The sequence below is a fragment of the Zalophus californianus genome, chromosome 9 (genome assembly GCF_009762305.2).
Source record: "Zalophus californianus isolate mZalCal1 chromosome 9, mZalCal1.pri.v2, whole genome shotgun sequence".
In the NCBI taxonomy this organism is placed as follows: Eukaryota; Metazoa; Chordata; class Mammalia; order Carnivora; family Otariidae; genus Zalophus; species Zalophus californianus.
The window spans coordinates 128,297,909-128,442,087 of NC_045603.1; the positions used below are offsets into that span (position 1 = coordinate 128,297,909).

General features: G+C 41.7%; 1 protein-coding gene and 1 pseudogene across 1 annotated transcript; one reads left to right on the forward strand and one right to left on the reverse strand.

The window, feature by feature from the left end:
- Positions 1-3,027: 3,027 nt before the first annotated feature.
- Positions 3,028-120,979, forward strand: CCDC3 (coiled-coil domain containing 3). Its single transcript, XM_027595196.2, has 3 exons — positions 3,028-3,638; positions 6,274-6,448; positions 118,307-120,979. The coding sequence occupies exons 1-3, from the start codon at positions 3,265-3,267 to the stop codon at positions 118,580-118,582; spliced, it is 825 nt and encodes a 274-aa protein (XP_027450997.1). The 5' UTR covers positions 3,028-3,264; the 3' UTR covers positions 118,583-120,979.
- LOC113922855 lies at positions 93,883-94,860 on the reverse strand (annotated as a pseudogene).
- Positions 120,980-144,179: the final 23,200 nt, after the last annotated feature.

The following is a 144,179-nucleotide window of genomic DNA, read 5'->3' on the forward strand; positions in this document are numbered from 1 at the left end:
TTCTGTGAAGAATACAGGAGAAAGATAATCTCTCAAAAGTGCTCGTTTCTGGAAAATACATTCTGGGTAGGACTGGAAGAGTTTGGATTCTGTCAAGTTTATAAAAGAGAGAAATCAGCCATGCATACAGATTTTTTTTATTTGCTTGTCTGATTGGAAAGAAAAGTCAGGGTTTTATGATCTGTTGAGCGGACAAATCTTTCCCAGCCTTCTGAGATGCTTGAAGATGCAAATGAAAAGCTTGCTTACCATCTTGTCTGTATAAGTTACAGCATAAGACTAACACGGAGCAGGGTTGCTGGTTAATACAAAATTAATGTTAGTCCAATGACATACTGCTTTAGCGATCCTTGGTGATTATGCTAAGGTTATTACTATGCATATATTCACTTCTAGATGAACGGTCCACTTGCACCTTTAAAACATTGCCTATTTTGTCCATATTCTCATGTTGTAGTTAAACGCACATACTCCAGAGTCTGATGCTGGGGTTTGAATCCCCGCTCAGTCACGTTCCAGCTCTGTGATCTGGGGTACGTCAATTAATCTCTCTGTGACTAAGTTTCCTTATCTACAAAATGAGGATGATGGCATATGTACTTCAGAGTGTTGTTTGAAGGATTAATTAAGGTAACACATTCAAAGTCCTTACAGTAGTGCTTGGCCCACAGTAAGCAATGAATACATGCTAGCAATTGTTAATATAATTTGGCAATGCTTGCTCAAAGTCTGCTTGCCGGGAATACAAACCATTTTATATCCCCTCTCTCTGTGGCAAACCTGCAGAATGCCTGTTAACATCTGTAATGGGCCAAATTCTATCTCCTTCCCTCCCCCGCCCAAATTCACAAGTTGAATCCCTAACCCCCACTGAGACTGTATTTGGAGATGAATACTTTAGGGAAGTAATTACTTCCTTAGGTCACATGGGTGTGGGCCTCTAATCTGATAGGACTGGTGTCCTTATAGGAGGAAGAGACGTCAGAGATCTCTCTCTCTCTGCATGCAGGAAAGGAAAGGCCATGTGAAGACACAGAGGGGAGGCAGCTGTCTACAAGCCTGGAAGAGAGCCCTCCCCAGAAACCAACCCTGATGACGTCTTGATCTTGGACTTCTGGCCTCTAGAACTGTAACAAGAGAAATGTCCGTTGTTTAAGCCACCTAGTCTGTGTATTTTGTCATGGCAGCCCTGGCTAAGACCATGACATGATAAAGTTTCCTAATTTACATGTTCAGTGAGAGACAAGTGAGCAGTGCTGACACATGGTGTCGAAGGTCATCCTTGAACACCATTTACCTATCATGTGAAAGTCTGGTATCTACCATGGGGCATGTGTATATGTGTGAGGGGGTCATATACACCATCAGGACCACTGTTCACTTGATTCCTTCTAATGATAACTGTTTTTTTCTGCAAAATTCATCAAAGCCCTAGGCTGACTACTAGAGATATGCAGGTATTAGTTATTATCTGTGAGAAGCCCTCACTCTTACTTCTGTCTGCTTTTAGGCTCATCACAGCGGACTTTGTAGGAATAAGAACTTGGTTGACTGAGTCACTGATCAGATTCTGGGCTAATGAGATTGCATGTCAGCTGGAGCCTCCCAGACCCTCACCAGCTGGGCAGTGCTGGCTGGAGTACTGATCATTCCAGTTCTGGGGATGCCCAAAGGCCTCCCTTGGTTGTCCCCCTATTGCCTGAGGCTGCCCTTCTCACGGCTTTTTCCTCTGGAGTCCCTGTCCTGCAGGGGTGGGATCTGGACCACAGAGTTGCCTTTCAGACTACGGTCACAATGAGCATTCATGAATTAAATTGCCCTACCGGAAGATTTAGGGATCACAGGAAGAAGATTTGGGGGTCACAGGGAGGCGAGGCCCAGCCTTGAAACTTCCTCTCCTGCTTCTTTATGATCTTTTCTCCTTACCTTTCCTTCCAGAATTCCCTAAGAACTTTCCCCTCAGTGCATGGAAGGATTTAGCTGGGTTCCAAGACGCAGACTTGCAGAAACCCTAGTAAATAAGATGCTTACAGGACAAAGAGTCTTCCATTTTAATGCAGTTCTGCTTATACGTTTATTATAAGTATATATTACATACTATATATGACATGTACCATGGAATGCATATTACATGCATGATTATATGTAAGATGTAATACATATAAACATATTATAGATACAGTTATAAACATCGTGTTTTTTCTTCTTCTTAGTACATTAGAACACTCAGGGCAATCTGGAGATAAAAGGAGCTGCTGAGTTTAGAGAGAGAGAGACTGTTGAGCCTGAGTCTCATCAGACTCACGCATTGACTTGTGAAAAGCTGGTTGGAATTTACTTCCTCATTTGTTCCACAGGTGTAGCAGAATCTGGAAGTAGGAATTATATAAATCATGCAGCTTTAGGAAAATCAGGACAAAACGGCTCCTCAAATCTTTTATTAGGGCTTTCCTAGGATTATCATGAAATAATAAGCAACGCGAAAGAGAGCGAAAGAGAGAGAGCTCTCCAAAAAAGTTTATTAGCCCTCGCTGAACTTCCTAACTCACCTCCGCGAAGCAGAAGTCAGATTTGATTTCTACGCATTTCGACCCTAAAAGAACTACGCAGAAAACTTAAACGCCTCTACGGAGGAATCATGCAAAGCAACAACGATCATTGTCAGGAGGCCACGCGTTTGGAACAGGCTTTCCGCCTGGAAAGCTTTAACCCAGCGCATCCGTGGGGCGCGCGGGACAAGGGCTGCGCCGCCGCTCCGGGCAGCGAGTGACCTTCCCGCGCAGCCCGCGCACTCCCCCCAACTCCGCGCGGGGGCCTGGGGAGGGGTGCGGGCCGGGACGGACGCGGCGCGCAGCGGCTGCCGAGCGCCCCTGGCCGGGGGCCCACCTCCGCCGCGGCCGCCTCCCCGCCCTGTCCCGCCGCCGCCCACGCCCCGTCGCGGGGGGCAGGGCAGGAGGCGGGCGGCTGGCCCGCCCCGAGACCTTTTAAAGCGCCGCGGGCGAGGGCCGGGCGCCGTAAGCTCGGCGGCTGGGAGAGCGGCGCTCCAAGCCCAGCGCCCAGGGCTGCCCTTCGCCGGCCGGCGGGGCGGCGCTGTCGGCCCCGGGGCGGGCGCTCCCGGCTCGCCGACGCCTCTCGCTCGCGGCGGCCGCGCGCCACCCCGCTCTGTGCTGCCAGTCCCGGGAGCCCCCGCCATGCGCCCAGGCTAGTGCGCCCAGGGCGCAGCGCCGACCCCGGCCGCGTCGGCCGCCCGCTCCCGCCGCCGGCATGCTGCGCCCGCTGCTGCTCGCAGCGCTCTGCCTGGCCGGCCGGCTTGCAACCGCCCGCGGCTGTCAGCTGCCCTCCGAGTGGAGACCCCTGAGCGAGGGCTGCCGCGCCGAGCTGGCGGAGATCATCGTGTACGCCAAGGTGCTGGCGCTGCACCAGGAGGTGCACGGCCTGTACAACTACCTGCCGTGGCAGTACGAGGCCAGCGACGCGGGGCTCTTCTACTCCGCCGAGATCGAGATGCTGTGCGACCAGGCGTGGGGCAGCATGCTCGAGGTGCCCGCGGGCTCCAGACTCAACCTCACTGGCCTGGGCTACTTCTCGTGTCACTCCCACACCGTGGTCCAGGACTACTCGTATTTCTTCTTCCTCAGGTGAGCGCGGCGCCTCCCGCCCACTCCTTCTCCTCCAGCTATCCGCGCGACCTCCCGAGGGCACCGTTATCCGGAGCCAGGTCAGGAACAACAGGGAATCCTGCCCGTACCATTTTGGAATACGCCTTGGGCTCCTTTCCTTACTCTTTGTTCTCTCCTGCTCCGGGGGACGTCTCGACAAAGGTCCTGGGGTGTATTTGGCTAAGGCTGTTAAAAAACCAAACCAAACCAAACCCCCAAACAGGGATGATTTCAGTGCTTAAAGCGTTGGAGTGTTTCAGGCAAAAGCCCAAGATAGTTTCCAAAAATCCATCTGACTCTTCTTAAAATTTATACTTTTAATTGGATTCCCTGGGAGTAGCTTGGGATGGTGAGGGGGGGAAAACACCAGACTTTGAAATCAGATTCTCGTTGGAATTTTGGCTCTGCTCTTCCTGTGATTTTTGAGCAAATTGTCTTTTGAAGAACCTCTGGATCCTCAGTTCCATAATGTGAGAAACCAGGTTGGTGAGACCAACGCACAGTTATGCAGAACACCTGGTGCAGGTTAGCTGCAGAAGGAAGAGTCACTCTTTTCCCCACCTGCTGAAATGCCAAGATAGGCATGGTGTGGAATGCAGCGCAGCTGTCCCTTTGTTTCACCCCCTTATCCACCACCAGCAGACCTCAGCGTTGGGCTTTTCAAAATAGCAAAGGTTTATGTGGGGGCCTGCTGGGGGAGGAGGGGAAGACCTGGCTTGTAGTGCTTTGAAGAGGATCCATGAAGCAGGCAGGAGGTTCTCTCTGACTGGAGGCTCCTGGAATCCTGTCAAGTTCCATGAAAGTTGGCCCGCAGTCAAGACAGAATTCGCGTGTATAAGAATTCAGTCAATGGGTCTGAAGCAGGTGGAACCCTAAATGCATTGGCTGTCTCCCGCTGAATTAGAGTGATGTAGAGCAGCTGAGAGAAGCCTTGAACTGGAATGTAACCTACATATCAAGCTAGTGAGTGAATTAATCCACAGTTGAGACTGGTAATGATTCCGGTCTTCCCAGTCCCTGAAGAGGCAACAAGGACTTTTGGAATGGCTCTGACCCCAGTCTGCGGATTCACTTTTAACCTCTTGAGATTTCACATCCCTCTAAGGAAACCGTAAGACCCACCGAGGGGCGTTCATAAGCTCATGGCAACCCATGTTTCCCGTATTGAAGCCAGAACCTCTAAGTTTAGAATACATGGCGTGCTTTGTGTTGGCTTGAGTGGTTTAGTGAGATTGAGTTGTTTTTCTTTTCTTTCTTTTTAATTGCTGGGGAAGTATAGTTTCTAAATAAAGTCAGCAAGGAGTGAACTAGTATCCTTCTTGATACAGAGAAACTTAACTCAGATTTTTCATGTTTCTCTTTAGGAAGGACACTGAGACCCCAGCTATAAAGCTATTAATCACTGAAACTTTATTTTCCAAAGCAAAAAGAGCTGGAGGACTTGAGCAGACATTATTTTTTCCTGATTTTTATCGTGAAAGAGCTTTGTCCAGTGGCTCTGTGGTGGTCAGCCAACTCTTTAATCTTTCCCTCTGACATATTTACAAAAAGTTAGGGCAGAAATAGAGTCAACTGGTAGTCTGACAGATTTCCATTTCACAGGGCTGTGTTGCCCTGAAGTTAACAACTGCATACAAATCATTCCTCCCCTGTTATTCTGGGACCCAATGAGACAAGAACAGATTCTGGGCAGTGTCACAGGGGAAAGTGGCAGTGGAGGCTCCCTGGTGAGCCCTACATCCCCTCTTTGTGCTGGAGGGTAACTTCGACTTCTCTCTCTATGTGATTTCTTTATCTTTCCAACAGGTGATTTATTCTTAGCTCTATAAAAATGTTAAAATCCGTTATGTCAGAGGGGGATAGGAACCATGAGAGATGATGGACTCTGAAAAACAAACTGAGGGTTCTAGAGGGGAGGGGGGTAGGGGGATGGGTTAGCCTGGTGATGGGTATTGAGGAGGGCACGTTCTGCATGGAGCACTGGGTGTTATGAACAAACAATGAATCATGGAACACTGCACCAAAAACTAATGATGTAATATATGGTGATTAACATAACAATAAAAAAAATTAAAAAAAAATATACTGAAAAATGTTAAAATCCGTACCGCACTCACTGTATGCCACTTTATCTAATGCAGTCCTTCCACTACCAGCAAGAAAGTGCTATTCTCCTCATCTTTGTCTGGAATAGTGAAGCTTAGATAATCGAGGAAATTCATCTCTCTTCGGATAGATCAGTAGCAATGGCAGGATTCAAACCTGGGTCCTTAGAACTGGCTTTCCTTTGGTCAAGAAACAAGGAACACTCGGTGAGAAAGAAGGCCACTTGGGAGATCTACAAGTAGACACATATGCATCTCTTCCCCCCCCCCCCCCCCCCGCCCCGCCCCACAACCCTTCACCTAAACTCCCCTCTGGGAAAAGATAAGGACAGACTCCTGTAGTGTGAGGCAGAGAAACATTTAGAAATAGTTAAGTCCTCTAATGAGAGCCATGTGAGACCTAGTTGTGTAAGGGCAAGACTGTCAGTCTTTACAACTCTTGATTAAGGCTGCTATACCCTATGGCTGTCCAGTCTACAGTTCTGCTTTTTTCTTTTTTTCCCCATTAGGATGGATGAGAATTATAATCTCTTGCCGCACGGAGTCAATTTCCAAGATGCCATCTTTCCAGACACTCAAGAGAACAGAAGGATGTTTTCCAGCCTTTTCCAGTTTTCGAACTGTTCTCAAGGGCAGCAACTGGCAACTTTTTCCAGTGACTGGGAGATCCAGGAAGACAATAGGGTAAGAACTGGCTGTTCCCTGGGTCACAGCAAAATAATAGACCAACTACATCTTGTCTGAATTCTGTGACCAGAGGAGTCAAGAGTGCTCTTCCAGAAGCCCAGACCAGAGTATTATCCCTCCTGTTACCCTGGCAGTTAAAAAAAAAAAAAAAACAAAAAAACCCCAAACCAAAAACCAAACAAACCCCAAACACTGCTCATAAACTGGATTCCTGAGGCTTTACTCGGTTTGGGGTTCCTCATAAAGTGAGAGAACAGATGGAATGAAGGTTGGCATATGGCCTCAGTTCCCTTTCCTGTGAAATGGAAACAATCTACATCATAGGGTTGATGCAATATGATTTAACTATGTAAAAAAAATATTAAAGCCTTTACCCTAGTGCCTGGCAAAGTACTCAGTACATGAGAGCTGTTCGGACTATTCTATCATTACTGTTATTGATTGCATAAGGCTCTAGGGACTCTTCTAAGGGAGAAGAAAAAGTCCTCAAAGAAATGGTTGTCCTAGCTAACACTTTCATGATTGTTAACTCTAGTTGTGAAGACCTAGAGGTACAGGGTGGCTAAAGTGGTTGTGGAATTGTAAGGGTTAAGATAATTTGGGGTCTGAAGATATAAAAAGGGTCTGCCCATCCGGGACAGATGCCAGAGTTGGAGGGAGATTTTGAAGACTGTCCCTTTCCCAAATGGCATTGCCGTCCTGGAGCTGGGATGACGTAGGACTGTGTCAGTAGAGGAGGTGGCCCCAGTCCCAGTCTCCCATCCGAGATGTTTTTAGGACAGTGTGACAGACTGCTGGGAGCATTCTGATGTGGGGTTTGAGGTATCCCATGGGGACAAGGGCTATTTTTATGGGTTGATGAATTACTTTGCCCGTGGTAGGTGGCTCGCATGAGTCCCCGAATCTAGAAATGTAAAATGGTGGTCAATGGGGTTTCTCTCCCACCTCTGATGCCCGCCCAACCTGGTTCCCACCTACTCTACAGACAAGTAGCTACTGTTACTAGTTTCTTCTAAATGTTGGGGTATTTCCATCCAACAAATAATTCAAACTTGTATTATTTACTGTTGTCTTTGACACAAATGGTAGCCCACTATGCACACTTTGCTGTACATTGCTTTTATTCACAAGTACATCTTGAAGATCTTTCTATATCAATACAGATAAAGTTGCCTTAAAGGCTGCCTAGTGTGTTCCATTGTGTGCATGTGTCACAATATATTTGATCAGGTCCTCTGTTAATAGGTGGTTAGGTTGGTTTCCAGTACTTTACTATTACAAAGAGTGTGGACATGTAGGATATTATACATACCTCATTTTGTGGGACTGCAGAGTCCAATCTTTAGCCATTATTGTGTGCCTACTATAAAGCAGCTACGGTGTTAGATGCTAGTTTTTCAATGTTGAGCAAAATACAAAGTACCTGTTCTCCTGGAGCTTGTGGTACTAGTGTTGGTGATTGACAGAATCAAAAGACCCCATTAATGATTGCATAATTTTAAATGGAAACCTATGCTCCAAAAAAAAAAAAAAAAAAAAAAAAAATCCGGGAATCTGACCTAGACTTAAGGGTAAAGAAAGCCTTCTCTGTTGACTTGTTACTGGAGCGAAGATCTGATGAAGAGGCATCCTAGTTAATGTTGGGATCAAGGAGAGAGGAGTGCAGCCCAAAGAAGGACAGTCTGTGCAAAGTCCCTGTGGTGGCAGAGTGCATGGTATGAAAGGAAGCTACTTGTCTGGAGCAAAGGGAGTGAGTGAGAAGGATGGGACAAGAGCTGGAGGTGGGGCCAGACCTAGTGAGGATTTGGGCTTTGTCCTAACTGTAATGGGAAACCTTTTATGTTGTGAAAGGAAGGGGCGATGGGGATCAAATTTACATTTTGAAAAACCAACTGGGTTGGAAGGAATTCAAGTGATGTGGTGAGAACAGGTAGTAGTTATAAAGCTACCGGGTAGTTGCTGGACTATGGTAGAGGCAGTAGGGGTGGAGTAAAGTGGAAAAATTTGGAAGAGATTTAAGAAATAAGTAGGTGTTCCTTGCAAAGTAGGTGGAGGAAGGTCAAAGATAACTCCTGGGTTTCTGCATGGGAACTGCATGCCAGGACAGACACGGAGAAATGTGCATAGGAAAGGTTTGGTAGGGGAATTCATATGTCAGATGCTGAAGGTACAGAGTTGAGGTGTTTTTGAGCCATCTGAGCCATTTTGTGCCAAGTGAGATCTTGAATAGTGGTTGGATCTATCTGTTCAGAGCTTTGAGAAGAGGTCTAAGTGGCAGAGAGACCTTGGGACTTAACAATCATTAGGTGTCAGTTGAGGCTAGATGTGAATGAGAGTTTCAAGGGAGAGCACATGGAGCAAAGTATGGGCCCAAGGGTAGGACTGAGCCTTGTGGAATGAGAACACTGGTTGAGAAGGAACAGTCAGAGAGAGGTAGAAGAGTCAAAGAAAGCTAGAAGAGTCAAGGGTACAGAGCGTTTCTAGAAGAAGGAGTGATCATCAGAGTCAAAAGCTGTTGAGAAGTCAAGTAAAACGATGACTGAGGAGTAACCTCTCTTTGGTGACCCAAATGAGGACAGTTTCCATAATATGAGGGAGTAAGGTGGTGGGGCATGAGTGAGGGTAGGCAACTCTTTGATGAAGTTTGCCTGTGGATGGTTTAATACATATAATAAGGCTGCAGGTGAAGGGGGTAGAATAGTTGAGGGGAGGGGTTTTGTTGTATTTAGAGATGGCAGCCTGTTCACACCACTTGGTCTCTGTTTTCCTACTCCTCAGACACTGTCTATTCAAGTCGACTGAACGACCCAAGGGCAGGGATATCTATTTTGTTTACTGTTGTATACTTGGTGTATTTTTTTATGGGTCTTACACATTTGTTAAATGAATCCTGTCTCTCATCCAGAGAGAGCTGATGTCAAAGGAAGCAGAAGCCTCTGTCTCTTTCGGTCTCATTTTCTACATTAAGATCAAAAATCCATATACAGTAAAAATCACTCTCTTGCATATGTTAAGAGTTTTGATAAATGCACATTGCTATACTGTATAATCACAACTACAACCACAGTGTGGAAAAGCACCATCACTGAACAGAACCTCCCTTCTGCGCTCTTTTTGGTCAGACTCTACCCTTACCTGAACTCACGGGAACGACTGATATGTTCTCCAACACTAGTTGTGCCCTTCCAGAGTGTCCTATGAATGCAATCGTACAGTATGTTACCTTTTTTTTTTTTTTTTTTTTTTAGTTTGGCTGCTTTTTCTTAGCATAATACATTTAAAATTTGTGTTGTGTTTATTAGTACACTTTATTTTTAATTGCTGAATATTCCATTGTAGGGATGTATCTTTGTATGTTTGGATATTAACCCCTTATTGGGTGCACCCTTTGCAAATACTTTCTCTCATTCAGTAGGTTGCTTCATTTTGTTGATGGTTTCCTTCACTGTGCAAAAGGCTTTAGTTCAATGCAGTCTCAATTTTTTATTTCTGCTTTTGTTGCTTTTGCCTGAGGAGACTTACACAAAAATCTGCTCAGACCAATACCCAAGAGTTTACTGCCTATGTTTTCTTTTAGGAGTTTTATAGTTTCAGGTCTTACATTTAGAGTTTCTTTTTGTGTGTGGTGTAAGAAAGTGGTTCAGTTTCATTCTTTTCTTCATGTAGCTGTTCACTTTTTCCAACACTATTTATTGAAGAGACTGTCTTTTCTCTGTGGTATATTCTTGCCGCCTCCTTTGTAGATGAATTTACCATATATGTGTGGATTTATTTCTGGGCTGTCTGTTCTGTTCCTTTGATCTGTGTGTCTGTTATTGTGCCAGTACCATACTGTTTTGATTTACTGTTGACTAGAAGTGTAGCTTGAGATGTGGGAGGATGATCCCTCCAGCTTTGTTGTTCTTTATCAAGATGGCTTTGGCTATTCGTGGTCTTTTGTGGTTCCGTACAAATTTTACGATTGTTCTATTTCTGTGAAAAAATGCTCTTGGTATTTTGATAGGGATTACACTGAATGTGTAAATTGCTTTGGGTGGTATGGACATTTTAACAATACTAATTCTTCCAATCCATGAGCATGGTATGTCTTTCCATTTGTGTCTTCAACTTATTTCACCAGTGCCTTATAATTTTCACAGTACAGATGTTTCACCTTCTTGGTTAAAATTATTCTTAGGCATTTTACTATTTTTGATGCAATTGTAAATGGAATTGTTTTCTTAATTTCTCTTACTGATAATTCATTATTGTGTAGAAATGCAACAGATGTCTGTATATTAATTTTGTAAATTAGGGTTTCCTGTATTTAATGTCATAGCATTTGCACATAGAGACAGTTTTACTTCTTCCATTCCGATTTGGATGCCGTTTCTTTCTTGTCTAATTTCTCTGGCTAGGACTTCCAGTACTATGTTGAATAAAAGTGATGGGCGTGAACATAGCCTTGTCTTGTTCCTGGTTGTAGGGGATACGTTTTCAGCTTTACATTGTTGAGTATGATGTTACCTGTGGCTTTCCATACATGGTGTTTATTATGTTGAGGTATGTTCCTTTTGTACTCACTTTGTTGAGAATCTTTATCATAAATGGATGTTTGATTTTTGTCAAGTGCTTTTTCTGCATCTATCATGATAATCTGATTTTTATCCTTCATTTTGTTAATGTGCTGTAATGTTGGTTTCCCACTTGATTGTGGTGAATGATCCTTCTAATAAGTTTTTGAATTGGGTTTGCTAATACGTGGTTGAGGATTTTTGCATCTCTGCTCATCAGGAATATGGGCCTATAATTTTTTTGTAGTGTTTCTGGTTTTGCTAACAGAGTAATGCTGGCCTTGTAGAATGAATTTGGAAACACTGCTTTAATTTGTGTGAATAGCTTAAGAAGGATAGGTATTAACTCTACTTTAAATGTTTAGTAAAATTCACCTGTGAAATTTTCTGCTCCTGGAGTTTTGGGTATTTTTGATAACTGATTCAGTTTCATTGCTAATAGTCTATTCAGATTTTACATTTCTTCCTGATTCAGTCTTGGAAGTTGATATGTTTTTAGGAATTGATCTGTTTCTTCTAGGTTTTCCAGTTTGTTGGTATGTAATTGTTAGTAGTTGTCTCTTATCCCTTGCATTTCTGTGGTGTTGTAGCTTCTCTTTCATTTCTGAGTGTGAGTCCTCTTTTTTTTTTTCTTGATGAGCTGGTTAAAGGTTTATCAGTTTTATCTTTTCAAAAAACCCATTTTTAGATTGATCTTTTCTATAGTAATTTTAGTCTCTATATCATTTATTGCCCCTCTGATCTTTATTTCCTTCCATCTACTAACTTGGGGCTTTGTTCTTCTTTTTCTGGTTGCTGTAGGTGTACATTTAGATTGTTTGAGGTTTTTGTTTTGTTTTCTTTTGACCTAGGCCTCCTGCATCACTATAAACGTCCCCCTTAGAACTGCCTTTGCTGTGTCTCAGATTTTTGAACACTGTGTTTCTATTTTCATTTGTATCAAGGTGTTTTTTGATTTCCTTATTGATCTCTTCCCTGGGTTAATGACATGTTGTTTAGCCTATTAGTGTTTGTATTTTTTCCAGTTTTTTTTTCTTGTAACTTCTAGTTTCATGCCTTTTGTGGTCAGAAAAGATGCTTGATATGAATTTAGTCCTCTTAAATTTGAGACTTGTTTTGTAGCCTAACTTGTGATCTATCCTGGAGAATGTTCCATGTGCACTTGAAGAGAATGTGTATTCTGCTGTTGGATGAAATGTTCCATATATGTTTGTTGAGCCCATCTGGTTTAACCTGTCCTTTAAAGCCACTGTTTCCGTATTGATTTTCTGTCTGGATGATGTATCAGTGCCATAAGTGGGGTGTTAAAGTCGCACTCTTAATGTATTAACTGTCAGTTTCTTTTATGTCTGTTAATATTTGCTTGATCTATTCATACGCTCCTATGTTAGTTGCATAGGTATTTATAATTGTTACGTCCTTTTGTTGGATTGATTTCTTTATTGTTCTGTAATGCCCTTCTTTGTCTCTTGTGACAGTCTTTGTTTCAAGTCTGTTTTGCCTAGTAAGTATTGCCACCCCAGCTTTTTTTTTTTTTTTCCATTTGCGTGGAATATCTTTTGCCAGCCCTTCACTTTCAGTCTGTATGTGTCTTTAGGTCTGAGGTGAATCTCTTGTAGGCAGCATATAGAGGGTCTTATTTTTTTGATCTAGCCTGTCACCCTGTATCTTTTGATTGGAGCATTTAGGTCATTTACATTTAAAGTAATCATTGATAACTATGTACTTTTATTTTATAGAGGTACAAATAATCCTGTTATATTTGTTCAGTAATTCTGTACACTTCTCAGTGGCTCATGAGAGGTGCACCCGTAATTCTCTTTATCTATTTCACCTAGTCCCTCACTCTCCTCTTCTTTAGCAGCAACCAGTTCTATGTATTTAAGAGTCTGTTTTGGGGCATCTGGAATGGCTCAGTTGGTTAAGTGTCTGCCTTCGGTTCAGGTCGTGATCCCAGGGTCCTGGGATCGAGCCCCACATCAGGCTCCCTGCTCAGCAGGGGGTGGGGTGGGGTGAATGTCTGCTTCTCCCTCTCCCCCTCTCCCTCCTTGTTCTCTCTCTCTCTCTCTCTCACTTGCTCACTTTCGCTCTCTCTCAAATAAAATCTTTAAAAAAACAGATTTTTTTGTTTGCTTGTTTTCTTAAATTCCACAGATGAGTGAAATCATATGGTATTTGTTTTTCTCTGACTGATTTCACTTAGCATCATACCTTCTAAATCCACCCATGTTGTTATAAATGGCAAGAACTTTTTATGGCTGAGTAATATTCCATTGTGTATATATACCCCACATCTTCTTTATCTGTTAACCTGTGGATGGGCACTTGCGTTGCTTCCATATCTTGACTATTAGAAATAGTGCTGCAGTAAACATAGGGGTGCATATATCTTTTTGAATTAGCATTTTTATATTCCTTGGGTAGATACCTGGTAGTCGAATTACTGAATCATATGGTAATTCCATTTTTAAGTTTTGAAGAACCCTTCTTACTGTTTTCCACAGTTATCAATTTGCAGTCCTGCTAACAGTGCACCAGGGTTCCTTTTTCTCCATATCCTTGCCAATACTTGTCATTTCTTTTTTATTTTAGCCATTCTGACAGGTGTAAAGTGATACCTTTATTGTGGTTTTGATTTGCATTATGCTGATGATGAGTGATGTTGAACATCTTTTCATGTGTCTGTTGGCCGTTTGTATGTCTTTGGAAAAAAGTCTATTCAGATCCTTTGCCCATTTTTAAATTGGATTATTTGTTTTTTTGGTGGTGAATTGTATAAGCTCTTTCATATATTTTGGATACTACCCCCTTATCAGATGTATCATTTGCAAATATCTACTTTCAGTAGGTTGCCATTTTGTTTTGTTGTTTCCTTTGCTGTGTAAAAGCTTTTTATGTTGATATAGTCCCAATGGTTTAATTTTGCTTTTGTTCCCCTTGCCAGAGGAGATGTATCTAGAAAAATTTTCTATGGTCAATGTCAGAGAAATTATTGCCTATATTTTCTAGGGATTTTATGGTTTCAGGTTTCACATTTAGGTCTGTAATCCATTTTGAGTTTATTTTTGTATATAGTGTTTTTATAGTTTTTCTTTTGCTTTCTTGTGCTTTGATGACTTTATTGTTATGCTTGGATTCCTTTCTCTTTGTTATTTGTGTATCGAGTAAAGGTTTTTGGTTTGTGGTCACCATGAGGTTTATATAAAACCTCCTATGCATAACAGTCTATTTTAAGTTGTCAGTTGCTTAGGGCCTAACACATTCTAAGAGCACTACATTAACATCCCCCAGCATTTTATGTAATTTATGCCGTATATTATATTTTTATTTTGTGTATCCCTTAAATAATTACTGTAGATCTAGTTGATTTTGCTATTTCTGTCTTTTAATTTTCATAATAGCTTTATAAATAGTCAATACACTATCTTTATGTTTGCTTTTGTCAATGAGATTTTTTCCTTTCACAGTTTTCTTAAGTTTATTTATGGCCTTTTCTTTTCTGCTTCAAGAAGTACTTTAACACTTCTTGTAAGGCCACTTCATTGGTGATGAGCTCCTTTTAGCTTCGGCCTGTCTGGGAAACTCTTTCTCTTTCATTTCTGAATGATACATTTTGCCAGGTAGAGTACTCTTGGTTATGGGTTTTTTCCTTTTAAAGATTTTATTTATTTATTTGAGAGAGAGAATGAGATAGAGCATGAGAGGAGGGAGGGTCAGAGGGAGAAGCAGACTCCCCGCTGAGCAGGGAGCCCGATGTGGGACTCGATCCCAGGACTCCAGGATCATGACCTGAGCTGAAGGCAGTCGCCTAACCAACTGAGCCACTCAGGTGCCCTAGGTTTTTTCCTTTTAGCATGTAGATTATACTTTGGTGTACTCCCTTCTGACCTATAAAGTTTCGGCTGAAAAATCTGCTCATGGTCTTAGGGGTGTTCCTCTGTACATATCTGGTTGCTTTTTGTTGTTGTTGCCTTTAAGATTCTCCTTTTATCTTTCACTCTTGACTTTATAATTATTATGTGTCTTGGTGTGAACGTCTTCAGGTTCATCTTGTTTGGGGTTCTCTAATTCTTGGGCCTGGACGTCTGTTTCCTTCACCAGGTTAGGAAAGCTCTCAGCTATTATTTCTTCAAACAAGTTTTCTGCCCCTTTCTCTTCTCTTTCTGGGAGAAAGATATACATAATGAGAAAGATAATTTGCTTGATGTTGTCCCAGAATTCCCTTAAATTATTCTCCTTATTAAAAATTTGTTTTCCTTTTTGCTGTTCATCTTGGAGGATTTCCACTACCCTCTCTGCCAGATCACTGCTCAGTTCTTCTGTGTCCTTGAATATGCTGTTTATTCCTCCTAGTGGATTTTTCATTTCAGTTATTGTATCTTTTTTTTTTAATTTAAATTCAATTACCCAACATATAGTACATCATTAGTTTTTGGTATAATGTTCAGTGATTCATTAGTTGCGTATAACACCCAGTGCTCATCACATCAGATTCCCTCCTTAATGCCCATCACCCAGTTTCCCCATCCCCCACCCACCTCCTTTTCCACGACCCTCGGTTTGTTTTCCGGAGTCAAGAGTCTCATATGGTTTGTCTCCCTCTCTGGTTTCTTCCCATTCAGTCTTCCCTCCCTTCCCCTATTGTTCTCTGCACTAATGTTCCACATATGAGTAAAACCATATGATAATTGTCTTTCTCTGATTGACTTACTTCACTTAGCATAATATCCTCCAGTTGTATTCTTCAGCTCTTACTGTTTTTGAATATTTTCTCTTTGTTGAAGTTCTCACTGTGTTCATCCATTCTTCTCCCAAGTTTGGTGAGCATCTTTATGGAAATTACTTGGAATTCCCTATCAGGTACATTGTTTATCTTCATTTCATTTAGTTCTTTTTCTGAGGTTTTGTTTTGTTCTTTCATTTGGAACATTCTCCTCTCTCTTCATTTTGCCTAGCTCTCTGTGTATTAGGTAGATCAGGTAGACATTTCCTGGTCTTGAAGGAGTCCTGTGGAGCCCAGAAGTGCGGTCCAACTGGTCACCAGAACCAGGTGTTTCAGGGGCATCGCCTGAGTAGGTACATGTTGTGGCTGGGCTGAGACATGTGGGCATGCTGGTAGGTAGAATTGATGAGTGGAGTAGCTGGCTGAGGGTCCTACCTGCGGTTGCTGTGTGCACTGTTGCATAGGGCTTTATTCCCTACCCCTGGGCAGGAGCCGCTTTGGTGGAACACTGGTTCTAAGGCCATTAGCTAGGTGTGGGGGGACAGGAGCCACTTTGTAGGGGTGCTGGTCCCAGCTGAGACACCTGCTGGGTGTGGCAGGGTAGGAACTGATTGCGGGGGTATGTCTGGCACAGCAGGAGCTGATGGGGGGGGTACTGGTTTTGGCTGAGGATGTGTGCTGGGTAGGAGCTGCTTTTGGGGGGGGGGGCATTCTGCCAAGGCCACATGCCAGGTGTGGTGTGACAGGAGCCACATTAGACAAGTACCTGCTGGGGTGGGTGGGTGGGGCAGGGCATGTCTGCAGTGGAATGCAGGGGTAGGGCAAATGGTGCTAGCAAGGTAGATGGGAAGTGTCAGAACTGTTACTCATCCAGGTCAGGCTAGCTAGGCAGAAGGAGAGTAAGAAAAATGGCACCTGCCAGCAGTTACATTCCTGGATAAAATTCCTACAGATCCGTGCCCCTCTGGCACATGCCATAGAATTGGTCAACTAATGTCCTTCATGTGTGGTCCAGATGCTTATCAAATTGTTTACTCTGTGCTGGGTTTTGGAGCAAGTGAGTTTGTATCTGGGCCCATTAAGAGTGGAGTCTTCGTGTTCTATAGCCCTTTTGCTCTCCTGGAGTTAAGCGCCACTGATTTTTTTTTTTTTTTTAAGATTTTATTTATTTATTTGACATAGAGGGAGAGAGAGCACAAGCAGGGGGGAGTGGGAGAGGGAGAAGCAGGCTCCCCACTGAGCAGGGAGCCCGATGTGGGGCTTGATCCCAGGACCCTGGGATCATGACCTGAGCTGAAGGCAGATGCTTAACTGACTGAGCCCCCCAGGTGCCCCCCACCTCTTTTTTTTTTTTTTTAAAGCCAGACATTATAGTGGCTCATCTTGATGCAGGTCCCTAGGGTGCCCTATGGGGTTTAACCCCTCCCTTCTCATGGAGGCCTTCAATCCCTGTGATAACCCTCCTGCTTGTGGGTTATCATGCTGGGGTGTGGGTCCTGACTAGACTGTGTCTGCCATTCCTACCCTTTACATTGCAGTCTTTATATCTTTGGCTGTGGAAGAGCTGTTCTGCTAGTATTTAGGTTATTCAAGAGATTTGTCTATATGTAGTTGCAGACCTAGTGTGTTGTTGAATGAGGTGAGCTCAGGATCCTTCTCTTCTGCTATCTTGATCCTAATCCCACATGCTGTGTTCTTAATGTCACAGTTTATGTTGATAAATATATTTATTAACAAAATTTAGTTTTGGTTTCTAATACTTCTGTTTTTTAGCTTTTATATAGTAAGAGTAATTTGCCTACCACTGTTATATTGCTGCAGTGTTCTATTTTTGTCTATATATTTACTTTAATGAGTTTCATACTTAACCTCTTAGGTTTCTGTTAAATGTCTTTTATTTCAACTTGAAGAATTCTCTTTAGCATTTTTTTTGTAAGGCATGTGGTGAACTCTCTAAGCATTTGTTTGTCTCAGGAAGTCTTTATCTCCCTCTCAGTTTTGAAGGTTATTCTTAGTTGGTATTTTTTTTTTTTCAGTACTTTGCATATATCACCCCACTCGTTTTTCGCCTGCAAGTTTTCTGCTGAAAAATCCTCTGATAGTCTTTTTGGGGAGGGGGTGTCACAAGTTCCCTTTCTCTTGCTGCTTTCAAAATTCTACCTTTATCTTTAACTTCTGACAGTTTGATGATAATGTGTCTTGGTGTGGGCCTCTTGAGGTTTATCTTATTGGTGTTCTTTAGGTGTCCTGGATCTGGATGTCTGTCTGTTTCCCCAGGTTTGGGAAATTCTCAGCCATTATTTCTTTGAGTAACCTTTCTGCCCGTTCCTCTCCCTCTCGTCCTTTTGGGGCTCCCATAATGTATATCAGTTGGTCTTCCTGATGGTCTCTTAAGCTATCTTTGGTCTTTTTCATTTTTTCTTTTTGTTCCTTTGATGATTTCCACTGACCTCTATTCAAGCTTACCAACCCTTTCTGGCGCTTGTTATGGTATGCTAGTGAGCTGCTTTTTTGACGTTTTCAGTTTAGTTACTGTATTCTTTAGCTCTAGGATTCCTGTTTGGTACTTTTACATGCTTAAGATTGCAGCATACAGATCCTGCACATATTTTGTTAGATTTATACCTCATTATTTCCTTTTTTGGTATTACGATCGATGGTATTCCTTTTAATGTTCTTATTTTTAATAGTCTATTGCTTGTCTATGGAAATACAATGATACATTTTTAATAGTAACCTTGTAACCCACAGTCTTGGTAATCTCACTTATTCTAAGAGCTTTTTATAGATTGCATTTTCTATGTAAATGATCATTTTTCCAATGAATAGAGTTTTATTTCTTCCTTTCAAGTCTATGTGTCTTTTGTTCTTACTGCATTGGCTAGGACTTACCATATGATCTGCCTAGTAGTGGTGAGAATGGACTGCCTATTTTAAGTATGCTAGCTATAGTTTTTTTGAAGATAACTTTTATCAGGTTAAGGATGTTTGCTTTTATTTCTAGTTAGCTAAGAATTTTAACCATGAGTTGAAGTTGAATTTTGTTTAATGCTCTTTTTGCATCTGAGACGATCATGAGATTTTTCTTTAGTTTGTTAATAAAGTGAAACTACACTGATACTCAAACACTGAACCACACTTATGTTCTCAGGATAAGCCCTACTATTTATATATTGATGGACTTACTTTGCTAATATTTTGTTGAGGATTTTTTTATACCTCTGTTCATGAGGAATATTTGTAATCTTCTTGTAATCAAAAAAGGGTATCAGAGTAGTAACTTCATAAAATGAGTTTTGTTCCCTCTTCTTGGATGAGATTTTTAGTTAAGATTTTTTTGGATGAGATTGTGTAGAATTGGTATTATTTGTTGTTGTTGTTGTTGTTAAATATTTGTGTATTACCTTACTAGGGATACCATAACAAAATACCATACAATTGGTGGTTTAAACAATTTTTTTCTCTCAGTCTGGAGGCGAGAAGTCAAGATCAAGGTGCTAGGAGCGTTGGGTTTCTCTGAATCTTCCCTTCTTGGCTTGCAGATGGCTGCCCTCTTGCTGCATCTTCACGTGTTATGCCTTTGTGTGTGAGCATCCCTAGTGTCTCTCCAGGCGTCGTCATCTCCTCTACTTACAAAGATACTAGTCATGTGGGATTGGGGCACACCCAAATGGCTTTGTTTTAACTTAATGACTTCTTTAAAGGCCTTGTCTCCAAATAGTCACATTCTGAGGTAGTGGGGGGGGGGGTCAGAGCTTCAAATTATGAATTTTGGAGGGACACAATTAGGTCCATAGTTTGGTAGAATTTTTCAGTGAGTTACCTGGTCCTGGAGTTTTCTTTTGTTGGAAGGTTTTAAACTACTCATTAAATTTCTTTAATAGATGAGTATATTCGGGTTACCTATTTCTACTTCTCTATATCATGATGACCCTGCAGACCTGAGGCAGGGTTGGCCTTAGGACAAGGCGGATGAGAAAAAAAGATCAGAAAAAGAGAAGAAATCCAGAGACTTACTCCATACTCTCTAGTACACGGGGACCCTTTTCCTGGGTCTTTTGGATAGGAGTGAGGGATTTGTCCTGCAATTGGTGCTGTAGAGTACAATGATTCAGTCTCTGTTGGTTCAGGTTTCATTGTCTCTAATTGTTTAGTTTTCAGAGTCCTCAGGTGGTTGCCTTTTGTATTCTGTGCAGAGATTTTAATTATAATCAGTAGGAGCCATAGGCTGTGTTTGACTTATTTTATCTTGAACGGCACTGGAAGTCGACCTTTATTTGATTGGGCCCATTAAGAACATCTGAACAAACTTGAGCAGAATATTGAAGGGAAGGAAAGAACAGCATTTACTTGACATCCCCCCTGCCATGATCTAAAGCAAATAGAAATGGGAAAGAGGATCTGTAGTTTTTAAAGTGAGGTTTGAGCCCGCAGTTAATCAAGAAAATCATAAAATCAAGTGCCTAGGTGGCTCAGTTGGTTAAGCATCTGCCTTTGGTTCAGGTCATGATCCCAGGGTCCTGGGATCGAGCCCTGCACTGGGCTCCCTGCTCCGCAGGAAGCCTGCTTCTCCCTCTCCCACTCCCCCTGCTTGTGTTCCCTCTCTTGCTGTGTCTCTCTCTGTCAAATAAATAAGATCTTTAAAAAAAATCATAAAATGATTTTTTATGAAAATACCACATCAGAACTCAAAAAGTGAGTCTCCTAAAAGCTAGTTGCAGCGCAGAAACTGAAACCTTATCAATGAACTTCTTGCATTCCTACAGGAAAATCCATCTTTAGTCTGTCTTGCACTCTAAATGGATTTTTTTTAAACCCATGCATGATTTTGTAACATGGTGAATTGATTATATGGAAAATTAGTTCACAGAATTACACAGATCTTGTAAATGTTGAGACTTTTAATTATGCAGTATTAAAAAATCCTATTATCATCATCAATCTCATCAAGAAAGTCTTGTTAGCATTGGGAAAATGTCAAGCACACAGAGGCAGATTTCTTAAAATTTCAATTTTTGCTTGAAATCTTGAATTTTATCACTGGCAACAAATACTGAGCGTGTTTTTCTTTGAAGGGACAGGCTTACTTTATCCATTTTGAAGAAAATGTCTATTGAATACTCAAATCTGAATGAGTATAGTTTGTAATTTTTTTAAGTGAAAATAGTGTTTCAGGAAGAAAGCCACTAGATCAGCTCAGAACTCAATCACCTGAGTGTTTTTGCTTGAGATCACCATTGTACTTTGATAAGCAGCAGTGGTGCTTTATGTGTGCTTCTGATTTCTTCACACACAGTGTTAAAAATGTGTATTCAAGGGTCAAGATTTAATTAATGATTTTTACTGCTTTATCAAAAATATTGTTAGCATGCCTTTTCTTTTCTTTTTTTTTTAAGATTTTATTTGACAGAGAGAGACAGCAAGAGAGGGAACACAAGCAGGGGGAGTAGAGGAGGGAGAAGCAGGCTTCCCGCTGAGCAGGGAGCCCGATGCGGGGCTCGATCCCAGTACCCTGGGATCATGACCTGAGCCGAAGGCGGACGCTTAACGACTGAGCCACCCAGGCACCCCAAGTGCCTTTTCTTTTTTTGCCAACACAGCACTGAAGAATACAGTGACTATTAATTTGATGCTAGTTCTGGCCTTGATTTGCACCAGGTGCCAGTAGTTTTAGTTACCTTTCCTTCTCTACCAACGGTGCAAATGTCAATACAGTGACAAAGACCTCTCAGTATTATTCTAAAAATAGTTTGATCTCTTGGATGCACTGAAAGGATCTTGAGATCCCCCAAGAATCCTCACACTTTGAGAACCACTGCTATGGATCAACTTGGTGATGAGACAATAGAAGAGGAAGTGGTACTTGAGTGCTCAAGGGTGGGGGACATTTCACAGTCAGAACTGTGAAACTGTGTGACCTCACGTTCGGGACCAGAATTTCAGAAGACCCAGAGTAAGCGTTGATCTGGGGATGATTTCAGCAGTTGGACATCCAGCATTGAGAATAGTGGAAAAATGCCTAGTAAGGGTTAAACCACATTGTGGAAGGCCATGGATGCCTTTGGAAAGAATCCATGGCTGGGATTCAGGAGCTAAGGATTCTAATTGAGACCCTACCCACTAACTAATGTTAATCTTGGGCAAATCCATTCACCTTTATGGATCTTTGTGCCCAGGACATAATATATGCTTAATATTCTTTGGAATTATTTCATCTCTAGAAAATGAAGGGGTTTTATTCTTTTTAGTAGAGTTTTGCAAACACTAAACATTTTTATTTTTGTTCTTAATAACACTGTTGCTTCAGATGAGCCCGGACAAGTCAAGTGGAATGTGGGGAGGTGGTGACAGAGCTGGAAGGGAGACTGTGATCTCCTTACTTCAAGTCCATGCTACTTATGATCTTCATCCTTCCTGCTCGGTGGTCTCTTGCCTCCCAAACCAGCCTACAGAGTAACTATTACTTCTCTGACCCACTGTGTACCTGCTTTGCTTCCTTTATCCAGCTGGTCTGGTTTTGTCCTCCAAATATGCCATTAGCACAAATTGAATTTTCTTTGTGGTACTTATTACAAATATAATTAAGTAATCATTAGTGCAAATATTGGTTTAATATCTATGTCCCCCATCCAGAGTATAAATTCCACATAAACTACTAACTCATTGTATTTCCAGGACCTAGCACAGTTCACTCACATGATAGGCCCTCCTACTATTGTGATATATAATAATCTCCAAATTTACACGATTGAAGACAGTAAAAGGGATCAGTAAGGCCTTGGGGTCTAGGAAGAGTTCAGAGAAGAGAGGGGGCTTGATCTGGATGTTGTAAAATGACCTATAATAGACTGTTTTCAAAGTGCTTTTGAGGTATGTAGCATCGTGCTATTCACTTACCTTTTAGGTGAAAACTATTACCTTGCTCTCAGATTGTCATTACTAGACTGTTCCTTTGGCCAGAGAGAGCCAAAACAAGTATGTAGGGCAGTGGTCTTTTTCACTCATTCATACCTTTGTTTGATGCATATTTATTAAACACATACCCTGTGTGAGGTGCTGAGAATTCAAAAGAACAAGAGAAAAACAGCTCCCTGCCCTTTTGAGGCTTACATTGCAATGGAGTGAGGGAGGGACAGTCAATACATCCATTGATACCTGGGTCAACAAGAAAAATGTCAGCTAATCATAGGTGTTTGGCAAAGACTTAAGAGGATGGTATGATAGAGAGGAACCAGGTAGGTACTTTAGGTTGAGGAGATAACGAGCTGAAATCTGAATCCCAGAGGGCCAGCCATATAAAGATCAGGCAGAAGAGCATTGCAGGTAGAAGAGAAAGCCAGTGTCATTAGCCAAGACTGAAATGGCCTGGCATACATGCGGGATGGGAAAAGGAGAAGGGAGCATTGCTCTTGGGGGAAGAATGGAACAAAGTGAATTAGGAGAGGTCAGCAGGAGCCAGACTATTGAGAGTTGTCTAAGCAAGGGTAAGAAGCGTAGCCCTTTGGGCTCTGGGGAGCCACTGAATGGAGCAATCTGATCTGAGTGATACAAGCTTGATTAGGGACAGCGGTGGCACTGGAGAGAAATGGCTGGATTCAGGGTATACTTCGGAAATGGTGCCTTTCCTGTGTTCTTCCGATTTGTCCTTGATTGGTCCACTCTTCTGTCCCTATTTTTTAAGACCTCTACTCTGTGTCGTATTCCTGCAGGGCCTTGGCCATCCCTGAGGTGTTGGCCAAATGTACTATTTTGTGCAGCAAAATGTTACACTTGCTTTAAGATCTGCATCTATTAACTAGTACTTTGCCTCCTTAAAAATAAAGCTTTAAGACCAATACCATATGATTTCACTTATATGTGGAATTTAAGGAACAAAACAAAACAAGACAAAAAACCCAGACTCTTAAATACAGAGAAAAAACTGGTGGTTGCCAGAGGGGAGGTGGGTGGGGGGTGGGGAAGATGGGGGATTAAAAGCACACTTAACATGATGAGCACTGAGAAATGTATAGAATTGTTGTATCATTATATTGTACACTTAACGAATATAACACTGTATCTTAATTAAAAAAAATTTTAGGGTGGCAATTTGCATCGTGATTGGGCTTTCGAATGAGTCTTGGGTACTAACCTGAGTCAGTACCAACTGTGACATTGCGTATCACAACCACGAACTCTGTTCCCTTATCTACAAAATGGGCCTGATCATACCTACTAGGCTCCATTCATGGCACTGTAGTAAGTGAAAGGACCTATTTAAACATGCAAAGTACCAGGTATGTGTGAAATGTTCTGTCATGGCTCTCATGCCCCCTATGTACGTGCCCGGTCTCCTTCATCACATAGAGAACAAGCGTAAGAATAAAAGATCTTGAGGCCAACAGACCTTGATTCCATCAATGATGATTTTTGAGTACCCCCTGCATTCTTGGCACTGTGTCGTGTATTATGGAGAATATAGAAGAAAACCTGGACTCCGAACTCCAGTATCCAGTTAGATACTGTTAACCCACATGGCAGGCTGGATACTGCTGCTCAGCCTTATGTGATGGGAGGGGTTTGGTTAGGTGAGGAGGAAGAGTGTGAACGAGTTCAGACTGAACGTGTGTCAGAGCTCCGTACAGTTGCATGCAGGGCAACTGAGGGCAAATGAGGATACATAAGTGAGTGAGTCCACACTGGAAGTTCTTCACTCTTTTTTTTTTTTTTAAAGATTTTATTTATTTATTTGAGAGAGAGAGAATGAGAGAGAGCACGAGAGGGAGGAGGGTCAGAGGGAGAAGCAGACGCCCTGCAGAGCAGGGAGCCCGATGCGGGACTCGATCCCGGGACTCCAGGATCATGACCTGAGCCGAAGGCAGTCGCTTAACCAACTGAGCCACCCAGGTGCCCCGTCTTCACTCATTTTTGAGTGTGGGCCCCTCACACTAAGAGGAGGATTCCCTCTGACATGCAGAGGTGATGGCTTGTGGCTGTACTACGCAGGCGATCATTTTCTTTGCCATCAAATACAAGTTACCGAAACACAACCATTACTCTTAAACATCGACTGATGCCATCACTGTATAGTTACTTAAAAAAAAAAACAACCCTTAATTTAGAAAAATTAGGTTGAGAGGTGGTTGCAAAGAAAGGGAGAGAGGTGATTGGTATTCCTCACCCATTTCTTACTTATTGAGCTATAATACACAGGCCTTAAAACTCACCTTTTTAAAATATACAGCTCAGTGGCTTTTTAGTACATTCACACGTGTGTGCAACCATCACCATCATCCGTTTCCAAAACCTTTCCATTCCTCTGAAGAGAAACCCGGTACCCACTACTAGTCCCTCTCAATTTTGCCCTTTTCCTAGCCTCTGGCAACCACTAATCTGCAGGGCCTCTGGTTTTACCTATTTTTGGACACTTCATATGAATGGAGTGTTATGGTATGTGACCTTTTGTGTCTTGTTACTTTAACTTAGCATAATGTTTTCAGCATAGATCCATGTTGTAATATCCCTCATTACTTCATTCCTTTATGAGGCTGAATAATACTCCACTGTGGTTGGGTCACATTCTGTTCATTCATCAGTGGATGGACATTTGAATCATTTCCACTTTTGCCTGCTAGGAATAATGCTACTGTGAACATTCATATATAAGTTTTTGTGTGGATGTACGTTTTCATTTCTCTGGGGTCTATACCTAGGACTGGAATTTCTGGGTTATATGGTAACTCTATGGTTAGTTAGCCTTTGGAGGAACGGCCAAACTGTTGCCCAAAGCAGCTACACCATTTTACATCCGCAGCAGTGTATGAAGGATTGTTTCCCCACATCTTCACCAAATACTTGTTAGTATTTCTTACTGATTCTAGCCATCCTGGGAGTGAAGTGGTATCTCATGGGTTTGATTTGTATTTCCCTAATAACTAAGGTTGAGCACCTTCTCATGTGCTTACTGGCTATTTGTATGTAACTGCTTTGGAGAAATGCCTATTCAAGTATTTTGCCCCGTTTTTAATTGGGTTGTCTTTTCATCATTGGCTTGTAATATAGTTCCTTATATGTTCCATATACTAGACCGATGCCTCGAATCACCGCCTATTGATAATAATGCTGTTGGCTAGGGATGTCTGAGGTGCTTGCTCAGGCCCATGTACTCCTTGTGCTGAAGCCGCCACAGACCTGTTACCTGCTGGAGCCCGTGTGGCTATTATGATTGCAAGATGCACCTCAGCAGCAACCATCAGGCGACTTTGCAGGGGAGGAGGGAGCCCCGGGATTTATTGCAGGTTCTGGAGGACACAAACACACTGCTGGCTACACAGCAAGGTCACAGGGAGAGAGGGGGAGAGAGAGAGGGGAGCACGGACCTGGGGCTCTACCTTTATTAGGATCCAAGGGCAAAGTGGCTAGGGTTTTAAAGGTTTACTCTTCATTGGGCAATTGAAAACATAAAAGCAGGAATTGGGGCACAGGAAGGGGAAAGTGGGGTCACTCACGTGGCCAGTTATCTAGGGCTTTATAAAAGGGGAACTTCACGGTAGGTGGGCAGCCTGGTTTCTTATCTAGTTGTTCAACTAGTCACTGGGTCAGCCAGCTGGCAGAGTATTTTTTCAAGATGGAGGTCTTTGAAATGAATGCCTTGACAATCAAAAGTTAAATGTCAGAAACTTACATGATAATAAAAAACTTAACGTCAAGCATTTCCACCATGTAGACCCTTACCAGACCTACGATTTACACACATTTTCTCTCAATCTGTGGGCTGTCTTTTCACTGAGGTCTTAACTTGTATTTCCCTAATGACTAATGATGTTGAACATCTTTTCATCTGCGTGTTTATCATCCATATGACCTCTTGGGTGAAATGACTGTTCAGGTCTTTGGTCTGTGTTTGTCCTTTCTTCCTACTGGACCTATGGATGTAGACATTTCCCTTTATAAATTAAACGTCCTCACACTTCTTGAAGCAACCCTTAAAGTGGATCAGAGACACAACTGTGAAGCCAGTCGCAGTTATAGGTTTTTTTTTATAGTGGTACAAGATATATGCCATGAAATCTGCTCTGTTAAGACTGCACTGTACACCTAAATTTGTTAACTATATGTACATTGCCTTATAACAGATCTCCGAAATTTTTTCCTTTTGCATGACTGAAACTCTAGACCCACTGAATAGCAGCTCCCCATCTCCGTCCCTCCCTCCCAGCCCTTGGCAACCGCCATTCTCCTTTTAGCTTCTAGGAGTTTGACTACTTTAGATACCTCCTATAAGTGGAGTCATTCCATATTTGTCCTTCTGTACTTGGCTTATTTTATGTAGCACAATGTCCTCAAGCTTGATCCATGTTGTAGTGTGTAACTATTAGCTGTAGATTTTGACCCATGCTAGGTCAGTTCTCAGGTTTAACTCGCTGATAAGCACACGATCTCAACATGCCTCTGTTTCTCCATCAGCAGAATGGGTCACGGTAGGTCATTATGGCATGCAACGTAGGAGCAATTAAACTCAGAGCTTTGTAGATAATTAGTACTCTTGTCCTACGGACTGCCCCACAGATGCCTGTGGTTAAAGCACCCATTCCAGAAAGCCAGAAGTCAGCAGGACAAAGTGCTCATCCTGGTTTGTTAAGAAGCTTCACTGGCCTCCTTTCTTCCTTAATTTTTAGTTTCTTGCATAGTGAAGTTCACACTTCAATCTCAAAGCCTTTCCAGAGTACCTCCGTCTCTGTACGCTGAGATGGAAAGAGAGGGAATCCTGTGGGAGTGTGGTTCTTCATCCAGGGTCTGCTGCACCCTTTAGGAGGAGGATCCTCTAGCCAGCCTCCACCTGGCCACAGGAGGCACCTCAGTCCTGGGGAGTTACTATGGAAATGTGCTCCAGGACAGGAAGTGAAGGAAATAAAGCATTCCTAGAGTCTTGTGGGCTGGGAAATAGAAGTTCTGACTTCTGTTCCCATAGTCTCCTGCAGTTCCTTTGTTCATTAAATTCTTTCTTAATGTTTCATTGTCCCCATGTGGACACGGTGGCTGAATGTGTTGACTGCGCAGCAGTTCTGCAAAGAGGAACAAGAGTTTTGTAAGCTTTCTGGCCATGGGGATGTGATTTTTTCAAGAAGACATGGTGATCATTTTTCCCCCCTTCTGTCTTGGAAGTGGAAAATCTGCCACCATCTGAGCTCTCTCCCTGTAGACATCTTAGCTCATGCAAGCTTTTCTTGCAAAGGCGAAAAATCTCCTCGCCTTAATACCCACCTCCCCACCCCCTTTGGCCCTTTGCTTCTGCATTATCCTGCCCAGCAATCCATCAGCAGCTTCAGCTCTCGCCTGTCTCAGTACACACTGGTTTTGCAGACAGGAGGGGACATTTCTCGGAGTTGATCTCAGTGGTTAGAACAAACGCTGCTTGTGAATCTTGGGCCGTAGGAGGTCTCCCCTGTCTCCCCCATACTGCTCTGGCTGTCACTGGACAGACCCTCAGAGACATTGTCAAGCTTCAGTTCCCCTGGCTGGTTCTCTTCTTTTAGTTAAATCAGCTGTGACACCTGGCAGAACCATGCTTTACCCCCTCTCCCCCCCACCCAGGGCTTAGGCAGACCCGGATGCTACCAGCATGTTCTGAGGGTCACTGTCCCTGGAGTGCACTAAGGGTCAGTCCTTTTTTTTTTTTTTTTTCTTTTTCTGTCCAATACAGAATGAAGAAATGTCAGGCTAGAAGGAGCTGAGAAGGCACCTAATCCAATCTCCTAATGCAACATCACCAAAGAATTTTTTTTTAAATTTTCTTATGTTAGTCACCATACATTTCATCATTAGTTTTTGATGTAGTGATCCACGACTCACTGTTTTCGTATAACACCCAGTGCTCCATGCAGTACGTGCCCTCCTTAATACCCATCACCGGGCTAACCCATCCCCCACCCCCCTCCCCTCTAGAACCCTCCGTTTGTTTCTCAGAGTCTATCCTCTCTCATGGTTCGTCTCCCCCTCCAATTCCCCCCCCTTCATTCTTCCCCTCCTGCTATCTTTTTTTTTTTTTTTAACATATATTGATTATTTGTTTCAGAGGGTACAGAGCTGTGATTCAACGGTCTGGCACAATTCACAGCGCTCACCATAGCACATACCCTCCCCAATGTCCATCACCCAGCCACCCCATCCCTCCCACCCCCCACCACTCCAGCAACCCTCAGTTTGGTTTTAATTTGAATTTCCCTGATGGCTAATGATGATGAACATTTTTTTCATGTGTCTGTTAGCCATTTGTATGTCTTCTTCAGAGAGGTGTCTGTTCATGTCTTCTGCCCATTTTTTGGCTTGATTATTTGTTTTTTTGGGTGTTGATTTTGAGAAGTTCTTCATAAATCTTGCATACCAGCCCTTTATCTGTAGTGTCATTTGCAAAAATCTTCTCCCATTCTGTGGGTTGCCTCCTTGTTTTGTTGACTGTTTCCTTTGCTGTGCAGAAGCTTTTTATCTTGATGAAGTCCCAAAAGTTCCTTTTTGCTTTTGTTTCACTAGCTTTTGGAGATGTATCTTGAAAGAAGACCAAAGAATTTAAGAAAACAAAGACCTACCCACAGCTACAACTCTTAGCATGGGGCCTGGTGATGCTGTTGTGACTTTAAAAACAGTAATCATAATTTGAATGATACAACTATTAACAAATTAGAAACTAGCATAGGGTTCTAAAAGTGTGCTAGCCTTTGTCACAGCTTTGTGGTAAAGCCAAATGGTCATAGCAAAGGGGGAGGTGAATGCACACGCATGTGAAATCACAAGTGTGCACACAGCCACCCACATGCATGCAAAAAGTAAAAGGAAGGGCACTTTTGCACAGTATCAGATGGTAACCCTCTACGTGCTTTCTGAGTTATGTCTGTTTATTTCCTCAGAGGAGAGGGTCCTTTTCCACTTCCTTGTTCTCTGGCTGGATCGAAGGGTTGATGTCTCTGTTTTCTTGGCGATGGTTGTAGTTGTGTGTGGAGACAAGGCTGGTCTCTCTCTGCTGTCTCTCTGTCTGGTTTTCCTCTCTGGGGTTCTCCCTGCAGACCCAAGTTGGCTTGCCTGCTGGATGCCCACAGCTTCCTGCCTGGTCTCAGTGTATCATTGTCCAGGCCCCACCGATACTTGGCTGGTCCATGCTGTGTAACTCCAAGGCTTTGCTGGACAGTTGAAGCTGATCCCATAGAATAAGTCAAGGTAAAGTGATAAAACAATAGGAATGACATACATTATTTGTTTTCTGTAAACTTGTACATTTGAGAGCTTTTGATCCTTTTTTTTTTTTTTTTTTTTGAATTAAGGTAAGTGGAACATGCCTTTCAAGCAAGAGGGGGAAAAGAGGTTTTCTTGATGCTACAGTGGATCACTCAAGCCACATGGCTGATCCAGTGATGCACAGCCCAGGCCTGAGTCTTTTCTTCTCTCTGATTGTTCCTAAGGAAGATTAAGCCACATTTATGCGAGGTGTGTCTTTTATACGTATCTGTGTATAGTTAGGTTATAAGCTACTAATGAACAGGAATCCTATCTTTTAAACCTGATTCTTCTTGTGGGCAGTAGGAACTTAATATGTATCTACTAATGATGAAATAGTAATATGATTGAAGGAGTCACTAGGAGTCTTTCCTAATGTTTGCAAACTGCTTATAAAGCCGTATTGGAAAGGCCCCGCAAAGGCTTGGATTTTGCGTTAAAAGAAACACTAATTGAAATCTTCTAGTGAAGGTCATTTCTTTTCCTTCTAGCCAATTGATGTTGCAAATAGGTTTCTTTCACGGCTAGAATTTTCTGCTTTCTGGAGACCTGAGGAAATTAGTTTTAGATGCTTTTGTCAGCATTTTGATCAGCTGCTACGTGGGGCAGTGGGTTTGCTCTCCTCAACAGGCATGTAGGGATGCCAAGGAAAAATACAGAACGTGCTGCTTAGGCTTTTTTTGTGCACACTACAAGTGATGGATACTATCTTGAATGATGGACGAGGGCAGACCCAGTGGTTAAATCTTAGTACTGCTCCAAACTAATTTCTGTGACTGTAGGCAGGTCATTCAGCTTCTCTGAACCTCAGCTGCTCTATCTGCAAAATTGGGATCATGATTGCTTTTCACAGGATTATTTGGAGATTTAAATGAGCTACTTATGCAGCACACTCTGCACAGAGTAAGAAGTGTCTAGCTGGTGAATGGGGGATCTATAATTTGGTAAATCCCCAGGGTCTACATGCATTTTGGCCCATTTAACCACCATCTTAGAATGTGGTGCATGTGTGCATGTAGAGCTTGCAGATCAAGAAACTTTGGACTTCTGAGGGTACATCTCTTCTGTTTAAATCTTAGACCCCAGAGGGTACGCAAGGAGACCCAAAAGCCTGGCATGCTGTGAAATGTCTCCTGTTTTGGCATGTGGGATTCTCCCTCTGGGGACAGTGTGTGTTTGATGCCTGCCATGCGGGGCAGTGCCAGCATGGGGGGCGGTTCTGGGCAAAGAGAGTACTTGAGGCAAGTAGCCTGGCTAGATGCCCAGGACTCCTATCATTGTAGACTGCATGTGTCTCCAAAATCCTCATCCCCAGTGTGATGGTTGGGAGGTGATTTAATTGCAGTGGTGGAACCTATGTGATGGGATTAGTGCCCTTTTAAGAGCGACCTCAACAAGCTCCCTTGTCACTTCTACCTCAGAAGAGGGCTGTCTATGAACCAGTAAACGGTCCTATGCAGACAGCAATTCTGCTGGTACATTTAACGTGGAATTCTTAGCCTTCACAACTGTGAGAAGTAAATTTTTATTGTTTATAAGCCACCTATTTAGTCATTTTTTTTAAGTTTTTATTTGAATTCCAGTTAGTGAACATAGTGTTATATAGGTTTCAGGTGTACAATATAGTGATTGAACAATTCCATACATCCCGTGGAGCTCATTGCAAGTGCACTTCTTAATCCCCATCACTGATTGAACCCATCCCCCACCCCTTTCCCTCTGGTAACCATCAGTTCTCTATAATTAAGAATCTGTTTCTTGGGGGGTGGGGGGAGGGGTTAGCCTGGTGATGGGTATTAAAGAGGGCACGTTCTGCGTGGAGCACTGGGTGTTATACACAAACAATGAATCATGGAACACTACATCAAAAACTAATGATGTAATGTATGGTGATTAACATAACAATGAAAAAATGTAAAGAAAAAATCTATTTCTTGATTTATCTTTGTCTTTATTTGCTCACTCATTAAATTCCATGTATGAGTGAAATCATGTATTTGTCTTTGGCTAATTTTGCTTAGCATTATACTCTAGCTTTATCCATGTTGTAAATGGCAAGCTTTCATTTTTTATGGCTGAATAATATCCCATTGTATATATAAACACCACATCTTCTTTATCCGTTCATCAATCAATGGACACTTGGGTCACTTCCCTATCTTGGCTATTGTAAATACGGCTGCTGTAAGCATAGGAATGCATGTATTCCTTTGAATTAGTGTTCTTGTATTCTTTGGGTAAATACCCAGTAGGGCAATTGCTGGATCATAGGGTAGTTCTATTTTTAACTTTTTGAGGAACTTCCATACTGTATGCCAGAGTGGCTGCACCAGTTTGTATTCTCACCAACAGTGTGAGAGGGTTCTGTTTTCGCCGCATCCTCACCAACATTTGCTCTTGGGTTGATTTTAGCCATCTTGACAGGTGTGAGGTGATATCGCATTGTGGTTTGATTTGCATTTCCCTGACGATTAGTGATGATGAACAGCTTTTCATGTCTATTTGTGTCTTCTGACCATTTTTAAATTGGACTGTTTGTTTTTTGGGTGTTGAGTTTTTAAAGGTTTTTCTCTATATTTTGGATACTAATCCTTTATCAGATATGTCATTTGCAAATATCTTCTCCCATTCCATAGTTTTGTTGATGGTTTCCTTTAATGTATAGAAGCTTTTTATTTTGATGTAGTCCCAATAGTTTATTTTTCCTTGGTTTCCCTTGCCTCAGGAGACAAGATAAGAAAGCAGTTGCTATTGCTGATGTCAGAGAGGTTACTGCCAGTGTTCTCTTCTAGGATTTTTATGGTTTCAGGTCTTCCATTAGATCTTTCACCCATTTTGAATTTATTTTTGAATATGGTGAAAGATGGTGGTCCGTTTTCATTCTTCTGCATGTGGCTGTCCAGTTTTTCCTGCACCATTTATTGAAGAGAGCCTTTTCCCCATTGGATACTTTTTCCTACTTTGTTGAAGATTAAGTGACCATATAGTTGTGGATTTATTTCTGGGTTTTCTATTCTGTTCCATTGATCTATGTGTCTGCTTTTGTGCCAGTACCATACTGTTTTGATTACTCCAGCTTTGTAATACAACTTGAAGTCTGGAATTGTGATGTCTCCAGCTTTGCCTTTTCTTTTTCAAGACTGCTTTGGCTATTCAGGGTCTTTTGTGCTTCCATACACATTTGAAGATTGTTTTAGTTCTGCGGAAAATGCGATTGGTATTTCTTTTTTTTTTTTTTTTAAGATTTTATTTATTTATTTGAGAGGGAGAGAATGAGAGATAGCACGAGAGGGAAGAGGGTCAGAGGGAGAAGCAGACTCCCCGCTGAGCAGGGAGCCCGATGTGGGACTCGATCCCGGGACTCCAGGATCATGACCTGAGCCAAAGGCAGTTGCTTAACCAACTGAGCCACCCAGGTGCCCGCGGTTGGTATTTCAATAGGGATTGTAGTAAATGTGTAGATTGCTTTGGGTAGTATAGACATTTTAACAATATCCTTCAAATCCATGAGCATGGAATGTTTTCCCATTTCTTTGTGTCCTCTTTTTTTTTTCCATCAGTGTTGGGTAGTTTTCAGAGTACAGGTCTTTCTCCTCTTTGGTTAGGCTTATTCCTAGGTATCTTATTTTTGGTACAATTGAAAATGGGATGGTTTTCTTAATTTTCTGCTGCTTCATTATTGGTGTATAAAAGTGCAACAGATTTATGTATGTTGATTTTGTATCCTATGACTTTACTGAATTCATGTATCCATTCTAGCAGTTTAGTGGAGTCTTTTGGGTTTTCTATACAGAGTATCATGTCATCTGCAATAGTGAAAGTTTTACTTCTTCCTTACTGATTTGGATGCCTTTGATTTCTTTTTTGTTGTCTGATGGCTGTGGCTAGGACTTCCAGTAATTATGTTGAATGAAAGTGGTGAGAGTAGACATCACATCCCTGTCTTGGTCCTGACTTCAGGGGGAAAGCTCTGTTTTCCCCCATTACGGATGGTGTTAGCTGTGGCTTTTTCACATATGGCCTTTATTAGGTTGAGGTATGTTCCCTCTAAACCCACTTTGTTGCGGGTTTTTATCATGACTGTATGTTGTACTTTGTCAAGTGCTTTTTCTGCATCTGTTGAAATGATTATATGGTTCTGATCCTTTATTGTGATATATCATATTGATTGATTTTGTGAATATCAAATCACTCTTGCAACTCAGGAATAAATCCCACTTGACTGTGGTGAATGGTTTTTTTTAATATTAAATTCAGTTTGTTGATATTATGTTGAGAACTTTTGCATCTATGTTCATCGGGGATATTGGCCTGTAGTTCTCTTTTTGAGTGGTGTCTTTAGTTGATTTGGTATCAGGATGATACTGGCCTCATAGAAGAAATCTGAAAGTTTGACTTTTTAATTTAATTTAATTTTTTTTTTGGAAGAGTTTGAGAAGAATAGGTATTAACTTTTCTTTAAATGTTTTCTAGAATTTGCCTGTGAAGTCATGTGGTTCTGGACTTTTGTTGGAATTTTTTTGATTATTGACTTGATTTCTTTGCTGGTTATCAGTCTGTTAAAATTTTCTACTCCTTTTCAGTTTTGGTAGCTTATGTTTCTAGGAATCTACCCATTTCCTTTAGGTCATCCAATTTGCTGGCATATGGTTTTTCGTAATACTGTCTTATGACTGCTTGTATTTCTGTGGTGTTGGTTATTTCTCTTCTCTGATTTGTGATTTTATTTGTTTGGGTCCTTTATCTTTTTTTCTTGATAAGTCTGACTAGAGGTCTTAACACTTCTATTAATTTTTTTCAAAGAATTAGCTCTGGGTTTCATTAATCTGTTCTCTTGTTTAAGTTTCTATATCATTTGTTTCTGCTCTAATCCTATTTTCTTCCTTTGCTGGTTTTAGGTTTTATTTGTTCTTTTTCTAGATCCTTTAGGTGTAAGGTTAGATTGTTTATTTGTGATTGCTCTTCTTGAGGTAGGCCTGTATTGCTATAAACTTTCCTCTTAGCACTGCTTTTGCTGCATCCCAAAGGTTTTGGACTGTTGTGTTTTCCTTTTCATTTGTTTCCAGGTACTTTTTATTTCTTCCTTTCATTTCCTGATTGGCCCATTCATTGTTTAGTAGCATGTTATTCAACCTTCATGTTATTTGTGGTTTTTCCGGATGGTTTCTTGTGGTTGGCTTGTAGTTTCATAACGTTGTGGTCAGAAAAGATGCTTCGTATGACTTCTCTCTTCTTGAATTTGTTCAGGCTGGTTTTGTGGGCTAATATGTGATCTAGTCTGGAGAATATTCTGTGCACTCGAAAGGAATGTGTATTCTGTTTCAGAATGGAATGTTCTGCATATATCTGTTAAATCCATCTGTTCCAGTGTGTCATTCAAAGCCATTGTTGCATTGCTGATTTTCTGATCTGCCCACTGATGTAAGTGGGGTGTTAAAGTCCCCTATTCTTATTGTATTGTTATTGATTAGTTCTTTTATGTTAGATTTTATGTATTTGGGTGCTCTTATGTTGGGTGCATAAATATTTACAATTGTTACATCTTCTTGTTGGATTGTCCCCTTTATTATTATATAGAGTCCTTCTCTGTCTCTTGTTACAGTCTTTGTTTTAATGTCTATTTTGTCTATAAGTATTGCTACTCTAGCTTTCTTTGGACACCCATTTGCATGATAGATGTTTCTCCATCCCTTTGTTTCAATCTGTGGATGTCTTTAGGTCGAAAATGAATCTCCTGTAGGCAGCTTGTGGATGGGTCTTGTTTTTTTTTTTTATCCATTCTGTCATCCTATGTCTTTTGATTGTTTAGTCCATTTACATTCCAAGTAATTATTAGATATACCCTGTCTTGTAATTTTTAAAGTAGGCTGAATAGACTAAGCTACCTGTCAATATTATGATCCAGTGGTCTTACTGAATTTTTTTTTGTCTTCATTTTTTTAGAGCAGTTTTAGATTCACTGCAAAATCAAATAGAAGGGACAGATATTTCCCATATAACTTCTGCCCCCAAATAAGCATAGCCTCCTCCATTATCAACATCCCTATCAGACTTGTATGTATGTTGCAGTTGTTGAACCCACATTGACTCATCATCATCACCTGAAGTCCATAGTTTACATTAGGGTTCAGTTTTGGTGTTGTACATTCCATGGGTCTGGACAAATATATAATGACATGTATCTACCATTATAGTAGCAAACTGAGTAGTTTCACTGTCCTAAGATTCTCCTATGCTCTATCAATTCATTCCTCTCTCCTCCTTAGTCTTACTGGATTTTTAGCAAGAATTAAATGATTTTGCATATTGGACAGGGCATATTTAGAGATCTATGTATCTTTTTATCTATTTGCATCATGAGATAATGAATAAAAGTAGGTTCATGGATCAGATGAAGAAAATTCTATAACCTGTTTCTTTGCAGCTGTGGATTCTTGCCTTGATAATTCAACTTCATGTGGTAGAATTCTGTCTTAGAATTCATAGTCACTTCTCCCCATCCCTGCCCTTCCTTATCTTTCACTTCTCCATTATAATAGATAGGCGAGGGGTAGGGACCATGTCTTCCTCATCTTTGTCTCCTGGAGCTTAACACAGCAATTGGTCAGCAAATGCTCGGTGAATGAGTGAGTGAATGCTCACCTACCAGCTCCTAAAATGTCACTTGCTTTCATTCAAGCTTTTCCATAATCTTCTGACCACAGGCTGCCCTTCCCTCACTTATGCTGCTGCCCTTGCTCACTTTTCTATCATTCCATCTAGGGCAAATAGGGCAGAGGCCTGGGTTTCCAGAGACATGAAAAGGTTTCTTCTCACCCAGCCAAGGCACATGGCTTTGAGCAGAGAGAGCAAGGGTGTGAGTTGGTTGGGATGGCATTGCTCCACTGTCTGGACCCCATCTGGGGAGACATGGGGCTTAGGTGCAAATAATAGCAATCTTAGCCCTGGGGAATTCTCATTTGTCTTTAAGGCAGTAGGAAGCAGTGTGGAAGGGTATGTCTTAGGGATCAAGGTCCCATGACGACACCATGTCCTGAATTTCTAGCCTATCTCACTGAAACCTGGGGAAATTAAATTTTGCATATGCAAACTGGGACTGGGTTAACTATCACCCTCAGTAACATGGTTAAAGGGTGTCAAGAGTGAAATGCCTTGAGGTAGTTATGGGAAAGTTCAGGTTAAATGTACCATGTGTCCATTTTTTTTTTTCTGTCACCTGGTAGGGGCACCCCTTTGAATGGCAGAGGGTGCTGGCAACAGAAGAACTGTTAGGAGGACTTGCCCACCTGAGGCTTGGCGGTGGGCACCTGCCTTCAGAGCCTCCTGCTGCTGGTTTGGCCGTTTACACAAAGGAAGACTTTTGAGTCCCAAGACCAGGGGAGGGGTGGTTCAGTATTGATATGCCTCTCCTTCCTCTAACTGAAAAGCAACGAGGGGCAGATTGGTTTGGTGGATTTGTTTTCTCTTTCAGCCTTTCTCTTCCTCGTGAAACCCATCGTGTTCCTGTTCCTTTATAAGGCTGAACTAATACCCACCCAGCAGGGAGAGTGGGAGCTGAGCAGAACATGGGAAGGTTCTTGTCTGTTTAGAACTTGGGCTGGTGGCTAGGCCCCAAACAGCCTTGGTTTGTTTCTTTTGGAGGGTTTGCAGAGGACTGGGATGTGCATGTGTGTGTAAGGGGTCGTTGGGAGGGCATGTGAGGACCTTCCTCACTCAGCCCTCTGAGATGGGCCAAGGACAAAAAGACCCAGGGTGGAGGACATTTATGTGGGGCGGGGGGGGGGTGGTGGTCCCTGCTGTCTGCTGAGTCAGGGGCTTGGGAAGAAGATGTGGATGGGGTTGAAACCCACAGCACTAGACAATTAAAAAATTTTTAATTTATTTTACAGAGCATGCGAGCAGGGGGAGGGGGAGAGGGAGAGAATCTCAAGCAGACTCCCTGCTGAGTGTGGAGCCCAAAGTGGGGTTCAATCTCATGACCCTGAGATCATGACCTGAGCTGAAACCAGGAATCGGATACTTAACTGCGCAACCCAGGTGCCCCAGCACTAAACAATTTCAACCTGTAGGAGGGACTGACCAGAGAAGCCCACATAATGATAATCATTTAGTGTGGACTTAACTCCTGGCCTTGCTAGCTTTTTGAACTTTGAGAATCTCTTAACCATCGGAGCCTCAGATTTTTCATTTGTCAGGAGACCTACAAGGTAGGTATAATAATACCTACCTTGATGGGTTATGATTTCATGAGCCAGTGTATATAAAACACTAAGTACCACAAATCTCTGATACAATTACCATTTTTCAAACACCTACTATCAACTATTAAACGGGGGAGGACTGTTAGCAGACCTGTTACTGAGGACACCATGCTGTAGCTCTAGTGAAATCCCAAGAAGATCCAAATCTGGTCATCAATCATTGTCCCTGATAGGATTCAAGAATTTGGCTGTGCTTTGTGCTCTACTAACACTCATTGAGGACTCCTAGATATCAAGACACCAAAAGCCCACAGAAAGCCCCTCAGTTGGGCAGTGATCGAAGTTGATGGGAACCCACCCAGGTAGTGGGCAGCAATGACCCAGGTGCTCAGAAGCGTATGTGCCTCTACTGGTGGGTCAGTACCAGAGGGTGCCCCAGGGCTGTTCAGGGCTGCATCTCCTTCTCTCTCCTACAGTCTTACAGAAGCTTTCAACGACAGCATGCCGTGCTCCCATTTTGCCACGCAGAATGACATTTCCCAGACATGCTGCCCTTTTCTATTTGGGTACTCAAAGTGACAGTTAAATCATGTCTTGGAAGTCTCGGGGGTATTTTTTTTAAAGACCTGTGAGTGTGAACCATGAATGTGAATGTCAGTAGGAGCTCTGAGACCAGTCTACTCATGTCTAAAGATGGGGTAATACAACCTACTTTGTACTAACTCCTGCTTATATTCTTAATGCACTTACAGTAAGGGCTCAATGAATAATGGCTCTATTTTTATTACTGTGATTATCTTCTGTCTTCTCCCCCATAGCTCCATCTTCTCCTTCCATACTCTACTTTCAGTTTGGGTTTCAAGAAGTTTCCAGGAAGGGGTGTGGAATGTTGGGACCAGCTGTCTTTGTGGAAGCTGTATTTATCCTACCCCCCATCTCCCACGCATCCGTCTCTGTTGCATTGAGTTAGCCCAGTTTTCTTCCCATGTGCCTGGAAGAAATCAGATCTTGCTATCCCTAAGGTTGGTTGCTACCATCGCATGAGCTGGCAAGAGTGTGTCCTTATGAGACCTTGAGGGATGGGCTTCTAGGGCAAGGAGGAAACGAGCAGACCATTGGCTTGTTCTGGGCTGTGGGAAGAACTCTCCTAAAACAATATGCCAGTTTTTTTGGGGGGGGGGGTTAAGGGGGAGATCCTATTACTATCAAAAACTAGTCCTCTTGTTGACCCTCTGGTCTACCTTCCTTTCTTCTCGAAAGCTGGGGATATCCTGTTGGCTTGGGGGTGCAGCTCAGTTTGGGGCTCCCTAACTAAGAGCTCGGGTCTCAGTCTCACTTGTTGACTCACAGTCCGAGTTTACTCAGTCTTTGCCCCATGCCCTCTACTCGCCATTACCTCCTGTTCTGGCTGGGTCACCATTCCTTTCCTCCTTCCCTGCCCTCCACACCCCTCTGCCTTTTTAAGGATATTATGAGGCCAAGTTTCAGTGGATACAATGGTCATATGTATGTTTTCCATATTTCATATGATTGCTATCACTTAAATATATCAATCTACTATCAATCAGCTCCATCCCTTCTGCTGGTAGAGATAACAACTGTAAAAACAATTTCACAGAAAAATAGGAGGAGAGGAATGTGGCCAGTCCCTGCCAGCAGGATGGTCATTTTGGTGGTAGTGGAAACTGTGTCCTGCCCTGAACTGTCCTGTTCTTGTGTTCTGTTGATGACGCTTTTCATGGAACATGCCGACTGGCTTGGCCAGCTTCAGAAAGCAGCCCATCTAATAAATGGAAACTCCAGACAGGAAGTTTGAGAACCTGGCCCTGATTTCTGCATGGATACGATTATTACTTTTTTCACTGTACCCAACAGGCCTTTCCTGTCCAAAAAATTTCATTGTAGTGGCTGAGGTTATTTCAGATTTGGGTTGCTCTGGCCATCATTCCTTCTCCCCTACCATTAGAAGGGCTACTGGCTGTGTCCTTTGACCATCTTGGACCTTTCTGGGTGTCTGCCTAGTTCTTGGGTGTTTTCACTTCTCTTTGGACCTTCACAACCACAGATGATCTTATAGGTGAGAACCTGGAGGTAAGTGACCTACTCTAGGTCGTAGAGGTTGGTAACAGGTAGGAAAAAAAAATGCAGGTTCTTTAATGTTTTGTTTGGCACTTTTCCCCCTTTTTTCTACATCATGCTGCTTGGAGAAGAACTAGGGTGTCATTCATAAGAGGCCTTGGGCATACGAGACCTGGGTCAGGTTAATCTGGAAGTCCAAAGTCCAGTACAAGTTGGGAAACATGTGCCATGAGTGAGAGGATGCCTCCTCACTGACATGGAGACAGCAAAGCTTTCAGGTGGCACTGGGAGCCCGCTAGATAATCACTGCCTCTGACCTTTTGGAGGAGACTTCCATATTGGAAGAGTATGCTTGGCTCCCCCTACCTTCCCTGAGCAGTGCCAGTCTAGACAGGCAAGGACCAGTGGCCTTCCCCAAAGGATCTCCTTCAGGACTTAGGGTTGAGGCCAAGCTGTGTTGCTTGCTGTCCTGCCTTTTTCCATTGCTTGGGTCTCCCACCTTGATTTGACTCTTTGTTGAGCCTCCTCTCTTCAACTTTGTAAATCACCTTGTGGGTTGGGCTGCTGTAGTGGGCCCCGTACCAGGATCTATGCTGGGTTAAGGGTTTGTGCTTTGCTATGGTATTCTGTTTCTTACACACCTAAGGGCAAGTCTCAGCTAACCTCTTACTCCCACTGTGATCCAGCTGACTGTTTATGAGCACTAGAGACCTCAGGTCTTCAAGAAATAAAACAAGTTGTAGGCTTTGCTTTCGTTGTCTTCTCTGGGTCCCTAGCTGAGCACCTAGTAAGGGCTCCATAAATAGTAGTTGCTATCATTGTTCTTAGGATTTCCTTTACTCACAATTCTGAAATCAAGGATGATGTTGTCCCTGTTTCACAGATGAAGAACCAGGCTTGGAGAAGTCTGCCCAATCACATTTGTAAGTGAGTTGCAGCAGTGCGATTCAAACCCAGGTCAGTCCAGATCCGTAGCTGGGGTTCTTCTGTACCACCCTATTTCCCTCTATGGTGCTGTTCACCCCAGACTAGGCTGATTTCTGGGGTTCCTCATTTTAAAGGAACCTGGGGTTTCTAAGTGGCGATGGGACAGGTTTCTCACCCTGGTGGGTGGGGACTTGGCAAGAACTAAGACAGGGCTCTGGCAAAGAATGGGATGTGGTTCAGGGTAGGGAGGTAGGTCCAGCAGGGCATCTAGAATGCCAGGCTGGAGAATAAGGGAGAAGCTCAAATAAATGGCCTGGACCTATGGCAGAAACTGGAGGGCATTTGAAGTTTCAGGTTTGGAAATTGGGGGCGAGGTGTGAATGAATCCTGAATACACTGTGCTTTCTTGGACTGTAAGCCTGCATGGCTCTGAGTATAATGACAAAAAATACCCCAAGTGAAGCTGGGGAGAGGGGCTGCCTTGGACGGCTTGGGGTGGAAATAGTGAGCGTGGTCCAGGTTGTGGATGGTTTGAGGTGATGCTTTGACATTGAGGGTTGCTGTCCTATGGGCAGTGGGGATGAGAGGTGAGGAGAAGATACATTCCAAGCCTGGGAGTGAGCTGGTTGGAGCCACGAGGAAGAGTGAGTCCATCTCGGAGGAGACAGGGGAGAACCAGGTTTGAGAGTCCAGCCTTGGTGTTTGGCTGCAACTGGGGCTGGAAACAGGGAATAAGGCTCGGCAGACAGATTGCGACCCATGAGAGCCATGGGTGGAAGAGCAGAAGACCACAGTGGGGCGGGATGCACACGTGGAGAGAGGAGAAAGAGGGCAGTGGTACCAAAAGCTGAAATTCAAGGCACGGAAAGGACAATGGATTTGGCAAGAAGGAAGTCATGTAGGACCCCAGGGAGCAATTTCCCACTTTTCCAAAGCTCTGCCTACAGTGGTCTACAATGAGAGGTTGTGCTCTGAGAGAGTGGTCTGAGGTCCTCAAAGAGTGAGTTCTGTTCACTGTGCAGGACCTGTTAAGACAAGAAAATATCCTAGTTCATTTTAGAAAGGATACTAGCCACTTGTTTTTTCTGTCCCAGCATTGGTGCAACTGATCACAATGGCCCCTTTCCTACTTATTTAGCAAGGTAGTTTTACTCCATGGTGTAAATAGAGTCTACAAGGCCTCACCCAGGGATGGCGGGGAGGCAGTAGATAACTTAGGGTCTGATGCCATGTAATGGCAGTCCAAGGACTTCCCTTCAAAATTATGCTAACTTGGTCTATTTCTGTATTAGAAAGATTAGCCTTGACACTACACCTGTAAGTAGATAGATTCCCAATTTAAATTACGGCACTGAGAAGTCAGGATTTAATGATGTGCCTGGCTTTGCAAAGTGCTTTATAATTGCTTAGTTTATTAGTCAATTTATAGAGTGACTTTTAAAGAACTTTGTAAGTCTCTAATTTGTGTAGAGACATACTGATTACGAATGAAAAATAGGTCACTTAAAATGACAAAAGAATTTATGTAATTATCTTCTATGCCTGGTAGAAGCCTCTGAAGCTTGTAAAACTTAAAGTTGGGGCTTCTGGTAAATTAGGTTATTTATGAAATGGCACCAAAGTCCATGCATTGTGTTATGTATTGAAGTAGCCTTTAAAAAGCAGAACTGTCATTTTGAGAGGGAGGTGAAAAGAGCCTATGTCCACATCCTGCCCCATCTTGGGTAAGTCACTCAGCTCATTAGACTCTTGTGGTGCAAGAGGAAGCTGGGAGGGAAAGGTATTCCAGAAAAAACAGAAGCGCAGGAGGTTGAGATCTGGAACATTGTGTGGAACTGTGTACCCTGGATAGATCACTTAAAATTTCTGCGTCTCTGTTTCCGCACTGGTGTCCAATTGGGATAATAAGACCTGCCTTCCAGGTTTGTTGAGATGGTCCAAAGAGATAAAATACTGGAGATTGCTTTGACTGCCATCAAGCATTATACAAAACATGGTGTGGTGAAGCCTCTCCATTTTTGGAAAACGTTGGGGTTTGAATGAGCTCAATAAGTCATCCTTGGCTTCCTCACCCATGCTCTGATTTAAATGTGTGGAAGATTGGTTTTAAAAAAACTTTTTTTTTAAATGATCAAGATGCTATTGGAAAATGTGGTTTCCTCTCTGTAGGTGAGTGGGCTGATTCCCAAACTCAGGACTCTATGGACTGGCCCACCCAGGTGGGCACAAGCAGCCCATGTCTGTGGGCCCTGATACTCTTAACAGTTTCAGCTTTGATGAGAAGACTGGACTGGCAGCTCCCTGCAGTCAAACAGCTCTCAAGAGGATAAGGGGTGAGGGTAGGAGGGAGTGATGCATGCTCACTTCCTGTTCAAGAACATACCAGTGAGAATTCACTCCCCGTGCCTAGGGCAGTGTGAGTGAGGGTGCCAATGGAGACCAGGAACTACGTTTAACGAAAGATCCTCTACAGAGAAACTAGACGTCAGGAGAGAGGCGATTCCTCCCATATATAGTACCATTTAGAAGTAATTCATTGCTCAAGAATGGATGCTGTGGGCTCTGAATTCAGTGCAGCCTATTTAAATCACTTCCAGATGCTTCTTGTCTATAGACCATGACAGGTATATTGAGACATGACTTTAGGAACATCTGGGAAAAGGCTTGCAAAGAGGACATATAAGTAAAATGCCTGAGTGGGAGATGCACTTTATATGCCGGAGACTCTTAATGATACGTAGTAGCTAAAATGAACTCTTTATTCATTTTCCTAGAACTCAGTGATTGATGATCCAAAGTGAATGGTATTCTGCATCCCATTTGCTGCCCACTTGAGTCAGACCTCCTTTTTCTACATGTTATTTTCTAGTTAGTATATAGTAATGAAGTCTTTTCTTTAAAGATGAACATCCAGGGCGCCTGGGTGGCTCAGTTGGTTAGGCAACTGCCTTCAGCTCAGGTCATGATCCTGGAGTCCCGGGATCGAGTCCCACGTCGGGCTCCCTGCTCGGCGAGGAGCCTGCTTCTCCCTCTGGCCCTCACCCCTCTCACGTACTCTCTCTCTCATTCTCACTCTCTCAAATAAATAAATAAATCTTAAAAAAAAAAATAAAGATGAACATCCAGAAGTTAATGACTCATGATTGCAGGAGAAAAGAAGCATTAATAATAGAAGATTACTGCCCATGTGTATACTTTGCTTATCATGGCTAATCACTTGTTAAGATGAACTGTTAGAGTCAAAAGCATTAGTTTAATAACAAATGACAATATATTTATCTTTCCATGTGCCTTATGAGACCTTTAGTGACTTATACCTATTTTCTCTCTCTCTCTCTCCCCCCCCAAACACACACACACACACACACACACACACACACACACACACACACACACACACACAATCAAAATCTAACAATATTTAGAAGTAGGGATCAAATATATATTGAGCCCTGGGTGATGAACTTGCTAACCATAATTTCAAGATCAGTGTGTATGTGAATGTGTGTGATTGTGAAATTATGCATGCGTGCATACATACAATTTGTAAAATGTTGGGATTTGAGAATCCTTCTCTTATCACCCTTTAGAATAATTTTTTATACACACTTTAGTCCTGAAAGCCCATGTGTTCCTAGCACACTTATTAGCAGTGTAATTTTCAGCAAGTCACTCACCCTCTTAGTTTTTCTTTCTTCATCTGTAGAATTAACTATGTCATTAAAGATGCCTTTGGCTGCATGTAAAAGAGAAAACAACCAATGTAAAAACAATGGGGAAATGTATTACCACATGAGGCAAGAGCAAAAGCTATGGCAGCTCCAGACACAGTATAATCAGGGCTCTGGGTACCCTCCCCCCCCCCCGGGTGACTCTCTTGGCTTGGTATTCTGTCTCTTGTGCCTTTGTCCTCAGATTAGCTTCCCTCATCATTGCAAGAAGGCTGCAGCCGTTCCAAGCATCAACTCCAGATGCAACACGATCCAAAAGAGGGAGACCTTCTCTCCTCCTGTGTGGCTTTTATTAAAACAAAAATTATTCTCACAAACAGTCCCCCTTCCCCACAAGCAGCAGGCTTTCTCTCGTGTCATTGGCCAGAAGTGTGTCACATACCTATACCTAGTGGGGTCTCCTTAATTAGCTTAGGACAATGAAGACCCACCTCCTGGGACAGCCCCTCCAGAAGAAATGGCCATGAGAAAAAGGGCGGAACTATAACAACATTAGGGTTAATTAGGATGGGGTAAAGGATTGAACCAACCAATATAATAAACCCAGAGGATTGTTTTGAAGAATATGTGGCATAACCTATGGCTTATTGGGTGAACACATACAAAACTCTTCAAACACTGCTTGGGACATGGGATGTGCTTTATATGTGTGTGTTTATTGTCATCAATTTATGTGTTGGATAACTGAGGGCCTTACCAATAAAAATACCAAATAAAAACACCAATAGTGGTGGTGTTTTATTACAGATAAAAGAAGTAGATGGTAAAGGTAAACAAAGGAGGAAATTTAGTTGATACTTGGAGGCAAAGAGGAGACCAAGTAAGCAGTTGGCCCATATTTGGTCATGCTCTTTCCATTGGGAGGAGCTAGAACAGCCTTCTAAATAAAGGAAAAATGCAATTGCCCAAAGTGTTAATGAGTTCCAGCCCCACCAGTCTCTTTCCCACCGCTATTTTCTTTCACTGGTTGAAAGTGGTATTTAACAGCAGAAGTCTTTTAAAACAGCCAGAGGTTTCTTAACCAAATAAAAACTTTAGACTTTATTGCTTTTCATGGGGGGTGGGGGAAGATTGGAGGTAGAAAATTGTGTGTTGTGTGTCTACGTATGTAAATTTAAATATCTTTTTATGAGATGTACACACATTCACTTGTAAGAAACCATGTGAAAACTATAGCTGTCTTAGCCAAGAAAAAGGAAAAGAAAAAAATTGGCTCTTGAAGCTTTTTAGCTATAACTAAAAACAATCTTTCTGGTCCACGTTTGATACATTACTTGAGAAGTCGCCTCTGTATCTTGAATTTTAGAGTTCATTTTCATGCTGTGTGACTTAGAGAGGGTCCCTGTTGTATCTGCTGGTATTTGATGCCATGTGGAACTTAGGTTTTTGTCCTGGCTACTTGATATGGCATTTTAAATGTGACAGGTGACAACTGTAAAACTACTCTTCATTTCTTTAGAAGACAGGAAGCGGCAGTTCTAAATGTAAAAGCCCATTTCACACTAACGCATTGAGTTTTGTTCTCACAGCCTTGAAGAGATTTTTGGGTGTTTTCTGACCGTTGTGTTTTTCTTAAATGCAAAGCAAATGACTTTAAAGGAAAGGTGTCCACCTGACAGTAGAACGTGTCATATCAAATCCTTCTACTCCAGAGAAGCCAAAGAAGGCAGGGAGAAATTTTGGAGCTCTTACTCTGGTGTGAAAACGGCAGTTTCTGTTTTCATGCTTTTTGGGCTTTTATCAAATTTTACTTTAAATCTTGTCAGAAAGTAATGCCCCATTATTTATAATCAACTGCAGGAAATCTGATGTTTGCCAGTCTATCTGGTTTGGTACTTAACATCTATGAGTCCAAATAATCATCCTTTATCAGAGGCTTACATTTCCTGCCACTTAGACCCCTCAAAAAGGGATCAGGGATGTTTCTCTGTGTTTCTGGAATAGTCTCTTTGAAGTTGAGACAGCAGCTAGCTATTCGGAAGCTTTGTAAGAGGGTAGTTAGAGCAAACCTGGATCACCAGGAAAGGGCTGAAATGGGAACTGTACTGATTTCAGCTGAGTACTTGGGGGTGGGAGAGCATTTGTGCGTCTACTGTTTTTTTTTTTTTTTAAAAGGTTTTATTTGTTTGAGAAAGAGAGAATATAAGCAGGGGGAGTGGCAGAGAGAGAGGGAGAAGCAGGCTCCCTGCTGAGCAGGGAGACAGATGTGGGGCTCGATCCCGGGACTCCAGGATCATGACCTGAGCCGAAGGCAGACGCTTAACCAATTGAGCCACCCAGGCGCCCCTATACGTCTACTGTTCTATGAGCATAAAATCCAATAACTTCCTAATGCAAAGCCCTCCTTTGGAAATCAAGGTAATGGACTTCACCAGCTGTGCTAAGTTGTTGTAGGCTTAAGAGCAAACATGGTTGGAGAGCTAGGATACATGTATGCCGTGGTCCCAGAGTCTTTGGGAAGAAGCCACAGGAAAAGCACCCGAAATTATATATGCCAACATCTTTGCAAAGGCTCATAGTGACCTTTTCTATTAATAGTTTTGCTACATAGACTGTAGCTAGGATAATTTAAGACAGATGAAAGCTTTTCCCCTTTCTCTACATGCTATTTGGCTTTAAAGGAAATACTGGTCTTAAGAAACGAGTTGACCCACCTGCTCTATTCTTTCCTAACACGTTCTTGGGACAGGGCATTGTGTGGGTAGTAGTCACTTGTAGGGCTCTGGTGATGCTAGGTTTTCACGACAGCCCTGTGATGTGTATACTGTTATTACCCTCATGTTGTAGATGTATAAACAGAGGCATGGTAGGGTTAAGCCACTTGCTGAAGCCACTGAGCTGGTGAGGGCAGAATCTTGCCTGGGGCTTGGGTCTGTGGGATTCTAAAGCTGTGCTCATTCACAGCACGACATAGAGCTATTTCCTGGTGGTGGTGCTCTCTGCCAACACCTCAAAGAATATCCATGTTGCTAAGTGGTTGATGTATTTCTAGGCTCCTCCCCTGCTGTTATGCACTTCTGTTCCCCCTCCTACCTACTTTTCTCCCACTGAGATACTATATTCTAAGAATACCAACCCAAACTGTAAAGGGTAGGGAAGTCTAATTGTTAGCAAAAACGCCCTTGTTATTTGTGCAGAACACTTTTTATCCTATAGAATGCTTTTCCATTTACTATCCTGCTTGGTTTGGTCAGTAGGACTCATTCTGCGGGTCAGGGCAGAAATCCCCAGCTTGTGATATGGCGTTTGGAGTTTGGGCAACAGAGTTACTTGTGATCAGTGTTGACTTTTCCAGACCCTTGGCTCTAGGGCAGGGTTGTGCAACCTTGACCGCTTGTGGGGCTTCCCAGCCATTTCCCACATATTTTGCCCACCCCCCCCCCGCACCCCCGCTGCTGGGTTCCCTTGCCCCACCTTCTATTTTGATTCTGTATAGCTTGTCATTGTGGTGGGAAAGTTCTTGAGCCTCGTACAAAAGCACTGGACACACATTGAGTGTTGTGGGCTTCCATTTGTTCCATATAGGTCAGGGTTGGAATGACCTAGTATAAATCTCCCGTGCCTGGCAGCTGCCTTCCCTGAGTCAATAAACAGATAAGCCTTGAACCAAAGGATGGGGAATTTCCATGCTCTGAGACACCAGGACTCAGACGTGTGGTTTGGCTCCCCGTGATCTATCTTGCCCAGCCTTCCTCCATTCTGGCTTTTCTCCCCACATCTTCCCAAACGCAACGGAAACAGGAAGAAACCATACAACAATGCCAAAGTTCTGTAGATCTAAAGGATAAAAACACAACAGTTACTCAAAAGTCTTATGTCTGTTCTTTTTATTGCTTTTCCCCCCAAGGACAGTACCGTTATACTGAGAAAACTTTTAAGAAAGCAAAGGAAATTCTAGTTTTCCTGGAGTCTCACATGTACGTGTTCTGGGTGCCATGTGACACAATGGTAAGCATTGGGCTGGAAAAGGCCCCATCCCTGGCTTTTGCCCTGACCAGCCTTGAGATTCAGGCCACAGCACTTACCCTCTCTGAGGCTCTGGTGTTTGTATATTTGTTTGTTTGTTGTAAACCAAGGGGTTTGCTTTAGATGATTTTGAGGTGTCTTTCAGCTCCAACATTCTGTTGTTTGCGTGAAGGAGAAACTGTGTCCATAAAGATGATTTCCCATGGGCTGATCCTTGGCTCACCCTCACCCCGGTGTATGTATGATACTGTATGTGGAAAACCCAAAAGACTCCACCCCAAAACTGCTAGAACTCATACAGGAATTCAGTAAAGTGGCAGGATATAAAATCAATGCACAGAATCAGTGGCATTCCTATACACCAACAAGACAGAAGAGAGACAAATCAAGGAGTCGATCCCATTTACAATTGCACCCAAAACCTTAAGGTACCTAGGAATAAATATAACCAAAGAGGCAGAGGATCTGTACTCAGAAAACTATAAAATACTCATGAAAGAAATTGAAGAAGACACAAAGGAATGGAAAAACGTTCCATGCTCATGGATTGGGAGAACCAACATTGTGAAGATGTCAATGCCGCCTAGAGCAATCGACACATTCAATGCAATCCCCATCAAAATACCATCCACTTTTTTCAAAGAAATGGAACAAATAATCCTAAAATTTGTTATGGAACCAGAAGAGACCCCGAATAGCCAGAGGAATATTGAAAAAGAAAAGCAAAGCTGGCGGCATCACAATTCCGGACTTCCAGCTCTATTACAAAGCTGTCATCATCAAGACAGTATGGTACTGGCACAAAAACAGACACATAGATCAATGGAACAGAATCGAGAGCCCAGAAATGGACCCTCAACTCTGTGGTCAACTCATCTTTGACAAAGCAGGAAAGAATGTCCAATGGCAAAAAGACAGTCTCTTGCAACAAATGGTGTTGGGAAAATTGGACAGCCACATGCAGAAGAATGAAATTGGACCATTTCCTTACACCACACACAAAAATAGACTCCAAATGGTTGAAAGACCTAAACGTGAGACAGGAGTCCATCAGAATCCTCAAGGAGAACACAGGTAGCAACCTCTTCGACCTCAGCCGCAGCAACTTCTTCCTAGAAACATCGCCAAAGGCAAGGGAAACAAGGGCAAAAATGAACTATTGGGATTTCATCAAGATAAAAAGCTTTTGCACAGCAAAAGAAACAGTCCACAAAACCAAAAGACAACCGACAGAATGGGAGAAGATATTTGCAAATGACATATCAGATAAAGGGCTAGTATCCAAAATCTATAAAGAACTTACCAAACTCAACACCCAAAGAACAAATGATCCAATCAAGACATGGGCAGAAGACATGAACAGACATTTTTCCAAAGAAGACATCCAAATCGCCAACAGACACATGAAAAAGTGCTCAACATCGCTCGGCATCAGGGAAATCCAAATCAAAACCTCAATGAGATACCACCTCACAGCAGTCAGAATGGCTAAAATGAACAAGTCAGGAAACGACAGATGTTGGCGGGGATGCGGAGAAAGGGGAACCCTCCTACACTGTTGGTGGGAATGCAAGCTGGTGCAGCCACTCTGGAAAACAGTATGGAGGGTCCTCAAACAGTTGAAAATAGAGCTACCCTACGATCCAGCAATTGCACTACTGGGTATTTACCCCAAAGATACAAATGTAGGGATCCGAAGGGGTACGTGCACCCCCATGTTTATAGCAGCAATGTCCACAATAGCCAAACTGTGGAGAGAGCCAAGATGTCCATCGACAGATGAATGGATAAAGAAGAGGTGGTATATATACACAATGGAATATTATGCAGCCATCAAAAGGAATGAGATTTTTGCCATTTGCAACGATGTGGCTGGAACTGTAGGGTGTTATGCTGAGTGAAATAATCAGAGAAAGACACGTATCATATGACCTCACTGATATGAGGAATTCTTAATCTCAGGACACAAACTGAGGGTTGCTGGAGTGGTGGGGGGTGGGAGGGATGGGGTGGCTGGGTGATAGACATTGGGGAGGGTATGTGCTATGGTGAGCGCTGTGAATTGTGCAGACTGTTCCATCACAGATCTGTACCTCTGAAACAGGTAATGCAACATATGTTAAGAAAAAAGAAAAGAAGATAGGAGGAGGGGAAGAATGAAGGGGAGTAAGTCGGAGGGGGAGACGAATCATGAGAGACGATGGACTCTGAAAAACGAACTGGGGGTTCTAGAGGGGAGGAGGGTGGGGGCATGGGTTAGCCTGGTGATGGGTATTAAAGAGGGCACGTTCTGCGTGGAGCACTGGGTGTTATGCACAAACAATGAATCATGGAACACTACATCAAGAACTAATGATGTAATGTATGGTGATTAACATAACAATAAAAAATTTAAAAAAATAATGAGGATGGATGCAATGGGAGGGGTGGCCTGCTCTAGTTGCTGATAAATTGGGGCAGTTGTGGTTGTCTATCAGAATTGAAGATTGAATTCTTCATATACCACTTGTGGACAGCTGCTGCTTCTGTCTGCCTTGTTTTGGGTAATGGCACCCGACTTTCCTTGGTTGTCCTTTCCCATTGGGTTGATAACCTCTCCGATCTAGGTCTGACCATTTAGAATCCATAGTCCCTGGCCATGGGTAGAAACCTAAGCCATGCCAATGAGATTTGTTGGAACTACAGGGACAGAGGCTCTCTGTTCCCACTGGGGTTGCAAGGTGGGAGGAATGTACCCCTGATGCTGCTGGTGGTCATCTTCATCTCAATATGGGATGGCCCTACTAAGGGTGAGGTTGACGCTGGGGGAAGCAGAGCAGAGGAGAGGGGGCTTCTGAAGGCATCATTAGCGTTTGAATCTAGCTCTGCCAGAACATAAAACGAGGCCTGGACTTGGCAGTTATATTGGCCAATATATTTCTTTTACCTGCTCAAGTTTTGGACTGAGTGTCACCTATAATTCTCAGTACTACTCTTCAGGCACTATTGTCCTTCTGTCATGTCCTCTGGGTAGCTTTTTACTGAATGGGTTGAATCAGGATGTATTTGACTTCAAGACTGTACCCACAGCAGTATATACAGGTAGGGTATTTATCAGTGTTCTATAATAAGAAGCCCCAGGCAACATGGGTTCAGGATTGGTATTTAGGGTCATTAGATGCTTAGGTTGTCATCTGCAGCTCTGGCTTGGCCCTTAAGGTTGTCCCCCTCATGGAGCAAGGTTGCAGCTCTAGAATTTGCCTTCTCACGTGGCTGCTTTATTTTAAATGGAAGTTTCTCCCCAAATTCCTTCATAGTCTTGGGTTGTTGGTTTATTGGGTTTGTTTGCTGTTTTGGTCCCATTTTTGCTTAGATCAGAGAGAAATTCTAGCACCCTTTAGCAGACTTACTTTTATATTCTGTTAAAGAAAAGCAAACCCCAATCCTAGTTAAAGGTAGGTAAAGGAAGATTTCATTCAGTGCCTTTGCAATTGGAGAAAGAGACACAAGAGCATGTCTGATCTGTGCAGAGGTGACTGGGCGTTTTAAAGGGAGAATAAGGCGGACGAAGGGGGCTTGAGCAGAGACAGACAAGTAGAAAATAACAAAAAGCAGGTAGGTTGCTCAGTGTGATAGGCCATCTGGGTTTGCTAACAGGTACTTATTGAAGTTACGCACCTACCTCCGCACAGAGACAGGGGTCCTGTCCTTCCTGATGATAACATTTCAAGGGAATAAGGCTTTCAGGTTGTTGAGGAAGATATGAGATACATATCTCAAAGGGACCAGGGGAAGGATTCACAATTGTACGTTTTAAAATACATTATGAAAAGCAAGATCAGAGGCCTTTGAGGTTGTTGGCTGGAACAAATGGTAAATTCTTCTGAGAGCCTTGAGTTTTTTCAGACAGGAACTCAAAGGGGACTGGGTCAAGCGAGGGACATGACTGAAGGCAGCTGGAAGCCATGTTGGTTTGCTCGAGTTTCCTAGTGTGGTGGAGTGAACCAAGTCCTTTGTGCCAAAAGTCGCTGTTCTTTCGGCACAAGGTGGAGGACTTTAGGGGTAGGGGCTCCAAGGTGCATGACCAAAAGCTTGGTCAAGGAGAGGTCTTTGTCATTTCCTTGGCCAGAATTATCAGCCCCTGATAGATGAGGCCATAAGAAGTTCTAGGCTTATATTGTGACAAAAGAAAGGTGATTTCTGTTATTAGCATAGAGTCTAACCTTAGACTCCTCAGGATTCTTTCTTGGAGCTGGGAGAAGGACCTTTTCTCTGAGCTGGTGAACAAAATCAGGGTTACATGGGCAGGAAGAAGGGGATGAATGTGGCTTTTGGGTCTCCCAGTGGGTCTCTATGCTGACTCCCCAGCTATGATGGGCAGAGGGCCTGTTACTGTCTATCTTAACCATATTCCTGCTCCACAAAAATTCTAGAGGGAGGAAAATGGTCTGAAGAGCTTAATTTGTTTTACTCCCTCAGGGACAGCCCAATATATCTTGAAAGGCATAGAATGATGGGGTAAGAATGTTTTCCTCTTTTTGACCATGGAGATGGTGGCTTGGCAGGACAGCGACTTAGTGACCATAAGTCACTGAGACAAGGATGAAGTAGTCATGAGAAGTGGGATCCTAATTGGAAAACAGGTAGTAGGATTTTCTTAAGCAAAAGACTACAGGTTGCCTAACAAATATGTCCTTGAAAAGTTAATTAGATTTTGAATCAGGAGAAAGTATTTAAAGGGTTCTTATAGTGACTCTTTATGGAAATAGAAGTAAACAATTTTGTTGACTCATAACTGTTGGGTATATCAAAAAGTCTAAAGGCCAGACACATCCGAACAATAATAGAATTATTCCAAACCTTTTAAAAATCAGTGATAATTCATCCCCCAAAATTGAAAAACAGTCTGCTGTCGTGGGTGGTGTGTGGTGATTGTGTGAAGTACTGGGCTGTGAGTGACAACTGGTGATGTCTAGGTGGGCTAGTCCACAGGCTAAAAATGGAGAGGCAGATGGTAATGGATGTTGGCAGGGCTAGCATGGCAGTCTCACAGGTGACAAATGCATCGTGACTGTGGAGGTCCCTTAAGTTTTCATGGATAACAGTCATTTTGGAGTGTTGGATTATAATTGGGCAAATATGTATTATATATCCTATCCAATAATCTGTATCACTGAAGGAAACATAAGACCATTCAAAATAAACATTTGGGTTGCATGAAGTCTTTCATGAACATCACATTCATTTGGATTTAAAATATCCAATTACCAATACCGATAATTTAGAATAGGTCAGATAATGGGCATTCTGGGTAAACTACTACAGTGTTTATTTTCTGACTGAAGGTTTTCTGATAATATTGTGTATCACACTAGACCAGAGATTGGCAAACTTCAGCCCATAGGCCATACCTGGTCAGCTGGTTACATCCAGCCCACTGCCTATTTGTGTATGACCCCTCAGTTAAGTATGGTTTTTACAATTTTTAATGTAAAAAAATATTTTGTGACACATGAGAACTGCATGAAATTCAAAATTTAGTGTGTTTAAATAAAGTTTTATTGGTTCACAGCTCTGATCAATTGTTTACATACATATTGTATATGGCTGCTTCTATGTTACAATGGCCTAGATGAGTAATGGTCACAGGCCACATGGCCTTCAAAGCTGAAAATATTAACTGGCCCTTTACCAAAAAAGTGTGCCTATCCCTGCACTAGAGCCTGCCAATGACTTCTGTTGTTCTCTTCTTCCCACATAGCTTGGCTGCAAGAGAAAGGACCTCCTATCTGAGCATTCCCTTGGGCTGAGTGCCCATGAGCTCCCTGGGGCTCCTCCTAAATTACAACCACACAGGATTAAAACCTGAGTGAGCCCTCCTCTTAGCTCCTTGTCCCTCAGCAAATGAAGTGGGAGATCAGGGGAAGAATTTTCCCTGTCCACATTTAAATAGTTGATGCCTGAGTAGCAGATGAATAACATCTCCATGGTATTCATATGAAAACATGATTAATCATTTACTTCCTATTTTCCTTTTGCCTCAGGGCATATCAGTATTTTATTTGCATGTGTGTATTTTAATCATTTAATTCCTTCTGTATTCCCCCACATATATAAGTTATGGGGATATGCTGAGGTGGGCTAAGTAAGAGTGGGCAGAGAGGGGTCCAGGAGGACTGACTGGATCATTCATTCATTCATTCATACCTCTTGTAAATGCTTAATGAAGAAGATCCACTGTAACCCTCAGGGAGTTCAAAATCCCATGGGGAAATAAAACCATAACCAGGTAAAGTGCAACAGGATATACGAAAAACAATGGATATGCACACAGTGCAGAGATAACATGGCGGAGAACTTAGTTTATTCTCTAGAGGCTGGAGTTAAGGGCACATGGTCAGGAAAGGCTTTGAAGAGGTCCTACTTGGCCTGGGACTTCAGGGAGGATGGTTCTATTTGTCTGAGCTCTCAAAGGAGGCCACTGTTTCAGGCAAAAGACAACGAATATGCAATGGCATCAAGTCTTATAATAAACCCATGTGCTTGGAGAATTCAAACTAGTTCATTATTGCTTAAGAATAAGTTTTAAGATGGAGCGAGAGGGGGAAAAATGTGTCACTAGACAGGTAGATGGGAACTCAGAAGGTCGGAAGAGTGTCATGGGTCAGTTTAGTGTTGAGTCTAGAGGATTCCAACCAAACATTTCAAGCTGGAGGCAGCTAATCCTTGTTGTTTCTAACTAGTTCTCTAAATCTAGCCGAGCATATTTGTTGCACCTCAGTGAAACATGATGTCTTTGTAGGTTTAGGTAAATGTTTACATTGGTAAGTAATTTTTGGGTTTGGGGATTATCCTAATTTCTTTATTAAATTATTCATTTGAGTAATATTTATTGAAGACCTACTTTGTGCCAGGGACTGTGGCAGGAACTAAGGATAGAGCAGTGAGCTGAACAAACTTTTCCCTTGTGGAGCTCATGTTCCAAATGGTGCCCACAAGCCATCTGTGTTCCCTCATTGTTTGGCTACATAGAAGGTTTGGGGAGAACCACACAAGCCCTGTTTTTTGGTTTTATCTGTTTTGGCCCAACCATTTTGGTTCTCTTCTCTGTGTGGCCACAGGAAGTAATTTTCTGTTTTGCACTTTTATCCCTTTTTGGTCAAAAGGGTATCCACGTGGCCATTTTAGTGCAAACACCAGAAGAATATCCATCACTCTACAGGTGGGGGCTGAATGCCCTGGAATGTGAATGCACATGAGACATAAAATGAGGAGTTCCCAGGAGAACATGAGCTTATCCGTTATTTGTTCCATCTATGGTTTCCCAGCATTTTTTTGGCTGTGGCTCAAAGAACAACATCTTAGAACCAAAAAGGAAGTTTCACAGAATCATGAAAGCGATGCCCTGATGCTTACTGTTTTATCCTTCTTTACTTACAAATGCTGGCAGGGACCTGCTAAATTGATTTCACAACCCACCGTGACTGGGTCACTGCCTCCAAGCTAAGAGGCACTGCATGAAGTTGAACATTCCTTGCTGGCTGACATGGAGTTTTAAACTTTATTTCTCTCAGTTCTCACTAAGCAGCTGTTGATGAATTGTTTCAGCTTCCACTTGGCCTTTTAGAACCCAAGCAACTGTATACAAACTGAGCTATAGATCATTTAGTCTTTGTGTCACCAGAGGAAACTGGTCGTCTGTGCCCTACTGCATACTCTGCCCTTGGTAGAGTAACCCCAGGCTGCCCTGTGGTCATTACTTTGGGCATTAAACAGAGTCAGATGTGGTGGGAAAGTAGTGGCCTCTCCACACTCCCCTCCTTACAGAGGGCCTCCCTATTAGGTCTGAATAAATAAATGATTCTGACGGTACACCTTTCCCCAGAGAAAACTGCAGGTCTGAGCTTGTGCACTCAGCTCTGGTTGGAGCACATAGGCTCTTTTAAGGGTTGCTGATAAGGGTGAGGAGGTGGGAAATTTAGAAATGTTTGTCTTCTCTATTCTAATGGTGTGCAGGAGATTTAGCCAGAAAATCTAGGATAAGGGGGAAAAATGACAAATACACATTTTTCTGGGGTTCACCAACCCTGGCATGTCCAAGCATTTCATGTGGTCTTAATAGAGAATACTTCACCTCATTCTGCTGTTTGCTCCTGAAACAATCTCAGTGGTAATTGCTAGAATCTGAGAGGTTGATGGATGAATTCCTTCCTTTGGGTTCTTGCTTAGCATTTCTGCAGTGTCCTTTATTTTCAATGGAAACAATCGCTTGGGCAGACTAGCCTGGTGACTCCTTGGATTGATTCTCTCTCTCAAATATACATACTTGCAGGCTTCTGCAGGGTGGGGGGTGCTTTGAAAAGAATTTTCTGTTAGCTTGAACTTATCAGGTCTGAAGCCCTATTGATCATATTTAGTTTATTTTGATAAGTATTTGTTGAGCTTTTGCTTGTCAGAGGGAGCCCTTGGGTTGGTCAGTGCACAGATGAGAGCTTCTGGAAGGATGGATGAGAAATGGACCTGCTTCCAGGAGGTGATGGGGCTGGATCCGTGTCTTAAAACAGCAGATGCAGGAAGGGGAAGTCAAAGGGTGCTGGCTCTGGGGGGGAGACAGCCAGGGGACACAGGAAGTGCTGATACGCTAGGGGAGAAGTCAAGTGTGTGCACCTGAAGCATGCTCAGACTGGTACAGTGCGTATCCCCAGTCCATTCTTGCCCCCATTTTGATGCATAGGTTTCTGGGCCTACACAATTTCCAAACATTCATAACCTCAACCTGGTGTAAGTGTTTCATTTCTCAACAGTCTCTGCACTCATTGTGCTCTGCTTTCAGAGCAGTCCATGGTTACTCTTGTCTGGTCAGAAAACCCAGGCATAGTGGTATTAACAGAATGCTCTTTTGTCTAAGAATCTACTATGACCTCAAAGAGGCAGGCCAGGCTATTACTTCCATTGACTTAGAATAGTGAGCCTGTGGTAACTTCTCTCCCAGTGAGCAAGCCAGTCGTGTCATGTTGGGTTAATAGGCATGTATTGTGGAGGAAGAGGTTCAGCTCAAGGACCAGAAAACCCAGGAGGCTGAGGGAGAAGTTTGTCCCTCTCTCATGCGACAGTCATTAGACCGTCCGTTCTGGAATGGAACTCTGTGGGGTTAAGGCCTTCTATCTAGTTGCTGCACTGTGTGTAACCTCTACTGTGGAGTTCACCTCACCGTCCAAGGTGTCCACTCCAGCTCCAGCCATCACGTCTGCATTCCAGCCAGAGGGAAAGAGGAAAGGGTATAAGCATGCTTTTTCCCTTTATGAAGCACTTCCCGGTAGGTGTGTATAGTCCTTCCACTAACATCCCATGCCAAAACTTAATTACATGACCACATTTGGTTCAAGGCAGATGGAAATATGTGGGCTTTATTCTGGGCAGCTGTGTGCCCAATTATATAGTTCCTGTAGGAGCTCTCTGATACTGAGGAAAAGGGAGAACCAGCATTGGGGGACCACTGGCAGTGGTTTCTGGCTCTTTTGCCATTTACCTAACCAGGAGTCCTCCACCCCAGGAACCCTAAAATCTCCTGGGATGTTGCAATCCACTCGCAGCCTGGATGCTGTCCTGGGATCCTCATAATGTCGCCAGGTAAAGTGAACTGGTTTATGAGCACACTTGAATTGTGACCAGACTGGTTGGTCTTCAGTTGGTCCCCAGATCTTTTTTTCAGTGCCGTTAGTGACTAGAGGCATCAGACTGGGTCTAAGAAGGCCAAATCCTATCTGACAGTGACCTTCACATTAGAGTTGAAGTGAGAGATCAGCTACCATAGGAAAAGTCCTGCAAGTAGAGAGCAAGAAGGAAAAAGAAGAGGGGTCCAAGGTGAAGGTAGACCTTCTCCTGGGTGATGCATGAGCGCTACCTGCCTTCCTTCAGCCACATCAGATTCTTATCACTGACATCGACGCCTGTGAGGCCATGCTCCCCCTGTTCCCTGAGAGTCAGTATAGCGTGGTGAAGAGCTGGGCTCTGGAAGTCAGACTGCATGGGTTCCAAGCCTGGCTCTACTGCTGAATGACCGGGACATCTCAGGTCTGTCCTGTAGGTCCAACTTCCTCATCTAGAAACTGGGGATGACGCTAATCATAGAAGGCATCCCCCAGGATTGTCAGGAAGTGGAGCTTAGCATAGTGTCTCGCCCTCGGTAAGGCCTCCACAAATTTCAGCCATTATTAATGTTGTCCTCAAGGAAATCTACAAGCCACTCCTGTCTTCAGGTAAGAGGTACTTTCTTTATTAATTCATTATAACGTATTCTCAGTCAAGTCCTGAGCACCTTCCATTTGCCTCCTTCTGTTGTGTGTACACACACACACACACACACACACACACACACACACACACACACACACACACACACACTAATAGAAGACCGGGTTCTTGCCCGCAGGGAGGTTATAATCTATTTGAGAATGTGGACATCGTAGGTGATATGGTAGCTTATAGCTGAGGTGACAGTGTGCCACACTGTGGAGGGGGAAAGTAAACTCAGCTGTGGTTCCTTAATGTATTTTGGGCACCCAGCACCCAGGCATAGGGTAGATGCTCAAGAAATGTTTGTTGCAGAGAACTAAGCAGAAAATAGTGAGTGTGGAATCTTTGGCCATTTCTGGCATAAACTTGCTTTAGGAAGAGTGTCATATCCTTTGACTTCCTGGAAACTCAAGTCGAAATCATGTTTACCAAATGCTTGATATGCAAGGCCCTTGGCAAGCTAAACCCCTAGTCAGGAGCCCCTTTGCCACCTGATGCCTCTTTCTGAGGTGTCCTCAGAGCAGGAAGATGGCAGTTGCTCTAAGGCTACATCAGGCATACCTGAATCTGGGCAGGAGGCTGACTCAGAGGTGGGGGAAGGAGTATAGTTTTTGGCAGAAAAAGAAGATATTTCTATTCTCTATATTTTCTATCTGGGGATAGAAACAGGAAGGAAAACCAGTAATAAGAGGGCTGCCCCCTACTTTCTTTTTTGTTTGGTTTTCTAGGACTTGATTCCTTCCTTTGGCTTCTGACCTCCCTTATTCATGTGGAGAAAGGTCTGTAGTGACTTCCAGACTTCCCCCAGGCCATTCCCTGTTGTTCAGTTCTTTCTTCAGAACGAGTAACACAATGAGTCAGGCTACAGGCTTTCTTGTTCAGTTCTGCCTTGTTTAGATTGAGGGGCAGGAGACAAAGGAGAGGGATCAATTATGTACCTTCTGTGTACACTTATGTCATTAGCTTAATCCTCACCACCAGTGTAGGAAGGAAATGTGCCTATGTGTTCAGATAAGGATCCGAGAGGTTAAGTGCGTGGTAGTCAGGCAACTAGTTAGTGGTTGGGCAGGATTTAAATTTGGATGTGTCTGACTGCAGACCCTGGGTTATTTCTGCTACACTTTCCCCCTGGGGCTGTGGAATGTTCACTCTGACCCTCCGGATACTTCTGCAGACTTGAAGCCCTCGAGGGTCGTGTGGGGGGAAGGTCCTATAGACCCTGTCTGTTGCGGTCTCCTATATGCCAGCCATATATACCTGAAAGGTGGCAGCTCTGTCCATGTCACATGTCCCAGTGGTACAGTCTCACTCCCGGGAGACACAGTGAACAGGGCCGTGGCTTAGGGAAAAAACTATTTCAATGGCTCTTTTTCCAGATGCCTTAGTTTTCTTTTTTGCATTGTTGCTTCTGTAACTGAAATAGTCTGGTGTATTTTGAGGCTGTTTTCTTTTCTGTGTAAAACATCTGCCAGCAGGGTCCTGTGCTTTTCAGAAAAATCTGCATGTTTTTAGACATTTCGGTCTGGTGTATTCATGCAGAAGAAAAATCAGAGATGGTGAGGGTCCTAGGATGGGCATTTAATCCGCCCTGGCCAGGTCTGTCCTACTTTTAAAGGTCTCCAACCTCCTTTGATGAACTGTGCTGGTACCAAACAATTTTGATGTTCTGGAAATTCGTAGGATTAGCCAATTAGTTAATATTTTTATTAAATCATTCTCTGTAAGAAGAGTTGTGTTTTGGTCAGTCTCAATGCGACTGACCAGCCTTAATTTTGTTACTCTTCTAAACATTATGATTTGGTCAGAATCTCTGTGAAGTCATGCAATATTTTTTTTTTTTTGCGGGGCCTCCATGTGAGAGATGGACCTTCACAGAGGGTCTAATTTATTCTTAGAGGCCAGCTGATATCTTGGCAGAATTTATCCACTCCTGCCATTTATTACCTACTAATAATCTTCGTTATAAAATATAAAGCTTCCTTCTCAAGGAGCTTCAAAGCTACAGGTCTCAAGGGAAGCAAGAGCAAAAATAAACTATTGGGACTACATCAAAATAAAAAGCTTCTGCATAGCAAAAGGAGCAACCAACAAAACTAAAAGACAACCCACTGAATGGAAGAAGATATTTACAAATGACGTACCCAGTAAGGGTTAGTATCAAAAATAAAGACCTTATGAAACTCAACACCTAAAAAACAAATAATCCTATTAAAAATGGGCAGAAGGCATGGACAGACATTTCTCCAAAGAAGACATAGATGACCAACAGGCATGAAAAGATGCTCAGTATCACTCATCATCAGGGCAATGCAAATCCAAACCACAATGAGATATCACCTCACACCTGTCACAATGGCTAAAATCAACTACACAAGAAACAGGTGTTGGCAAGGATGTGGAGAAAGGGGAACCCTCTTGCACTGTTGGTGGGAGTGCAAACTGGGGCAGCCACTGTGGAAAATAATATGGAGGTTTCTGAAGTTAAAAATGGAACTACCCTACAATTTAGTAATTTTACTACTGGGTATTTACCCCCAAAAATGCTAATCCAAAGGGACACGTGCACCCCTACATTTATTGCAGCATTATTTATGATAACCAAATTATGGAAGTAGCCCAAGTGTTTGATAGATGAATGGATAAAGAAGAGATGGTATATATAATGGAATATTATTCAGCCATAAAAAAGATTGAAATCTTGCCGTTTGCAATGACATGGATGGAATACATAATGCTAAGTGAAATAAGTGAGTCAGAGAAAGACAAATACCATATGATTTCACTCATGTGGAATTTAAGAAACAAAAGCGCAGAGGGAAAAGAGAGACAAACCAAGAAACAGACTCTTAATTATAGAGAACAAACTTATGATGAGCACTGAGTACTGTATAGAATTGTTGAATCACTATATTATACATCTGAAACTAATGTAACACTGTAGGTTAACTATACTGGAATTAAAAAACCATAAAATGAATTAAAAGAGAAAGCTACAGAGCCAATGGGTTGGACAGGAGTTGAGTGCTGGAGTAGAAAGTGACCTTACTCAAAAAGAGGACATTTTTTTTCCTACTAGAATGGGAAGATTAAAGGATGCAGATACACTTAAAGAATGGGGAAGAAAGTTGAGGGGCCTTTACTTCTGTATGTGTTTGTGTATGTGTCGGCCTTTATTTCTCTATAAAGTAGGAAGCAAAGTTATCTGCCAAGAGTGAAGAAAGAAGCAGTGGGGAAGAGGAGTTTGAGAAGGTGTTAAAGGTTAGACATCAGTGTTGTCAGGACCAGGAAAGAGAGTTGGCTAGATACACACAAAGGAATGATGGGCAGAGCTGAAGTTGTGGTGGGTGCAGTCAATGGGTGTAGGAGGAGAGAATATAGATGTTTTTGTAGATCTAGGGCTGGTGTATTGTCGAGGGTGTTTATTAGAAAGGACAAAGGGAATTGACGGTATGGATAAGAGTATAGTTGAGGTGAGTTATGGATCATTGATTCATTCAACCATTAAATATTTTTTAAGCAACCATGGGAGGCAATGTGGCTGGCTAGGGAAGGAGGTAAAGATGGGAGTAAAAGGGTACTATTGTAGAAGTGGAGGGTCGGAAGATTAGAAGCCTCAGGAGGTTTGAGGAACAACCATGAGAAATCTGAAAGTATGAAAATGGAAGCCAGTGTTTCAGTAGTTCTGTTTTTGTGCCAGGCCCTATTATGGATGCTTTGTACACATTAACTCACTTGAATCTCTCAGCAACCCTATGAGGTAGAACTATACTTACTCACCTTTTATAAGCATGGAAAGATCAAGTAATTTGTCCAAGGCCTCCCAGTTAGTGCATGCGGTAGAGCTGGGATTTGAACCCAAGGAGTTTGGCATCAAAACTCAATCTTTCCACCCTATACTCTACTGCCTCTAGGAGCTTGTGGTCAGAATGGGATGCGGGGTGTGCCAGGTGATTACGCAGGAGGATAAAGAGGCTAAGGCCGAGTGTGGGCGAAGGTCCCTGGAGGCAAGATGGCTGGGTGTCTTCTCCATGGCTTTACTGATGTCCCCTGGAATACTGACAGGGTTAGGGGCTTGAGGCTAAAAGCATTCACAAGTGTGGCTGGGGATTAGAAGGCAGTAGATGACAAAATGAAGAGGTGGAGATGGTGATAAAATCAGATGACCTGTGAGTGGGGAAGGAACAGTTTGGAAATACCATTGTTGGGGAAGGAAGAAGCTAAGCCAAGCCTCCTCCCGACCCTGAGTCTGAGGGATTGGGAAGTTGTATTCTTGGCAAGGAGCCAGGCTTCAGCTAAGCAGCCAGATGGAAGGAGTGTACTCTGCAGGAGTTGAAGATGTTTGGGGATTTATTTTCTCCACTACAAGGTTCCAGGGACTGGGGAAGGAAGAGCATTTGGGGAGCCTGGGTCAGGGGCATAAGAATATAGAAAGTTGGAATGGAAGTAGGGCAAAGGGTGGGAGATTAAAGGGGCTCACCTTCTGGGTAATGATTGACATGGCGGACTGTTTGCCTTTGAGGTTCCATATCGGGACGTGCATAAGTTTGTGTGGGCCTCAGTGCAGGCCAGGGGCCCCATACCGGCTTTCGTCCAAGGGGACCAGGTAGGCCTTCCATCTGAACCAGACCAATGCACACACTTTCCACAGGACTGTCAGCTCTCCCTTTAGCCACAGCAACAAGCTGCGAAGTGGGCTTATTCTGAGTCATACTCTATCTCTATGCAACAGGGTTTTTAAACTTTCCTGTGCCATTGAGCTCCTTGACCGTCTAGCTCTTGACAGTCTGCTACTGGACCCCTTTTCAGACAACCATTTTTAAATGTATCAAATAAGAGGCCCAGGATTACAGAGGCAACCAACTAAATGTACATAGGTTATCAGATTATGAAAAACAAATTTGCGACATAGAAAGGCACATGTTCTACTACTAACACTACAAGCTAAGAACCAACAGCAGGTCTAATAACAATTATAATTTCAAAGTAATGATGAATATAAATAAGATAGAACATTGAGGTGAAGATTCCTGTGATCTTTTTTTTTTTTTTTTTTTTTTTTTTTTTTGAGAGGGCTCTTTTTCTGAGAGCGAGAGCCCGTGAGTGCGAAAGCAGGGGGAGGGACTGAGGGAGATAGGGGGGGAGAGAACCTTAAGCAGGCTCCAAGCTGTGGATGGAGCCTGATGTGGGGCTCAATCTCGTGACCCTGAGATCATGACCTGAGCGAAAATCATGAGTCAGAGGCTTCAGTGACCGAGCCAACAAGGTGCCTCAAGATTCCGATGATTTCTATTGCTCGCAAAATGTCAGGTACTGCTAATACTGCTGTGGTCTCTTCACTACACGCATAATAGAGCGAAATGCGATATTTTAGTTGGAGATTACTGAAAAACATCTGTAATGTTTTCCCACCCAAATCCGCAGAGCCTCTGAATTCTACTCACAGACCCTTTGGGTGGTGAGGACCCCAGATTAAGGACCCGGTGTGGAGGAAGCTCGTAGGACCATATTCTTGAAATGCAGACGTTTGAAGATTTCTGGCTTTTCCCATTCCACTACATCTGCCGTACATTGTAAATAACTAACTAGAAACTAATATAGTTGATAATTGTTACATTTATGGGTGGACCTCATTCATAAAGTTCTGTTATACAGTATAATTATCAGAGCTTTGGAGCGATTTGTGCCTCTCACTGTGTAGAATCAGAGTGGGACCAGAGCGTGGGACAAACACAGGTCATTGGAGTTCTCACTGAAGCCCCCTCCTTCCAAGCCCCTCTTTTGCTCTATGCTCCAGATCTCTTTCTAGGATGGGGGTTCTCAACCTTAGCACTAGTGACATTTGGTGATAGAAAATTCTTTGTCGTGGGGCTGTCGTGCGCATTGGGGATGTTTGGCAGTATCCCTGATCACTAATGGGCAGTAGCATTATTCCGCAATTCATGACAACCAAAATTGTCTCCAAATGCTGCCAAATGTCCCTTAGGGGCTCAAATCCTCCCTGATGGAGAGCTGTTGCTCTAGGACATGGTTTCAGCTGTTAGCCCAATGGTCACAGCCCCTATTTGCTTTGGCAGTTGTCCCTTGCCCAGGAAGACAGTTCTGCATATATCGGAATGACATTCATACCCTTTATGTCAAGTTAACCTGTTACTAATAACACAAGGCAACATTCACAAATCGAGGGGGGCTGTTACTGGGATCGTGAGCAGAGCATGTTTTCCACTGTTCCCAGTGTTCGTCACCAGAAATTAGGTAACGCTTTCCCTCCAAATAATACATGATTATACTTTTCACTGTTAAATGTTTGCAAACTGCTTTTGGACACATGTTTTGAGGGTGTGTTGCAAGTAGATGGCCTATTGTCCCTGAGTAGCAGAGAGACAGAAATGTTGAGCCATCTCGTAGACAAACTTTACACTCTCCTTTCCTGGACAGCTTTTTAAAAAAAGATCAGAGACCTATGTGATGAGAATGATTTGGCTGAGTTTCTGCCTGGAGCAGGAAGGAGCTCGATGACATCTGGAATTCTGTTCTAACTGTGCAGTTACGGAACACTAAGAAAATCATCACTGTAACTTTCTCCTAAATTAGCATCTCTCATCGTTATATATACACATGCGCAAACAGTGATTTTTATTTGGAAATGTAACTGTTAATCATCATTTCTCATTTTATGTTTGCAAACCATTTTCTACCACTTTTACCTTTCCATGTACTCATTACTAAAAGACATTTCGGGGGCTGGGTAAAAAAACGGAACATTCTTTCTCATTCTAGCTTTTCTCCTATTGTGCCCTGCAGAGGATTATGTTACCCCTCCCACTTTGATTTCTTAGCCTGCTTTTGTATAGCATTATTACAGTTTTCAGAGACCTTCCATACACATTTCTATGTTGGGTACTCCCCCAAATTCTATTAGACTGGCATCATTACTCCCATTTTAAATATAAAGAAACAGCCTCAAGAGGTAGAGCTTAGGGGCACCTGGGTGACTCAGTTGGTTAGGCGTCTGCCTTCAGCTCAGGTCATGATCTCAGGGTACTGGGCTGGAGCTCCGCATTGGGCTCCCCACTCAGCGAGGAGTCTGCTTCTCCCTATCCCTTGCCCTCTCTGCCCTTCCCCTCTACTCGTGCTTTCTCTCTCTCTCTCTCTCTCTCTCTCTCTCATATAAATAAAATCTTAAAAAAAAAAAAAGGAGAGGTAGAGCTTACCAGCTCCGGACGATGGTGTTGGATTGTCTAAATGGGGTCATTCTTGAGGCATATTGGTCTTATGCACCCGTGGAGAAGGGGTGAATCAGTACTGGGGCACCACGAAGGCTGAGGGCATCACTGTGGGGGGTCAGTGTCATATGGCTGATAGTGGTGGAGAGAAACTTTGGCAGAAAGGGGCAGAGTGGGCTCTAACCAGCATCTGTGTACATGGGTGTCAGCACGGGGAAACCATCGAGCCGCTGAAGCGGAGCAGCTGTCTCACCCAGCGCTCCCAAGCTCTGCTTTTGTGCAGGGGCCTCGGCAGAGCCCCTGGTGGCCTTGGCACATCAAAGCTCGTGACCTTAAGAAAAGGCGGAGGCAGGTTGAGTAGTTTGTCTAAAATGACATGGTGCCAAAATAAAACTCAGAGTTGGGCAGGGGTCCTGTTTGGGCAACATTCCCCCTATAGAACTTCAGAGTTCTCTCTTAGTCTGACCGCCCCAGTTGGCTGGATCCTCAATGTGGTAATCAGAGTTTTCCAGAAAAACTGAACCCAGAGGAATAGGGGAAGACTTCTTAGAAGGGATTGGCTCATATGATCTGCCTTCTGGATGCTGAGGGCCCAGAAGAGCCAATGGTATAATTCTAGTCCGAACCCAAAGACCTGAGAACCAGGAGACCAGTGGCGTAAGCCCCGGTCTGAGTGCTGGTGTCAGGGGCAGGAGAAGGTGGACATCTCCGCTCAAGCAGAAGACAAGAATTTGCCCTTCCTCTGCCCTTTTGTTCCAGTCAGGCCCTCAAAGGATTGGATGATGCCCACCCACGTTGAGGAGGGTGATCTTTACTCAGTCTACCAATTCAAATGTTAATCTTTTCCAGAAACTCCCTGAAAGTCACACCCAGCCAAAATGTTTTACCAACTCTGGGTGTCCTTCAGCCCAGCCAAGTTGACACATAAAGTTACCCATCACGCTTACCTCCAGCTGAGGTCAACCTGGTGCCCATAAAGCTGTTGCTGTTCCCTTCGGGGCGTGTGCCAAAGAGGCTCCTTTAACAACAGTGCTGCAGTGAGAGACCTTCATGTCCCCTCTCTTGGATGTTGGAGGACTAGGAATGTCCTCAGTGGAGCAGGAGCTCTTCACCACATCAGAACCAGCTCTGCAGGGAGGGCTGATGCTTCACAGTTGCTGCTCTGGAAATGGAATGGGGATCAGAGAACAGATTACCTAGATGACTCACGCTCGATTCCAGCAGGGGCTCCTGGGTGCAGAATCGCCTCCTACAGGGAGGCAGTGCAGGCAGACTGGCAGATCAGGCGATGCGGGTCCAAATTAAGACTTGACAGTTGGTATAAATTATACACCCCTAAAAGGAGTTCCAGGGGGAGCTTACTGAGGCTATGCAACCTCCCTTATTTAAGAGACAACCTTCTGTTTGGGGACTGAATGCAGTCCTGCCAATGGGCAGGAGGATGCATGACACACGGCTATTGGTTCACTGATGGGTCCTACTGAGGCTATCAAGCGTTACAATTTCTGAAAAAAAAACAGAGAGAGACTTAGCAGGAAACAGCCAAGAAAAGGCAATCATTTCGTGCTTTGTTTTTCCTTTTGTTGTTTTCTTTCTTGTATTTTTCTCCTCTGGGCCTGGGGCCTTCTGAACGTTTTCTTCCCAAGATTTTGGCTTTCCGAGAACTCTAAGAATAAAGTTTGGGTTTGCTGTGGGCAAGTGTCGGAAATAGTTCCTGTTGTACTGGCTGGCTAACACCCCATGCCTTGGGCCATGGTTTTCATAGGTACCTCTTCCAAGCTCTGAGTATGTCCATATTAAGCTGTGTTTGAAAAGCGTTGAGATGCCATTTGCTTGACTGTGTTTGAACACGCTGAAATCCTGGGTGTGCACACCTGCATTCCTTGAAGGCTCCCATATGCCGCAACAGGCCTTGAGGGTTAGAAGAAACTTACTTATGACTTGGCAATGTTCATCTCCTTCAGATTTCGGGGGCTCTCTGAAGACCTTGCTCCATCTTGATTTTCTGGAATTTGCTTGTAGTTTGAGATGGATAGAACCTAACACATCTCATTCGTGCTTTTGAAATGCAGGTGGAATTTCACTTGAGATTGAATTGAAAAAATGTCTCTGCCCTTGATGATTGTAGTGGGGTCTAAGGGATTGTAAGGTGGTTCAAATTGAGTTAAACAGTTTCAGTGACTTCCTTGGGCAAAAAGCAATCTTTGGAGTGTTTTGGAACAAAGAGTATCTATTAAAGAATTCATTCTTAAACTTTCATATTACTGCTCTTTATTTATGTGGTGGTAGTAATCATCTCTAGATGAGATCTTTAAATCAAAAAGGGCTTTTTTTTTTTTGCCACTTTTTGGCATAAACAACCCAGGTTCTCTTAAATCAATGGCATTAAAAAAAAAAAAAGGATTACTATAGCATAAAAAAAGACTCAGGAACTCTAACAACCAAATGCAATATAGGGGCTTTATTTGGATCATAATTTGAGCAAACCAAAAGAAAAAAAAGACATCTGTGAGGTGATTTTACTGAGTATTAGCTAATAGTAAGGAGTTGTTATTCTGTTAAATTATGGGGGTTATGCTTTTTTTTTTTTTTTTTTTTTAAGTAGGCTCCATGCTGGGGGTGGAAGGTCCCGAACTCAGGACCCTGAGATTAAGACCTGAGCTGAGACCAAGAGTAGGAGGCTCAACCAACTGAGCCACCCAGGTCCTGGAGGGGTTATGCTTTTTTAAAAATTGCCTTTATCAGCTAGAGAAGGCTACAGTAGTAATTGCAGGTTAGATAATGTGATATCTGGGATTTCCTTTAAAATACTTTTTCCGAAAATAGTAAGGGCCGTTGAGTAGATGAGACAGAAGAGGTAAATTCTGGGAAGTGTTGAAGGTGAATGGTGATAGGTACAATCTCTCTACTTTAATGTGTGCCTGGAAATTTCTATAATAAAAAGATTTTTTAAAAGAAGATTCCTTTTCTGGGTGGAGACGGAAAATAGGAGCTGGCAAATATCACATCAGCTGATAGGAAGAAGACTGGGATATTAGAGGGTCTTTTTTTTTTTTTTTTGCTGCTCATATCTACTCTGAAAATCTTTACATACTTGGTTTTTTTGTTTTTTGTTTTTTGTTTTACAAGATGGAAGTAGCTCTGGGGAAGTGACTGTTTTACTAATCTTCTAATGCCCTCAATGCTAAATCAGTGTTTCCTGACTTTACTTGACATACTATTTTTTGTTTTTAAGAGGATGAACATCTATGATTATAGTGTCTTCACGTTGAGTTGACCCTTGATGAAATATCTCCTATTTTTTTTAAAGATTTTATTTATTTATTTGAGAGAGAGAAAGAGAGAGAGAGAGCATGAAAGGGGGGAGGGTCAGAGGGAGAAGTAGACTCCCTGCTGAGCAGGGAGCCCGATGTGGGACTCGATCCCGGGACTCCAGGATCATGACCTGAGCCGAAGGCAGTCACTTAACCAACTGAGCCACCCAGGCGCCCGATGAAATATCTCCTATTATCTTGGGTAATAACTCCACGGTGCTGGAGTCTACTTTCCTGATAACAATATAGCCACACCAGCTAACTAGCTTTGTTTCCTTCTTCCCTTCCCTTCTCCCTTCCCTTCTCCCTTCCCCTCCTCCTTCTCCTCCCCCTTCCCTTCCCTTCCCTTCTCTTCTCCCTTTCCTTCTCCCTTCCCTTCCCTTCCCTCTTTCAAGAGAAGAGCGAGCATGTGGGGGGGGGGAGGGGGAGAGAGAGTGAGGGAAAATCTGAAGCAGCCTCCATGCCCAGTGCAGAGCCCGATGGAGGGCTCGATCTCACAACCCATGAGATCATGACCTGAGCTGAAATCAAGAGTCAGATGCTTAACCGACTGAGCCACCCAGGCACCCCGCCACACCAGCTTTCTTATGCAGAGAGTTTCCATGATACACATGTATACATTTTCCATTGTTTTACTTTGAACCTATTCATGTCTGTGTATTTACAGCTCATTTCTTGTAAATAGCATATATAGTTGGGTTTTGCTTTTGTGTCCACTTTGATCATCTCTGTCCTTTTAAGTAGCATTTAGTCCCAGGCTTTCCCAGCTTTTCCCTCCCTGCTCCTTCTTGCCTCAAGTATAATGTTTGTGCTTTGACAGCCCTTGTCGGACTATCTTTCAGCACAGTGCTCAGCTCTGGGCACCTTATCAGGATGGCTTGGAGAATTTCTTGAGATGTATAGTCAGACCATTGAGGGGTCTGGAAAACTGTACTGTGAGAAACGGTCCAGGCACCCAGGGATGTCTACCACAGGATAGAGAGGACATGGAGAAAGTAGGATGTGTGTTCAAACCTTGGACATGCTACCTTGTAAAAAGGAAATGGCTTTAGTCCGTGTGATTCCAGAAGCAAGAGGTAAAAACATTTATATTACATATTGTTATAAAGTATGTGGGTATATTTACCTTTGGGTTAGGTTGTTGTGCTAGAAAAAAATGGTGGGATGGATACCAGGTGTGGCTGGATTGTCTTGCCACCGGGGGCTGACCGACTACTTGTTGGAGGAGATACTGAGGGTTTGCCTTCACTGGTAAGAGGTTGCCTATGGGACCTTGAAACGTGTGAATCAGTGGGTCTGGATATTGAAATTATTTTTGATTAACTGTGGGCCACAAAGGATTTTGAAGAGGGGAAATGAAGTCTTGATGATCTTTTGACTAGGAATGGTTACCTGTTGAATATAAGCCAGAGAGTTAGAGTACAGCCCAGTTTGGGGACATGAACAGCCCTCCCACTGGATGTATTTCTCAGCACCTTAAGCCATCTCTGCACGCTTTGCTTCTTATACCCTTGCTGGGATCCCCCTCCATACCAGCCTGCTTCCTGATGGAGACCCACTGGGTTGTTGCTCCCCTGTTGGACTCTCCTGAGATCATGTGTCTTATTTAGACCATCTCGGCCTCCCAAACCTGCCTTTCCCCCTGAACAGTATGGGTGGCTGCCTCTCTTTCAGCACACAGAAGCTTCTAGAACTTTAGGCTAACCCCACCCTCTACACCTGTGACAGTGTTTCCACTGTCCTATGCAGGCCTTTCCAGAACTGTAAGTCTTCCTTGAAAATCTGTAGCCACTCTCATTTTATTCTCTTCCATTCTTGTCCATGGTCCCCCATGCTCTTGAGACCCAAGTTTCCCGCATATTGTGGAGAGTCTCACACACAGGCATACACACAGAAAATGTGACAGAAAAGTAGGAGTTAAAGCCTGGATACTTTGAAAGCCTGTGTCCAAACAATGACATTAGGAGGAAGAAGTCAGGGATTTTTTGAGATCCATAGAAAGGCAGTGGATTAGGAGCAGGAAAATGGATGTTAACCTGGGCCTCGTACGGTGATCACCTCGTACGGTGATCACACCTGGCTCTTGCGCTTAGCCTATTCTCAGAATCATCAGGTTTTAGATATTCTTAGGCTGAGTGAAACGTGACAGATTGGCTGCCATGACAACTGATTTATAAATTCTGTTTTGGCAACGAATTTCTACTTCGGAAGGCATTCTAGGATTTCTACTTCAACCCACAGGCATAGGATTTCCTAAAACATATAACAAGCTTCTTTCTGCTCAAAAGTCTTTGCAGGCTCCTGGTACAATGTGTTTTGTGTCTTAAGCCACAGTGTATGGCAAAGTGGTTTAAAGATAAATTGGAAACGAGGAATGTGCAGCTCTTTGACTTTTTTGCAGCTTTCTGGGAGATTGAGAAGGGGGTCTAAAAACTCAGAGCTTCATCTCGGAGGTTGTATAGCCTTAGCTAATGATGCCAGATATTTAAAGCAGAAATTGAGGCCATGACCATTCTCTAGCATCTGAAACCAATCTCTTCCAAGGCACAAAACTGAGCTCACAAATCAATCTCACACCAGAACTAGTGTTTCATCAGCTCACCAAAGGGAGGAAATTCTAATCCCTCTTGGTTTCCCTGCAAAGTGCAGCCATTCCTTGGGGATGTGTGCCTTGCCGAGTTCAGGCGTCCTTATCAGTGTTGGCAAAGTTACATGTGGCAGGGGAGTTTGTGTCCACAGGCTGTAGGCTAAGAGTAGGGCTATGAGTTGCAAAGCTTGATAGACTAACGTTTATTGAGCATCCAGTAAGTTCCAGGCATGGAGTGAGGTGGTGAGTGGTGAAGACTGGAGCAGACACACATGTTGCTTTTATTTTTTATTTTTTTAATTTAATTTTATTATGTTAGTCACCATACAGTACATTATTAGTTTTTGATGTGGTGATCCATGATTCATTGTTTTCATATAACACCCAGTTGCTCCATGCAGTACGTGCCCTCTTTAATACCCATCACCGGGCTAACCCATCCCCGCACCCCCCTCCCCTCTAAAACCCTCAGTTTGTTTCTCAGAGTCCATAGTCTCTCATGGTTTGTCTCCCTCTCCGATTTCCCCCCTTAATTTTTCCCTTCCTTCTAATGTCCTCCCTGCTATTCCTTATGTTCCACAAATAAGTGAAACCATATGATAATTGACTTTCTCTGCTTGACTTGTTTCACTCAGCATCATCTCCTCCAGTCCCATCCATGTGGATGTAAAAGTTGGGTATTCATCCTTCCTGACGGCTGAGTAATATTCCATTGTATATATGGACCACATCTTCTTTATCCATTCATCTGTTGAAGGGCATCTCGGCTCTTTCCACAGTTTGGCTATTGCGGACGTTGCTGCTATGAACAATGGGGTGCATATGGCCCTTCTTTCACTACATCTGTGTCTTTGGGGTAAATACCCAGGAGTGCCATTGCCGGGTCATAGGGTAGCTCTATTTTCAACTTTTTGAGGAACCTCCACACTGTTTTCCAGAGTGGCTGTACCAACCTGCATTCCCACCAACAGTGTAAGAGGGTTCCCCTTTCTCCACAACCTCGCCAACATTTGTTGTTTCTTGCACTGGCAATTTTTGCCATTCTAACTGGTGTAAGGTGGTATCTCAATGTGGTTTTCACATGTTGCTTTTAAAGAGCTGATCATTGAGTGTAGAGGCGAGGACGAGGTGTGTGTGACTATGATGTATATCCCGAAAGTAGACCTATGTATTTGATAACATAATAGAACATAACTGGTTTTCACTGTTGCCTCTGCAAGACAGATGCAGAGAGGCTCCAAGTGCCATGGAGTACAAAGCAGGTGGATTGCATGCTGTGGAGGGGTCCAGGAAAGACTGAAGGTAGCATCCGAGACTGGCCGCGGGGAGGGTGCTGACTAAGCTGATGGTGGTGGAGAGACATGCTGGGCAGAAGAAGCATCAGGTATAGACTCAGGAGTGATCTTTGGGCCATGTTTAAGGGACAGTGAGAATAGTTCAGTGTGCCTGTAAATTTAGCTTGCAAAAGAGGAATTTTAAGTCAGGAAGCTAAGTGGGGACCCTCTCCTGACAGCTCTCATTGCCTTTGAAGGTTTCTGAGCAGAGAAATGACATAATGCCAGTGACCAGCATCTGTTCTCCAAGCAGGGGAACATCATCCAGAGATTACTTTCCCTTCTAGAAGATTAAAGTTACAGACAGTGGGCCCATGGGACGTCTACAGAAGGCCTTTCCAACCTGGTTTTGTCTACTCGTTTTCTTTCCTGTGTTCTGAGGCTTTCAAAGACTCCGGATCATCTCCTTCCCCCTGTTGACTTTTAAAAATAAATGATTTATTCTTCAAACCTGTCAAGGGATTGTCTTTCTTGTCTCACAAAGGGAGGAGGCAAAGAAAGGATGTCATAAGTCTCAATATCAATGATTTGGCAAGAATCAGGACATGAGTGTATTTTCCAGAGCCCCGAAAGCTCCCTTTCTAGGCTGTAAATTGGCTTTTGGGGAATTGGCTCTTTTGGCACATTCTGCGCTATGAGTTGTGACATCTAAGTGGGCTTTTTTTTTTTTTTCTTTACCAGATTCTGCCAGAGGGAAGAGGTGGGAAAGGCAAGCTCATTCGGGTTCAGATAACGGAGAGACTCTTACTTTCTACACCTTCTGGGATAACTTGAGCATGGGGGGGGGGGGGTCCCTCCAAAGGGGAGTGAGGGGGGGCGGTCAGGGGAAGAAGAGCAGGGAAGGAGGAAGATGAGAACGGGGAGGAAAGTAATGGACCAGAGTGGGAGCAGCAGGTCGGGGCCATTGGACAGACGGGGCAGGACATCAGTGTCTAGCACACGGCTGCCTGCATGCCTAGCCCTCCCCCCGAGCTAGATACGGTGGCCTCATTCTGGGGAGAGGTGAATAGGCTCTACAAGGTTCAGTCAACTGCCCAGGACCACGCAGCTGCTCAAGGAGGTGCCGGATAGTAACCTGGGAGGAGGAGGAGGAGGAAGAGGAAGAAGGGGGGGAGGGGGGGTGTGGGGCCTGGCCAGGAGGAGGCACAGGTGGCAGCCCCTGAGCCCTCTGGGCAGCGGGGAGAGGGGTCCTAGCCGGCTCTGCTGGCAGAGCGGGGGCCACGCAGGAGCCTGTGCAGTGTGGACTGGTCACGCTGCAGGCTTCACTCACAAACACAGAGCCTCCGTGCAAACCAGAGAACCATCTGGAGAAGTGGACCAAATGAGAGCGGTTCGGTGGGGGCGGGGGGGTTGGGGGTGGTGGAAACACTTAGGGAGTCCGAAGGTACGGCCTGGGGATGGACGGTGACGGCAGCTGCGGAGCAGTGTGAATGTTCTGAACGCCCATGAACCGCATACATATGGAGGGTCCAAGTGGTACGTTTTACGTTCTCTGTGTTTTACCGCAATAGAAAAAAAAAGATCATTAAAAAAAAGTAAGGCCTGACTTTTCCACTGGGCGGTGAACTCTGTCAGCGGGTGGGGCTTCCTGGCTCCCCGTTCAGTGAGTGGCGGTGTTGGGGTGCATGGGGGGCTGCTGCCTGCTCTGGGCTGCCCTCGCAACAGACCACATCAAGGCACAGGGGCGGCTCTGGCCACAGAGGATGTATAAAGTTGATGAGTCAAGAGGTCACCTTTCTTGGGAGTGGAATTCCGTGTTCCCTTAACTGAGTTTTTTAAAGCTGGGGCTGACGTCCTTCCTCACTCAGGTTGCCGTCCTAATTCGTTTTAAATTGAATATCCAGACTACTCGCAAGTGGGATTATGGAAGAGGAGGAGAATGCGGTCCTCTGGAATGGTGGTTTCAAGTTTTATTTTTTGGTAATTAGAACCACCGTCTCCCAGGCGAGTATCCTATGTAGTTTCTGTTTTCAGGGGAGCAGCTGGGAGGTGGGGATTGTGCAAGAAGAGTGCCCTTGTGTGTGCTGTGGAGGGTTGGGGGTCGGGGAAAGCCGAGACGGGAAAGCTAAGCCCCCTGGAAACTCCACTTGAGCTTCAGGTTTGCAAATAAAATCTCCTTCTTTGAAAACCTCAGTAGTCTATATTGGAGAGCTCCAGAGCATGCCTTTTAAGACAGATGGTCTGATTTCAAGTTCAAGCTCCATCCCATCCCATGGGGCCCTAGGCAAGTTACTTCAGCTCCCTGAGTATCATTTTTACAATCTCTAAAACGGGGGAAAGAGTGCAACCTGCTGTAGGGGTTGGATGTCAGAATTTAGTAAGAGAATGTATCCCAGACCCCCAGTACAGTGCCTGACAAATAGTAGATGCTCAGTAAATAGCAGTTATTGTCATTCTTTGTCTAACACTGGAATATAGTGAAGATGAAGTCTCAAGTCTGGGGATCTTAGTGCTTTGGATAAGTAGCTACCCCCATTCCCAGGGACACCCTCCAAGAGCCATTAACCAGCTCTGACCAGTCATTGATGGGCTGGGACAGTGACCCATCTGTTGGTAAGCCTAGATGCCACTTGTGCCGGGCTCTGAGTCACTGCCAGTCCCTGGGCAGGCCCTTTTCTTTCCTGAGCATGATTTTCTTACCTGAACTGGCAGAGTCTTTGTGATTCGTGCAGGGTGAGCACTCTGTCATAGCGCATCTCCCTGGGGGCTGAATGTCCACCTGCTCTGTAGAGTGTTCATGCCCTGGATGCTCACTGGAGCGGAGTTTGTGCTGAGCACCCACAGAAGGACCTGCATGGTGTGATGGCATCCAGGTGTGTGTGAGAGACTGCAACCCAAGAGCTGATAATCCCTTCAGAGTATGACCTCTAAATATTTAATAATTCCTCTTTTTTTTAAACGATTTTATTTATTTGAGAGAGAGAGAGAGACAGAGATAGGGAGAGACAGCATGAGCAGAGAGGAGAGGGAGAAGCAGGCTCTCTGCTGAGCAGGGAGCCCGATGCGGGGCTCGATCCCAGCACCCAAGGACCGTGACCTGAGCCGAAGGCAGACGCTTAACCGACAGAGCCACCCAGGCGCCCCTATTTAATAAGTTCTAATTGCCCGTGTGAAACAGTTTGAATATATTATCTGTGTAAAAAATGTGTTACAAATAAAAGCACAGCTTCCTTTATACACTCAGACCCAAGCCCCTCCCAGAGGCAACCATGCTAATGGTAAAGATCCTTCTAGATCTCTGAGCAGGGCTTTATATTCAAATACATGGACCTTAAAAATAAAATAATTTTGTGGGCTTCCCCTCCCCGATAAATGGTATCTTACAACATGAATGGTTCTAAAACTTGATGGTTTTTTGATAACTTGATAATATATGTTGGCGCTCCATCCCCTTTCATGTTTTAATTTCCTGTAGTATTTCATAGGGCAGATGGGATATAGTTTAGTCAGCTGTTCCTTTATAAAGTGATGGGTGTGAAAGTTCCCAATTTTTCAGTCTTATAAAGAATTCTGTAGTGACCATCCTTGTAGGTGTCATTAGGAACAACTGTGCATATTTTTCTAGCTAGAGCATGAGAAGAGGGGATAATGCAACTCTGATAGGTTAAATCCGGTATGAAACACAAAATTTCCTGGCTTTATTACCTCCACAGGAACAAGAAAGAGATAGAATCAAGAGTATACTTAAAGAAAAATAATGGGCAGGGAGATGGATCAGAAAAGAATATACTTGAAACTAATTTTAATTTTTAATTTTTTAAAACTTCAATTAATTAACATGTAGTGTATTATTAGCTTCAGAGGTAGAGTTTAGTGACTCATCAGTTGCACAGAACACACAGTGCTCATTCCATCACGTGCCCTCCTTCATGCCCATCACCCAGTTACCCCACCCCCAACCCACCTCCCCTCCAGCAACATAGCACCTCACACCAGTCAGAATGGGTAAACTTGGAACTAATTTTTAAAGGTATGTGATAATTAGGTATTACTCTATAGTGTTTGATCTATTCAAAATATGTATAGAGATGCATAGGTCCATTTTAAGGTTTTTTGAGCATCCTTCTGGATTTAAAAAATTTGGCCCCCCCAATTTATATAGTCACATCACATATACCTACATAAATTCTAGGTAAACTCAGGAAATACATGTGAAGAATTAAACCTTAAACAAGCACAATGTTTTTAGAAAACAATTTGGTAACATAAAGCAAAATTCTTAGAAATGTTTATTTACTTCAAATCTAATATTTCCCTTCCAAACATCAACCCGAAAGAAATAATCCCAATAAAGAAAAATGTGGTGTTATTCTCTTTAACATTATTTAAAATAGTACAGCATTTAGATAGCGTGTATACCCAGTAAAAGGAGTATGGATGAGTAAATAAAAATAACCTTATTAAAAATAGTTAACGGAGGAGCACCTGAGTGGCTCAGTTGGTTAAGCATCTAACTCTTTTTTAAATATTTTATTTATTTGAGCGAGAGAGAGCACAGGCCATGGAAGAGGCAGAGGGAGAGGGAGAAGCAGGCTCCCCTCTGAGCAGGGAGCCCGATGCGGGGCTCGATCCCAGGACCCTGGGATCATGACCTAAGCCAAAGTCAGATGCTTAACCGACTGAGCCACCCAGGCACCCCAAGCATCTGACTCTTGATTTCGGCTCAGGTCGTGATCTCAGTCAGGGTCATGAGATCAGTCCTTCATCGGGCTCTGTGCTGGGCATGGAGCCTCTTAAGATTGTCTCTCTCTCCCTCTGCCCCCCCTCGCTCACAGGGAAGCACACGTGCGTGCGTGTAGGTGTGTGTGTGCGTGCGTGCGCGCATGTGTGTGCACTCTATGAAATTAAAAGAATTATAAAAAAGGTTAATGGAATAGAATAATGACATTCTTAGATTATAATTTTTTTAATGTAAGTCTTACAAGCAAAATAAAATACAGCAAGTTTATAACCAGGTTAAAAAAAATCATGCCAATGAAAAAGTTGTCTTTGAGGGTAACTTTTAATTTTTTTCTGTTTTCCAGTAGTTTACAATTTTTAAATGAATTAGCATGTAATAGTTTTATAACTTGTTATGTCAGTCAAGAGTTACTCTTTTGGATACTTATTGTGTGCCAGGCTCTGTATTAGGCACCAGTGCTCTAGCAGCAAAAATGGGAGACCAAGTCCTTGTTTTCTGGTGTCGTGGAAGAAAGAAACCTTTAACCACTGATGAGTGGGCTTGATAGTGCTGTTTGGGGCACAGGCAGGGTGCTGAGGTAGACATTCAGGGAGGTCACAGGGTCGTAAGGGAAGACATCAGAGGAGGTGACACAGGAACCAGAATGCTGCAGACAAGCTTGCCATGCAGAGTCATGGAACCACATTCTAGAAAGACGGAACAACAAGTTGTTGAAGGCGGTGGCTAGGAATAACATAGCTTGTTTATATAATAGAATTCTCACGAAGGCATATTTAAAATTTCTCCTCGAAGCTAGTATCCATTTTTCATTTGTCACAGAGTCTGGCTGTAACTGTGCACTGGGTAGAATTCTGTAATGTCATGCCATTCACGTGTAAATTTAGCCTGTTGTTGAAACTTTCAAGCTCACAAGGACTTGTGCCAGATACCGCATCAGAAAGGACAGCCCTTGAAAGTTGGCCGATACCCATCACTATGCTTTAGTATCCATTTGTCATCTGTTCTTTAAAGGTTTTCCAATAATATTTTTACCTAATATTAACTGTGAATTGATTCTGGGACATGAGCTGATTGACTGAGCCTGGCAATATGTAGGGATGACAATCGACATTTACTGGCTTTAAGGCTTACTACTTCTATGGATATCCTCACCAATATCCTCAGTACCTCTACTTGACAAAAGAAGGAAAACCTCTACATAGCTAATCAATGGCAGAACCAGGTTTGAAACCAGGTCCCACCAAATCCCACACCCAGCTCTTTCTACTCAAAGAAGAGATGGCCCCAGGGCCACCTGCCTTGATTCAGTAGCAGAAAAACCTGTTTCTGAGTTTGATTAAACTCTCCCAGACAGATTTTAGGCTGAGTCAGGCCTTGGATGTGGCCGTGTGGACAAGTCCTCGGTTGCTGAGAAGTAAACAGGAGCACATTCAGAGCTCATAAATCTCCATCATATTCCCCAGTAGGGCGGGTGGCAGGAGCTCTTTGGCGTTTTCAGCCGGTGATGATGCCAAGAAAACACACTAGCCATTGGGAGGAAAAGGAGAGCCTGGTCCTTAGCTGCCCTTCTCGGGGGAAGAGCTTGGAGACTGAACCCCAAGTACTCAGAACCCAAGACCTTGCAAGACCTCAGTGAAATGAGCATCTGATCAGAGGGGAGTCAGGCCAATGGTGCAGCTGGGGAAAGAGCAGGGGCGGAGCAGGCTGGCTCTGGGTTCCTCTTCTCAGTAGGCTGCGGGGGTCATGGCCCAGCCTTCTCACTCTGAGCATCCTCAAGGGCATGCACTGAGATCAGAGGGGACTGTCTTTAGATCACCCTGGATCAAGTTCAGAGGCTCACAGAGCAAGGTGGAAGCTTTGACTTGGTTAATAACCTACTGTTCCCTTGGGCAACAACAGGGACCCAAGGCCTGGAGATTAAGTGGCTCAATGCACCTCACTCAGAGTCAGCACCCCCAGGGCTGAGGCAGGAGTGAACTTGGCCCCCACCCCCAATAGCAGCGTATCTGTCATCTGCTAGGTTTGGGGGAGGAGGTTGCATTATCAGACCCTTTCCTTTCCTCTCCCAGGGTCTGAGATACCGTGGAGGCTGAGCACATACACATCAGAAAACAAGTGGTCAGATATTTACAAAAACCTGAGATTCCAGTGACCACGAAGAGCACCCATCCCTCCCAAGGGAATCCTGGCATCAGCAAGTCTGTAGTGGGCCTACTTTACCTGGGAGTCTTGTCTCCACTGCACCTTGGAAAGTGTGCGGCATTCGCCAAGAGCTGCTAGCAGCCTTCTAACCCAGAGATCTGTGAGGTCACTTTTTTCTCCCCTTAGTAGGTCTAGAAAAGCATTGGGAGTTGGAGTCTGTACTCCATGGTCTAGCACTCTCCAGTCTTCTTTATGTCCTAGACAATGGAAAATGTTACCTGCCAAGCTTTCTGGAGGGTTGCAGATTCACCCACAAGAAACTTAGCAACCAGATTGAAATGTCTCAGAATGGGACAAGTTCGGTTTCCATCGGTGAGGTCCACTTGCATACAATTAAGTAATATTTAGAGAAAGAACAATGGGAATTTAATGAGGAAATTCATTCATCTTAGGAATGAGTGGTAGTAAAAATGTCTTCAAAAATAATTTTAAAAGTTACTAAACTCCTAGACTCATGCCATTTTCAATCATAGCAAAGGATTTTTGTAGTTGACACTGAACAACAGTTCCCTGGGGGAAATGCTGCGGGGGACCGGCCGGCAGTTCCGGGAGGCCTCCCTGACCAAGAGGATCAAAGTATCCACACCCTTGTAGCCTGTTCTTGGTGCCTGTTGGCGGGCTCTGCCATAGTCAGCTGAGATTTGGTAAAACAGAGTTACAGGAGGCTTATTTAATGCAGGACCCTTTTGCATGGCTGATAGGTTAGTGAGTATTACATCAAAGAGAGAGACAACATATGCAGCATTTCTGAACTTTATTTGGCAAAAAAAAAAAAAAAAAAAAAAATCCCTTTGTCCCCATGCAAGCATTTCATGAGTTGAGAAGCCCTTTGTAAACCTTACTTGGGGCAACCATTTGTAGTGAGTTTATCTCAAGCTAGAATTTTACTTCTCTGTAACTGAACTGAACCTATAAAGTTGCCCTTTCATGATGGCAGCTAGTGACCCAAGGTAGCACAGATGTTCCTGGTTTTAATTAGGGTCAGTGGAGGATTTAAGCCCTGGCTCTCTAAGACCCTGTGCCCCTCCGGTCCCCACCCAGCCATGGCTGTTCCCTGGAGCCAGCTTCTGAAATGGGATCCCATCTCCTGCATTAACCTGGGTTTCCTGGAACTCAGCATCGCTCCTTAAAACTCCCGGTCTTTTCTCCTTCCTGTTCTTCAACTTTTGTGGGATTTGGTATGGGGATATAGAAAACAACCCAGCCACCTGGGTGGATGGGGAGAGCATCAGAAAAGTGAAATGCACAGATTTCAGCAATCCCCAAAGCCAGTTCCTGATCATCCCGGAACAGGTAGTCCAAACCGACTTCTTAAGAATCAGGACTTAGGAAGGATCGAGGTGAACTCAGCACCCACTTTCAAAAGGTAGCTTCTGCTTCTCTGTTTCTCCCTTTAAGTCATTGAACTTGCTTCTATTTCAGTCTGCATCCTTCCCTTCCTTTATTAAGTGCTTGCTGTGTGCTGGGGTGCTGGATAACAAGGATGAAAAGCTAGAACCATTGTACTTGAGGGGCTCATGGTCTGAGGAGAAAGTTGGACTTGCCCAGAGGGGCACAATGGGATAAAGTTGACAATGGAATCAAGGAGTGGTGATAGGGCTCTGCCTGAAGGAATCGGGGAAGGCTTCACCGAGGACTCTTGAACTGAGACTTGGAGAAGCAGAAGAATTCTATCAGTAGGATAAAAGTGTGAGGAGTGGGTTGGTGGAGATTTTCCATGCAGAAGGAACTACACGTGCAAAGGCATAGCTGTGGAAGGGAGCCCAGGCTGGCCAGGGAGGAGCGGTAGTTTGATGAAGAAAGCTCAAGTATAGGTGAATAATACTAGTAAAAGTTCTATTGTTCATTTTATGCTAGGTGCTATGTCAAATGTGTTATACATATTACCTGATTTCATCTTCCAAGTAAGTCTATGGTGGAGGCATTCATATCCCCACATTCCTACCCAGGATACTAGCCACCTCCTGCTTGCCTGGGCAGAGTGGTGGGAGGAGAGGGGGGGTGGGGAGAGGAAGGTGGAGGGGCACCCCGCTTGCATATCCTCACTCCCTCATCTTCCAGCCACAGCCTGTCAGGGGCATTGGCTTTCTCATCTGTTGGGCTCCTGGCACAGGGAGACGACTCTTTGGACTTTGGGTGGAGCAAAGAACCAGACGCCAAGTCAAATACGGTCATAGGAATCTCAGGTTGTTTCTCCAGAGAGTCCTCAGAAGAACTGCCATGTTGTCATTTCCGTAGCTTGGGAGGTTTTGTTTTTTTTTTTTTTTTTTTTCAGTAGCTCTGGGTATCATCCAGCCTTTTGGTGCTGAATCATTCAGGAAGCCATTCTGCATGGACTTGGCCCTGCTGCCCACTTCCTCACACATCTGTCTCTCAGGGGTTTAAAACAGTGATGGAACAAAGACAAGGGCAAAGAGACCTTGGAGAACTTGGGCTGAGGCTCACCCACCCGCCCCGCCCCCCAAGAGTTCCTGAATCACCCAGAGAATGAAAGAATCCCTCCTTCTGCCCTTGACTAGTTCAGAAAACACAGCACAATGTAAACTTCCAGAACTGACAAATTGCATGACCATCTGATCCCCAGATCTCCATACCGATAGTGAACATTCCTGATCAGTGCACATTGGTAGGTTCTAGAGAGCTTAGCTTTCCAGGGTCGCCAGGGAAGCATTTTGGAAAGAGTTGGCTAATCATTCTGCAAAGAGCTCTCCTGTTCATTTCTGCCTGGAGGTTTGAAATTGGCAGCAGTCCAGTAGATGGAGTGAAAAGGGATCCTTGACAGAGTAGTAATCACAAATCAGTGATCCGAAAGTAATGTGAGAAGGGTGAGTATGAGCAGGGAGATCTTGGAGGGGGGGGGGACTTGGGTACCGGGTGTTTTTCCTGTCCCTTGGCTCTCCCTTCATTCTTCAGTTGCTGGCTGTTTCCCCTCCAAACCCATGGGGTTGTCAGCTGTTTCCTTTGCATCTCCATTTGCCCAGGGCCCCCTCTGGAGATTAAGGCTGGGGAACTTTTCCTGCAAAGGGCCAGATAATAAATATCTTAGGCTTTTTGCACCATATAGGCTGTGTTGCAATGACTCAGCTCTGCTACTGTGGCACAGAAGTAGCTGCAGACAGTATGTAAACAAATGAACGTGGCTGTGTTCCAATAAAACTTTATTTGCAAAAGTAGGCAGGGGGCCTGATTTGGTCCACTGGCCCGTAGTTTGCTGACCCCTGGTTGAGATTTTAATTGTCTCCTTCTTTTTCTCACTCTCTTTTCTGAACCCCCAAAACAGGAACAAAGTGTTAAAAAGGCAAGCTGTGGGTCTGTGTTGTTTCTCTTGGACTGGCCTTTCCTCATTTTTAACATTTCAGAAAGTACACTTTGTCTTGTCTTTATAGGTGGTTATTTAAATTGAAAGCAGCTGTGGAAGGCAAGAATCCTCTGAGTATTTGGTATGTCTGCTGCCATAAAATAATAATTTTTAATGGACTTTTTGTTTAGTTACATACAGAATTTATTGGTATACTGCAGAATAATTCAGGAAAACTTTACACCGTAGAGTGCCAGGCATGGTATAATAAATGCTTCTTGTTGGAATGAGCACACATAAAGAAGCTGAAACTGTTTAGAAATAAATTTAAAAATCATTTAGAAGTTCATTTAGAAGTGACTTGATGGTATATGGATTCTCTGCGGTGATTCTATGTGGTTAATCTAGATGGTAACATAGATATAGTTCCTTAATCTTTCATAGTCTTGTGAAGCTTCGCCATAGCACCTGATATTCCTAGGGAAAGCAGAGGACACATAGGAAGATTATAGGTAGAAGCACAGATGAGAAACTCCCCGGGTTTGTCCTGTCATTGGAGATAGGTGACCACCCAAAAGACCACGCTAAGATCACTCAGCCTTACAGATGCAGAGAGGCCCATTTTGGCATCCTTCCCTGTCGGCCTGTGGTCCTAAGGGTAGAGGAGGATGAGCAACTACTGAGCAGTCTTGCAGTTCATGGTAGCTAGGCACAACCACCTGACTCACCCTCCCCCAGCTCCCATTGAAATGCTCAATGGCAGTGCGCAAATGAATGTCCCGAAACTAGTTATGAGAAAATGCCAAAGGGAAACAATTAGAACTGATGGTAGGATCCCAATGGCTTGATCTAAGTCTAACGTGGCGTGATCCCAACTCTGTTTAAATATTTATCTATACTCACACAAACAATCCTGGGAAGAAATACATTAAAATGTCAACAGTGGCTATCTCTGTACAATAGAATGACAGATGATTTTTTCTTTTTTTTGTCCCATAGTTTTAAAAAGTTTTTTTTATAATAAACAAGTGTTGCTTTTATAGTTCAAAAGGTGTTATTTTGAAAAGATGAAGAAGAGATATTTTAGCCAAACTTTGGTCTCACTGAGAATAAGAGTGTAGGTCTGCCTACGACAGTCTGCTCATCCACCCTGGAGCAGGCACCCCACTGGCCATGTAGAGTTTTCCAGAGAAAGACATCCCTGCCATAGGCTAATGCTGGGGGTGCTCAGACCTCTGCTGGGCCAGGGCTTTCTCCATTCTCAGCCAATCAGCACTGGTGATTAGGAGTCTATTGTTTTGGGGTCACCTGGTAGACTCATTTGTTTCTCTTTGGTTCTTTTTCAAAGAAAATGTGGCAATACCTAATTCAGCTTGACTTGTTCTTTTCCCTCCTCAGCTTACCAAAAACTACCACAAAGCTAAGTGAGCAAATGATGTATCTTTTTATATATTTTAAAAAACAGATTTATAAAGAAATTAATTTCATTTGGAAGGCATCCCAGAGAAAGGACAGTTTCTTAAAGAAACACATGTTTGTGAAAACATAGCTCTTGTGTAGAAATTCTTGCTTCCTTAAGAGGTGATGGGCAGGATTCGGGCGGCTTCCTTATTTTATAGGATTAGCCTCTATTCTCAGGGTAGGGAGTCTAGTCTCTACTTGCAGGCAGAGCCCAGTTTCCACAGAGAGAAAGACCTTCCGCCTGGGAGGGGGTCCTGGGTCACAGCCTGGACTGGTGACATTGGACAAGTTACCAAGAGTCCTCCTTTGTCTTTCTGCTCCAACTCAAACCCTCTCCAGATCAAGGAGAGGCTGCGGGGAGCAAGACTGACGTATTCACTAGGGAACTCCAGCCATCCTGTCCATCCCATCTTAACTACCCCTGTCACACAAGTGACCCCTTATTCCATCTTGGTTTCTTCAGGCCATTGTCAACGTGGTCTTCCTCTTGCTCTAACTCTCTAGAGTAAGGAACACCTGGCCCCTTGGAGAATATTGATGTCTTAGCGGTAATCACTGAAGTTCTACCAAGAGGACAGATCTTGTTCCATCCCACTATGTCTGCTTTTATTTATTGTTTTAAAATGCAGCTTTTGAAGAATGTCATAAAATAGAACTTAACCTTCTCTTTGATGTGATGTTCCAACACAATATTGGATTCTGTCCTTCTAGAATTTGAACAAACATGTTAAAAGCCAGTGCTCTTGTTTTAATGGAATTTGCTTGGACTCTTTGATCCTATTCTTGGTTGAAGCATCTGCTGTACCTTAGAGAAAGAACATGATTTAATGAGAGCGTGGATATAAAGTGCTTAGCCTGGTATGTGGCCATAGGAAACCCTCAGTAAGTTATACGGATAACTGTCTGGTCATATACAACATAAATAATAAGTCCTCTGACATCACCTGTGCCCACCTTCTTTTGTCTTCAAGGGGCTCATTTTGGCCAGAAGAGGGCACTGTTGAATGTGTGGTCTTCCCCTTGCTAACTGGCAGCTCCAGGGGGCCAAAGACTTTTATTAAATGACAGCTATTTGGGGAATGCTGAACTGGATTCAGATTTTTCAGTATCTGCCTAAAATGGCCAGCATGACGAGGCTACAAAGGCAAAGGTGAAGCAGGTCTTGAGTTCGTCATGTGACAGGGCAGTTAAGTATCCTGCCAGTGCCATGTGATACTTGGCATGTGCTGTGTGGGATACCTCGAGAGTGCTATGCAGACGTTACGCATGGTTGGAGGCTCTGTGCAAAGCAGCATGGAGATGGTCTGGAGAATGGTTATAGGATTGCCAGCCACGGCTGGGCGAGTCCAGCCCTCTAGGAGGAAGGAGGAACATGGAGGAGATGAGAAAAAAGCAAGACAACCAGGAGCCAGGTTGCTTTGGGCGTAAAGTGTGTGAACAGAAGAATGAAAAGTAAGACGGGAGCTGTAGGCTGAGTCCAGTCGCAAAGGCTGAGGATTTAAAGAGATTGAACTTGATCTCAAAATAACGGCTAACATCTAGTAAGCATCTACTCCGTACCAGGGGTTCTTTGTCTGTTGGAAGTGCCATAACAAAACTCCACAGACTGGGTGGCGTATAAGCAACAGAAATGTATCTCTCTCGGTTCTGGAGGCTGGAAGTCTGAGATCAAGGTACCAGCCCGGGTGGGTGAGGAGCCTCTTCTGGGTCACAGATTTCTAGTCATAGCCTCACATGGCGGGAGGGGCAAGGGAGTTCTCAGGCCACTTTTATAAGGATATCACTCCCATTCGTGAGGGTTCTGTCGCGAAGACCTAATCACCCCCAAAGGCCCCGCCTCCCAGTACTATCACATTGGGCATTAGGATTTCAGTATAGGAATTTTGGAGGGGATACAAACATTCAAACCAGAGCATGGGAGTATGGTTCTAAGCACTTTACAAGTGAAACTCATTAACGCCTTGAAACAGCCCTATGAGCCGGGTACTGCCACTATCCCACTGTACACATGAGGAAACTAAGTATGGCCGGTTGGGTTCCCTGGCAAGCTGACTCTGAGCTGAGAGTCGTATGCAAGAAGTTTTTTTGTTTGTTTGTTTTTTGTTGTTTGTTTTTAAGAGAAGATTTTTTTAGGTTGCTTCTGGAGAAGGGGTGGGAAGGAGAGGGATGAGCAGGATTGGGCAGAGGAAGCTGGACTGCGGTGCAGTCTAGCAAAGGCCAAATCCTGCCCAGTGGGGAGCTCTAAGGCTGAGTTCCCTTCAGACGTGTTCCAGGTCCCATGTTCCAAGGGTCCTGCCCTTCGTTCCCTTGTGTCACCCAGTCATGGTATGTGGGTGTCCGGGAAGGAGGTGCGACCTCAGGGGTGGTGGCTCTCTGAAGGCAGGGGCAACTTCTGGAGAGACTCAGTGGAGGGCTGTAGGGTCAGCAGGGTCTGGCTGGTTTAGCACAGATCCCACCACCTTGAGTTTAAGAAGCTTGCTCAAGGTCACACCACTCATCAGTGGAAGAGGCAGAACTTTCACTAGAGCAGCCTGGCCTCAGAGGCTGGCCAGTTCACCACTGCCCTATACTGCAGTGTATACAGGGGGCTCGACGGGAGATTTCGAAGTAGAAGTGAACTGCGGCTCAAGCCTTACTTTGGTGGCATAAGTCTTAATGGTGACATGTAGAATAGGTGGGAGAAGAGTGATTTGGAGGTAAGTTGTTTTTTTTTTTTTTTAACAATAAAGGGAATACTAAAAGTACAAAATTCTGAAAGTACGAAAGAATACACAGTGAAGATCTCCTCCTCACCCCTGTCCTCCTGCTTCTTGGACACAGCCATCCTTAAGAGTTTCTTCCGTCTTCTTCCAGACACAGTATATGTATACTTCAGTATAGACAGATGTGGATACCGTATTTTTTATACTCTTGTATCACAAGATCCACACTGTTCTGGGCCTTGATTTTTTTTTTTAAAGATTTTATTTATTTATTAGAGAGAGAGAATGAGAGAGAGCACACGAGAGGGGGGAGGGTCAGAGGGAGAAGCAGACTCCCCGCTGAGCAGGGAGCCCGATGCGGGACTCGATCCCGGGACTCCAGGATCATGACCTGAGCCGAAGGCAGTCGCTTAACCAACTGAGCCGCCCAGGTGCCCCTGGGCCTTGATTTTATAATAAGAACATAACCTTGATATTGCTGTAGTACCAATCATATACAGCTGCCTTTTTCTTTTTAGATGGCAGAGGTTTCTGTTGTATGGATTTACTGTAACTTACTGAACCATCTTCTCCTGATGGGCATTTTTAGATTGCTTTCAATTTTCTCCCCCCCGCCCCCGCCAGCTTTATCGAGATATAATTGGCATTGAACATTATATAAGTTTAAGGTGTACGGTATGTTGATTTGACACCTTTATGTTGCAAAATGATTACCACCTGAGCGTTAGTAATGACCCCTTCTCTTTTGCAGTGAGATCATTTAAGATCTATCCTCTTGGGGCGCCTGGGTGGCTCAGTTGGTTAAGCGGCTGCATTTGGCTCAGGTCATGATCCCAGGGTCCGGGGATCAAGCTCCCACATCAGGCTCCTTGCTCAGCGGGGAGTCTCCTTCTCCCCTGCCTGCCATTCCCCCTGCTTGTGCTTGCTCTCTGTCTCTCTCTCGCTCTCACTCTCTCTGTGTCAAATAAGTAAAATCTTAAAAAAAAAAAAAAAAAAAGATCTACCCTCTTAGCAACTTTCAAGTATATAATACAGTATCATTAACTAAAATTACCATCTTTACATTAGATTCCTATAACTTATTATCTAATGACTGGAAGTTTGTAACTTTTGACAACACCTCCCCATTTCCCCATCCTCCCAGCCCCTGGTAACCACTATTCTATTCTGTTTCGCAATTTAGCTTTTTTATATTCCACATTTAAGTTATATCATACAGGACTTGTCTTTCTCTGATGTATTTCACTTAGCATAGTGCCTTCAAGGTCCATCCATATTGTCACAGATTGCTGGATTTCCTTTCTCACGGCGAGAATAATAGTCCATTGTGTATGTATACCACATCTTCTTTATCCATTCGTCCTTTGATGGACACTTAGGTAGTTTTCATATGTTGACTATTTTGACTAATGGTGCAATAAACATGTGAATGAAGATACCTCTTTAAGACTGTTTTTATTTCTTATCTATATATACACAGAAGGGGAATTACTGGGTCTTATAGTAGTTCTATTTTTAATTTTTTGAGTAACCTCTGTACTGTTTTCCATGGTGGCTGTACCAATTTATATTCCCACCATAAGGGCACAAGGGTTCCCTTCTCTCCACATCCTCACCAACAGTTGTTATCTTTCGTCCTTTGGATAATAACCATTCTAACAGGTGTGAGGGGATATCCTTGTGGTTTTGATTTGCATTTCCCTGATGAATAGTGATGTTGAGCACCTTTTCATGTACCTGTTGGCCATCTTCTTTGGAAAAATGTCTATTCAGATCCTCTGTCCATTTTGTAATCAAATTGCCTTTTTGCTAGTGAGTTGTAGGAGTTCTTTATATATTTTGGTTATTAACCCCTTATTGGATAAATAATTTCCAAATATTTTCTCCTATTCCATAGGTTGGCTTTGCTTTTTTTAAATTTATAAAAGTTTTAATTGAAGTATAGTTGATGTATAATATTTCATGCATACAATGTAGTGTTTCAACGATTACATATATTATGAAATACCATGATAGGTGTATTACAATATTATTGACTATATTTCCTATGCTGTACTTTTAATCCCTGTGACTTATTTTGTAATTGGAAGTTTGTACCACTTAATCCTCCACCAATTTTGCCCATCCTCCACCACCTCCCCTCTGGCAACCACCAGTTCTCTATATTTATTCAAATCCTCTACCCATTTTTAAGTTGGATTTTTTTTTTTTTTTTTGGTGTTGAGTTGAATAAGTTCTTGATATATTTTGGATATTAACCCCTCATCAGATAACATCATTTGCAAACATTTTCATCCATGTGGTAGATCGCCTTTTTATCTTGTTCATGGTTTCCTTCACTGTGCAAAAGCTTCTGAGTTTGTTGTAATCACAATAACACAATATTGTTTGTTTCTGCTTTTGTTTCCCTTGGCTGAGAAGACAGATCCAAGAAAATAATTGCCAAGGTCCAAGAGATTACTGCCTATGCAGTTGTTTTTTTTTTAGGATTTTTAAAGTTTCAGGTCTCATATTTAGGTATGAAATTCATTACTCATTTCGAGTAATGTAATTCATTTAGAGTTTTCCTTACACACATAGCTGTCCAGTTTTCCTAGCACCATTAAAAGATTGTTTTTCCCCAGTTGTATAGTCTTGTTTCTTTTGTCACAAACCTAGACATATATGGTCAATTAATTTATTTCTGGGCTCTCAATTCTGTTCTGTTGATCTCTTTTTGTGCCAGTACCATACTGTTTTGATTACTATAGCTTTGTAGTATTTCCTGAAATCTGGTATTATGAAACCTCCAGGTTTGTTTTTTCTCAAGATTGCTTCGCCTAGTTGGGGGTCTTCTCTGGTTCCATACAAATCTTAAGATTTTTTTCTTGGTTCTAGTTCTGTGAAAACTACTACTTGTATTTTTTTTTTTTTAAGATTTATTTATTTATTTGAGAGGGGTGGCCAAGGGAGAGGAAGAGAGAGTCTCAAGCACACTCTGTGGTGAATGCAGGTCCTGACTCGGGGCTCAATCCCAACACCCTGAGATCATGACCTGAGCAGAAATCAAGAGTTGGATGCCTAACTGACTGAGCCACCCAGGCGCCCCAACACTATTTGTATTTTGATAGGGATTGCATTGAACCTAACGATTACTCTGGATAGTATGGGCATTTCAATAATATTCTTCCAGTCCATGAGTATAGTATATGTCTTTGTGTTACTTTTGATTTCTTTTATCAGTGTCATAGTTTTCAGAATAAAGCATCCTCCCACCTAATTGGTTAAATTTATTTCTAGGTATTTTATTTTCTTTGATGCAGTTGAAAATGGGATTGTTTTCTTTATTTCCCTTTCTGCTATTTCATTATTAGTGTACCAGAACACAACAGATTTCATGTGTTGGTTTTGTATCCTGCAACTTTATGGATTTATAAGATCTAATCATTTTTTGATGGAATTTTAAGGTTTTCTATTTATAGTATCATGTCCTCTGCAAACAGAGATAAACACTTCTTCCTTACCAATCTGGATACCTTTTGTTTTTCTTGTCTGACTGTAATGGTTAGGATTTCCTGTACTATGTTGAATTAAAGTTCCATTACTATGTTAAGAGTGGACATCCTTGTCTTGTTTGTGATCTTAGGGAAAAACCTTTCAGCTTTCACCATTCAGTTTGATGTTAGCTGTGTGTTTGTCATATATAGCCTTTATTGTGTTGAGGTGTGTTTTTTCTGTATTTTCCTGAGGGTTTTTATTATGAAGAGATAGTGAATTTTGTCCATCACTTTTTCTGCATGTATTGAAATGATCATATGGTTTTTATCCTGCATGTTGTTAATGTGATCTATCACATTGGTTGATTTGGATTTTTTGAACCATCCTTATATCCCTGGAATAAATCTCACTTGATTATAGTGAATGAACCTTTTAATATATTGTTGAATGTGGTTTGCTAATATTTTGTTGAGGATTTTTGCGTCTATGCTCATCAGGGATATTGGTCTAATTATTATGTGGTTTTTCTCTTTATGGAGTATCTTGGTCTTCTGTTGGTATCAGGGTAATGCTGGCCTTATGGATTGTATCAGGGTAATGCTGGCCTTGGGGAATGCTGGACTTGTGGACAGCTTTTCTATTTTTTATACTTTTTGGAACAGTTTGAGAAAGATAGGTATTAACTATCCTTTAAATGTTCATAGAATTCACATGTGAAGTCATCGGGTCTGGAACTTTTGGATTACCCATTGAATTCTGTTATTAGTAATTTAGTCTGTTCAGATTTTCTGTTTCTTCCTGATTCAGTCTTGGAAGATTTTATGTTTCTAGGAATGTATCCATTTATCCTAGGTTGTCCAGTTTGTTGGCATATAATTTTTATACTAATCTCTTAGAATCTTTTGTATTTTATGATACCAATTTTAACTACTGTTTCATTTTTGATTTTGAGTCCAGTCTTTTTTTTCTTGATTAGTCTGGCTAAAGGTTTATCAAATTTATCTTTGCACAGAACCAGGTCTTAATCTCATTGATCTTTTATATTGTTGTTGTTTTAAAGATTTTATTTGAGAGAGAGAGAGAGAGAGAGAGAGAGAGCACAAGCAATGTGAGGGGCAGAGGGAGAAGCAGACTCCCCACTGAGCAGGGAGCATGATGCGGGGCTCAATCCTGATCCCGAGACTCTGGGATCATGACCTGAGCAGAAGGCAGATGCTTAACCAACTGAGCCACCCAGGCGCCCCAGTTGTTGTTGCTGTTGTTGTTGTTGTTTGTCTCTTTCATTTATTTCTACTCTAATTGTTGTTATTTTCTTCTTCGTAACTTTGGCTCTGTTCTTTTTTTTTTTTTTTTTTCTAGTTCCTTTAGGTGTAAGGTCAGTTTGTTTTTTTTTTAAAGATTTTTCTCATTTCTTGAGGTAAGCCTGTATCATTATAAACTTCTTTCTTAGAACTGCTTTTGTTGCATCCTAGAGGTTTTGGGCCATTGGTTTCCATTTTGTCTCCAGATATTTCTTGATTAAACCTTTAATTTCTTTATTGACCCACTGATTGTTTAGTAACATGTTGTTTAGTCTCCATGTGTTTGTTTCTTCCAGTTTTTCTTTCCTATATAATTGATTTCTAGTTTCATCCCATTGTGGTCAGAAAAAATGTTTGCTATGATTTCAATCTTAAGTTTTATTGAGACTTGTATTGTGGCCCTAACGTGTAATCTATCCTGGAGAATCTGCCGTCGGCACTTGAAAGAATGTGTTTCTGCTGTTTGGGGGTGGAACATTCTGTATATATCTGTTAAATCCATCTGGTCTAATGTGTCATTCAAAGCCACTGATTCCTTACTGATAGTCTGTCTGGATGATCTATCCACTGATGTTAAGTTGGATGTTAAAATGTCCTATCATTGCATTACTGTCAATTTCTCCCTTCATGTCTGTTAGTATTTACTTTATATATTTAGGTGCTCCTATGTTGGATCCTTAGATATTTACAATGGTTATATCTTCTTATTGGACTGATCCCTTTATCATTATGTAATGACCTTTTCTGTCTCTTTTCAGTATTTGTTTTAAAGTCAATTTTTTTCTGACATAAATATTGTTACCTGTTTTTTCTTTTTGCTTCCATTTACATGAAATACTTTTTTTTATCCCTTTATATATTTTTTAAGCTTTAATCTGTTTATTAAGCAAGATGTGTCTTTAGGAGTTTAGAAACAGGTTGGACACCATTGTTCTTTGTGATTAATGCAGATAGCCATTTAAAAATAAATTTCACTGTATTTTGTAACATTGTTTTATTGAGTGAACTCTTCTCACTATTTCTAAACTGTAAACAATAGGAAAGTAAAGTATCAAAGGAAACACATCAGTGAGCATATATAACAGACAAAGACCTGTAAATATTCTTATCCAAGAATCAATGCATATTTAAGGAAAACTGAATTTCTTATTAGGCAAACATTTTTGCATATGTTGCCTTCTCTTTTTGTGCCTTTATCTTTTGTTTGACTTCCAGCAGTTCTGCCTGGAGAGCTTTATCTTTTGGTGCTATCTCCTGAGCTTTCTTAAGATCAGCCAATGCTTGATCGTATTCTTTTAATCCTTGCCATTGTTGAGCTCTATGGTACAATGCTTTGGTATTGGATGGGTCTATTCAAGAGCCTCCAAACAACCGTTGATTCCTCCGTGCCAATTTGACATGTTCAATTTATAAGAACCAATATTCAGCACGCAGCTTAAAGTTAAAGGTTGTAGCTTCAATCTATCCACTGGCTTGATAACGACCTTTGAACCTTCCACATATCTTAAAACTTTGGTGTATTTTTTAATGGACATCTCCCAGTTCTGAGATCTGAAAAAAAAAAAGTATTTCCAATAATTTTTATGGCTTCTGTTGTTAATAAAATTTTATTTACTTTTGCAGATTTTTCACCTTTTACTTTTACATTTTCCAGTATTCTTGCCACACCCATTCCTTTAATTACTTGGCCAAATACCACATGTTTCCCATCCACGTGACAAGTCAGCATGGTTGTGATAAAGAACTGAGAACCATCTGTATCGCAGCCTGCATTTGCCATGCTCAATAAAACTTCCTGATCATGCTTATAATAGAAATTTTCAAATTTTTTACCATACTTTCTCCACCTGTCCCATTTTGATTTGAAAAGTCTTCACCCTGAATCATAAATTTCTTAATAATTTGATGGAAAGGGCATCCTTGGAAATGGAGAGGTTTCCCAGTGGTGGGTCCAATGCCTTTTTCTCCTGTACAGAATGCATGAAAATTTTCTGCAGTTTTGGGTGCAAGATCTGCAAACAGTTGTGAGACAATTCAGCCAACTCGCTCCCCTCCAATGTCCACATCAAAGAAGACTCTGGGGTTACTGGGGTTGGAGGGCTTAGTTTGGGGGGATGGGTGCGACATTTTTAATTGCAGATGTGCTTGGGAGTGAACTCAGAGAACCTTGTGGACGACAGGCAGCTCTTTTTTCATCCCTTTACTTTCAGTCTGTTTGTATCTTTAGGTGTGGGGTGAGGTTTCACATAGGCAGCATATAGATGGGTCTTGTTTTTTAAATCCATTTGGTCACGTGTGTCTTGAGTCCATTTATATTTAAAGTAATTATAAATATATACTGATTGCCATTTTGTTCATTGTTTTCTGGTGGTTTTGTAAATCTTCCATTTCTTTTTCTTTTGGTCTCCTACTTTGTGGGTTGATGGTTTCCTTTACAGTAGTGGTTGGCTCCTGTATTTCCTTTCTCTTTATTTATTTTTTTTGTATCTGTTACAGGTTTTTGGTTTGTGGCTACCCTCTGGTTCATATATAACATGTGTATAGCAGTCTCTGTTAAGCTGCTGGTCGCTTAAGTTTGAACCCATTCTAAAAGCACCCAATTTTTACTGCCACCTCCACATTTTATGTATATGTCACACTTTACATCTTTTTACTTTGTGTATCTCTTGAGTAATTTTTGTAGATAAAATATCCTAGTTCATGTCCATACTGCCTTTATAAGTAATTATTATTTTTTCTATGTGTTTGCTTTTACCTGTGAAATTTTTTCCCTTTGTAAATTTCTTCTAGTTATGGCCTTTTCTTCCCCAATTAAATAAACTTGTCAGAGTATTCTTTGCTGTCGGTATTTTGCTTTCAGCACTTTGAATATGTTGTGCCACTGTCTTCTGGCCTGCAAAGTTTCTGCTGATAAATCACATGATAGCCTCAGGGAGTTTCCCTTGTATATAACTATTTTTCTTTTATTACTTTTAAGTTTCTGTCTTTACATTTAATCTTAGTAATTTGAAATACTATGTGTCTTGGTGTGGACCTCACTGAATTCATCTTATTAGGGGTGGTCTGTTTCCTGGATCTGGATTTCTGTTTCCTTCCCCAGATTAGGGAAGAAGGTAGCTATTATTTTGTTGTTTCTTTTTTTAATTTTTATTTTTTTATAAAGGTTTTTTTATTTATTGAGAGAGAGAGAGAACGGTAGAGAGAGAGCATGAGAGGGAAGAAGGTCAGAGGGAGAAGCAGACTCCCTGCTAAGCAGGGAGCCCGATGCGGGACTCGATCCTGGGAACTCCAGGATCATGATCTGAGCCGAAGGCAGTCGCTTAACCAACTGAGCCACCCAGGCACCCAGTAGCTATCATTTCCAAAAAAGGTTTTCTGCTCCTTTGTCTCACTCTTCTCCTCCTGGTACCCCTAGAATGGGAATGTTATTATGCTTAATGAGGTCACAGAGGTCTCTTTAACCTATCCATTTTTCATATTCTCTTGAGCTTTTATTTTAATTCCAATTAACATAGTGTTTTATTATTTTCAAGTGTACATAGAGTGCTTAAACAATCGCATACATCACCAGGTGCTTCTCACAACAAGTACACTCCTTAATCCACATCACCTGTTTAACACATTTCCTGCCCCCTCCCCCCCACCTCCCTTCTGGTAACCATCAGTTTGTTCTTTATAGTTAACAGTTTGCTTATTAGTTTGAATCTTTTTCTTCCCTTTGGTTGTTTCTTTTCTTAAATTGCACACCAGTAAAATCATATGGTATTTGTCCTTCTCTGATTATTTCACTTAACGCTTTCTAGCGCCATCCATGTTGCAAATGGTAAGATCTCATTCCTTTTCATGACTGAATAATATTAAATTATATATATTATATATATAATACATATATTTATATATATACATGTATAAATATATATGTATCTATCTCACATCTTTATCCATTCATCAATTGGTGGACACTTGGGCTGTTTCCATATCTCTGGCTACTATAAATAATGCTGCTAAAAACATGTATCCCCTTGAATTAGTGTTCTTGTATGCTTTGGGTGTGAGTAGTGTGATGGCTGGATCATAATGTAGTTCTATTTTTAACATTTTGGGGAACCTTCATACTTTTTCCAAAGTAGCTACACCAGTTTGCATTCCCACCAACAGTGCAAGAGGGTTCCTTTTTCTCCACATCCTTGCCAACAGCTGCTATTTCCTGTGTTGTTGACTTTAGCCATTCTGACAGCTGTGGGGTGATATCATGGTTTTGATTTGTATTTCCCAGATGATGAGTGATGTTGAGCAGTTTTTCATGTATCTGTTGGCCATCTGGATGTCATCTTTGGATAAATGTCTAACCATGTCTCCTGCCCATTTTTTAACTGGATTATTTGCTTTTGAGGTGTTAGATTTTTATCAGTTTTTTATATATTTTGGATACTAACCCTTTATCAGATATGTCATTTGCAACAAATATCTTCACCCATTCCATAGGTTACCTTTTAGTTTTGTTGTTTCCTTTGTTGTGCAGAAGCTTCTTATTTTGATGTAGTCCCAGTAGTTTATTTTTGCTTTTGTTTCCCTTGCCTCAGGAGACCTATCTAGGAAAAAGTTGCTCTGGCCAATATCAGAGAAGTTACTGCCTGTGCTCTCTTCTAGGATTTTGTTGTTTCAGCCTTGCATTTAGATCTTTAATCCATTTTGAATTTATTTTTTAGGATGGTGTAAGAAACTGGTCCAGTTCATTCGTTTTCATGTGGTTGTCTAGTTTTCCCAGCACCATTTGTTGAAGAGACAGTATTTTGCCCATTGGATATTCTTTCCTGCTTTGTCAAAGATTAGTTGACCATAGAGTTGAGGGTCCATTTCTGGAGTCTCTATTCTGTTCCGTTGACCTATGTTTTTGTGCCAGTGCCAAACTGTTTTGATTACTACAACTTTGCAACAGAACTGGAAGTCTGGAATTGTGATCTCTCCAGCTTTGCTTTTCTTTCTCAAGGTTGCTTTGGCTATTCGGGGAAACTTTTGTGGTTCCACACACATTTTAGGATTGTTTGTTCTAGCTCTGTGAAATATGTTGGCATTTCAATAGGGATTGCATTAAATGTGTAGATTGCTTTGGGTAGCATAGACATTTTAATAATATTTGTTCTTTCGGTCCATGAGCACAGAATGTCTTTCCATTTATTTGTGTTATCTTCAATTTCTTTCATCAGTATTTTATAGTTTTCAGACTATAGGTTTGGTTAGGTTTATTCCTAGGTGTCCTAGTGTTTTTGGTATGCTTGAAAATGGCATGATTGCTTGATTTCTCTTCCTGCTGCTTCATTTTTGGTGTATGGAAATGCAACAGATTTCTGTACGTTGATTTTGTATCCTGTGACTTCAGTGAATTTGTGTATCAGTTCTAGCAGTTTTTTGGTGACGTCTCGGGTTTTCTATATATAGTATCATGTCGTCTGCTGCCAATAGTTAAAGCTTTACTACTTCCCTGCTGATTTGGACACCTCTTACTCCTTTCTGTTGTCTGATTGCTGGGGCTAGGACTTCCAATACTATGTTGAATGAAAGTGGTGAGAGTGGACGTCCCTGCCGCGTTCCTGACCTTAGGGTAGGTCACTTTTTCCCCCTTGAGGATGGTATTCGCTGTGGGTTGTTCATATAGGGCCTTTATGATCTTGAGGTATGTTCCCTCTAAACCTACTTTGTTGAGGGTTTTTACCATGAATGGATGTTGTACTTTGCCAAATGTTTTTCCACATCTATTGAAATGATCATATGGTTCTTATCCTTTCTCTTACTGATGTGAAGTATCACATTGATTTGCAAATATTGAGCCATGCTTGCAACCCAGGCATGAATCACACTTGATCATGGTGAATGATTTTTTTTTTTTTAATGTATGTGTTCGGTTTGCTAATATTTTGTTGAGGATTTTTAAAAATATATTTATTTATTTGAGGTGAGGGGTAGGGGCAGAGGGAGAAAGAATCTCAAGCAGACTCTGCTGAGCATGGATGCGGGGCTCAATCTCCTGACCCTGAGAACGTGACCTAAGCTGAAACCAAGAGTCGGACACTTAACTGACTGAACCACCCTCGTGTCCCTTGTTGAGGACTTTTGCATTTATGTTCATCAGAGATACTGGCCTATACTTCTCCTTTTGAGTGGTGTCTTTATCTGGTTTTGATATCAGGGTAATGCTGGCCTCATAGAATGAATTTGGAAGTTTCCCCTCCTTTTCTATTTTTAGGAATAGTTTGAGAAGGATAGGTATTAAATCTTCTTTAAATGTTTGGTAGAATTCGCCTTTGAAGCCATCTGGTCCTGGACTTTTGTTTAGAAGTTTTTTTGTTTTGTTTTGTTTTTGCTTTTAAGATTTTATTTATTTATTTGATAGAGGCACAGCGAGAGAGGGAACACAAGCAGAGGGAGTAAGAGAGGGAGAAGCAGGCCGCCCGCCGAGCAGGGAGCCCAATGTGGGGCTCGATCCCAGGACCCTGGGATCATGACTGGAGCCAAAGGCAGATGCTTAATGACTGAGCCACCCAGGCACCCCTGGAAGTTTTTTGATTACTGATTGAATTTCTTTGCTGGTTATTGGTCTTTTCAAACTTTCTATTTCTTCCTGTTTCAGTTTTGGTAGTTTGTTTCCAGGAATTTATCTATTTCTTCCAGGTTGTCCAATTTGTTGACATGTGTTTTTTTATAATAACCTCTTATAATTGTATTTCTGTGGTGTTGGTTATTACTCCTCTCATTTGTGATTTTATTGAGTCCTTTCTATTTTTTTTTCCTGATAAGTCTGACTAGAAGTTTATCAATTTTATTGGTCTGTTCTATTGTTTTGTTAGTTTCTGTAAAATTTATTTCTGCTCTAATCTTTATTATTTCCTCTCTTCTGTTCAGTTTAGGCTTTGTTGTTCTTTTCCTAGTTCCTTTAAGTGTATGGTTAGGTTGTTTGAGATTTTTCTTGCTTCTTGATGCTATAAACTTCCCTCTTTGCACAACTTTTGCTGCATCCCAAGGGTTTTGAACCATTTGTTTTTATTTTCATTTGTTTCCATGTACCTTGTCTTCTGTTATTTCCTCGTTGACCCATTCATTGTTTAGTAGCATGTATTTGTGGTCTTTCTGGGTTTTTTCCTGTGGTTGAATTCTAGTTTCATAGCATTGTGGCCAGAAAAGATGCTTCCTATAACTTCAGTATTCTTGAATTTGTTGAGGGTGGTTTTGTGGGCTAATATGTGATCTCTTCTGGAGAATGTTCCCTGTGTACTTGAAAAAGTGTATTCTGTTTTAGGTTGGAGTGTTCTGAATATATCTGTTAAGTCCATCTGGTCCAGTGTGTCATTCAAAGCCATTGTTTTCTTATTTTTATTTTATTTTATTTTGTTTTGTTAGTCACCATACATCATTAGTTTTTGATGTAGTGATGCACGATTCATTGTTTTTGTATAACACCCAGTGCTCCATGCAGTACGTGCCCTCCTTAATACCCATCACCAGGCTAACCCATCCCCCCACCCCCCTCCCCTCTAGAACCCTCCGTTTGTTTCTCAGAGTCCATCGTCTCTCACGGTTCATATCTCCCTCCGATCCCCCCACCTTCATTTTCCCCTTCCTTCTCCTAATGTCCTCCCTGCTATTCCTTATGTTCCACAAATAAGTGAAACCATATGATAATTGACTTTCTCTGCTTGACTTACTTCACTTAGCATCATCTCCTCCAGTCCCATCCATGTTGATGTAAAAGTTGGGTATTCATCCTTTCTGAGGGCTGAGTAATATTTCATTGTATATATGGACCACATCTTCTTTATCCATTCGTCTGTTGAGGAGCATCTCAGCTCTTTCCACAGTTTGGCTATTGCGGCCATTGCTGCTATGAACATTGGGGTGCACGTGGCCCTTCTTTTCACTACATCTATGTCTTTGGGGGTAAATACCCAGGAGTGCCATTGCCGGGTCATAGGGTAGCTCTATTTTTAATTTTTTGAGGCACCTCCACACTGTTTTCCAAAGTGGCTGTACCAACTTGCATTCCCACCAACAGTGTAAGAGGGTTCCCCTTTCTCCACAACTTCTCCAACATTGGTTGTTTTTTGCCTTGTCAATTTTTGCCATTCTAACTGGTGTAAGGTAGTATCTCAATGTGGTTTTGAATTGAATTTCCCTGATGGCTAATGAGGATGAACATTTTTTCATGTGTCTGTTAGCCATTTGTATGTCTTCTTTGGAGAAGTGTCTGTTCATGTCTTTTTTTCTTTTAAAGATTTTATTTATTTATTTGAGAGAGAAAGGATGAGAGATAGAGAGCACGAGAGGGAAGAGGGTCAGAGGGAGAAGCAGACTCCCTGCTGAGCAGGGAGCCCGATGTGGGACTCGATCCCAGGACTCCAGGATCATGACCTGAGCCGAAGGCAGTCGCTTAACCAACTGAGCCACCCAGGTGCCCTGTTCATGTCTTCTGCCCATTTTTTGACTTGACTGTTTTTTGGGTGTTGAGTTTGAGAAGTTCTTTATAGATCGTGGGAATCAGTGCTTTGTCTGTAGTGTCATTTGCAAATATCTTCACCCATTCTGTGGGTTGCCTCTTTGTTTTGTTGACTGTTTCCTTTGTTGTGCAGAAGCTTTTTGTCTTGATGAAGTCCCAAAAGTTCATTTTTGCTTTTGTTTCTGTAGCCTTTGGAGATGTATCTTGAAAGAAATTGCCGTGGCCAGTGTCAAAGAGCTTACTGCCTGTGTTCTCCTCTAGGATTTTGATGGACTCCTGTCTCACATTGAGGACTTCCATCCATTTTGAGTTTATCTTTGTGTATGGTGTTAGAGAATGGTCGAGTTTCATTCTTCTGTATATAGCTGTCCAATTTTCCCAGCACCATTTATTGAAGAGACTGTCTTTTTTCTATTGCATGTTTTTTCCTGCTTTGTCGAAGATTATTTGACCATAGAGTTGAGGGTCCATATTTGGGCTCTCTATTCCGTTCCATTGGTCTATACGTCTGTTTTTGTGCCAGTACGATGCTGTCTTGGTGATCACTGCTTTGTAATATAGCTTGAAATCAGGCAACATGATGCCCCCAGCTTTGTTTTTCTCTTTCAGCATTTCCTTGGCGATTCGGGGTCTTTTCTGATTCCATACAAATTTTTAGGATTGTTTGTTCCAGCACTTTGAAAAATATCGTTGGAATTTTGATCAGGATGGCATTGAAAGTATAGATTGCTCTGGGTAGCATAGACATTTTAACAATGTTTATTCTTCTGACCCATGAGCATGGATGTTTTTCCATCTTTTTGTGTCGTCTTCAATTTCTTTCATGAGTATTCTGTATGTTCCTAGAGTATAGATCATTTACCCCTTTGGTTAGGTTTATTCCGAGGGATCTTATGGTTTTTGGTGCTATTGTAAATGGAATCGATTCTCTAATTTCTCTTTCTACAGTTGCATTGTTAGTGTATAAGAAAGCAACTGGTTTCTGTGCATTGATTTTGTATCTTGCCACATTACTGAATTGCTGTATGAGTTCTAGTAATTTGGGGGTAGAGTCTTTTGGGTTTTCCACATAAAGTGTCATGTTATCTGCGAAGAGAGAGAGTTTGACTTCTTCTTTGCCAAATTGAATACATTTTATTTCTTTTTGTTGTCTGATTGCTCTTGCTAGGACTTCTAGTACTATGTTGACCAATAGTGGCGAGAGTGGGCATCCTTGACGTGTTCCTGATCTTAAGGGAAAGGAAAAGCCATTGTTTTCTTATTGATCTACTGTTTAGATGATCTATTGATTTAAGTGGGGATGTTAAGGTCCCTTACTATTATTGTGTTATTATCAATTGGTGCCTTTGTTATTAACTGTTTTTACGTATTTGAGTGCTCCCATGTTTGGTGCATAAATATTTACAATTATCATTTCTTGTTGGATTGTCCCCTTTATTATTATATAATGTCCTTCTTTGTTTCTTATTACAGTCATTGTTTTAAAGTCTGTTTTGTCATCTGAAACTAATGATGTACTGTATGTTGGCTAATTGAATTTAAATTAAAAAAAAATTACACAAAATAGTCTATTTTGTCTGATACAAGATCTGCTAGCCTGGCTTTCTTTTGACATCCATTTGCCTGATAAATATTTCTCCATCCGCTCATTTTCAATATGCAGGTAGCTTTAGGTCTAAAATGAGTCCCTTGTAGACAGCATGTAGATGGGTCTTTTATTTTTTTAATCCATTCTGTCACCCTTTGTCTTTTAATTGGAGCATTTAGTCCTTTTACATTCAAAGTAATTATTGATAGATACGTATTTATGACCATTACTTGTTTTGTGGTTGTTTCTGAAGATTTTTTCTCATCCTTTCGTGTTTTCATTAGTTATAGAGCAGGATTTTTTCTTTATTCTTTGCATATTAATTAGTGTTTAAAAAAAGATTCACTTATTTTAGAGAGAGAGAGGGTGAGAGAGAATTTCAAGTGGATTCCCGGCTGAATGAGGAGCCTGATTAGAGGTTTGATCTCACAACTCCGAGTTCATGACCTGAGCCAAAACCAAGATTCACATGCTCAACTGACTGAGCCACCCAGGTGCCCCTTATTAGTGGTTTTTGGTTTGTGGTTGCCATTAGGTTTTTATATTTCTGTACGTAGCAATCTATATTAAGGTGAGGGTTAAGTTTGAACCCATTGTTTATTCCTCTCCATGTTTTTGGTATGTGGCTTCATATTTTACCACCTTTTATTTTGTGAGTACCTTGATTTTTTTTTTACATAAATACTCATCCCCCCCTCCCCCAACTTTTGTGTTTCCTAAATTTATACTATCACTTTTGGTTTTCCTTTCCACTCAAAGAATCCCCCTTAATATTTCTTGCAGGATTGATTTAGTGGTCATGAACTCCTTTAGTTTTTGTCTGGAAAGCTCTTAATCTCTCCTTCTATTCTGTGTTATATCCTTGCTGGATAGGGTATTCAGATTTTTCCCTTTCAGCACATTGAATATATCATGCCACTCCCTTGTACTTTGAAAGCTTCTTGTGCAAAATCCCCTGCTAGCCTTAGGGGGTTTCTCTTGTGTGTTACTTCATCTTTTGCTGCTTTTAATATTTTTTGTCGGTATATTTTGCCATTTTAATTACAGTATGTTTTGGTATGGAACTGCTTTTGTTCATTTTGTCGGGGGGGCGTTCTGTGTGCCTCTAGATCTGGATATCTGATTCCTTCCCCAGATAAGGGAAGTTTTCAGCTATTATTTCTTCAAAGACATTCTCCAGCTCCTTTTCTCCCTCTTCTTTGGGGACTCCTATAATGAGGATGTTATTACATTTGATGGAGTCAGTCACTGAGTTGCCTAAGTATTCTCATTTTGCATAATTCTTTTTTTCTCTTTTGTTCATCTTGATTACTTTCCATTATTCTGTTTCCTTGGTCATTAATTTATTTCTCTGCTTCTTCCAGTCTGCTATTCTTTCCGCCAAGCATGTTTCTCATTTTGTTGATTAACTCTTTTATCTCTGCTCTTATTTCTTGTCTCTGTGTTAACTGGTCTCAGTGATGCCTTCCACTCTTTTCTCAAGCCCAGTGAGTATCTTCTTGATCATTACTTTAAAGTCTCTATCAGGCATATTGCTTAGATCTGTTTCACATAGGTCTCTGGTTGTGGTTCTATCCTGGTCTTTCATTTGGGACAAATTCCTCTGTCTTCTCATTTTGTCTAAGTCTTCGTGCCTGCTTCTTTGTCAGCAAAGTCAGCTACCTCTCCTGAGAGTAATGGCTTTATGAAGAAGGAATCCTGTAGTGCCCTGCTGTATAGTATCCCTTGTTCCTCACAGCCTGGCACTTCAGGGAGTATCTCCAGTGTGTGCTGTGTGCACTCTATTTAGTCCTTGTTCCTTTATCTTTCAGGCCGGCCATCTTCAGAGGCTCTATTTGTGGGCAGTGTTCGGTCCCTGGCCTGAATGTGGCAATTTTTAACTAGCTGTGTTCTGGTCTGCTTGTGAAATGAAATCTGTCCCCACCACTTCCAGAACTGAGGTCCTGCAAAGCTCCTAGGTCAGGAGACATGGTGTGGGGTAAGGGTTTGGGTTGATCTTCTGGAAGATAGGGCCTGCCATGCTGGGACTAAAGCAGTCATGACTGGGAAGGGCACTTCCACTGGAGTGGGTTGGGGGGAGGCTTGGTGTAAGCAAATTAGGCAGCTAATGTCTGCTCTACACTGATTCCTGCAGGTGGTCCTGTGGTTATGCTGAGGGGCTGGGGAAGGAAATGGCACCTGCCGGTTCCTTTGTTCCTTGGGAGGGGTCTCCCCATGAATGCTGCTTCTCTGGGACATACTCAGAGATGCACAAATAACCTTCCCACTGTGTTCCCAGATGGTCTTCAGATCAGTTTCCATGCTGTATGCTGTGGGCTGTTTGCCCTTCCTTCTCTCCCAGAGCAGCCCCAGCGCACTCTGGGCTCTCCCCAAGCAAAGCCCACTGACCTTTAAAACTCCAGACTTTAAGCCCCACTGGTTGCCAAAAGTCAGAAAACGTGGCCTCTCGCACTTTCTAAGCCACTTGCTGTGGGGCTTACTTTCCCCTATGCGCTCCTGTCTTTTACCCTTCTCCATGACTGCAGTGACCACAATCTGTTTCTCTCCCAAACCGTGTTTCTGCCCTTTCCACCTTCTTCGATGTGGCCTCTTCTCCACCTGTAGTTGTGGAGTTTGTTCTGCCAGTTTTCAGGTTGGTTTCTGGGGTATGTAGGATGATTTGATATAGTTACATAGTTGTATTCTTGGGTTGGGCAAAGCTTAGGGTCCTCTTATTCTGCTGCCATCTTCCCTTCTCCTTTAATACACTTTTATCTTTTCGCTGCTCAGCTTGATTGCTTTCCATTACTCTGTCTTCCAGCAAGCTGATCCATTCTTCTGCATCCTCTAATCTGTTGTTGATTCCCTCTAGTGTACTTTTCATTTCCGTTAGTGTATTCTTTGGCTCTGTTTTATATTGTCTCTGTTGAAGTGCTCACTGAGTTTATCCACTCTTCCCTCAAGTCCAGTGAGTATCTTTATGACCATCACTTTGAACTTTTTATCAACCAGATTGTTTGTTTCTTTTAGCTCTTTTACTGTGATTTTGTCTTTTTTTTTTTTTCATTTCAGATATTTGCCTCTGTCTCATTTTGTCTAACTCTCTTTGTTTGTTTTTATGTATTAGGTAGGCCAACTAAGTTTTTGAAAGTAGTGGCTTTATGTGTATGGGATCCTATAGTGCCCTGTGGTCCAGGTCCCTCTGGTCACTAGAGCCAGGTACTCCAGGGATGTCCCCTGTGTGGGCTGTGTATGCTCTCTGGTTGTGGCTGAAGCATGATTGATGTGAGCATGCTCATAAGTGGAGCTGGCCCTCAGCTCAGCTCACTGCACTGACCCACTTTGTATGCCATGGGTCCACTGGTGTACACGTCTCACTTCCTATGTGCAAAGTAGAGGCTGGGCTGACTGGTCGGGGGAGGGGGTTCGCACTTAACCAGCCTGGGTGTCTGCACTTACCACTAGGATGGCTGTGAGTGTACTGATGAGTAGGGCTTGCTCCCTGCACAGTCAATGAGAGGCTTGGCTGCGGGAGCTGTGGGTGTAGTGGTGTGTGGTGTTAGCTACCCCCCACCTCAGGGCCAGAGTCACTGGCCTGGAGAGGTGCCAGTCCCATGCTGGGCTGCCTGCTGGGTGTGGTGGGGCAGGAGTCATTTTGGAGGACTGACTGCTGGGGTGGGGTTTGCAGTGACAGCCAGTGTTAACACTCTCCAAGTGTCAGGCTGTCTAGGCTGGGGGAGGGCAAGAAAAACAGTACCTGTCAGCACTTTTGTTCCTGGAGAAATCTCCTGCAGATGGCTGCACTTCTGGCATCCGATTAGTCAACAAATCCTTTCCACGTATATCCTAGGTGCTTTTCAAACTGTGTTTGGGCAGAATTAGTGGGAATGCTGGCTGTTTAAGGGTGGGAACTCGGTTTCCTATCACCCTTAGGTGCTCTTAGAGTTAAGAACCACTGACTTTCAATGCCAGACCTTATGGGGACTTGTTTTCCTAGTGTGAGTCCCTAGGCCAGGTGGTTAGTGCCCCGTGTGGGGTGTGATCCCCTCTCTTTTCTATGTTTGTGATATTCCTTACTGTTGTGGTTGGTAGCACCAGAGGTTTAGTTCCTGACTGCATTCCTACCCCTTCTTAACCTTTTCCATGTGGCCTTCTCTCTACAACTAGCTGTGGAGGATCTGCTTTGCCTGTTTTCAGGGAGAGTTACAATACATGTAGTTGTGTCTGTGGGACAAGTTGAGCTCAGGATCCTCATACTCCACCATCTACCCAGTCTACCCTAGGTGGTTTGTTCATTTTGTTCATGGTTCTTCTGTGCAGAAGCTTTTTGGTTTGATGGAGTCCCACTTATTTACTTTTGGTTTTGTTGCTTTTTTGTTTTGGTGTTAAATCTGAAAATTCATTGCCAAGACCAGTGCCTAGGAGCTTAGCCTTTATGTGTTCTTTTAGGAGTTTTAGGTTTTTCAGGTCTTCCATTCAAATATTTTAATTCATTTTGAGTGAATTTTGTGTATGGTGTAAGATGGGGGTCCAGTTTTCTCAGCACCCTTTATCAAGGAAACTGTCTTCTCCCCATTGTATATTCTTTTCTCCCTGTTGTAAATTAATTGATTGTATATGGAGGGGTTTGTTTCTGGACTCTGTTTTATTGATCTGTCTGATTTTATGCAAGTATCATACTATTTGATTACTGTAGTTTTGTGATATAGTATGAAATTAGGAAGTGTGTTGTCTCATCTTTGTTGCTCAGAATTGCTTTGGTTATTCAGGGACTTTTGTGGCTACATACAGACTTTATGATTATTCCATTTCTGTGAAAAATTCCATTAGAATTTAGGTAGGGATTGTATTTAATTTTAGTTTTTTGGTGTACAGGTCTTTTACCTTTTTGGCTAAATTTATTCCTAGATTTTATATGCTCTGGTGCAGTTGTAAATGGGTTTTCTTAATTTCTATTTCTGATAGTTTATTAGAGTAGGGAAACACAGCTGATTTTAATATATTTGTCTCTTGCAATTTTACAGAACTATTTTACTCTACCAGTTTTTTTGTGGAGTTTTAGGATTTTCTAAATGTAATACCATATCCTTTGTAAATAGAGACAGTTTTACTTTTTCTACTCCAATTGGAATACCTTTTCTTTTTGTCTAATTGCTGTAGCTAGGATTTAAAAGTGGTGAGAGTAGAGTAGGCAACCCTATCTTGTTATTCATCTTAGGGGGAAATCTTTTAGCATTTCACCACTGAGTGTGATGTTAGCCGTAAGCTTCTCATGTATGGCCTTTATTATGTTAAGGTACAGTCCTTCTATAACACTGAGAGTTTTCATCATGAAGGGATGTTAAATTTTGTCAATTTCTTGTTCTGCATTGATTGAGATGATCATATGGTTTTTATCCTTCATTTTGTTAATGTGGTGTATCACACTGATGGATTTACAGATGTTGAACTGCCTTTGCATCCTTTAAATAAATCCTATTTGATTGTGGTGTATGATCTTATGTTTAATTTCATTTGCTAATAATTTGTCGAGGGTTTTTTTCCTATATGTTTATCAGGGATATTGACCTATAATTTGTTTTCTGTAGTGACCTTGTCAGATTTTGATATCAAGATAATTGATAGTCTTATAAAATGAATTTGCAAGGTTTGCACAAGGAGTGGTATTAATATTTCTTTAAATGTTTGGTAGAATTCATCACTGAAGCATTCTGCTTCTGGACTTTTTTTGGGCAGGTTTTTGATTTACAGAGGACTGATTCAATCTCTTTACTAGTAATCTGTTCAGATTCTCTATTTATTCTTGAATCACTCTTGGTAGGTTTTATGTTTCTGGGAATTTATCCATTTTTTTTTAATTGTCCAGTTTCTGTGGTAAAAGTTGTAACTTCTCTTTGATTTCTGGTCTAGTCTGTTTGTTTCACTAATCTTTTTTGTTGTCTTTTTATTCTCCTTTTATTTCTGGTCTGATCTGTATTATTTCCTTCCTTTCACTAACTTTGCACTTTGTATTTTCTTCCTTTCCTAGTTGCTTGAAGTGTAAAGGTTGTTTATTTGAATTTCTTGTTTCTCAGATTGTACTGCATTCTGTAAGTTTTGGTATGTTGTATTTTTTTGTTTTAATTTTTTTAATTAACATATGAAGTATTATTTGTTTCAAGGGTACAGGTCTGTGATTCGTCAGTCTTACACAATTCACAGCGCTCACCATAGCACATACCCTCCCCAGTGTCTATCACCCAGCCACCCCATCCCTCCCACCCCCCTCCACTCCAGCAACCCTCAGTTTGTTTCCTGAGTTAAGTGTCTCTTATGGTTTATCCCCCTCTCCGGTTTCATCTTGTTTCATTTTTCCCTCCCTTCCCCTATGATCCTCTGTCTTGTGTCTCAAATTCCTCATATCAGTGAGATCATAGGATACTTGTCTTCCTCTGATTGACTTATTTTGCTTAGCATAATACCCTCTATTTCCTTCCACATCGTGGCAATTGGCAGGAGTTCATTTTTTTTTTGGTGGCTGCATAATATTCCATTGTGTGTGTGTGTGTGTGTGTGTGTGTGTGTGTATCACATCTTTATTCATTCATCTGTTGATGGACATCTTGGCTCTTTCCATAGTTTGGCTATTGTGAACATTGCTGCTCTAAACATTGGGGTGCACATGCCCCTTCAGATCATTACATTTGTATCGTTGGGGTAAATACTCGGTAGTGCAATTGCTGGGTCATAGGGTAGCTCTATTTTCAAATTTTGAGGAACCTCCATACTGTTTTCCAGAGTGGCTGCACCAGCTTGCGTTCCCACCAACAGTGTAGGGGCGTTCCCCTTTCTCCGCATCCTCGCCAACATCTGTCGTTTCCTGACTTGTTAATTTTAGCCATTCTGACGGGTGTGAGGTGGTATCTCATTGAGGTTTTGATTTGGATTTCCCTGATGCCGAGCGATGTTGAGCACTTTTTACATGTCTGTTGGCCATTTGGATGTCTTCTTTGCAGAAATGTCTGTTCATGTCTTCTGCCCATTTCTTGATTGGATTGTTTGTTCTTTGGGTGTTGAGTTTGATAAGTTCTTTATAGATTTTGGATACTAGCCCTTTATCTGCTATGTCATTTGCAAATATCTTCTCCCATTCTGTCAGTTGTCTTTTGATTTTGTGGACTGTTTCCTTTGCTGTACAAAAGCTTTTTATCTTGATGAAGTCCCAATAGTTCATTTTTGCCCTTGCTTCCCTTGCCTTTGGCGATGTTTCTAGGAAGAAGTTGCTGCAGCTGAGGTCGAAGAGGTTGCTGCCTGTGGTGTTCTCCTCAAGGATTTTGATGGATTTTTCTGTCTCACATTTAGGTCTTGCATCCATTTGGAGTCTATTTTTGTGTGTGGTGGAAGGAAATGGTCCAGTTTCATTCTTCTGCATGTGGCTGTCCAATTTTCCCAACATCATTTGTTGAAGGGACTGTCTTTTTGCCATTGGACATTCTTTCCTGCTTTGTCGAAGATTAGTTGACCATAGAGTTGAGGGTCCATTTCTGGGCTCTCGATTCTGTTCCATTGATCTATGTGTCTGTTTTGTGCCAGTACCATACTGTCTTGATGAAGACAACTTTGTAATAGAGCCTGAAGTCCGGAATTGTGATGCCACCTGGTTTGTTTTCTTTTTCAGCATTCCTCTGGCTATTCTTTTCTGGTTCCATACAAATTTTAGGATTGTTCCATTTCTTTGAAAAAAAGTTGATGGTATTTTGATGGGGATTGCATTGAATGTGTAGATTGCTCTAGGTAGCATAGACATTTTCACAATATTTGTTCTTCCAATCCATGAGCATGGAACGTTTTCCATTTCTTTGTGTCTTCCTCAATTTCTTTCATGAGTATTCTATAGTTTTCTGAGTATAGATTCTTTGCCTCTTTGGTTAGATTTATTCCTAGGTATCTCATGGATTTGGGTGCAATTGTAAATGGGATTGACTCCTTAATTTCTCTTTCTTCTGTCTTGTTGTTGCTCTATAGAAATGCACCTGATTTCTGTGCATTGATTTTATATCCTGCCAATTTACTGCATTCCTGTATGAGGTCTAGCAGTTTTGGGGTGGAGTCTTTTGGGTTTTCCACATACAGTATCATATCATCTGCAAAGACTGAGAGTTTGACTTCTTCTTTGCCGATTCTCATGCCTTTTATTTCTTTTTGTTGTCTGATTGCTGTGGCTAAGACTTCTACTATGTTGAATAGCAAGTGGTGATAGTGGATATCCCTGCCGTGTTCCTGACCTTAGGGGGAAAGCTCTCAGTTTTTCCCCATTGAGAATGATATTCGCTGTGGGTTTTTCATAGATGGCTTTTATGATATTGAGGTATGTACCGTCTATCCCTACACTGTGAAGAGTTTGAGTCAAGAAAGGATGCTGTACTTTGTCAAATGCTTTTTCTGCTGTTTTGATTACTTGTTTGATCCACTGGTCAGGAGCATGTTTAGTCTCCACATATTTGTAAATTTTCCAATTTTCTTCTTGTAATTAGTACCATTTTGGTCAGAAAAACAGCTTGATATGTGGATTTCAGTTTTCTTTTTTTTTTTTTAAAGGTTTCTTTTTTCTTTTTAATATTTTATTTATTTATCTGAGAGAGCGAGAATGAGAGAGAGAGAGAGAGAGCACATGAGAGGGGGGAGGGTCAGAGGGAGAAGCAGACTCCCCGCTGAGCAGGGAGCCCCATGTGGGACTCGATCCCGGGACTCCAGGATCATGACCTGAGCCGAAGGCAGTCGCCTAACCAACTGAGCCACCCAGGCGCCCCTGGATTTCAGTTTTCTAATTAAGATATGTGATGTGATGCCTAATATAGGATTGATCATGGAGAGTGTTCTATGTGCATTTCAGAAGAATGTGTATTCTGCTGTTTCTGGATGAAAGAGTCTGTATGTATCCATTAAGTCCATCTGGCTTAACATGTAGTTTAAGTACAATCTATTAATTTTTGATGGAGGGGTAGTAAAGTCCCTTATTGTATGACTGTCTATTTCTCTCTTTAGGTCTATTAATATTTCCTTTATATATTTAGGTGCTCCTCTATAGGGTACCCAAATATTTGCAAATGTCATATCCCTTTGATGAATTGATTCCCTTATCATTATATCATGATCTGTGTTTATTATAGCCCTTCTCTTAGTCTATTTTTCTGATAACCGTGTAGCTACCCTGGCTCTCCTTTAGTTTCTATTTGCATGGATGTTCTTTTCCATCCTTTCACCCTCAGTCTTTGTGTTTTCAAAGCTGAAGTGAGTCTTTTGTAGGCAGCATATAGATGGGTCATGTGTTTGATCCATTAAACCATTCCTTCTTATTGGATCATTTAGACTATTTACATTTAATAATTGATAGATATGTACTTATTGCGATTTTGTTAATGGTTTGCTGGTTGTTTTGTAATTCCTTTATCCCTTGCTTTTCCTAGTGCTCTCTTTGTTATTTGATGATTTTCTGTAGTAGTATGCTTAGAAACCTTTATCTTGTATATCTACTATAGGTTTTTGCTTTGTAGTTACCATGAAATCTATATAAAACAACTTATTAAACGGTAACTTAAAGATCATAGAACTTATTTTTGAAAGCATTCTAAAGCTCCACATTTTAACTCTCCCCTTCCATTTTGTTTTTGATGTCACAATTTGCAACATCTTTTTATCCATTAACATATATGTGTATAATTATTTTTACTACTTTTGTTTTTTAACCTTCACACTGGCATTATAAGTGATTAACCCACTGCCTTTATAACATTACATTATTTTGAATTTTAGTATATATTTACCTTTACTGGTGAGATTTATACCTGCATATGTTGTTATGCTTTTTTTTTTTTCAGCTTTAATATTTCTTGAAAGGTGGGTCTAGTGCTGATGAATTCCTTTTGCTTTTGCTTCTCTGGAAAACGCTCAGTTCTGAAGGATAGTTTTACTGGGTAGGGTATTCTGGGTGGGCAGTTTTTTCTTTCCACTCTTTATATCTATAGGCATACCTCTGAGATATTGTGGGTTCAGTTCCAGACCACCACGATAAAGTGACTATTGCAATAAAGCAAGTAAAATGAGTTTTTTGTTTTCCCAGTATATATAAAAGTTAAGTGCACAATAGTATTATATCTTAAAAAATACATATACATACCTTAATTTAAAAATACTTTATAAAAAATGCTAAACATCATCTGAACTTTCAGGTCAGAGTAGTTATCATTGATAGCTGTTGACTGATCAGGGTGGGGGTTGAAGAGACTGGGGCAATTTCTTTAAGACAACAATGAAGTTTACCAGAGTGATTGACTCTTCCTTTCATGAAGGATTTCTCTATAGCATGTGATGCTGTTTCATAGTATTTCACCCATAGAACTTCCTTTTCAAAACTGGAGTCAATCCTCTCAAACCCTGTTGCTTTATCAACTTAGTTTATGTAATATTCTAAATCCTTTGTTTTCATTTCAACAATCTTGATAGTATCTTCAACAGGAGTAGATTCCGTCTCAAGAAACCACTTTCTTTGTTCATCCAGAAGAAGCGACTCCTCATTTGTTCAAGTTTTATCATGAGATTGCAATAATTCAGTCCCATCTTCAGGCTCCACTTCTAATTCTGGTTCTTTTCTACTTCCACCTCATCTGCAGTGACTTCCTCCACTAAAGTTTTGAACCCTTTAAAGTCATCTATGAGGGCTGGAATAAACTTTTTCCAAACTCCTGTTAATGTTGATGTATGACATTTTCCTATGAATTATGAATGTTCTTACTGGCAGCTAGAATCGTTTTTATTTTGCCCAGATCATCAGAGGAATCACTATCTATGGCAGCTATAGCCTTTAAAGTGTATTTTTTTAGATAATTAGACTTGAAATATGAAGTGACTCCTTGGTCCATGGGCTGCAGCTGGCTATTGTGTTAGCAGGCATGAAAACAGTAATCTCATTGCACATCTCCATCAGGGCTCTTGGGTGACCAGCTACATTGTCAATGAGCAGTAATATTTTGAAAGAGATCTTTTTTTCTGAGCAAATCTGAACAGTGGGCTTAAAATATTCAGTAAACCATGTTGGTTTTGTTTTTTAACCTGAACCATATTCAGCCTGCTTTTTGGTTCTATTTATAGAACACAGAGTAGATTTATCATAATACTTAAGGGCCCTAAGATTTTCAGAATGGTAAATGAGCATTGGCTTCAACTTAAGGTCACCAGCTGCATTGGCCTTTAACAAAAGAGCCAGTCCTTTGAAGTTTTGAAGCCAGGCATTAACTTCTTCTCTCTAGCTATGAAAGCCCTAGATGGCATCTTTTTCCAATAGAAGGCTGTTTCAACTACATTGAAAATCTATTGTTTAGTGCAGCCACCTTCATTAATTATCTCAGGTAGATCTCCTGGATAACTTGCTGCAGCTTCTTCATCTGTACTTGGTGCTTCACCTTGCACTTGGATGTTACGGAGATGGTGTCTTCCTTAAACCTCATGAACCAACTTCTGCTAGCTTCATAGTTTTCTTCTGTAGCTTCCTCACCTCTCTTAGACTTCATGGAATTGAAGAGAGCTGGGACCTTGTTCTGGGTGAGGCTTTGGCTTAATTCTGTGGCTGGTTTGATCTTCTCTCCAGACCACTAAAACTTTCTTCACTTCAGCCAAAAAGCTGTTTTGCTTTTTTATCATTTGTGTGTTCAATGGAATAGCACCTTTAATTTCCTTGAAGAACTTTTCCTTTGCATTCACAGCTTGGCTAACTATTGGGTGTAAGGGGTCTAGCTTTCAGCCCTGTTTCAGATTTTGCCATGCCTTCCTCACTAAGCTTAATTATTTCTAGCTTTTGAATTTAAGTGAGAGATAGGCAACTCTTCCTTTCTCTGGAACACTTAGAAGCCATTGTAGGGTTATAAACTGGCCTAATGTCACTATTGTTGTGTGTCAGGGCACAGGGAGGCCCAAGGGTGAAGGAAAGAGATTGGGGAAATGTCCAGTTGGTGGAGCAGTCAGAAAACACACATTTAAGTTACCTTCTTATGGGGGTGTGGTTAGTGACACCCTAGAACAAGTATGAGAGTAACATCAAAGATCCTAGGTCACCATGACATTTAATAAGGAAAAAGTTTGAATGTTTCAAGAGTTACCAAAATGTGACACAAAATGAATGTTGGAAAAATGGCACCAATAGACTTGTTCAGCAAATTGCCACAAATCTTCAGTTGGTAGAAAATGCAGTATTTGTGAAGCACAGCGAAATGAGGTATGCCTGTATATGTCATGCAAGTCTCTATGGGCCTGGAAGATTTCTGCTGAAAAATCTGCTGATAGTCTCGTGTGTGCCGGGTCCCCTTGTACATAACAAGTTTTTTTTTTTTTTTCCCTCTTTTTAAGATTCTCTCCTTATCTTTAAATTTGACAATTTAATCACAGTGTATCTCAGTGCTAATCTCTTTGGGTTCATCTTACTTAATATTCTGGGCATCCTGGATCTGCATGCCTGTTTTCCTTTCCCAGGTTAGGGAAGTTTTCAGCCATTATTATTTAAATACATTTTCTGCCTCTTTCTCTATTTCTCTTAGGGGACAACACCAAGCAGACCAACATTCACATTACGGAGTCCCCAATCTTTTTTCTTTTTGCTGCTCTGATTGGATAATTTCCACTGCCCTTTGAATTCATGGATCCTTTTTTCTGTGTCTTCAAGTGTGCTGTGCAACTCCTCTGTAGTATTTTTCTGTTCAGTTATTGTATTCTTCAGCTCTGTCACTTCTATTAGGTACTTTGCTTTACTCTTGTTGAAATTTTCACTTGATTCATGTGTTATTCTCTTGAATTCAGTGGACATCTTTATCACTGTTATTTTGAACTCATTGTCAGGCAAATCACTTATCTCCATTTCATTAAGGTTTTTTTCTGGGGTTTTATCCTGTTCTTTTGTCTGGAACATATTCCTCTGTTTCTTCCTTTTGATCTATTCTCTGTATTGGTTTCTATGCATTAGATAAAAGAGCCAAGTCTCCCATTCGCCTCTGGCTTATTAGCTCTTGGCTGTCTCTCAACCTCTGTGACTGTCCAAGCAGCCTGCTTTATTCTTAGTGGCTCCCAGAAGTGGAGGTTGTGCCAAGACCTTTCAGTGTCTCAAAGGGGAGGATCTCAGTCAGCATCTGGATTCAGGCTGATTGGAAAGCAGAACTTGAGGTAGTAACTTTTAAAGTTTGCAGATTTCTCTTTCAGGGGAAGATAGGAAGATGGGCATTTCTGTATATGCTCCCTGTGTGCTGAGGTCTGTGGTGCTAGACAGTTAGTAAGTGTTTCTTTGGTTGCTACTGTCCTAATGAACTCATAAACATGTGCCATGTTCTCAAGGGATGGGTCCTCTGAGCATCAGACACAAAAGCCAGGGTGCCAGATGTGTAGACAAGCTCCTTTCTTGAGGTTAACCTGGAACAGAGGGGGAGCATGAAGAGGACTCCCACAGCCCTCCACAGTCTTTGGAGAGTCTTATCAGTTTGTTAAATTAGAAACCTGCTTATCAGGCCAAAACTCTAAGATAAGCAAATAGACTTCTTTCACAGAAAGATGGGGTGCTTTTCAGTCTGCTGCTTCTACACTGGGTCCTGAGGGATGGTTGCCATGAGGTTTTTAGTTTTGCATAGCCTGTGAATCTCATGGACATAAGTCTGGTGGCTTTTGAAGCTACCTGTTGCACAGGGGCTCCTGTCTCAGATACACATCTTAACAGTTGGGGTTCAAATTCTTTGCTCCTCAAGGAGAAGCTCAGAATTGTGAGTTCCCTCCCAATTCTGAGTTGTGGCACTGGGGTTGGGGTTGATGGTATGTGTCTTGGCCTCTTCTACATATTGCAATGTGGGTTTTTTGCTTGTTTGTATAATATATAGGAGTCACTCAACTAATTTATTTTTCAGAGGAAATTGTTCTTTAGGTAGCTGTATATTTGGTGTGTCCATGGAAGGAGAGGTGTTCAGGATCCTCTTATGTCACCATCTTGAACTGGAATCTCTTGTCTTTTTGATAAAAGCCATTCTAATAGGTAGGAGGTGATGATATTGTGGTATGGATTTTCATTTCTCCAATGAGCAGTGATGTCTAGCACCATTGCATATACCTGTTGGCTGTATTTATATCTTCTTTGGAGAAATCTGTTGAGGTCCTCTGACTGAGAGACCCTGGAACTGGTGGTACGCAGATGACTGCAGGGTTCCTAGGTAGGAATGAAGTCTCTCTGCCTGTTACCTGATACATGGGTGGCCCAGACTCCTCCTGGATCCCATAGCTCTCTCAAAGGCACTAATATTTAGGGATGGATGCGCAATTTTTACTGTGGGGCTGGGGGACAAAAACGAGGGATGTCTTAGGCTGCCATGATGCTAATGTCACTCTTCAATCTTAGGACAATATTATTTGTTGTATATATATGTTTGTACACGTGGGAGTATTTCAATGAGATCAAGTTCCAAAATGACTAAGTCACAGGGAATATGCAGTTTTCATTTTGGTAGATATAGCCAAATCACTTTTTATAGAGGTTTACACTCTATCCACAGGATAAGAGTGCCTATTTCTCCAACTATTGACTTTATTTTGCCAGTCTGAAAAAGAGCAGTTCATTAAAGCCCTAATTGGCATGTATCTTTATATGTCCTTTCCAGTGAACTATCCCTATTCTTTGTGTATTTTTTTTAATAAAGATTTTTTAAGTAATCTCTACACCCATGTGGGGTTCGAGCCTACAACCCTGAGATCAAGAGTCACATGCTCTACTGACTGAGCTAGCCAGGTGCCCCACTTTGTATATTTTTTTGTTTTGGGTTTTGGTCTTTTACTCATTGATTTATTGGAGCTTTTTTTTTAATTGATTTGTGTTGTGTTTCTTTTGTGTGTTTTTTTTTTTTTTTACAGAAAAAATATTCTAAATTTTGTTACACCAAACCACAACAACCAAAAGAACCAGGGGGGTTTTGGTAAGAAGCAAAAACTGAGGTTTTAAAAGTGCCCCTTCCTTCAAGCCCATCCTGCCATGACCAGAATGATTCCCAGAGTAGGAGTATTTGATGCATAGTGCAGCAAAGCCCTTTAAGTAAAAATACTTTGAATGTCCTCTATGGCAGATCCTCACACTTAGGCTTTCCTGGAAAATGTTTTAAAGCCAGGTTAGAATAGGCAAAATTGCTGAATCAGAGCAAAAAGTGAAAAGTCACCAATCCCCTCAGGGAATCAATAGTATACAAGTTGGTAAGCATTTAAAAAGACAAAATATGCAATAGCTTTTAAAAATTAAGCTATGGAAGATACCCCAGAGAGGGTACTTTATATTTGCTGTTAGGGCAGGGTTCACAGGGTGAAACCAAGAAGGGGCCTTGAGGGTTGTCCTCAGCCTGGGGTTGGAGCCATTGGCTGTCAGAGTCTGTGTTGTTGGGTACGTGACAGCACCCAGGGACACTGCTCTAGGGAGGTTTTATGAAACTCGCCTGCCTCTCCCATGGCATTTCTTCCCCCCCTCCCCCCCCCAGCTCATGTGTTCGTCCGTGCAGAAGGCTCTGTTTGAGGAGGAGGACCACGTCAAGAAACTGCAGCAGAAGGTGGCCACTCTGGAGAAGCGGAACAAACAGCTTCGGGATCGGGTGAAGAAGGTCAAGAGGGCACTGAGGCAGACACGGAAGAATGGTCGCCGCCTGGAGCTGGTGAACCAGAAGCTCAGCGAGAAATTAGCAGCTGCAGCAGGTGCCCTCCCACACATTAATGCCCTGGGGCAGGAGCCACCAGGTGCCACGTACCTGCAGGGGTAGCAGGGACTGGGTAGTGGCCTAGCCTGGCTCTGCTGGAACATGTTGCCTCTTGCCAGGGAATGTAAAGTGATGGTAGGTTTCAATGTGCACATAGGTCAAAAAATCTTGTAGATGATGTTTTTAATACGCATTTGGTAGTGCCTAGTTACTTGAAGGGGCAAGTCTTGCTAATTTTCTTAGTTGCTGGGCTTCTTCCCCTCTCTGCCTCGCTCCCAGACCCAGGGCTTGCAAGTCCAGAGGCAGCACGATCCTGGAATATCATGTGCTTGCCTAGGGCCTGTCTCCAGCTTTCAGGAGCACACTGGAAAGTGTACTGACTGTGGAAAGAATATTTTAGAATCTCTAGGTGTACAAGAATCAAGGGTTTCAACCTTATTTAGAAGAGAGGCAGTGGAATCTCCAGGTCTGAGCTCCAGGACCATCATTAGTTTTGAGAAGGGATCTGCAGCAAGTCTTGGAACCTTCTGGTGTCTCCTTTGCCAGTTTTGGAAGGAGGAGGGCAGGCTTGCAAAGCACCCAAGGATGCCTGCAAATATGCATGTGCATGGTGTCCTTACTCCAGCCAGCATTTCCTCACAGCTGAAGCACTGGGGGGGGGGGGGGCGGGTGCGTGGGAGCAGGTAATTGAACAAGATGAATTATACCCAATTTCCAACACGAGTTACCCAGAGTTAAAGAGGACACCTATGGGTCACTTTAGTCTAAAGGAGAATTGCCTTTGTGGATGGGTCATGTTTTACCAAACCATGTTCCTGAGTTGGGAAGAGCCTGAGCAATATCTCAGCCCCTACTGAATGCAAATTTACTGCTTGCTCATTAACTCCTTCCAGCTGCTCGGAATTTGAGGTGAATTGACCCAGTACACTATTAACTTCTGTTCTGCAAAGATACCTCCTTACCTATTGGAATCAAGTGACCGTGCCTCATTCCCATCCAGGCACCCAAAGAGCCTGTTCCAGGCAGTTCTGCAGAGCCTTGATGCAAGCATTTTCACCACCTAAGTAAATTGGCCGTAAGGCAATTTTGCTGTCAGAGAGAAAATAACTGATTGTCAATAGAGAAATGAAACCAAACTACGTTCTCATTTTTCTATTACATGAATCTTAGCCCTCCTAATGGTCTACGACCAGTATACATGGTGGTCTTGAAACAGTGGATGATAACTCCATATAGCAACTTGATAGAAAATACAGTAACTAACTGGAAGTGTGAAATAAGACTACAAGGCCAGATTGCATACCATACTGTAATACAGAATGGGAGTTTATCAGTTATAATAACTCAGAAATGCCTTACAGCTTTTCTTCTGTATGTCCCATAGAACTTTTGAACATCTCTTGATAGACATGCATCATTATGCTAGGAATGAACAGAAATGTAGAAGGCTTTCATAATGTAATACAAATTTCAGTTACAAATGTGCATCCTAGGATTTGGAGAATGGATACTTCTCTTAAAAAGGACATAATGAAGAAATTAGTAAGGTCCCTCTTTTGTTTTTTGTTATTTTATCTTTTATGGCCAAATTGCCTTCTGGCCAATTATGCAGTGAAAATGCTTGTGGCGAAGATGCCTATGGTGGAAATACCAGACAGGGTTCCAGGCATTCCAGTCTCTGCTTCTGTATGCACACACTTCCCACACACCAGGGCTGTCCAACCCTGGGAGTAATGTTTGCACATGAGCCCACTTGACAGTGTGTCAAGTTTTGTACATGATCTCAGAGCACTTCACCCTGTTTGGAAAGAAACATTTAAAGACAGTACTACAAGTAAAAAGAGTATCCACTATATAGAACATCTGAGCCCTTAATTTAGGTACATTTGATCCAGTTGCAGTTTTGTTCTTAAGAAGGCAACTGAGTGAGCGTCTTGTGATTGTCTTCTGATGGACCTCCAAATCTACAAGTCTCTTTTCCGTGTTCCAGATAGAACCTTCAGGTTCCTCGTCAGGAAATCCCCCCCCCCCCCAAGACCACTCCAGACACTGCAGCACCTGATTATGTTGTCCTGTCTGTTGGAAATGGCAGTTATACTATCAGATTTCCCTTCCACTGCCTTTAGGAAAACCACATTCTTCTTGCTCTGGCAGCTGGTTGGGAGGACAGACCTGCGTCACTTGAGGCTACTGCTCAGAGGGAGATGTCTGCACTCTGGACAGGATAGAATGGGAGCTTTACTTTTCCCAGCTGCTTCTGCTCCTTTATTAGCTGTATCCTTCATAGTACGGTACAACAGTTTAGTCTTTCTGGGTCCATGAAAGCACTTTTGCTTCCACCCAAGGGAATGACAAGCCTCAGGGTGATTTACAGCTAGTGTTTTGAGAACTGTGGAACCTGGATCACTACAGCTGCATTATGTTCTGCCTTTTTAATAAATAGCGGTATTTCAGCCACAATGGTAAGGTGATGTGTGTTTCTTTTGGGTCAGGGAGATTCCAGCTTTGGCCTGGAAAAGCACTTTCGATCCTTTTGGGGGAGCATCTGTAAGTAACAGCTGGGGCATGTAGGAGACTGAGCTCAGATCTCTTTTGATGTTCCCCTGGGGATATGACTTGACCCTCTTTCCCAGGGTTCCCACCTTTCAACACACCTGCAGAAAAGCAGTGGTATCTGGGTCTGCTCCTCACAGGGGAAAAGAAGCTTCATTAATCAATGTCTGCAAAAATACATTTGAATCTGTTGCCAAAGGGAATTCCCCAGGTGCCTGTTATCATCTGCTGCACTGTCATCTTACTGGAGCCCTTGCAACCTGTTTATTGTACTCGTAGGAATTTTTTATGCAAGAAGCATCCAAGAAGTCCTTCAAAATTGATATGCTTAACCAACCTGTTGTAGCATTCTCTCTGAGATGCAGACCACTGTTGAGTTCTACTTTGGAAAATCACTTGGCCTCCTCAAACCCCAAAGTCACAAAATAAATGAGAGGCAGACAGAATCTAGAATCTTTCAGCTACAGACCCAGGAGTCATAGCTGTCAGCATGTAAGCCGCAGCTAGTGTGGGGTAGTTCCTTAGGCCTCCACGGTGTGTTTCAATGTGAATGCCCTTGTTGGACTCCAGACCACGGTTCCTACTGATTTTTTCTTTTCTTTTCTTTTTTTTTTTTTTTTGATGCCAGGCTATGTCACACTTTTCCTGGTGCCTGCCTGGTAACAGAAATTAACAGTGATTCTCACATCTGTGGTGCAGGGCCCCATCGCTCTTAGGGGAGGGAGAACCTAAATTGTTGATTCAGCAATAGTCCATATTCTAAAGTGGTTTCAAAAATTAAGTATTTGATTTTTGTGTGTATTAGGCTCTTTTACCATATTCTCATTTGCTGTTTCTAATAATTTTATAAAATAGTGATCCTATTCCCCATGCTTAAGGAGGAATCTGGAATTTCAAGAGATTAAGTTGCTCAGTGCACACGTAGTGTAAGCGGCCAATCAAGGATTCAACTCCATCTTGATTTCACTCTTTATACTTGCTCCTGTAAAACGAGGATAAGAAACACTTCTACCTCAAAGGCTGTTCAGAAGATTGAATAAAATCGTTCCTTTAAATGCTTAGCTTGGTTCTTGACACCCTGCAAGCACTCAATAGATAAAAGAATAACTGTTGTTTCTTAATATTCACCACAAAGGCCCAATGCCTATCAGAAATGAGAGCTTATTTGGTGGGATTCCACATAGTTTTCCTATTAGCAAGAGGAAGGATAAAAACTATTTGATCATCTCATTACTGAAAAAGTGGCAAAATAAACGTCCATTTATGATTAAAAAAAAAAAGGTGGGTCTGGAGGGAATGTACCTCAACACAATGAAGGCCATAAATGAAAAACCCAAAGCTAACATCATACTCAATGGTGAAAAATGGAGAGCTTTTCCTCTAAGATCATTAATAAGACAGGGCGGTCCACTCTCACCACTTTCATTCAATATAGTACTGGAAGTCCTAGCTGGGGCCATTAGATAAGAAAATGAAATGAAAGGAATCCAAATCAGATTGGAAGATGCAAAACTGTCAATACTTACAAATGACCTGCTGTTATATACAGAAAACCCTAAAGACACCACCAAAAAATTTTAGAATAGCAGGATACAGAATTTATAAAAATCTGTTTAATTTTTATATAATACAGAACTATGAGAAAAATTAAGAAAATAATGCCTTTTATGTTTGCATGAAAAAGAATACCTAGAAATATATTTAAGCAGAGATAAAAGATCTGTACCCGGACACTGTGAAGACAGTGGTGAAAGAAACTGAAGATGAGTACATTATGCTAAGAAATAAGGCAGACAGAAAAGACAAATAGCATATGATTTCACATATGTAGACTCTAAAAAAAATGAACAAAAGACCAGAAACAGACCCAAAAATACAGAAAATAAATAGTTGGTTATTTAAGGGGGAAGAGAATGAAGTTGAGTGAAAGAGGTGAAGTGGCTTAATACATCCAAATGTCCAGTTATAAAATAAATCATGGGGATGTAATATACAGCCTAGGAAATAGTCAACAATATCGTAATACACTTATGGTGACAGATGGTAATTAGACTTATTGCGGGGATTTTGTAGTATATAAAAATATCAACCACTATGACACATACGACAATAACTCTGTTGTATGTCAATATACTTCAATTTTTTTAAAGGCATCTAAATTGGAAAGGAAAAAGTAAAACTCACTACTTGCAGATGACATGACACTAAATATAGAAGACCTTAAATCCTGCACCAAAAAAACTATCACAACTAAGAAGTGAATTAAAGATGCCAGATATAAAATCAATATAGTAAATTCTGTGGCATTTATACACACTAATAACTATCAGAGAAATTAAAACAATTCCACTTACAACTGCCTCAAAAATAATACTTAGAAATAAATCTAACCAAGAGAGGGAAGACCCATAATCTGAAAAGTATAAAACCTACTGAAGGAAAGATTCATGCATCGTTGGTGGGAATATAAATTGGGACAGCTGCTATGGAAAACAGTATAGAGGTTCCTCAAAAAAATTAAAAACAGAAATACTGTACAATCAACCAGTTCCACTTCTGGACATTTATCTGAAGAAAACACTAATTCAAAAAATTATATGCACCCTTATGTTCATTGCAGCATTACTTATAATAGCTAATATATGGAAGCAAACTAAATGTTCATCAACAGATGAATGGATAAAGAAGATGTGTGGGTGTGTGCATGCACACGCACGCGCGCGCACACACACACACACACACAGGAATGTTAAATAATATTAAAGAATGAAATCTTCCCATTTGCAAAATACATGGATGGGCCTAGAGGGTATTGTGCTAAGGGAAATGTCAGAGAAATTCAAATATTGTATGATTTCCCTTAGATGTGGAATCTACAAAACCAAACACATGAACAAACAAAGCAAAACAAAGAGACTCATACAGAGAACAAACTGATGAATGCCAAAAGGGAGAGGTATGAAAGGATGGATTAAATAGGTGAAGGGGATTAACAAGTATAATACTCCAATTCTAAAATACATAAAACAGTGATATGGTGACAGATGGTAAAGATGTATTGTAGTGCATTACTAAAGTATATAAATATCAAATCACTATGTTGTATACTTGAAACTAATACAATATTGTATGTCAATTACTCCATTTAAAAAAAACTGTGGCCTGAGAATCAGCTTTTAGTTTAGCATCCATATAGGAGCTGTGATCCTCCTCAAAGACCAAGGAAAGCAGTGCACACAAACTCTGCACTCTCTCACTCGCTCTCTCCAAGTTACCAGTATCTCTATGGAAAGAACTATATACATCTGTGCCCCAGCTTCCGTGGCTACTGCTGAGGGACAGGTCTCTAAGTCGCCTGACTCTGATAGCCAATGGGGCTTCCATTCAGGAATCTACAGTCTCCCCCCACCCCCAACAGGACTGTAGAAAACAAAGAGGCAGTTTTTAACCCCTTCTCCCCAAACTCAGTATAGAGGCAGTAAACACAAATGCCCATCTCCCAGTCTTTCCCTGAAAGGGGTCTATTTGCGTACTTCAAAAGCTGCTGGCTGGGGGCCAGCCTTCTAATTTATCATGCACCTAGAGGCTGACTAGAACCTCCTTGAAGACCAGGGATGCCAGCAGACATCTGGTATCTTGCCCTCTTCCTCTAGGCCGCTCTAAGATCTCCCTAGAATGAACTTGTACATGACTGTGGTCCAGCTTTTGTGTTTGCCACCTAACAGATGGGCTTCTCAATTGCCAGGGTCTCATAGAGAATGAGGTTTGCATTCATGAGTCCTACAGAACTGTAGCATACAAAGCAGTTCTTAACAGGCTCAGGAGCACCCCTACACAGCTATATTCCTGGGCCCAATGCAGAGTAGAGGAAGCAAAAACACCCACCTTCCATTTCTCCCTAAATAGAGCCTAAGTACATACTTTCCCAGGTACTGCCTAAGGATCCAGCTTCCAACTTGCTTGCATGTAGGTGCTGATGGTGATCTTTCCCTTTGGGACCCTGACAAGTCTTGGTGACCCTCAACTACTGGGAGCCAGTAACAGAGATAGTGTCTGGGACAATCACAAAGGTTAAAGAGACAACTAGGAACATGGACTAGGTTGATAGATGAGTTTCATCTCCTACAATGAGACCACTGTTAAGACTAGTTTAGGTGACTGTTTTATCTAATGCAGAGAAACACAGAGTCAAGGAAAATGAAGAAACAAACTATATTCCCAACTAAAGAACAAGATAAATCTCCAGAAACAGATCTTAATGAAACAGAGATAAGTGAATTAACTGATAGTTCAATTAACAAAGATGCTCACTGAAATCAGGAAGGCAATTCATAAACAAAGTGAGAATTTCAACATAGAGAAAGGAAGTATAATAAAGTACCTAACAGATTACAAGGCTGAAGGATATAATTACTGAACTTAAAAATTTAATAGAGGCATTGAACAGCAGACTAGATCAATCATAAGAAAAAAATCAGTGAACTTGAGACAGGGAAGTAGAACTCATCCAATCATAGGAGCAAAAGACAAATGATTAAAGATAGCTTAAGGGACTTGGGGGACATCATCAAACAGACCAATATGCATATTTATGTGGGCCCCAGGAAGCAAAGAGAGAGAGAAGGGGCAGAAAGTTAATTCAAAGAAATAATGGCTGAACACTTCCTTAACCTGAGAAAGAAACAGACTTGTAGATTCAAGAAACGCAGGGTTTTTTTTTTTAGAGGATGAATACAGAATAAAACACATTATAATTAAATTGTCGAAAGTTAAAGACAAGGAATCTTAAAAGCATCAAGAGAAAAACAACTTGTTATGTACAAGGGAGCCCACATACAACTTTCAGCAGATTTATTAGCAGAAACTTCACAGGCCAGAAGGGATTGAGATGATGTATTCAAAGTGCTGAAAGGAAAAAAAAAAAAACTACTAGCCAAGAACACCCAGCAAGCTTGTCTTTTAGAATTGAAGGAGAGCATAGTATTACATATTAAAAACCCTAAAGACTACACACACACACACACACACACACACAGAGAGTTATAGACAAAATCAGTAAAGTTGCAAGATATAAAATCTATATATAAAAGTTAGTTGAGCTTAAGTTTTCCTTCATAATTGCAAGAGAGTTTGCCAGACAAGCAAAAACTGAAAGAGTTCAGCACACTAGACTGACCTTATAAGAAATGCTAAAAAGACTTTAAGCTGAAACATAAGGGCATGAATTAGTAACAGGAAACACATATGAAAGGATAAATGACACTGATAAAGATAAATATGTAGTTAAATTCAGAATAGTCTAATGGGATTTTAGTGTTGGGTTCATTACTTGAAAAGCCAGTATGAAGATTACAAGGCAAAAATGCTAAAAATAACTAAAACTACAATGACTTGTTAATGGAGAATCAAGATAAAAAGATGTAAATTTCGACGTCAAAAACAAAAATGTGAAGGGGGGAAGCAAAAGAAACCTTAGAATACAATCAACTTTAAGTTGTTACCAGCTTAAAACTGACTTTTATAACTTTTAGGAGTTTTAGATAAGCCTCATGCTAACCATAAAGCAAAACCCTACAGTAGATACACAAAAGATAAAGGAATCTAAGCTTAACACTACAGAAGAATAATCAATTCACAGAGAACAAGAGAAGAAAGGAACAAAAGAATTACAAAACAGCCAGAAAACAATTAACATATGGCAATAAGTTCAAATCTATTAATAATTACATTAAATGTAAATAGACTAAATTCTTGAACCAAAGGACAGAGAGTGGCTGAGTGAATAAAAAAACAAGACCCATCTCTATGCTGACTCACTTTGCCAAGAGAGTCACTTTGGCTTTAAGAACACACAGAGGCTAAAAATGAAGGGATGCAAAAAGATATTCCATGCATATAGAAACCAAAAGAAAGCTCAGGTAGCCATACTTGCGTTAGATAAAATAGGCCTTAAGACAAAGACTAGTTAGAGACAGAGAAGGTCATTATATAATCATAAAGGTATCAATTCAACAAAAGGTTATAATGTTTGTAAATATTAATGCATTCAGCATAGAAGCATCTAAATATATAAAACCAACCAATATTAATAAACCTAAAGAGAGAAATATACAGCAATATAATAACAATAGGGGGCTTCATACTCAATCTTCACCAATGTATGCGTTATCCAGGAGAAAATCAAGAGGGAAATATTGGACTTTAAATGACATATTTGGCTAGATGGACTTCCTGGACATTTAAAGAATATTCCATTCAACAGCATCAGAATACCCATTCTTCTCAAGCACACATGGAACATTCTCCAAGATAGACCACATGTTAGGCCACAAAACAAGTCTTAATAATAAATGAGATCATCTCATCTTTTCAGGCCACAATGATATGGCTAGAAATCAATTACAAGAAGAAAACTGGAAAAATCACAAATATGTAGAGATAAAACGTACTAAACCATCAATGGGTCTAAGAAGAAATCATAAGAGAAATTTTAAAATATCTTGAGACAAATGAAAATGGAAACACGACATACCAAAAATTATGGGATGCAGCAAAAATACTTTTAAAAGGGAAGTTTAAATGGCAAATGCCCATATTAAAAACAAGATAATAAATGTTTATCTCAAACAACCTAACGTTCCACCCAATGTAGAATAAATGTGAAAATGCTAGAAACATAACACCTACCAAGACGGAATTATGAAGAAATAGAAAATCTGAACAGACCAATTAATAGTAAGGAGATTCCATCGGTAATCAAAAACTTTCCCAAAAATTCTGGGACTATCTGTAGTATGCTGGTCAGCTTTTTAAGATGCTGAGAACTCCAGTGCAGAAGGAAATGTTCACAAACTCCGTGTATTCCCTTCACCCTCTTCAGGTCCCATATCAACTGGTTTAACCCAGAGCAATAAACCCGACTTTGTTATTTTAAAAAAAAAAAAGCCCACGGGGGTACCTGGGTGGCTCAGTCAGTTAGGTGGCTGCCTTTGACTCAGGTCATGATCTCAGGGTCCTGGGATTGAGCCCCATGTCGGGCTCTCTGCTCAGCAGAGAGTCTACTTCTCCCTCTCCTCCACCCCTCCCCCCTGCTCATGCTTTTGCTAATAAATAAATAAAATCTTAAAAAAAAAAAAAAGCCCAGGACTAGACAGTTCTGCTTGGTTTATTCTTTCAAAGAATTTAAGAACTAATACCAATCCTTCTGAAACTCTTCCAAAAATAGAAGGGAATACTTCTAAACTCATTTTATGAGGCCAGAATTACCCTGATACCAAAACTAAACAAGGACACAACAGGAATGGAAAACTACAGGCCAATATCTCAAATAAAAGAAATCCTCAACAAAATATTAAATCAGGGGGCGCCTGGGTGGCTCAGTCGGTTAAGCGACTGCCTTTGGCTCAGATCATGATCCTGGAGTCCCGGGATCGAGTCCCACATCGGGCTCCCTGCTCAGCAGGAAGTCTGCTTCTCCCTCTGACCCTCTTCCCTCTCCTGCTCTCTATATCTCATTCTCTCTCTCTCTCTAATAAATAAATAAAATCTTTAAAAAATATGTTAAATCAAATTCAAACATACATTAAAAAGATTATTGGGGTGCCTGGGTGGCTCAGATGGTTAAGCATCTGCCTTCGGCTCAGGTCATGATCTCAGGGTCCTGGGATCAAGCCCCACATCGGGCTCCCTACTCAGTGGAGAGTCTGCTTCTCCCTCTCCCTCTGCTCTCCCCTCCGTTTGTGCTTCTCTCTCTTAAATGAATGAATAAAATCTTTAAAAAATTTATATATCATGATAAAGTGGGATTTATTCCAGGGATGTAAAAATGGTTCAGTATCCATAAATATATAAATGAGATACGCCACGTAACAAAATGAAAGATAAAAATCATATGATCATCTCCATAGAGAGAAAAAGGTATTTAACAAAATTTAACCGTTAATTGTAAAAATCTCTCAACAAAGTGGTTTTGGAGGGACCAACCTCAACATAATAAAAGCCTTATGTGAAAATGCACAGCTGACATCATAGTGGTGAAAATCTAAAAGCTTTTCCTCCAGGGTTAGAAACATTATGGACACTTTTACTCCACAAAGTACTAGAAATCCTAACCTGACAATTAGGCAAGAAAAGGAAATAAAAGGCATCCAAATTAGATTGGAAGACATAAAACTATGTGCAGATGACATCCTATTATATATAGAAAACCCTAAAGACACCACCACAAATGCTAGAACTAATAAGTAAAATAGCAGGATACAAAATCAATATACATACAGCAGTTGTATTTCTATGCACTAATATTGAACTATCAGAAATAAAAATAAGGAAAACAATCATACTGATATCTGCATTAAGAGGAATAAAATACCTAGGGATATATTTCACCACGGAGGTGAAAGATGTGTGCTAATCCTGTAAGACATTGATGAAAGAAATTGAAAAAGACACAAATAAATAGAAAGATATTCTATATTCTTATATTGGAAGAATACTGTTAAATGTCCTTACTACTCAAAGGGATTTACAGGTTCTATGCAAGTCCCATCAAAATTCCAATAGCATTTTTCACATAAATAGAACAAATAATTGTAAAATTTGTATGGAACCATGAAAGACCCCAACTAGCTTAAGTGATCTGGATTAAAAAGAACAAAGCTGGAGGCATCATGCTGTCTGATTACAAGCTATATCACAAAGCTCTACTTATTAAAACAGTATGCATTGGCATAAAAACAGACACAAAGAACAACGGAACAGAATAAAGAACGCAGAAATAAACCAACATATTTATGGTCAATTAATTTATGACGAAGGGACCAAGCATATACAACAAGGCAAAGCAGAGTCTCTTCAATAAGTGGTGAGAGGAAAAGTGGACAGCCACGTATAAAGAATGAAATGGGATCACTATCTTACACCATACACAAACATTGCTCAAAATTGAATAAAGACTTGAATGTAACCTGAAACCATGAAACTCCTAGAAAAAAAATAAGGGGTAAGCTCCTTGACATTGATCTTGGCAAAGATTTTTTGGATTTGCCCACAAAACAAGGGCAACAAAAGCAAATATAAACAAGTGAGACTACATCAAACTAAAAATCTTTTGTACAGCAAAGAAAACCATCAATGAAATGAAAAGGTAACCTATGGAATGGGAGAAGATATTTGCAAATCATATAAATAATAAGGGGTTAATATCCAAAACACACTAAGAAGTCGCACAACTCAATAGAAAAAAATAAGTAAACAATTGGATTAACATGTAGGCAGAGAAACTGAATAGAAAATTTTTTCCCAAGAAGACATACAAATGGCTAACAGGTACATGAAAAGGTGCTCAATATCACTAATCATTAGGGAAATACAAATCAAAGCCACAATGTATGATATCTCACACCCATTAGAATGATTAGTATTGGACAGACAAGAAATAGAGAAAATCCTAAGATAGGCAATGTAGGAAGATCCTTAACTCACCTCCTCCACAGACACACCAAATCTACACCTATTTATAGAGCAGTTCCTCCTGAGGAAAAACTAAGGGCTGATTGAACAGTTTCTGCACAACACAAGATAGAACGGAAAGAGAGACAAAGGCACAGTAATGAAGACACCCTCCCTGATGCTGCAAACCACAGTGGAGAGGGATAATACTGAGGGATGGGGAGATTTGTCTACTCTGGATCACACACATACAAAAGCTATGATTTAAAAGAGCAACTAGTACATAAAAGAGCCAGCCCTTGCACTTTACCAAATGGTGGAAGAGCTGCTGGAATTCTCTCTAGGCTGGTGGGCATCACCTTGATAGCATGAATGTGAGAAGGGTCTCTTTGCCCTATGCGGACTGCTGTCTCAGTGAGTCCTGGGCCCCTGGCCTGCACCAGCTCCAGTTTGTCCAATGATGACAGCCTCTAGGATGGTGTATACTGGGATACCCCTGGTCAGCATTCAGTACAACTCTAGCTGGTATTCCAAGGTAGTACAGGTGCAAAGAACCCTGGAACATGCCAGGTCTGCACCACTTCAGCTTCAGATGGCTTGGTAGAGAACTCCTTGCACAGAGTACTCTGGGGCCTTCTGGCTGATTCCTGCCTTGGCTTTAGCCACCCTGCCAGGGCACTCCCCATGTGGTGTTCCCTGGAACATCCCAGCCTGCACCTATTTCAGTTTCAGGTGTCCTGCCATGGGACCACTTGTGTGGAAAGCTCCAGGACCCCCCAGCTCACACACTTCAACTTCAGCTATCCTGCCAAGGTGACCTCTACACATAGGGCCCTAGGATGCCCCAACTTGCATCCACCTCAACTTCAGCTGTCTTGTCAGAATGGCCTCTGTGCACAGAGGCAGGGACCCCTCTGGCCTGTACCCACCTCAACTTCAGCTGTCCTGCTAGGCTACTCTCTGCATGTAGGGTCCCAGGTCACCCCTGGTCTACATCTACTTCAGCTTTAGTTGTCCTGCCAGGGTACCCTTTGCATGGAGAGCCCTAGTACCTCCCAGCCACAGCCTGCTTTGGCTCTAGCTGCCCTACCTCTGTGCATAGAGCTCCAGGATCCACCTGGCCTGCACCCACCTAGCCTCAGCTGTCCTGCCAGGGTGTCCTTTGTATGTAGAGCCCTGGGGCCATGAGGGCTTGCATCCACTTCAGCTGTCCTGCCAGCGTATCCTCTATGTGTATAATCCTGGGACCCCCAGGGCCTGCACCCATGTCAGCTTCAACTGTGTAGAGAGCCTCAGGACTGCCCTGGCCTGCACTCACTTTAGCTTTGGCCATCCTCCCAGGGAAGCCTTAGCATGGAGTGCCTCGTGACCCCCAGCCCACACCAGCCACACCTCCATTCAGCCAGTGAAATTCAGCAGACACACACAGTCTACCCAAGGGATGACCATATATAAGACCATTTCTTCAAGTTCAGAAGTAGCAGTCCCACCTAATTCTTAGAAACAAAGAAAGTTAAGCAAAATGGGGAGACAGAGGAATATGCTTCAAACCAAAGAATAAGGGGAAAAAAAAACAGAAAAAAGAACTAAGTGAAATGGACATAAGCAATATGCCTGATGATGAGTTTAAAGTAATGATTATAAAGATGCTCACTGGGCTGGAGAGAAAAGTGGAAGAACTCAGTGAGACCTTCAACGAAGAGATAGAAAATGTAAAAGTGAGCCAATCCAAGTGGAAGAAGACAATAACTGAAGTGAAAAATACACTAGAGGAAATTAATAATAGATTAGTGGATGCAGATTTATGGATCAGCAATCTGGAAGATGGTAATGAAAAGCTCGCAAGCTGAACAGCAGAAAAAAAGAAAGAAAGAAAAAAAGAAACAAGGAAAGGCTGAGGGATCTCTTGGATAACATCACAAGAACATATATTCACCTTATAGAGATACCCAAAAGAAAGGAGCATAAAACTTATCTCAAGAAATAATCTGAAGCTGAAAACTTCCCTAACCCAAGGAAGGAAATACACATCCAGGTTCAGGAAGCACAGAGTTCCAAACAAGATGAACCCAAGGAAGTCCGTATCACAAATTATAATAATTAAATTGTCAAATGTTAAAGATAAAAAGAGAATTTTAAGACAGCAAGAGAGAAGGAAATAGTAACATACAGGGAAAAGCCAATAAGGCTGTAAGCTAATTTTTCAGTAGACACTTTGCATGACAGAAAGATGTGGCATGATATATTCAAAATGCTAAAAGGAAAAAAAACCTACAGCAAAGAACATTATACCTGGAAAGCTTATTCAGAATTGAAGGAAATAATTTCCCAGACATAGTGAAAAGACTTTATCACCAACCTTAAAATAAATTTTAAAGGGACTTCTTTAAGTGGAAAGGAAAAGGCCATAACTAGATGTAAGAAAATTATGAATAACATATGTAAAATATGACAACATATGCATAAACTGTGGAGGTGGGAGTAAAAAAGAAAACTTTTTAGAATGTGTTCAAACTTAGAATGTGTCCAAACAACCATCAACTTAATTTAGACTGCTATTTATTTAGGGTGTTATACATGAACTTCATGGTAACCACAAACCCAAAACCTATAATAGATTAAAAAACAAAAAAACAAAAAAACAAGAAAGCCAAGCATAACACTACAGAAAGTCATAACTCACAAGGAAAGAGAGCAAGAGAAGAAGAAACAGAAAATGAAGGCAAAAGCAACCAGAAAAGAATTAACAAAATGGCAATAAGTACTATCAATAATTAGTTTAAATGTATATGGTTTAAATGCTCTAATCAAAAGTCATAGGTTGGCCGAATGGATAAAAATATAAGACCTGGAAGAGTTCCTCTTCAAGATGATGACACAGGACAAAAACAAAAAACCAAAAAAAGATGGTGACATAGGAAGACTCTGAACTCACCTCCTCCATGGAACACTCTAATTACATCTATTAATAGAACAATTCCTCCTGAAGAAATGAGAGCTATCTGAACAGCTACTGAACAACCAAAGATAGAAAGAACGGCAAAGAACAGCAAGAAAGACAGAGACATGGTAACAAAGGGAACCACTGCCCCTGACACTGCAAACAGCAGTAGGGAGGGATAGTACTGAGGGGCTAGGAAGAGATCCCTCTGTCCTTGGGCACAGAAACAAAGCTGTAGTTTAAAAGAGGAACTAGAATATAAAAGAGACAAAACTAGAACTTTGCCAAGCAGTGGAGAAGCAGCAGGAAAGCTCTGCAGGTCAGTGGGACTGGAGAATGACAGGGTTTACATTCCCTCCCCACCTTAAACACCTACACCAGAGCAGAGTCCGGACACTGTAACAGGCAGGTATGGTCATCTTAATGAGCTTGTGACTTCAGCAAGTCCAAGGTCCACAAGCCCACAACAGCTCTAGTCATGCTGGGGCACAGAAAAAGAAGCCAGAGCTTAAAAGGGCTGCACTTTTCCCAACTCCCACCTTCAAAGACCAGACAGGAGCAGGATCTCGCTCACAGTGACCTGGTGACCTGAGCAAGCCCAGGGACCACAAGCTCACACCAGTTGCCTATGGTGCTGGGGCAAAGAAAACAAGCCACAGTTGTGTGTGTGTGTGCGTGCGTGTGTGTGTGTGTGTGTGTGTGTGTGTGTGTGTGTGTTTCTTTTTCAATTTAATTTTTTTTTTACTTTTTAAAATTGTCTCATCTTGTTTTTATTTTTTCTTTTTGGTTTTGTTCTTTTCTTTCTTGTCCTTTTTTTTTCTTTTTTCTTTTATTACTCTCTTTTTAAATTTTCTTTTTCTTTTCTCTTTATTCTATAAAAAGCCACAGTTTAAATTAGTAACTAGCATATACAGCCAAAGCTCCAGCCACAACCAGCAAGTCACCAAGCACACACAGTCTCATATGGGTCACTATACACAGGACCACTCTTAGTTTAGAAATAGCCATTTTGGGGCACCTGGGTGGCTCAGTCATTAAGCGTCTGCCTTCAGCTCAGGTTGTGATCCCAGCGTCCTGGGATCGAGCCCTGCATCAGGCTCCCTACTCCGGCGGGAAAGCCTGCTTCTCCCTCTCCTACTCCCCTGGCTTGTGTTCCCTCTCTCGCTGTCTTTCTCTCTGTCAAAAAAATAAATAAAAATTAAAAAAAAAGAAATAGCCATTTTGCCTAATCCATAGAAAAAAACACAGAAAGTCAAGGAAAATGGGGAGAAAGAGAAATATGCTCTAAACAAGAGAACAAGAAATAAACCTCAGTAAGATAAATGAAACACAGATAAAGCCTGATAGACTTTACAGTAATGATCATACTGATACACACAGGGCTGGAGAAAAGAATGGAAGGATTCAGTGAGACCTTCAATAAGGAGATAGGAAATATTCAAAGGAACCAATCAGAAATGAAGACAGAAATAAAAAAACATACAGAGGGAATCAAAAGTAGATTAGAGGATGCAGAATGTATCAGCAATCTGGAAGACAAGGTAATGGAAAACACACAAGTTGAACACCAAAAAGAGAAAAGAACTTATAAAAATGAATATAGATTAAGAGATGTCTTTGACAACATGAAGCAAATGAATATTTGCCTAATAGGGGCTCCTGAAGAAGAAGAAGAGAAAAGCGTAGAAAACTTATTTGAAGAAACAATAACTAAAAACTTCCCTATCCTTGGGAGGGAAACAGACATCCAAGTCCAAGAAGCACAGAGTTCCAAACAAGAGGAACCCAAGGAGGCCCACTCCATGGCACATAATAATTAAAATGTCAAAGATTAAAAATAAAGAAAGAAACTTTTAAGCAGCAAGAGAGAAATAAAATGTTACCTAACAAGGGAAAATGCATAAGGCTATTAGCTGATTTTTCAGCAGAAACTTTGCAGGCCAGAAGAGAGTGGCACGATATTTTCAAACTACTGAGAGGAAAAAACTACACCCAAGAATATTCTACCATGCAAGGTTATCACTGAGATTTGAAGGAAAGATAGAGTTTCCCAGAATAACAAAAGATAAATGAGCTTATCACCACTACACCAGCCTTACAAAAAATGTTAAAGGGAGTTCTTTAAGTGGAAAAGAAATGGCCATAATTCAACACAAGAAAACTATGAATAAGAAGATGTAAAATATGACAACATATACATAAAATCTGAAGAAGGGAGTCAGAGGGAAGAGAAGGGGGAAAAGATTTTTTATGTTTTTTTTTTAAAGATTTTATTTATGTATTTGACAGAGAGAGACACAGCAAGAGAGGGAACACAAGCAGGAGAGTGGGAGAGGGAGAAGCAGGCTTCCCGTGGAGCAGGGAATCTGATGTGGGGCTCGATCCCAGGACCCTGGGATCATGACCTGAGCCGAAGGCAGATGCTGAATGACTGAGCCACTCAGGTTCCCTGTTATTTATTTTTTTTTTTTAGAATGTAGTTGAACTTAAATGACCATCAAATTTATATGTAGTGAAAAGAAGGAGCATATGCACTCCAGTGTTCAGAGCAGCAATGTCCACAATAGCCAAACTGTGGAAGGATGAATGGATAAAGAAGATGTGGTTCATATATACAATGGAATTTACTCAACCATCAGAAAAGATGAATATGTACCATTTACATTGACACGGATGGAACTGGAGGGTATTATGCTAAGTGAAATAAGTCAGTCAGAGAAACAATTATATGGTTTCACTCACATGTGGAACCTAAGGAATAGTGCAGAGGACAATAGGGGTGGGGGGACCTGAATGGGAATAAATCAGAGAGGGAGAGGGAGACAAACCGTATGAGACTCTTGACCCTGGAAAGAAAACTGAGGGTTGTGGAAAGGGAGGTGGGGGGGATGGGGTAACTGAGTGATGGGCATTAAAGAAGACACGTGATATGATGAGCACTGGGTGATATACTCAACTAATGAATCATTGAACATTATATCAAAAACTAATGATGTACTATAACTTGGCTAATTGAATTTAAATAAAAAAATAAACTGCTGAAAAAAATTTATATGTACTGCTTTTTACTTAGGATGTTATATATGAACCTCATGATAACCACAAACCCAAAACCTATGATAGATACACAAAAATAAAGAGAAAGAAACCCAAACAAAACACTATAGATACTCATTGATCACAAAGAGCAAAAGAAGAACAAAGAGGAACTACAAAAACAACCAGAAACAATTTTTAAATGGCAATAAAAACACACCTGTCAATACTTTAAATGTAAATGGTTTAATGCTCCAATCAAAAGACATATAGTTGCAGAATGGTTAAAAATAACAAGACCCATATGCTGTGTTCAAGGGACTCACCTTAGACCTAAAGACACCTGCAGATTGAACTGAAAGTAAAGTAAATTGAATGAAAAAGATTCATCATGTAAATGGAAGAGAAAAAAAAAAAAGGCCAGGTACCAACACTTATATCAGACAAAAGAGACTCTTAAACAGATTGTAACAAGAGACAAAGAAAGGCATTACATAATGATAAAGGGATCAATCCAACAAGAAGATGTAACACTTGTAAACATCTACCCACCCGAGTACCTAAATACATAAGGAAATATAAACAATAAAAAGAGAGAAGTTGATGGTAATACAATAATAGTAGGGGACTTTAACACTCCAATCACATTAGACAGAAAATCGACAAGAAAACAATGTCTTTGAATGACACATTGGACCAAATGGACACAACATATACGTACAGAACATTCTGTCTGAAAACAACAGAATACACATCTTTTCAAGTGCTACATTTCATATTCTCCAGAACAGATCACATATTAGGCCATAAAATAAACCTTAATAAATTTATTTAAGAAGATTGAAATCATACCATGCATCTTTTCTGACCTCAATGGTATGAAACTAGAAATAAGTCACAAGAAAAAAACTGGAAAAAGTACAAACACGTGGAGACTAAAACAACATGATACAAAACAACCAATGGGTCAATGAAACAATCAAAAAAACAGTTAAGAAGTAGAGACAAATTAAAATGAAAACACAATGGTCCAAAATGTCTGGGACACAGTGAAAGCAGTTCTAAGAGGAAAATATATAGCAATTCAGGCTTACCTCAAGAAATAAGAAATAGCTCAAATAAACAATTTAACATTATGCCAGAAGGAACAAGAAAAAGAACAAACAAAGCCCAAGGTGAGTAGAAGAAAGGAAATAATAAAGATCAGAGCAGAAATAAATGACACAGAAACTAAAGAAACAATAGAAAAAAATCAGTGAAAACAAGAGCTGGTTCTTTGAAAAGATAAACAAAATTGACAAACCCTTAGCCAGACTCATTAAGAAAAAAAGAGAAATGATCCAAATAAAAAAAATCAGAAACAAGAGAGAAGTACAACTACACCACAGAAGTACAAAGGATTACAAGAGAATACTATGAAAAATTATATGGCTATATAATTTATCCCTGGGATGCAAGAATGATCCAATATTCACAAATCAATCAACTTCACACACCACATCAACAAAATGATTAAAAATTACATGATTTCAACAGATGCAGAAAAGGCATTTGACAAGATTCATCATCCATTCATAATAAAAATTCTCAAGATAATGGAGTTAGAGGGAACATACCTCAACATAATAAAGGCCATATGTGACAAACCTACAGCTAACATCACATTTGGTGGTGAAAAATGGATAATTTCCCTCTAAGGTCAGGAATAAAACAACGATGTCTACTCTTGCTACTTTATTCAACATAGTACTGCAAATTCTAGCCACAGGATTCAGATAAGAAGAAGAAATGAGGCATCCATATTGGTAAAAAGAAGTTAAACTGTCACTATTTGCAGATGACATGTTACTATACACAGAAAATCCTAAAGACTCTACAAAATGTGATTAGAAGTAATAAATGCATTTAGTAAAGTCATAGGATACAAAATTAATATCCAGAAATTGGTAGAGTTTCTAAGCACTAACAACGAAGTTGCAGAAAGAGAAATTAAAAAAACACCACCATTTACCATGGCACCAAAAAGAATACAATACCTAGAGAAAGAAAGCCAAACGAAACACTATAGATACTCATTGATCACAAAGAGCAAAAGAAGAACAAAGAGGAACTACAAAAACAACCAAGGAAGTGAAAGACCTGTACTCTGAAAACTATAAAACACTGATGAAAGAAACTGAAAATGACACAAACAGAAAGATATTTCATGCTCATGGATTGAAAGAATTCATACTGTCAAATGTCCATGTCACTCAAACCAATCTATAAACTCGGTACAATTCCTATCAAAATGCCAACAGCATTTTTCACAAATCTATAACAAATAATACTAAAATTTGTATATAACCACAGATGACCCTGAATAGCCAAAGCAATCTTGAGAAAGAAGAACAAAGCTGGAGGTATCACGATTCCAGATTTCAAGATATACTACAAAGTTGCAGTAATCTAAACAGTATGGCTCTGGCACAGGAATAGACATATATCAGTGGAAGAGAACAGAGAGTCCAGAAATAAACCCACCCTTATATTGTCAATCTATAACATAGGAGGCAAAAATATACAATGTGGGAAAAGACAGTCTCCTCAATAAATTGTGCTGGGAAAACAGGACAGCTACATGCAAAAGAATGAAACTGGACCACTTTCTTACATCATACATAAAGATAAACTCAAAAGGGATTAAAGACCTAAATGTGAGACCTGAAATCATAAAAACTCCTAAAATAAAATGTAGGCAGCATTCAGATTTGGCTGTAGCAACATTTTTCTAGAAATGTCTCCTCAGGCAAGGAAAACAAAAGCAAAAAATAAACTATTGGGATGATACCAAAATAAAAAGCTTTTGCACAGCAAAGGAAACAAACACAAATTGAAAGGCAACCTGCTGAATGGGAGAAAATATTGGCAAATGATAAATCCAATAAGGGGTTAATACCTAAAATATATAAAGAACTTATACAACTCAATGCTAAAAATGAACCTCCCCAAGCAATCTGATTAAAAAATGTACAGAGAGCCTGAATATACATTTTCCCAAAGAAGATATAGAGAACGCCAATAGACACATGAAAAGATGTTCAACATCACTAATCATCAGGGAAATGCAAATCAAAACCACTATGAGATATCACTTTGTACATGTCAGAATGACTAGAATAAAAAAGACAAGATATAAGTGTTGCAAGGATGTGGAGAAAAAGGAACCCTTATACATTGTTGGTTGGAATTTAAATTGGTGCATCCACTGTGGAAAACAGTATGGAGGCTCCACAAAAAATTAAAAATAGAACTATCCTATGATTCAGCCATTTCACCCCTGGCTACTTATCCAAAAAAAAAAAAAAAAATCACTATCTCAAAAAGATATCTCCATCTCCATGTTCATTTTGGCATTATTGACAATAGCAAAGACATGGAAACAACCAGAGTTCATACATAGAGATAGAGAAAGGAAATAGGCTGTGTATATAATTACAATGGAATATTATTCAGCCATAAAAAGAAGGAAATCTTGCCACCTGGGACAACATAGATGTACCTTGCAGGCATAATGTTAAGTGAAATAAGTCAGACAGAAAATGACAAATACCATATGGTATCACTTATATGTGGAATCTAACAACAAACAAACTCATACAGTGAAGAAGTTGGTGGCTACCAGAAGCAGGGAGTTGGTTAAATGGGTGAAGGTGGCAGAAAGACTCAAGCTTCCAGTTAATAAGATAAATAAATCCTGGGGATGTAATGTACAGCATAGTGACTGTAATTAACAATAATGTACTGTACTTTTTTTAAGTTGCTAAGAGAGTATTTCTTAAAAGTCCTTATCATACACACAAAAATTTTAACTTTTTTTTTGGTGTTAGATGTTAACTAAACTTATTGTGGTAATCATTTTGCAATAAATACACATATCAAATTGTTATGTTGTAACCTAAACCTAATACAATGCTATATGTCAAATACATCCCCCCAAAATCAGTTGCCTTTCTATGCACTAACAATGACCTATCAAAAATAGAGATTAAGGGGGGGCGGAGCAAGATGGCGGAGGAGGAGGAGACCTGGGTTTCCTCTGGTCCCAGGAATTCAGCTGGGTAGGGATCAAACCATTCTGAACACCTACGGACCCAACAGGAGATTGAAGAAAAGCCTAGCAACAACTCTGAACAGAGAAGCGACCACTTTCTGGAAGGTAGGACGTGCGGAGAAGTGATTCCGAGGCGATATTCGGGAGGATAGATGGCGGGGGAGGGGGCCTCCATCGGCCGCTTCTGGCAAGTGCTAGAGCCGCGGAGCACAAAATCGGAACTTTTAGAAGTCGGCTCCGCTGAGGGACGTCGCTCTAGTGGCTAAGCGGGGGGTGGAACCCTCACGGGACAGTGTGGTCTCAGGACCCTCGGGGTCACAGAAAGACCGGGGGTGCCTGAGGGCGGCAGAGCTCCCAGGGATCAGAGCGGGGAAGCCGGCTGCAGAGACGGAGCCGAGGCGCGGGCTCTCAGCTCGGGGTGGCCATAGACTGTGATCCGCGGCCCAGTCGGGCCACTGCTCCTCCAGCAGGGACCCAACAAGCAGCAGAGCCGGGGAGACTCCCCTTCCTCCCCCGGGAGGAGCGGCGTGGAGTGCACCGCAGGGATCTGCTGGATTTGGAGACTCCACACGGGGTCGGGTGCCAGCGATAGAAATGCTCGGTCACAGGCTGGGTGAGCGCGGAGTGCGGCCGGAGACCGGGGAGATGGGAGTGACTGCTTTTCTCTGGGGGCGCACTGAGGAGTGGGGTCCCGAGTTCTCGGCTCCTCGGGCGGAGATTGGGAGGCCACCATTTTCACTCTCCTCCTCCAAAGCCGAACGGAAAGCTTGCAGGGAACAAAAGCTCCCGAGAACAAACCCGAGCAGCTTGCTTAGCCCAGACTGGCAAGGGCGGGGCAATTCCGCCTCCAGCAAAGACATTTGGGAACCACGGCAACAGGCCCCTCCCCAGAAGATCAGCACCAACAGCCAGCCAGCCAAGACCAAGTTTACTGATCAGTGAGAATGCAGAACTCCAGCGCTAGGGGAATACTGCACATAGAATTCATGGCTTTTTTACCATGATTCATTAGTCTTTCAAAGTTAATTTTTTTAATGTTTTTTTTTTAATTTTTCTTTTTCCCTTTTTCAACCAACATCTTATCAATCCTTTTTTTAAAAAAACATTTTTTATTTTTCATTTTAGAGTCATATTCTATCCCTTCATAGTAGTTGCCCTTATTTTTGGCGCATATATATATATATATATATATATATATATATATATATATATATATGTTGTTCTCTCTTTAAAATTTTGAGATACAGTTTCTAGTAACAGATCAAAATATACCCTAAATCTCTAGTGTATGGCTTTGTTCTAGTCTCGTGCCTGGTCACATTCTCTCCCTTTTTTTTCCTTTTTTTAAAATCCTCTTCTTTCTTTTTTCAACCAACTTATCAATTCCTTTTATAAAATCTTTTATAATTTTCATCTTTACAGTCATATTCCATCCCTTCTTCATATTTACCCTTATTTTTGTACATATATAAGTTTTTCTTTCTTTAAAATTTTGGGAGGCACTTTCTTCTAACAGACCAAAATACGCCCAAAATCTAGTGTGTGGCAATGATCTATGCACCAGCCTGATCATATTTGATCATATTATTTTTTTTTAATCTTTTTCTTTTTCTTTCTTTCTTCTTTCTTTCCCTTTCTTTTCCCCTGGTTTCAGGTCTCTTCTGATTTGTTTAGTGTATATTTTTCTGGGGTCATTGTTACCCTGTTAGCATTTTGTTCTCTCATTCATCTGTTCTCCTCTGGACAAAATGACAAGATGGAAAAAATCACATCAAAAAAAAAAAAAAAAAAAGAACAGGAGCCAGTACTGACTGCCAGGGACCTAATCAATACGGACATTAGTAAGATGTTGGAACTAGAGTTCAGGATGACGATTTTAAAGATACTAGCTGGGCTTGAAAAAAGCATGGAAGTTATTAGAGAAACCCTTTTTGGAGAAATAAAAGAACTAAAATCTAACCAAGTCGAAATCAAAAAGGCTATTCATGAGGTGCAATAAAAAATGGAGGCTCTAACTGCTAGGATAAATGAGGCAGAAGAGAGAATTAGTGACATAGAAGACCAAATGATGGAAAATAAAGAAGCTGAGAAAAAGAGAAATAACTACTGGTTCACGAGGGCAGAATTCGAGAGATAAGCAATATGATAAGACGAAACAACATTAGAATAACTGGGATCCTGAAACAACATTAGAATAATTGAGAAGAAGAAGAAACAGAGAGAGGGGCAGAAGGTATATTGGAGCAAATTACAGCAGAGAACGTCCCTAATTTGGGGAAGGAAACAGGCATCAAAATCCAGGAGGCACAGAGAACCCCTCTCAAAATCAATAATAATAGGTCAACACCCCGACATCTAATAGTAAAACTTACGAGTCTCAGAGACAAAGAGAAAATCCTGAAAGCACTTGGGAGAAGAGATCTGTAACCTACAATGGTAGCAACATTAGATTGGCAACAGACTTATCCACAGAGACCTGGCAGGCCAGAAAGACTGGCATGATATCTTCAGAGCACTAAACGAGAAAAATATGCAGCCAGGAATACCACATCCAGCTAGGCTGTCACTGAAAATAGAAGGAGAGATAAAAAGCTTCCAGGACAAACAAAAACTAAAGGAATTTGCAAACACGAAACCAGACCTACAAGAAATATTGAAAGGGGTTCTCTAAGCAAAGAGAGAGCCTAAAAGCAACATAGACCAGAAAGGAACACAGACAATATACAGTAACAGTCACTTTACAGGCAATACAATGGCACTAAATTCATATCTTTCAATAGTTACCCTGAATGCAAATGGGCTAAATGCCCCAATCACAGGCTATCAGATTGGATAAAAAAACAAGACCCATCGATATGCTGTCTGCAAGAGACTCATTTTAGGCCCAAAGACACCACCAGATTGAACGTGAGGGGGTGGAAAACCATTTACCATGCTAATGGACACCAAAAGAAAGCTAGGGTGGCAATCCCTATATCAGACAAAATAGATTTTAAACCAAAGACTGTAATAAGAGATGAGGAAGGACACTATATCCTACTTAAAGGGTCTATCCAACAAGAAGATCTAACAATTGTAAATATCTATGCCCCTAACATGGGAGCAGCCAATTATATAAGCCAATTAATAGCAAAAGCAAAGAAACACATTGACAACAATACAATAATAGTGGGGGACTTTAACACCCCCCTAACTGAAATGGACAGATCATCTAAGCAAAAGATCAACAAGGAAATAAAGACTTTAAATGACATACTGGACCAAACGGACTTCACAGATCTATTCAGAACATTCTATCCCAAAGCAACAGAATACACATCTTTCTCTAGTGCCCATGAAATATTCTCCAGAATAGATCACATCCTAGGTCACAAATCAGGTCTCAACTGGTACCAAAAGACTGGGATCATTCCCTACATATTTTCAGACCACAATGCTTTGAAACTAGAACTCAATCACAAGAGGAAAGTCGGAAAGAACTGAAATACATGGAGGCTAAAGAGCATCCTACTAAAGAATGAATGGGTCAACCAGGAAATTAAGGAAGAATTTAAAAAATTCATGGAAACCAATGAAAATGAAAACAC

Coding starts and splice junctions, on each gene's coding strand:
- CCDC3 (XM_027595196.2), top strand. CDS start 3,265: ATGCTGCGCCCGCTGCTGCTCGCAGCGCTCTGCCTGGCCGGCCGGCTT. Junction 3,639..6,273: donor TCGTATTTCTTCTTCCTCAG/GTGAGCGCGGCG, acceptor TTTCCCCATTAG/GATGGATGAGAATTATAATC. Junction 6,449..118,306: donor AGATCCAGGAAGACAATAGG/GTAAGAACTGGC, acceptor TCCCCCCCCCAG/CTCATGTGTTCGTCCGTGCA.